At 39.6% G+C, this 144,179-nt stretch overlaps 1 protein-coding gene across 4 annotated transcripts; it reads right to left on the minus strand.

Annotated features, from left to right (window-relative positions):
- Positions 1-15,356: 15,356 nt before the first annotated feature.
- LOC136008388 (cadherin-6) lies at positions 15,357-119,565 on the minus strand. 4 transcript variants are annotated; one of them, XM_065667556.1, is made up of 13 exons: positions 119,392-119,565; positions 86,515-86,584; positions 66,532-66,887; positions 45,313-45,607; positions 43,777-43,896; positions 41,577-41,744; positions 39,867-40,054; positions 38,132-38,385; positions 32,117-32,253; positions 27,491-27,612; positions 26,588-26,705; positions 26,249-26,500; positions 15,357-22,632 (listed from the first exon to the last, which is right to left on the minus strand). In XM_065667556.1, exons 3-13 carry the CDS (start codon positions 66,760-66,762, stop codon positions 22,142-22,144), a joined length of 2,376 nt encoding a protein of 791 aa, XP_065523628.1. In that variant the 5' UTR covers positions 66,763-66,887; positions 86,515-86,584; positions 119,392-119,565; the 3' UTR covers positions 15,357-22,141. The 4 variants fall into 4 exon arrangements, with proteins under 4 accessions (XP_065523628.1, XP_065523627.1, XP_065523630.1 ...); XM_065667555.1 differs by lacking the exon at positions 86,515-86,584; XM_065667557.1 differs by lacking the exons at positions 15,357-22,632; positions 26,249-26,500; positions 26,588-26,705; ... (1 more) ...; positions 32,117-32,253; positions 86,515-86,584 and adding an exon at positions 35,788-35,840 and having other exon boundaries at positions 38,109-38,385.
- Positions 119,566-144,179: the final 24,614 nt, after the last annotated feature.

Genomic DNA, 144,179 nt, shown 5'->3' on the forward strand with positions numbered 1-144,179 from the left:
TCCATTCCAACACTTCAGTCATAGGAGCCATCTCACCATATTTCTGTGATGCCTATTATATCATACCCCCATAGACATGCACACATCTCTAATTCCTCTTGTTTATTCCCCATGCTACAGCGTTTGTATAGAGGCATCTGAGCCAAGCTCCAAATGAAGCTGGCTCGTTGGCTGGAGTGGCTGGAATATCTCTACATTGCTCTGAGCATTTATTATAGGTGTTGGCAACTGACTGTGTGTGTTGGGATGGAATGATGCCCCCCTCCCCCAACACATCTAGTTTAAAGCTTCCTTGACAGTGTGGCAAGCCTCCTATCAAAACTGCTCTTCCCCTGCCTTGTCAGACCAGCTCCACCAGCCCCCAGTAGACCTGGCCTACTAACTTGTGTCCCATGTTCAAGACACCTAAACCCCTGACTATGACATCACCCTTTTAACTATTTATTAACCTGGCCAATCCTCCTAGCCTTTTTAGGGTCCTCCCCTGTATCCTGGAGAATTGACAAAGACAATCTGAGCTCCAGAGCCCCTAACCACCTCTCCCAGGGCTCTGTAGTCCTTCTTTAAGTTCTCCAGGCTACTGCTGTCTATATCACTAGCACCCACATGGATCACTAGAAGTGGGTAACAGTCAGCGGGACTTACCAGAGCAGGCAGCCTCTCTGCAACATCCCTGGTCCGTGCCCCTGGTACACAACACACCTCCCTTGAGACTGGGTCAGGCCAACAGATGGGTGCCTCTGTGCCTTTCAAAGTCCCCTACTACTATGACCTGCCGCTTTTTCCTGGCAGCACCAGTAGAGGTCTTTACCAGGGCACCAGCCGGCTGTCCATGGTGCGAGTGCGTTTCCTCCGTAGCCCCCTGCAGGATAGCAAAGCGGCTCTGGGTGGGGACAACAGATTTAGGAGGAAGACCCTTGCTTTTAACTGTTCTCTTCCTCCTTTTGTTGTTTGGTTTTTTTTTTTTTTTTTCTTATTTCCCAGCTTCCTGGGTTAGCGGCCTCCTTCTTTGCTCCATGAGCTATGATGGATGCTTGAGGCCCCTGGACAGTTTGGGGCTGGAGCAAGCAGCCCCGCTTCCTCGCAGCTACCCTGACATTTTGCAGCCTATTGACAGCGTCCCGCAGCTCAGGCACCTGCTGCGGGAGGGCCTCCAACAGGGCCCACCGGGTGCAGCCCTGCCCATTGTGCACCCTCCCCTCACCAGACCAGTGCAGGCACTCTCTACACCCCGAGCTCTGCACTGCAGCCTCCCCTCTCATCGGCTCTGTCTGGGTGCCTACGCTGCCACCGCCGGGGCAGCCAGAGCAGAGCTCCCAGGCCGGGCCCTGGCCATAGGACGGGCGCTCACCATCCCGCTCGCCCGCCCGCACAAACTTCCCCGACCCGTCCTGGTCACCGCCCTCCCTGGGGCAGGTTTTACCCAGCCAGGGCTGGTGCCGCTGCTCCTGGCTCTCCCCCTGTGAGTCCCTGCTCCCGCCGCGGAGCTGCCGGCTCCTGGGCGGGTCCTGTCGAGGGCTTGAGGCTCCCTCGGTGGCCGTCGCCGCTCTGAGCTGGGGCTCCTGGACGCGGAGCTTCCCCCGCTCAGCTGTTGAAGGCGTCCTCTCTCCAGCTACTCACCTCAGCAATTCAGTGTCCTCAAACCTTGTGATTCCACAGCCTGCGAAAGCTAAGCAAATCCGTCAGGACTGGCACAGGAGGCTCCACACCTGAGATGGTTTGCAGCACATCAACAAATAGCCTCATTTGGTTTTTAGACCCTAGACTTGAAGTGGCCCTGATCTTGCAACGTTTATGCCTAAGATTAATTCAAATATGTGACTATCTGCTGAGTTGAGCGCTTCGCTAGAATTGAGAACTTGTGTTGGTCTGACTTGCATGTTATCAGTAGCAACGGCTTTGCAAGCTCTGCTTGTAGGTACAGCCCTCCCCTATCTACAGCAGGAGTTTAATGGTGATCACAGTCCAGAGACCTGCAGGCTGCCCAGCTGGCCCAGAGTTTAGTTAATAAATACATGAGCCAAAAATCCTGTACCGTGCTTTCACTTAGCGGTATTGGTTCTGCTGGGTGGAAAGCAGAGAAGGGAGTTGGGGGGGATAAAATTGTCTTGCTACTTTTAATGGTAAGTTAAGCAGCACTCTTTCTGATTTCACAGGAAAGGGATCTGCTGAGTAAGAAAGTGCTAATTTCACATTGTTGTTTTTTGCAGTAGAACTATACTGTAAGTACCAAGCCCGAGGCGAACGAGAGCATAATAAAATTAATGAAAAATAGTTTATGATGATAAATTATTCAAGTGGATAAAATTTCTTTGGATTCAGAAGACACTGAAAATAAGGATCAGATCCTTTTCTGGTGTAAAAAGATTCAGCTTCATCACTTTTAGGGAAACACTGGGTAATTGTGTCATTCAGTTGAGAATCTGACTGATCGGTAGCAATAAACAATCCTTTAAAATTTGGTGGCACATATTTCATGTACTTTGGGTGACAGCCATAAGGTGAATGTTTTGAATTCTGACATGACAGAGCCTTTCTTTGAAATCCGTGGTGTGATTTTAAAGGAGATGAGATAAAAGCTCTGCCTTTCCAAAGGAACCTTTTCTCTGATGTTAAAGGAAACAATGTAAAAATATGCCCACTAAATAAATCATCAGGGACTTTAAGAACAGGTCGTATCCTGTCTTTAAACTTGTAATACAACTCAAAATGGTCACCTTAACTCAATTGCTTTTGTTCAGCAATTTTTCTATACAAAGAAGCATGTGTAGAGAAGGCAAGTCTGGAGGAGATTCCCCATCAGAAGAGATTCTAGTGAACAGAGATACGAAGCTCCTCTCTTGACTCCTGGCATGGCACTTTCAGATGTTTAATCCTCATTAATACCTGTCATGTTCCCAAGGAGGAGATAGTGGAGAAAAGACTGAGGGCTGGTGTTTTGCTGAAGGTGAATAACAGCAACCTGTGAATGTATCCGGCTCAGCAGAATAGCCTCTTTTTTTTCAAGTACCTTAGCCAACATAGTAGAGGAAGCATACTGATTTGGCTTCTGCTGCTCCAGGATGAGCACACAAGCACACAGGGCGGTGGATCAAAGCACAGGGTAGCACAACAGGCTTTTAAGGACCATGCCTGAAGTTGCAATCTGCAGCAGGTTGTATACATAGAAAAAAAAAATGCCCCAAAGTTGGGAACTCTAGGCAAGTTCATCTACTGTACTAGACTCTAAGGCTGAAACTCTTCCTACTGAATAGCAGACACTGAAGTCATAGCTATGGCCTTCATGCCCCTGCTGTGATAAGTAGAGAGAGAAAGGGACTAGCTCACAGTTTAGGCACAATGAATCACCCACTCTTGTCTGAGCACCAAAGGGTGACACCTCTTTTGTCTTTAACTAGTCCAATGCCCATAGTTAGATTAGTTGAGTTGAAGAGTAAATATCTGTGGCATGTAGCTGTAATAAGACTCTAGGGCTCAAATTGAGCCAGCATGGCACATCCTCCTTAACACTTTATGTAGGCATTGCTGTGAGGAAGATGCTTCTTTATCCCCAGACGACTCCTTCAAACATCCCCTTATATGCAGATGTGAAGAGGAGTGACAGTTTCTCCAAAGTGAGAGTATTTTCAAATGTCAAGAAGCATTATTTTTTTAATGTGTTAAACCACATAGAATCCCCAGATAATATGCCTCATAAATGAAATGAGACTAATTAGTAGGAAGGTAATGAGAGAGCATTTACAGGGTTACATCCCAAGGTCCGGTAACTGTTAGGAAAACATGGGAGAGGGGTTTTGCAGTTTTCACTGCAATCTGCTTTGTTCCTTTAGTACTGGCATTCATAGATGTTAATTAATCCCGGCAAGGGCAACTTTACAATGGCAAAATGAGAATAAAAATGTCAAGGGATTATGAACTTAATCTTTCCTTTCTCTCCCCTTTACCTCCTGTCAATGTCCCCAGAGTGGCAAGAGCTCCTTACTGCTACACCAACCTGCCTGTATCCATAGCGGTGCTGTGGCTCCATCCAGCTTTCCCTACATTGCAGCCCCACACTGGAAAACTTTAGTTTCAGGTGTTTTTCTCAGGAAAAGTTTAAGGGCTACTGGGACACCACAGAAGTCCTTTTGGCATAAGTCATCAAGGTTATGTAGGTGCCCAACTCCTTTTTAATTGACAGTCAGTTGTCCATCTGCAAATGCAGAAAATAGCACTTCCTGAACTTACAGTGTTGGAAGCGTAAGTCTAATGGGTTTTTGAGCACTTGCAATACAAAGGTATGGAGAATTGTGTGTGGACTTAAAACGGACTATTGAATTAGAATGCTGTCTATGATAGCAGAAGCTATTATACTGACTGAACGGTAAAGGATCCAAATGGCAAATTTATGTTCTGAGTTACTTAAGCTTGAATAGAAGTAAAAGGTCTCATCCTAAACTCATCTGAGTTGATAGGATCCTTTCCCTTGACTTACTAAGTGTCTATATTGAGCTGAAAGTTGAACCTTGAAATGAAATGTTGGCATGCAGGCAACTGAGATTTTAAAAGCATGAATTTACAGTTTGTCAAAATATCAAGGAGATACTGCTGATGAAACAGCATCTGCTGTATACTAAATCCTAATGCACTTAGTGAAACACAGATGTCTCCTGAAAGGACAAACCTATTGAAAACCAGTCCCATGTTGAACAAGGGTCATCCATTTGCACAGCTTTTAACAGTCAACACTTACACCTGAATCACTACAGGCTGTCTCGGAACATGGCAGAGTTCAAAATGCTTGAGGTAAGTGCAACTGAAGGAACATACGGTCAAATCAGTACTCACTGTAAAAGAAGCATCTGCTGTGTCTATGTACTGATTGAAGGAGCTGGGTGGAAAGGGAACAAGATGATGAGATGAGGAGATGCGGTGACTCGAGTATAACTAATGAGAAGTCAAATAAGATAAAAAAATAAAGAAAAACACTGATGTCAGCTGTCACAAAAGGAAAAAAAAATACAAACAAGCAGTGTAATGAGTAAACAGGTATGTTACGTGTGATTCTGCCAATCTGATGCTCATCAGACCATTGTGAAGAAAAATCAGATAGGGTGCGAAGGAAGGCTTTCTACATTGTTTCCTCTCAAAACTTAAATTTTACAGATCTGCACTCTTCATCATTTTATTCTTGGTCCGGTATTCTTAAATATGTACATTAGTTGCATTTCAACTACCTTTAATTTTTTCACTAGCCTAATTACTCTCAGATTTTTGCTCATGTTTAGCCTAAACTTTTCCTTCCTTTGCTTATGGCCATTACTTCTTTTTCTGTTTTCTTCTGAGACTTGGTATAATTTCCTTCCTTCATTTACATTGTTACCTTGAAGATATTTACAGGCTATGTTCTTTTTCCTCCTGAGGTTTGTTTCTCCTGTGTTGCTCTTTTCAATCCCTTTCTTTTTTCTTCTTTCCCTAATTTGTATGCTCCCCATCTGTTTTTATCATTAGTACAGCTAAGCATTGTGACTAATTTTTCATGTGATCTTTTTCTCATATGTTAAAATCTAATAGTTAAGTAGCAGAACTGACCTTAAAATGCTGAAGGACAATTACACAAAAAAACACTGCATAATAGTCTCTCTTTTATCACACTCTTTTGTGCTTTTAATGTCCATCAACAGCAAACTACTTCTATCGCTAAGCTAGCTGCTGCAGTTATGCACAAAGCCCAAAAAATAAATCTATAGCCTTTTTTTTTTTCATGTAGGACTTTATATCCCCATTTCTTTAATTTCTTATTGGTGCATATCTTGTTTGCAAGCTGCCCAGACTTGCATAGGTTCTGCATAACTTGTAGTACCTATCTGAGTCTGGTGCATGCATTTGAGCATGCAGGCAGACTGTGCTCCACAATTAAAACACAGGAATGGCATTCAGTGTGCATGTCCTGCTTTCAATGCTTTTCCACTTAAGAAAGACCAGGCCAGGTTTACAGCTATATTTAAGCACATTGACCTGTATGTAGATGTCTGACAGGGTTTTCAGAAGTGGCTAGGCAGGCCGAGTTCCTAATCCTAATTTTCCTGATTTTACTGGTTTACACCTGAATTTCTTCAGATATCTGCTGCCTGTTCTTGATAAGTTTGCTGGGTGGGAACTGCTATTTCTCTGTGTACAGTGCTGAGAAAAGCAGAGGCCTGTCCTTACCAGTTAGTAAGCAGTACCAATCTGAAAATGCCTCACAGCAGCAAAACAAAAACAGAAATATGCCAAGTGTCTATGCAGTAGGAATTAATACAATGTAGAAGGAGCCAAGCAAAAAGAAAGCGTGCAATCAGTTCATCTGATGATGAGAATGAAGAACTGATGATCAAAACACTCTCACTAAGCAGCTCTAGATGAGGCATTGCTTTTCTGTTCTTCGCGTATAAAGTGATCAATAATGTCCCCCAATAAAAAAACAGATTAGATGTAAAAAAAAAAAAAAAAAAAGTGCAAGAATATACTTTTTTTTTTGCAATCTTTGGCCAAATGCTTGTTTATAAATAATATAGGGATAGATGCAATCTGAGAAGACTGCTTGCATTGGCAATACAGTGCCAGGGAATGGGAATCTCAAGTCTGTCAGAAAAAGAAATGTGTATAGTAACCCACAAGCTTGAGAAGATACAGCTCCTTTGCCCTGAACCACCTCTTGTCACTGACTGCTGTCAACTGGAGGGTTTGGTTTCAATGTTTTGAGAAACCTTAGGCAATCTCACACAATGCAAGTGAGAAAATGACATCCCTCTGATGATGCAGCCAGTTTTCCTGATCAGCATGATTGTATGAGAGCGCTGTACTTAGTTATATCGATTTGTCTCTGAGAGCTCTTCCTGCCACATAAATCTCATAGAAAATCTTTAAAGATCTTGCCCCAGAAGGCCACTACGTTTTCTTTCTCAGAAAAAGAAGCAGAGCCAGGAATTCATTTCTCAAAGTTTTAACTAGAGTGGTCCATTTATGAGGCAGATCTGAATGCAGATCTATTTTACATTTTGAAACATTTAAAATCACTGCTGCACTTTGTGATTAACCTTCACATCTAAGCAGTGCTACAAAGAGTTGTATCTATCTCTTCTCCCTTTCTCTCTTAGTTTGAGAGGCTTGAATAAAGAAAATCACCTTTCTGTTAGATGGAGGAATTTGAAGAAGCATTGTGCTTATTGTAGCTCAAGCTTTAAGTACAATAGACACCACATTATAAAGATTTTATTTGTGCCACTCTAGCTAAAAAGACTGTTAGGGCTTCCCTGATGAAATTTTGCTTTTTTGAATAACTAAAATGATTTTTTTAATAGATAAATATTTTAAAATAAGAATCAGGTCTTTCAACTAATTTCTTCCAGCATATATATAAGTAAATGCAAGAAAACATAAGAAGTTTGACCTTTCTTTTTCCCTTGACAAAGATTAAAAAAATAAAATAAAATGAAAAAGTTTATTGGGTCTGAATTACCAGCAACACAGAAAGAGTCTGTTTGTGTAAATACATACACGTGTGAGTTTTAGGCTGTTCAGGTTCAGAATAGCTTGCATGATGGGGCTATAAATGTTCCGATAATGCTAAATGTTTGTTAATATTATTTTTTTCCTCTTTAAAAACCTGGTAAATGATTCCTTGTCTTGCTCTGTCACTGAGTTTGTCTGTCCATGCACTGTAATAGGAGACGGGGGACTTTATTTCCTTCTCCTCTTTTTTTCTTCTAAGCAAACTAGTTCCAAGACCTTTTACAACCAATATATGCCAAAGCAGAATGTCATTTATTTATTCAAACTGCACAGTCCAGTGCAACTTAAATATAATTGCCACACAGCAGAATGAAGCTGACATCATAAAACCAGGAGATGGCAAGCAACCTCCTACAGGTGTAGCACCTCTGACAAGAAAGGAGGATATTGCACTAATCCAGAAGGTAATAAGAAATTAAACAGGCCACCATTTTGTCATGTATTGCAGAGAGATACACTAGGACATTTATATGGAGACGGTTTCAAAGAAGTGAGCACTGTACCTGTCCCATCAATGGAGCAAGTTTGTGAACATGGCGTTAGTTGTGCTAATGAACCCTGGCTTACTGTATATTCACATGTTTGTGAGTTCTTTCCTAAGCTTGTCTAAGTATTCTTATTCTGACTATGGTAAATTAGTGGAATTTGGTACAGAAATGGAGGAGAAATCTGACTCAGTTAAGCAGCAGGGTTTTTGAAGACTGGAATGGACAGTGCCTGACAGAATATGTAGTAATTTTGTCAGGAGGATCAATTCTCATACCTGCAGCATATCAGCTTGTCTACATAAGTGTGGAACTTTTTTTTCAAACAACAGTTCATTCTGATTAGAGTGTGAATCCTTCTCCGAAACCTGAAGAATATAAGGCACCCATCTTTCCCAGATTTTTGCATATATTTCATTTTATGTACCAGGACAAGGGCCTTTAGTTTCAGTGAACTGACTGACTGAATAATCATAAAATACAAAGAAATTCAAAGTCAATTTCTGAGCCTCCATCAGATTCTAGAAACCAACTCCATGTTTTTTTAAGCAGTCTTTGAATTTTTGAGCTCTCCTTCCTCAGCTTTTGCGTGCCTGCGGTATTAATGGTTCATGTTTATGGCAGAAATGTAAATATGTCCACTAACCCTATACGACAGTCCAAGTTATATTTCCATCAGGAATGATGTTTCTCCAGCTGACTTTCAGCGCTCTTTTACATTTCCTGTAGTGCTCTTTTGTCCTTAGGTGAGACAAACACAGACAGACTTGTCTCCCTTTTCCATGGTTGCTAGCGAGAGGATGGAGAGGTAGGAAGAAAGCACTAGCTGGCTACTGTTTTCATAGGAAAAAAGGGTTTCCTAAAGCTATTTTCCGGGCCTTTCTTTCAGCACTGGAGGAGAGATATTTGTATCCTTCCTGTACCTAGCACCACTCACACCAAATAAAAAAAAATGTGCCTTATTTGCTAAAGAGCCTAGAAAGACTTCTGGTGGCCTCTAACTCACTGCAGTCCCAAAGAGATTGGGCAGTGTGGGAAGACAGTCTGAGTGGAAAGTACCAACTAGGGGAGCAGCGCTGCTAGATTTAGTACTCGCCAACAAGGAGGGTTTGGTCGAAGTGGTGACGGTCAATGGCAGCCTTGGCTGCAGTGACCATGAGATGGTGGAGTTTAGGATCCTGTGTGGGAGGAATAGAATACCTAGCAAAGCCACAGTTCTGGATTTCCGAAGGGCCAACTTTGGCCTCTTCAGTCAACTGCTAAGGGAAGTCTCATGGGAAAGTGTACTAGGCGGTAAAGGGGCTCAAGATAGTTGGTTAGCATTCAAGGACCGCTTCTTCCAAGCTCAGGATCGGAGCGTCCCAATGAGTAGGAAGTCAAGTAAGGGATCTAGGAGACCGGCGTGGTTAAACAAGGAGCTGCTGGGCAAACTCAAGTGGAAAAGGAGAATCTATGGATTATGGAAGGAGGGGCTGGCCGCTTGGGAGGAATATAGGACAGTTGTTAGAGGATGTAGGGAGGCAATTAGGACAGCTAAGGCCTCCTTGGAACTCAATCTTGCTAGTCGGGTTAAAGACAATAGAAAGGGCTTCTTCAAATACATAGCAAATAAAACTAAAACAAGAGGCAATATAGGCCCACTGCTGAACGAAGTGGGTACCCTGGAGACAGAGGATATAAAGAAGGCAGAGGTGCTGAATGCCTTCTTTGCCTCTGTCTTTACTCCTGCAGACTCTCCCCGAGGGCCCCGGATTTCTATAGCCCCAGAAGGAGTCAGGACAAAGGAGGAGTTTGCTTTGGTAGATGAGGATTGGTTTAGGGATCAGCTATGCAAACTGGACATCTGTAAATCGATGGGTCCGGATGGAATGCACCCACGGGTGCTGAGGGAGCTGGCGGAGGTCATTGCTAGGCCACTTTCCATCATCTTTGGTAAGTCGTGGGAAATGGGCGAGGTGCCTGAGGATTGGCGGATGGCAAAGGTCACACCAGTCTATAAGAAGGGCAAGAAGGAGGACCTGGGTAATTATAGACCGGTCAGCCTTACCTCCATCCCTGGAAAGATGATGGAACAACTTATTCTTGACTCCATCACTAGGCATATCAAGGATGAGGGGGTCATTAAGAACAGCCAACATGGTTTTATGAGGGGGAAGTCATGTATGACCAACCTTATAGCCTTCTATGAGGAAGTGACTAGGTGGAGGGATGATGGTAGAGCGGTAGATGTAGTTTTTCTTGATTTCAGTAAGGCATTTGATACTGTCTCCCACAGCATCCTCATAGATAAGCTAAGGAAGTGTGGGCTTGACGATCAAGTAGTGAGGTGGATCGAGAACTGGTTGAAAGGAAGAAGGCAGAGAGTTGTGGTCAATGGCGCAGAATCTAGCTGGAGGTCTGTGACTAGTGGAGTTCCTCAGGGGTCGGTGCTGGGACCGGTGCTGTTTAATATTTTCATCAATGACCTGGATGAGGGAACTGAGTGCACCCTCAGCAAGTTTGCTGATGACACAAAACTGGGAGGAGTGGCTGACACACCAGAGGACTGTGCTGCCATTCAGCGAGACCTGGACAGGCTGGAGAGCTGGGCGGGGAGAAACTTGATGAAATTTAACAAGGGCAAGTGTAGAGTCTTGCATCTGGGGAAGAACAACCCCATGTACCAGTACAGGTTGGGGGTTGACCTGCTGGAAAGTAGTGAAGGGGAAAGGGACCTGGGGGTCCTGGTGGATAGGAGGATGACCATGAGCCAGCAATGTGCTCTTGTGGCCAAGAAGGCAAATGGCATCTTAGGGTGCATTAGAAAGGGAGTGGTTAGTAGGTCAAGAGAGGTTCTCCTCCCCCTCTACTCAGCCTTGGTGAGGCCGCATCTGGAATATTGCGTCCAGTTCTGGGCCCCTCTGTTCAAGAAGGACAGGGAATTGCTTGAAGGAGTCCAGCGCAGAGCCACAAAGATGATTAAGGGAGTGGAACATCTCCCTTATGAGGAGAGGCTGAGGGAGCTGGGTCTCTTTAGCTTGCAAAAGAGGAGACTGAGGGGTGACCTCATCAATGTTTACAAATATGTGAAGGGTAGGTGTCAGGATGATGGAGCTAGGCTTTTTTCAGTGATATCCAGTGATAGGACAAGGGGCAATGGGTGTAAACTGGAACATAGGAAGTTCCACGTTAACATCAGGAAGAACTTCTTTACTGTAAGAGTGACAGAGCACTGGAACAGGTTGCCCAGGGGGGTTGTGGAGTCTCCTACACTGGAGATATTCAAGGCCCGCCTGGACAAGTTCCTGTGTGATGTACTGTAGGCTACCCTGCTCTTGCAGGGGGGTTGGACTAGATGATCTTTTGAGGTCCCTTCCAACCCTTGGGATTCTGTGATTCTGTGAAAGTAATCCAGTTATCTTCTGGACTTTGCATTTTCTCACTTCATCACAATACCAGCTCCAGTGATGACAGGAATAACTCGTGTGCTGACAGAACTGCACATATAAAAAAGGTCTTTTGGACTTTACCAATGATTGAAAGGTACCTAGTGAGTGCCCAGAACTATGTGTGTCAGTGAAATGTGAATAATCCATTCACACTTGTAGGGGTAAACCAGATTGTGGGCCAAGTACTTGTCAGAGTTTCAAAAGACAAGGTGGAGTAAAATGGTAAGACTGAGTTATCATTAGCATAACAGCTTTATACATATATAGTTAGTGTATAGTGTAAATGTTTATGAATGTAGTTAGGCCAGAGGATAAAAGAAAGGAAGTGCAAGAGCAAGAGCTGAATGAAATAGAAATTTGCAGCTCAGCTGTGGTCTGTTTGGTCTAGAGGCTGGGTGTGCAGAAGAGGTGGCCAGAGCTGGCACAAAGCAAGCACTTACTGCAGCAGGGACATGACCTTCCTGTGGAAAGGAAACTAGAGAGAACAGGGAGACAGCTGACAGGATTTGATGATGTCTCAGCTGACATACAGTGAGGATTGTTGTTGTTTTTGGGGTTTTTTGTTTTACAAGGTAATTGTTAGCAGGCAATAAAATGGAATGCTGAAGATTTGGCACAATGTTTTATACATTATGATCCTCCTGCTAGAGATCTTTGTTCACATGTGATTCTTTTATTTCATAGTCCTCAGGAGCATCATCTTTAACCTGAGTCCCTTTGTCCTCTGCTGTACTTCATGCTGGTCATGAAACAGTTAACCTGTACTGTCTTTCAGGAGTCCCATTTCACTCCTGCCAGAATCAATGATGAAATTCTGACTGCAAAAGTGAGCGAGCCCATGGGCCAGATGGATATTTGGTATCAAAACTGGAAAGACTCTTTCTGCAATAAAAAGCTATATGAAGCATTTGCTCTAAAGACAAATACCAATCTCTTGTCTCCAGGGTATTTGCAATCAATATTATATTACAGGTTGATTAAATACCAAGATATTAGGACGGTGAATCTCAAAATGTAGTTTTGGCTTTTCTTTGTTTCTCAAAAACAGTTGTAAAAAATGTTTAGAGAAGTGTTGACAATACCAGAAAACAACAAAAGCAAAATAGCAACATGGTTACTGTTTCTGAACTTGCAAACTTGACAAGGGGGAAACACTCACCACTGGGTCAGTTCCTGGCAGATGCTGTAGGTGGGCAAAATATCATAACCTTGTGCGCTAAATATTTTGGCCATTTATTTTGCATTCTGTGCAAGTAGGCAGTAGAACATGTGGAATAATTTCTACACATAGCTTCTTAGACTAGAATCCATTATGTTAATAAAAGGTGGGTGCCTCTCAAAAAGTCAGTGACATCCACAGGAAGAGAAAGGTTGAAATCTATTGTCTTCATGTTGAAATATGGGATGTGCGTGGAAATCAAAATTCTAGATTTGATGCATTTGACACTGTCACAAAAAATGGGTAAGCAAGAGAATGAAGGCCATGTGAAGAGGCATAGCTAACCCAGCTATAATTCGGAGCAGTAACACGTGGCTTGGCCCTCTTGTTCCTTTTTATCCCATTAGGCTTTCTGTCTTTGGCAACAGGTATTAGGTTCATGTCCATCTGAACACGAGCAATAAAATCTGGAACTACTGTGATAAGGAGGAGGCAGAGAGAACCTGGCTCCATACTCTAACTCTAGATAAGTTAGGCCATCAAAATGCCCAACAGTGGGGGAGTAAGAAATGTAATGAAATGTAAACAAAATGAGTAACAAGGTGAGGAGTGCTCCCTCTGTGAGTTGTCAGTACAGGCTTACAGAAAAGCTGGGTTGGAGACTGAATCAGTTGGACCCCTACTTTCTCTTGCCCCTCCACCGGTTTCTTCACTCTTTCACTTCCTAGAGCTCTTTTATTTAGTCCTCTTTTCAGTGAATTGTTACCAAAGTTTAAGTTTGTTCTTTGGGGGCATTTTTTGTTTTATTTTGTTTTATTAAAGGAGGTTTGAGAGTTTGTTTGTTCTAATAAGCAGGAGCTGTAATTGGGAAATGGGTTAAGCTTGCTTCCAATTAAGATAATTGACATGAAATACCCAATTGCATCCTGAGAGAGAGAGGGAGAGAGAAAAATAAGTTCCCCAGCTGAGCTGTAGAAGAGAGCAGCTTTGTCTAACAATGTAGGTAGAAGCAGATGTTTAGAAAAACATGTAAAAGCAATCAGGAGGGGATTTATTCATTTGTTTATTAATTAAGATGCATGCATGAGCAGACAGGCAGCAAAGTTCTGAGTTAAGAAAGTTCCAGCAGGGGTTATAAGGAAAGCTGTATAAAGGGGACCCTGGTTGGTTATATATATGTGTATATGTATATGCACACACACACATATACATATTAAGAATGAACCACCCCAAAGTTTTTTTTTTTAAGATTTAAGTCAGCACATCCCCTTGATCCTTGTAAGTTTTTTCTCTTTTGTTTAAATAGAGTAAGATACATTATAAGGTCCTATCAGGCCATGAGTATCTATCTCCACATCTAGTAAAAATGCACATGGCTTTGTGCACTCCATGGTTTGCCAAGTTTAAAAGTGCATGATGAGTACTAGAGTGATTCTGAATAGCAATGGAGCACTCCTGACAATGCTCATGTTTGCTTTTAAATTTGTGGGGAATAAGGAAATCAGCCTTTCTGGTTGGAGGGACAGAGAAGCTTGGGGATCTGATGTGGGGACAAATAGCCACTGTGAACCTGTTAGAGGCCTCAGTTCTGAGAATAGAAAATGTAGAGGGTGTTTAATTGTTAGATAGCTGTCTGTGCTAAAAATGGGGAAATATGTACTAGTGCTGATAAGAAAAAGGAAAGGCTTCAAAGGCTTTAGCTGAGAATATGTACTTTTTAAATTTTAAAATGTTTGTACCTTATCCAAGGAATTTGGACTTCGTGTACAACATCAAAGGTAACACTATCAGAGATTACAACTGGAAGGGCCAACACAGAATTCATTTGTCTGCTCATGTAAGTGATCATTCCTGCAATTTTTCTGCAAGTATTAAAGCATCACTTAAATGTATTGTTCTTTTCTTCAGTTTCCTTGTACAAGCTGTCCTTGAAATTCAACAAGGACTGGTTAAGTGTTTTTAAAGAAAGAGACTATAGACTTGAGTGGCTAACTTGACTTTGGTAGCATCAAGGAGAAATGAATATGGGGGTGGATTGTGTTTTGTGTGTTGTTTGTTGGGGGAGAGTTATATAGATAAATCTGGTAAATTAATGTCTGAGAATCAAACATGTTTTCTGGATGAAATGTCAGCCTTTAGTTGACTTTTCTTTGTGATTGAGGTGCTTTTTGTTAGTCAATCAAATAAGAAATACGTCAGATTCTTCTTTCATGTAAATAAGAGTGGTAGGGTCCTTCTGTTGTGCTTCTGGCACTCAGGGCTTCAATAGACATGGAGGGTTGCAAAGCCTGGACCACGTCTCAGCGGGTGGATAACCAGGATTCCTGCTGCTGCACCTGTCTTCATTTAGAAGATGAAAAGCCTAAGCTGATGTTTTGTGAAATTTTGTAGGGCTGCTCTAATGCAAAAAGTAACAGATCCAAGAGATGGGGTAACTGCAGGCTCTCTATGCTTGCAATTTTAAAGGTGTGTGTGGGAAGTACGTGCATCCTCCATGTATAGTGCAGTGTTTAGTTTATGTGATTTGGTGTTCAGATAATGAGATTTTTTTGGGGGGAGGCAGCACTTATCACAGAATAGTGATCCTACTGCTCTTACAGCATGTTGCAAGCCAGGCACTTACAAATGGCATTTGAAAGACTGAATTTACCCCTGTGTCTTAAAGTGATCATGGAATCTTTTCAAAGGCTTATTTCTGTGACAGTGTTGTAAACATAAAACATGGAATTAGGAAAAAAAAAAAAAAACAAGTTAGAAAAAAACAATTTATTCAGTAGTATCATATAAATAACTTGTTACAAAAATCAATTTGCAAAAAGGCAAATTCATTCTGTCTGTGAGAAATTTTTGTTCAAATTGGTTTCTCATTAAATCCTGAAATTTCATTTTTCCTTGTCCCCCAACCCCCCAAAAGAAGCCAGTACAGTGAACAGGAAACATAAGGGAGAGAGTGCACGCTTGCCGTCTGACCATAACGAATTGCCCATCCACGCTGCAGGAGAGATAATTGTTCCGGCATGGATCCCTTTGCAGCACAGGGAAGCTTCAAGGTGTAAATCTCTTGCGCGACAAAAATCTTATAGCATGCAAATGTCCCTCTAGGCTGAGCAGTGACCAGATCTATCTGATGCTGAGGCTCCCTTGGCACAACCAGGATTGGCATCACCATGCCTGGAGCATGCCAGTAAGTAAATCTTCTCAGGTGGAGGCATCAGTTTCAATTTATGCTTGGAAGTATTTTAATTAAAAAAAATCAATACCGAAAAGCATTTATTTTAAGGGTTTAAAAATCACAAATAGCAATAGCAGTTTGCCAGATTGATTTCGCTCAGCAACACAGTTAAGATGCACATAGCATTTATTATAAGGCCTTTAAGTTTAATTTTTCAAAGCAATGAATGTAATCACAGAATTAAAACAGTACAGTGATTCTGAAGAAATTTTTATGTGTCAAAATTCACAACAATTTTGTGTTTGCAGTGTTGTTTGTTTGTTGTGTTCACCTGAATACTTAATAATTCTATACATTTGTTTCTTTAATAAACACTAAGGTAATAGATCATAGAAAACTAAAAGATTATAGAAAGTGTCTCCAGATATATTTACATAAATAGTGCAGTCTCATAGGAAAGGTCAAAAGCTCATGGGAGTGGAAAGGATTTCTCTATATGCTGGACGTATACTTCAATTTGTCAAGTTGACTTCATGGAAGGAGAAATTTGAAGTTAGCAGCTCCTAATTTTTTTGTTCTTTTTTTTTTTTTTTTCCCTAAAAACAAACAAACAAAAAAAAACATGCAGGGAAAAAAAAAAAAAAAGAAAAAAAGAGCAGGTTCTGTAAATACTCCTTTGAAATCCAGTAACTCTATGCATAATATGACAGCTTTGCGGCTTTTAAGTGCCATGGACCTGCTTTGTGTGTGACTGACTACCTCCCTCCCATCACCTCATTCAATTAATTTTCTGTTGTTCCTGAAATTCCCAGTTCTCTGACTTGCACTCCCTGTAATCCCAGACATGGCTTTTAGATACCTACTGCTGAATTTTATGAACTGTTCAGGAAAGTGTTTAGTGTATGACAAATGCAGGTCTGGGATCAAAAGTGTAGTATTGTGTGTGAAATGATAGACAGCATCAAGATTGTTTCAGTTGTGCCTAAATAAAACTACTGAGGGGAGACGTAAAGCTACATCAAAATATTGTGTGGCTGCTGTGGGTTTTTTTCCTCCTTCTGGACCAATGCATGAGGCCATAGACATTAAATATGCCTTTGTTCCTGTTTAAGTACAGAAAAAATCTCTAAGAAAACAAGTATTTCTGAAGACTGAACCGAAAATGTTGTAGGTTTGACATTTATTGAAGGAGGCTGCTGTTTCACAGGTCTGGGGGGTTTGGAAAAAAGCCCTGCATTTCACAACTTGCAGCATAGTTCATATTTATTGGAAGTAGTGTAATGGTTGTTAATTTGTCACCTCTCATTTGATAAGGGACCTCAGACTGCACTGCTAATTGAAACACAAATGGGTAGGAGCTGGCAACATCCAGCTGCGACAGTGGTCTTCTGAAACACTTCGGTACTACTTATATCCAAAGGAAACATGGAGAGATTTAAAACAGATGGTGGCAGGAAGAGCTAACACAGTGGTGTCTGCAAAGTTACCTGCTCACTATCTGCAATTCACCCTGCAGAAGGCCCTCAAGATAGATCAGCTGCAGAAATCTAACATTTTTTAATAATAATCAAGACAAAGGAACTTTCACAGAGATCTGCGTGTAAATGGCCTAGATTTAATTTTCTTGGTCTGAAAAAAGATGTCTTTCTTCCTATCCATGCAAGTCTCCCTCTGGCTGCTGTAGGAAATCTGGACGTGTTAGGAATGACTGTGAACCATTGACCCTGCTCAAAAGGGATGTCTGGTTTTGAAACATGGCCAGCTTCCAATGTTCATCATTTCCCTTCTTTTTGTCATACTGTACATGTGAAGACAAACATTTCCAAAGCCATTTCTCCCTGCTCTACTTCTTTATGACCGTTCTGCTTTTTATGGTACTACAGATATTCAGTTAGTTGGATTTTGTGGGACTTTTCTGCTTGTTTTCTGACAGAGAAATGGAAGTAGTGTGCCTTATAATGTAGCCTGGTACTTCCAAAAGTGCATTATTTGAAAGTTGCCTCTCCCATTCCTGTTTAACAGCTAGAAACACCTGTCCGTAAAGTGAAATAAGACCTGACAACTGAAAAAAAAGAAAAAGTAAAAAAGTCAGAAAAATGTATCTGTTTCTTAGGACAAATTTAGAAAATATGTCTTGGTACAGGTGGAATGTTGTTCTTCTACTCAGAATATTTCCCAGCATTTTTTTTTTTACCAGCAATAACTTCAAAACCACAAACAACTTGTTTTTCTCATCTTCATCTATGTCAGGTTTGAGAACACATCCCAGTCCTGTGATACTATTGGTAGAACCATGTGGGAACCCCAAATTCCCTTGTCCAGAGCTCGCTGGAAGTTTCTGTTTTCAGCTCTTTTTCAAGCACTTGTCTACATAGAGAGATTTCCTAGCACATTGGAGGCATGTGCTGCTGTGTCTCTCCATACTAGTGCTGCTATGGGATAAAATCAGTTTCACCCTGAAATATTGTTCTGGAGAAAAATCATTTTTATAGAATAAAGTGGCTGTTTTGGGAGCTGAGATGAAATAGCTATATTAGAAACCTTTTTCAATTTCAAGCGTAGAGAGGTTATTGTTCTGCCATAGCAGAAAAGTCTCCCATGTAAACATGCACCTGTTTTGTGTTAACTCCACTGAATTCCTTGGTACCTGTTCATAGGTCCCCTGTTAGATCAGATGTTTTTCCAAACTGAAAGCCAACTGCATTGCTTATCTCTACCTGGCTTAGCGAAGCTTCTTAATAATATCTCTTCTTAAATAGGTGCGGTTGTAAGAAAATCAGGCTTAAAACAGCCTTGAAAAACACTTCATAGCCCATAGTCTAACACTTGTTTATCTATAAATTACAATTCTAACACTGTATTAAAGCATTGTTAAATACTCATTTCTATCACCTAGCACTCTGGCATGCTACAAAGTGCAAAGAAATACTACTGCAAAGCTTTGTATTCACTGCAATATGGCACTTTCAATACTTAATATGCAGTACTGATTTTATAAATTGCACTTTGTGGTACTGCTAATCAAGAAGAAAAGACAGAACTGAACTCTTCTTGCTGTGTGAGAGATGCTAAATCTGTCTAATTTGCAGGAAAAAGTAGACTTTAAAACCTAGGTGTATAAATAATAATTCGGATGCAAGTTTGCTTTGAATTTTCTTAGAAGAAAATTTGCTATTCAGGCACCATATTGGTGGTGACATAACAATTTTCTATGTAATATATTTACAAAACAGGAGTGATTACTGGTACTTACTGTGCCACGCAATGGACAAAAGAAAAGCAGTTTTCAATCAAAAATAAGAAGGAAAAAACCCAAATGAAACTTGCGCTTGGACGGCTACTAACAATCACTAAATCAGACAAAACCACTGTACGAACATAGGAAACTAGTTACAAGGAGGTGAGTGATCCTCCTGTTGTCTTTTTCCCACCCCAAAGAATGCCTAATGAAAGTTGACCTGCAGGGTGCCCCAGCCCTTTCAGGGCGTAAGGTCTGCCTTCAATCAGATGATGGTGACAAGTCAAGCACCTTTCTTCCCTGTGGGCTGGGGGTGGCTTGCAGGTCCAAATGTGTGTGCAGTTTCACAGCCACCTCTGTCATTCCCTTTGTGAATAAATCTGTTTCCCCAGGGCCTGAGGAGAGGAAGAGGCACTAGCTCATTTTGGGTGTCCAGCTGGACTCTGAGCTCGAGGCAATGCCAGGCAGTGAAGGGTGAGACAAAGGTGTGTTAGGGAGCCACTGGGAAGAGCTCCCTAGGGGTACACTGTCTCCACTGAGTGAATGAAGAAAGCAGCCCAAAGTGAGGGACATATGGCAGGTGGTGCTGAGCATCTGTTCCTCCTCCACTTATCTGAAATCCAGATGGTCCCTCCTGTATGTGCCAGAGCCAGGTTTTGGACAGGTTGCCTCCTGGAAGTTCTCATTTCAAGGAAGACATGAAGGGCTAGACTTTCAAAGGCTTTTATCATCTTAAATTACTGAAAGGCCCACAGAAGGACATAATAAAGACCTCGTACCACTGCCATTGTGACAGGTGCGGCAGGCTCAGCCTTCTAAGCAATAGAGTTGGGCACTTTGTTCTGCTGAACTGAAGCACTGTATGAGGCCTACATCAGGGAGAGCAGGGGCTGCTCAGGATCCTTTGAAACACTGGACTCCTCCACACTGAACATCCACCTACCTGTCATGCTGGTCATCAGCAAGTCATCATTAGCTGCTTTGCCCTAAACCTACAAATGTGCAGTGCTTTCCACTGCAGAACTGTTCTTCCCAGTCCCATCAGGGCACTGCCACATGGCTGGCTCATCCTCTTCACTGGGACTGTTTCACAAAACCTGAAATTATGTTGTCATGTTTGTAGAAGTCTAATACTTGTGAATTTTACTGCTCTTTCTATTTAAATCTCTAGGAGTAATGAATTCCAGGGATTAATTTTTAATCCCCTTTAATTTTCTCTTTATTAACTTTTCCCCTTCTCTATATTTAGAGTAAATTGGAGCTGTTGTTTAGTTTTTAAACTGATTCACTTAAGATTCAGGAGAGGACGAAAATAGATCCCTGCCTGTGATACTGGTATTAAATACTGTTTCGAAATTAAATAAATGAGATTAGTTATGTATGAGGTATATTAAAAAAAAAAAAAAAATCTTCCTTCTTTCCTTGTCATGGGCTGTGTCCCTGCTTTGGGACTCAGGGTGGCTTTTAGCTCCTGGAATTGGATGTCCCATGGCAGTTTCCTCCAAATAACCTCTTCTAGATGGCTGGATTTGAAAAGCAGCACCTGCATACATTTGGCAAACCAGCAGAGACACTGAATGGTGCACAAGCTATAAAAAAGCCTGGTTTGGCCTGAGACTACAGCATCTTCCCTCACCCCATCCCTGGACAAAAATGCCTTAGCTTGGCAAAGTGGATAAATGGACGTACATAGAGACTTGTGATTAAAATTTTATCTTTTGGTGAAGTCTTTAAGAACCCTGGCTAAATAGGTTATTAAAAAAAAAAAAAAAAAAAGCGCTATAGTTATAGACCCTACTTTTCAGGCTGTTGGAATGACAACTGATTCTCACTTACTTGTGCATACAGGGCTTGACTCTGGAAATGAAACAACCACCCAAAAGCATGAGACATTACTTCCTCTGGCAGAATACCAGCATTTTCCATCTCTAAAACTTTTTGCAAATGACTTGTATAATTCTTGCAACATCCTGATGAGGTAGGCATTATTTCCCCTCTTTACAGATAGCAAAACTAGGCAAAGAGTCAGCCAGGGATCCACCCTGGGCATCCAGGCAGGGGAAGGTCAAGACAAAATAAGCACTCTTTCCTCCTTTGCAGCTGCTCTTTTTGTCCCAGTGGGTGGTAATCCCCTTGAGGCTACCACTTCTCTCCTCCACATAAGACCAGGCTGAATACGAAACGGCTAACACCTCCGCAGTGCAGTGGCTATCACTGAACTGATGTGCATGTGAAGACTGACTAAAGAAGTACAAAGGAAAACAAAGTTATGATCTGCTCCTTCCTCCAAGTCATGATCTAATCTGGAGTTGAATTAGATGATTCTCCCCATATCACAAGGCAGGTCTGGGTTAGAACTGGGAAATAATCTAGGAATTAGATACTGGGGCTACTGATCACACACACATGCACGCACACACATCTCTTCAGCAATGCTAGGTCAGAAGAATATATACATAGCGGTCAATGAACTATATCTAAGTGTGTGATAGTATGATTCTGGGGGCAATGATGAGTCCTAGAAAAACACTTAGGTTTAAATGACCATTAGACCTTTCTACCCTTCTAATGAGAAAAATGCATGTTTGATGTTTTTTTGTCTCAGCTTACTCTACTTGTATAAAAACCCTTCATTCCACCACCACTACTTTTGGCTATAATACATAGGGTAAACTAGGGTACCTCATTACATTGGGATGTGCAATACACAATCAACAGAGCAGTTGTCTGAGCTGAATAGTCTGAATACAAGTAAAAAAGAGCAAGTGAGCTTAAACAGTAGTATATTCCAATTTACAATATAAGCAGAACGAGTAAAAACATTGCTCCCATCAGATCCTTTTTTTTCCCCTCCAATACTGCCGTGCCTCTAAGATTGGCTTGGTAAACTGGATGCAGTGAAAAATAAGAATTCTGCCTCTTGGAAGCTCGTAAAATGATACTAGAAAAAGTTTTCTGATGGCTGATCCACACAGACTGCAATCATTAGACAATTTGAGTGGGTAGAACAGCGAACCCTTTCACACGGCTCTGGAGAAATAGAAAAAAATAGCCACCTCACATTTCTCAATGCTGTTTCTGAAAATGAGGAATGGAAACAAAAAAGAAAAGAAAAAAGGCAACACATTAAGAGTCTTTGTCACTGTCCATTGCGCCATACATATCTGCCAGCTTTTTAAACCGAGGTCCCCAGTCACTGAGGTAATCATAGTCCTGATCTCCATCCGTAGTCACCGACTCCAAGGAGCTGAGGGACTCAGCCACAGAACCATTACCTTCATACGCGTAGGTTGCTAATGAGTCATACGGGGGTGCCGTTGGATCTATATCATTTTCCTTTAACCTTTGGTTAATGAAATCTCTGACATCCGTGTTATCTCGCACTGTGGCAGTCCGCTGTGGCATAAAAAGTGTTTCCGGCACAATGTCTCTGCGGAATTTATTATCATCTATGGCTTCAGGATTTCTCAGCGTGCCGATATCAAATGCCTGGGTATCTTCCTCTCCACCACCTTCATCATTATAACTGACAATGTTGTCTCTGATGTCTTCTTTCGAAATAATCAAAGGCTCTTTTTTCCGCTGCCTTCTCAGTGCTGCAAAAAGCACCACTGTAACTGGAAACAAAAGTAACAGGAAGAGAAAGGTTAATCCCTAAATCCATTAAAATCCAGAAGAAATGCTGTGCCTCTGGTTGAATATGAAGTTTTAAAAGATGTTTTGCAAAACTGCAAATGTGCACGTCAGGTTTTCAGGCTGTGTGTGCTCTGGGAGTACCTTGGGAGATGAAATGGCATAGATGTGCCCTAGAAGAAAGGAGATGTCAAGCTTGTAAGACGCCAAGTGGAGTGTGTTTTTGTCAGTAGGCCCATTTTTACCCAGAGTCATACAGTAGTTCTGTTGCCTTGAGAACAGAACGAGTTTCATGAGAGCTGGGAAGGAAGAAACACTTTCTTCAAAATAAGTAGCATCAGATGTTATTTACCTTGAGCCCCTGGGAGAAGATGCAACTTGTGCTATGGACAAAGCTAGTACCTACTGGGTTATGGTAAAAGGTTAGCAAAGCTGCATTTCAAGATAAGTAAATCTATCCTCCTCTAGAAAACGATTTGAATACAGAGTGGATTTTCAGACATCACAAGGTCTAAGTTTTATTAACTTCACTGGCATGCTTTTACAATGTACATCACCTTAAAAAGTATAATGGCTTAAATCTTAGACTGATGAGATACGATAGTGGTATATTTTAATCTGCCAAAAGCATGAGATTTCTCAAACAGATATTTTATGTCTTTTATACTAAAGTGTATGTGCGTATACCTGTATTTTTAATTTATTTGAAGGGCAGGAACACTCTCCAAGGCCAAGATCCAAATTTAAATATTTTTACTCAATAATAACCCTGGTACTGATGGAGAAGTAGACACAGAGGGAAGAAGGGGATATGTTCAACACTTCATGTCCTTCAGAAGCTAATTTCAGATTTCTTAGCTGGATTCTACTTTAGGATGCTGAAAGGCTGAATATCTACAAATGAGCAGCAGAAAGGAGCATGGATGTATTGCTACAGTCACTGTTGCTTTGGTAGTCTGAGGTCCACAGTGCCCAGTATTTCAGCTCTGCTGTGTAAACTCCAAGAAAAGGCACATCTTGCAGTCTTTATAGTTCTTTCATAGCAAAGCAAAGCAAATCAGAAAATACCTAAGCTCACTGATATGAGATTATAAGGTGGATCAAAATTATCTTTCATATAATGTGTTTCTAAAATGATGTGTGAGATAAAGCACAGTAACCATTACAGACTTTTTCTTTTTTTTTTTTTTGGCAGTACCTTCCTCATTTATAATCTTTCTAAGGGCAATGCCAAGGACTAAGGTCATCCCTCAAACAAAATTTTAGCCCATTGAAACCTGTCTTTCTTAGCTTCCTTCAACAGACAAAAAGTCTGTTTATTTTATTTTAATGATGGGTTCCCCTGCAGGATTGCTTAGAGCAAGATGCTATCTGCAGGTGTGCTCAAGCATGTTGTGGAAGAGTCTTATGCTCTTGCTCTCAGTTGACTGACTACAGAGGGATTCCAAGAAGACAGGATAAAGAAGAAAAGTGCTCTAATTCCTGTTACCGTAGGAATAGTGTGAGTAAGGGAAAACATTAGCTAATGAGTTGAAAGGAAATAAGTAAGGTGGTGAAACTGAAGGAATTAGGAGAAGTGTTTCAGATAGTGAAAACTTCAGGCTCTCATCCTAATGATGAGGATTTACTTACAGTGTTACGCAAGGGTCCTAATCTGAGTGATGCTTCTTTGTGCTGCTTTGTAAAAATGCAGTAAGAGAGAATTCCTGAAGAGCATAAAGCTGTGACACTACATGGGAGGACTGGAGAAAGGTCTATGTGAGAAAATGGAGAGAGCTGGAGAAAATTTTGAGAACTTGAGAAACACAGTCTCAACTTTGTATGGGCACCCAGGATAGTGACCAGTAGAACTATCTGAAAATAATATCATAGGAATGATAGCTTTTATGTGGAAGGGTTGCTGAAGTATCATCAACAAGAAGGTGTTACTCAGAATATGCAAGGATGAGACTTTGATTATGCCACTCCTCTGATACTTGGATTTTTTTTTTTTCTATTTTGTGCTGAACTTGCTGGCAAAAAAACCCAAAACATTAGAAGTTCTATGTTAAAGCACATAACCTTTATTTGCAAGTCAGTGTTTAACTGTATCTGAGGTCTCCTGATAAGCAGCTAGACGTACTTAAACTGCAACTAAACCTAGCAATTCACAAGCATTTTTTGTTGCTGCTAACCTTTAAGCTGTGGTTTGGATCTGCCCAGAGTATTGTTTTAGACTCAGCAGTGGTTGCACATTTAAACCCTGCAACTAGTCTGAAAATAGAAAATTATATAGTTGAGTTAATTGGAAATCTGCTTATAGTGCATGGTGGGGTGAACAATAATAGACATAAAGTGCTGCTTAGCACACAGAATCACTTATTTTCAATTGACATAAACCAGGAAATCATTTAATGTCAGATTGATATTAATGAGCACAGTTGTACTAATGAGTGCAAGACTACCTGCAGCATTAGATTTCTTTTTCTGGTGAGGAACTTGATACAAAGTGATATCAGCTCTTGGAGGAAATTATATGATGTTTTGAAAAATTAATGGTGAATTAAGGGTAAGATTGTTATTGTGGGAATCTTTTACAAAAAATGGGATAGTGCTTATTTGGGCAAACCATGACTATATTGCCAAAGTCTGAGAATCACAACATAGTCTTTAACTCATCACTGGAGAGGGAAATTTTGCTAATAGTAAAGATCAGGATGATTCTGCAATTGTAATGGAACATGTCCAAGGAAAATATGAGTGTAGTGGAAAGAAGCAGAATCACTGAGGAAATGTTTTCTCCCCTGCTTGGCCCTACTGCCGTAAAACTGGCATGACTCCCTTCTTTTTTGACCAGATATTAAAGGTGACTAACATCATCTCCCTGAGAGCTGCCTGTGTTGTATCATGCAGTTCTCCCCAGATGAACAGACTTTGGCTAATGGCCAAGAGACTGATTGTTTCTGCTGTGCAAAATGGGTGAAACATGAAAGGAATGTGAGAGATTTTGCAATCCGTCTTTCTTTTTATTAAAAAAAAAAAAAAATGTTGACCACCTGTAAGTGCTGTATCCAGAGATCTGTATATCCTCCACATTCAGGATCCAACTTGTTCATATTTGCAGGTGTCCGAAAAGGAGGACTCTACAGCTTTTGAGGGAGTGCTTTAGTAGCCACTCCATTTCAGCATCCTTTTATCAGCAGAAGCACTGAGACTTGTTTCTCCTCAGTTTACATGTGGGAAGTTAATTTTTTTAAATGGAGTTACCTGTCCTCCTTCTGTGGTCAGCAAGAAATAGGCACCTGCACTGGTTTAGTCTGGTCCACCTCAGATAGCAATAAGGGGATGGGATAAGTGTCTCTCTGTAAGAGCCTGTCTCTTTCCATTGACCAGTGCGGAGCTCAGTTGCCTTCTCTTGTTTTGACATTGCAAACGTCTAGATATCTTAGATGTGTTCTGCACACCATATGTATAAGCGGTCCTCAGAGGAGGAAGTACAATAATAAAAAAGCAGGATAAAACAAGGATGTCTTTGCTTTGTTCTTGCCCTAGCCTTGTTATAATCACTTGTAGCAATGCAAAATAACCGTGAAAAGAAGAAAATGCTTCTGAGCTACTTACCAAGTAATATAATGATACAGAGAAGAATAGCAATAAGAGCCCCAGTGCTTAGACCGGTGGGGTGAATCAAGGCTTCAGCATTACAGGACAACATCTTTCCTCGGTGGTCACAAGCACATACTCGAATAGTCACTGTTTCAGTGCTGCTTTGGATAGGGTAGTCATTGTCTGATATTACCACTGGCAAGAAGTAGGTACTCATTTCATGCCGGTTATATCTGTTTTTTCGGGTGAAAATCCCTGCTGTGTTGTCTGGAAACACAAAGCATGCATTAAGTCTTCATCTGAAGACTGAAAGCAAGGATGAGTTAATAAAGAAAAATCTTCAAAGAAATTCACCTCTGTTGTCCTGCAGTGTAAAGTTTGAGGTGGTGGCTGCCTCAGGAGCTAAGGAGAATGAAAACTGATGTCCACTGTAAGAGTCATCTCTATCAACAGCACTTAATGTTTGTATCAGCTGAAACAATGAGAACAAAATTATCTTCAAAAACAATAAATGTTATTTATGTACTTTATGATTGTAAAGCAATCTTATTATATATTTTTATTTTTTCTTCTGCTTTAAGGCAGCTGATGCTGCTATGGCAAGCTTAATAAAAATGATCCATGTGATGCTGATGCTATTTAGGATCACCATGCTATTGTAGCCCATACCACCAGCCTGTAACATCATGAATTTGAAAGCTGGTAGGAAAATCATATTGAATTTAAGAGCATATTCGAGCTGATGCCCCTCCAGGTGCGTAGCAAACCTTTGCATGTGACAAGAAACAGAGATAAAAGGTGAGACAGTCCAAGCTGACTACCCAAGTCTTATGTCACGGGAATTGTTTGTCTGAATCTTCCAAATTATCTGCTACTTTGAACCATTTAACAATAGGACTGGTAGTGTGAAAATTATATGTCAGGAAATAGTAATATCACAGACAGGACCTGTAACAAATACGAACCTGAAACTTGAAGGAGGCAGTGGAGGTGCCTTAATAAAGCAGAGAATTACAGAATAAAAATGAATCAGGGATAACAAGGTGTAGTACAGAAAACAGCAGTCTAAAACATATTGTCACATTACCTGCAAGAATACTAAGTGTAATCAGATACTGTGCAGCCACTCTTTAGTTTAATTTTGCAAAACCAACAATGTGATGCAATGCAAAGTATACCTCTTGATGAGGTGATGAAAGAGTAGTAGCAAAACTCAATTAATTCGGCACATTTTCTTACTACAAGTGAACATCATACCTGTTCTGCTTTCGCATTTTCACAGACAAAAGTCTCATAAAACATGGCAAACTCTGGAGCGTTGTCATTTACATCCAAAACCTTAATGAACACTGGGACACGGCTGCTTTGTTTTGGGTTGTCTGAAATGATAAAATCAGAAAGATGAAAGATTTTATTTAGCCCAGCTACTGACTCAGTGCAGGAGAAGAAAAGGACAGACTTATGGGCTCAGTGCCTTAAATTCTCTTAGTCACAACACTCCACTCATATTCTGTTGATTTCTTGGGAATGCATTATGGGGTGAATTCCACAAAATATGCTGTGTTATCATTACTCTGATTCCGTGTAAACTATACATTTAAGATTGGGTGGGAGTCCTGGATTTGCACATTCTTTTGAACGCTCCAAGTGATTATGAATATATGTGTGAAATCTACATACACATAAATATAATTCTGGAATTAAATTAAATTTATTTATTAACCAATGCAGTTTTGTGGCAACAAAGTTTCTAGAACATATTCATAGAATCATAGAAACAACTATGTTGGAAAAGACCTTTATGATCATCAAGTCCAACTATTACCCCAGGACTGCCAAGCCCACCACTAAACCATGTCTGTATGGGCCTTCTTAGCACATTTCCTGAACACTTCCAGGAACGGTGATTCCACCACTTCCCTGGGCATCCTGTTCCAATGCCCGACTACCTTTTTGGTGAAGACATCTTTTCTAATATCCAATCTAAACCTCCCCTGGCATAGCTTGAGGCTGTTACCTCTTGTCCTATCACTTGTTACTTGGGAAAAGAGACCAGACAACCCCCTGCTCCATCCTCCTATCAGGTACTTGTAGAGAGCTATAAGGTCCCCCTGAGCCTTCTCTTCTCCAGACTAAACAACCCTAGTTCCCTCAACCATTCCTCATCAGGCTTGTGCTCCAGATGCTTCACCAGCTTTGTTGCCCTTCTTTGGTCCTGTTCCAGCTCAATGTCTCTCTTGTAGTGAGGGGCCCAGAACTGAATACAGTATTGAAGGTCTGGCCTCACCACTGCTTCACCAGTCTCTTCCTTAACAGGAAGAATGAAAAATTGTGAAGATTGAATTGAGTGACTTATTTTTTTCCCTCTCCACCTCATATATAATATTCTGTCCCCTACAAATCTTGGGAAACAGTTCCTTAAGCTATCATAATTATGTTTATATATATATATATGTATGCCATATATATATTATATATATCATTATGTTATATAAATAGCAACTGTGGCTGTGATCACAAATATTTTCTAATCTGTTGTGAATTGATTTAGCTGATATTCTAAAGTTAAGACTAAAAGATATCATTGAAGAACAGAAGCACTATAATCTGCAGATCCCCACATGTAAACATGTTTTTTTTTCCCTATAGAGACGGTATAGTGCCAAAAGTTTGAATTTGACAAGGATATTCTTGAGCATAAAATACTAAAGAAATTATTGCCATCTTTCTAAATAAAAATGAAAAAGTTTGGAAATGCACCAGATTGTATAGACCATTCCTTATCCTGTTGGACCATTCTTTTCCTTGTTGGGGTGACAGTCCTGTAGATTTCATGAAGAAACAAGGAAGAAAGGCAACAGGTAGCAATCTTGCCTAGGAGCTGGCTAGAATGGTGAAATAGTCAATATTCTGAGGCAAAAAGGCACAACTGACTCCTAAAAGGTACAAGATCTGCCCCCAAACCATTTTGTCAATACCAGTTAAAGAGAAATCAAAAGACTTTGTCAGGACTCAATCTCTCTCTTTTGTGCTCTACATGACATAAAAATTGTCTAGGCCAGGTCACGCAGACACATGCACCCCTGTGCCTGGGAATATGTGGGTGTGGGAATGTGAGAGAGTGAAATCTATAAGGGAATAGTGTGATCAAGATTAGTTTCATTTAAAGTAAATACATCCCCCCTTCATTTCATGAGGGCTCACACTGAGTTTTGCTATGTTAATTTCCTACCGATATTAATATAGTTTATTAATGCATTTTAACCAATGATTCAAACGGGGAAAAAAAAGTGCAATAAAATACAGCTGATCTAAGACTCTGTATGCTTCTATAAGCATTCATTATAGTAGCTTGTTGAGTTAGGCTTTAATAAAAGCCCTATTACTGTGTTTATCATACTTTTATACATCTGAAAAAGCCTTCTCCAAAATTGGCACTGTATATTTGTATTACAGAGCTCAGTCATTTTGACAAAATATTGTGCTTTAAAGCTCCACAGTCCCATTGAAGTTAATATGATTCCATTAGGCATAAACCACTTTCTAATACGAACCATTGGGCTAAATTCATTCAGTGTATTAAATAACAGTTTATGTATAAGATAGATTGGGCTGAATGCTATGCTAAAATGCATCAATACAAATGTTGAATTTTTATAATAGGCAGAAATCAAAGGTACTCATTTGAAGTTGCAGGACTATTGGCAAGACTATTTTATAAGGGCATACCTTTCTAACAAATACATTCAAATATATTGGCAAACGTATTTCTTCTCCACTCAAGAATTACAATTGTTTTCTTTTCTGCTTTTTGAACCATGAACTACATCTTTTCATTGTACTTCTACATGCTTAAGATTCTCACAATTTAAAATGATACTGTAGTAAATAGAAATGTCATAAAACCCCTCTATGCTCTATGGGCATGGGCCTTTCTTCTGATTTAATGGAAGTGTAAGTTGAAATATATATATACACATCTTTAAGCCTCTTTTTTGTCATCTTTCGCAAATTAATTGATGTAATTTAATTTTTTTCATTATCCTTTGATTACCACTGGGCTCCATCTCCAAAAAAAAGCTCTACAGACTCAACAAAGTGCTTACATCTATTCATCTCTGTAGTGATATGCTTTCTGTTGAGCCAGCAAGCAAACTGCTAAAGCTCTTTTTCTGAATATAGCCTCAAAGTCCTGCCAATGTTTGATTTAACCTTAACTGTTAAGAAAGACTATTTAAAAATACTCCAGGGATTCTCTCTGGTAAATCAGCTGTAATTCTGCAGCTGTGAATGAGTAGCTTTGTGTACTGAATTTTATTGCCAGTTTGCCTTCTGACTATGGCAGATGTACTGACCCAGTGTTTCACCAGCTATATGTCTGCAGCATTCACAGCATAATTCTCTGGGCTGCTGAGCACGCTACAGCTCATACTGTGGAAAAGAACATAAAAGAAAAATGGAGCTATCTACACTTACTGACAATTCTAGACAATTAAAGGCCAACCGACTTCTGTACTTTTTTTCCTTTTTTTCTACTGTAAAATGAAGCCACAAACAGTTGTCACTGAAACATGTTTCTCTTTATGGCTTTATCTTTTCTCCATATCAAAGGGAGCACCCATGCATCTGAATACACATACTGCCTGTAACTTGACTGGATATTTCTTTTAGATAACTTCAATAAAATATACCTGGAGTTTGATGTGATGGTATGTCACTGAGAGCAATCAGAGATTAGCTGGAATTTAGTGGAATGGGACTTCAGATGCCCATGCTAGAAATTACTGGTTTTGCCTAGGAACTTTAAGCAGTAGTACTTTCCAGTCCAGTCTCTTGAGACTAAAATTAGTGAAGTAGCCTGGATCAGACCAAGGCTTGTTTAAACAGTAGCTGTATTTCAACCAAGAAAAATCGCCTTTGGAAGGCATCTACCCCAGTTATGCCAAATTTGGTCCAGACTCAGTGAAGCACGCCCTGGGGAGTAGCTTCTCGTGGCCTGGAAAGATCCAGACTGAAGAGTAATTAAAACAGAATCCTCTGTCAGTTACAAGAGGTTTGGTTGTGATGGTCCAGTAGAAGGTCTGTTCTTAGGGCTGAAGTCAAGTAACTAACTGAGTGTTTCATATTGATGCTAAGCTGATTTTCAGGTAGTATACAATTTTGTATATTTTATATTATTTCAGCTTTGCTGGGGTCAATGTAACTGTGCTTCCTAAATATTCTTGCTGTTCTTTCCTTTTTAGGTGTTTTTCCTCTTCCTCTGCTACCCAGGAGCTATCTGTAGTGTACAACTCTTGACCTATCATCACTTCTTCAGACTTAATGAAAACACAAACGCCTGACTAACAGTCAGCCAGAAGTCAGTGTTTGGTGTGCTGAAACCACATGCCTAGCATTAAAATGTGCAAATTTTCAAAAGAGGGACAAAAATATTAAGAAACATCATTCCTGTAGAGTCTAGCCCACTATGCTTTCACAGAACCCCATGTGCTTGCCTCAGTAGTATTGTTTCACATCAGCTTTCAGTTTTAAGAAGATTTACACAATAAGGAAAGCTGGAGTCAAGTAGGTATTCTTTAGGTGCACTTCCAATGCCAGTTTCAATACTCAACAATCATGTTCAAAATTAAAAATGCCTATTACTGATTAGAAAACACAATTGTTGCCTTTCCTCCCTACTCAGCTCAGTTACTCCTTCATGAACTGTTTCCATAGTAAACACAAAATTGCAGACCACTTCTTGCAGAGTTTCCGCTTCTTCATTAGCATTGAGTGGACTATACATAAAACCTGACATCTGTCCAGCTGTGCTTTTCCACATGGTCAGCTAGAAGGCTAAATTCATTACATCAGAGACAGCAGAGGTATTTAGGTTTGACTTACTGATCTCTGCTGCTATTACTGTAATGTTGTGCCATAGCAGTGTTTCCCGGTCAAGGGGTTTTGAAGTAAATATCGAACCGTTTCCTGAATTGACGTTGAATACTCTGTCCATATCAGTGTGTCGATCTACAGAATACCTGCAAATACAGAGAAAGTGGTTAGGAGAATGCTTTCCTTTTAATTTCTATGTTCTTAAACCATTTTCTAAGACTAGACATCAAACAGCTAGTAAATGGGTTTGCCTTTTGTTTTCAGTGCAGGATGCAGAGTCTTTATATATTCACACAAATAGCTGGTCCCAGGGTACTGTATAATGACACATTGGAGGTTTGATTTAGAAGGTGGAGCACTGTCACCGAATAAATGAATTACTGCAGAATTTACATACCTCCGAGAGTCATCAAAGCTTTGTTTCTAGTGAGAAATGTGAAGTCTGTGTCCTGAAAGATATGAAGTCTATTTTAAGGCTGAGTTGGCTTTCCTTTTATAAACCCCTGTTTTTATGGTTTGATATCTCAACTGTTCCAAATAATTTCTGATATAAAATTTGACAGCTGGGGTGCATTTCTGCCTTTCACTTCCCAGTGTTTAAAAAGACTGCCCCTCCCCCCCCCCCCCCCCCCCAAACAACTCATCATGGAATAGCTATTCATTATTCTATGGTACATATCACATAAAGGTATGCTGTAGTTCATTAAAACTAACATGCTCAGCCCTGGTTGATGGTATCTAGATGTGAAAGTGAATGCTAACAAGCTCTGGAGGAGCTCAGCATCTATAAACAGATTAAAATTTTCAAGCTGATCTTTCACTTTTTTCTGCTGAACTGACTCCGACTTTGAAAGCACAGCTCTCCAGTTCACAGGAGAGGGTGCTGCCACCTTGATCCAAATACTGTGATTTAGTTTAATCTATTGTGAAAAGTCTTGCATAAATTATGGAAGTCCTGACAGAAATATGTCTCTGATGTTGCTAGAACAAGAACGCAATTGCATTATTTTGCTCTTGTTTCAAGCCCACATGTGTGCTGTTGTACAATACAGGAGAGAGTCGTACAAGGCCCAGTGCGCTCCCTTGGTCTCCTTGCAAGACAGGTTGATGGAGACAAGGCAACTGCTGCCGCTTGTGTCCAGACAGGGATAAAGACACGGCTGAACCGGTATGCAGTCAGATGAGAACTGGGCCAGGAGAATGACTGTCAGAGTTTACTGCCACTGTAGAATTGAGGGGAATGTAGGTACTGAAGAAAAATTTCTATTCCCTGCTGCATCCTAGGAGCAGCTGTGTGACATGTTGCTCACTCTGCACAGATTTCCCAGTGCCTGTGCAGTGTTTCGGAAAGATGTGGCATGAAAGAAAGAGGGAATAGAAGAGTCTAGTTGAAATGTGATTCTGACAAAGGTTTAAAATGAACTAACTTGCTAATTATCCTGTAATTGCATTTTTTTTCTTCTTTGAAATCAAAAAGAATGGGATATATCCACAGCAAAGTAGATTTGCCTTATTCTAACATAAGAATATTAGTGTAGCCTACCTTTCTAAGCAAATAGCAAATATTAATTATTTGCACTAAATTGTTTTTCTTTTTCCACATTAAATACCTATGGAAACAACCAATGAGAGTCAAAAGTACTCTCATGAAAAGCTAACATTTTTTTTCAGTAGGACTTGCATGGACACACCTTGTTATTTTTTCAGGTGTTGATTTTGATTTAGTTTTCATTTGTTGCTGTCACTTGACTAACAGTACTGCAATTTCAGCTGCACAAAGTCAGCTGTGCTGTCACTAACGTAGATCCTTTATGCAGCATTGTAATGTTACCATCAGCTTGAAAAGATTATGTGAGGAGGTACGTAACAGGCAGTGCTGATGGACAGGACAGCTCCAGCAAGCTGTGTTGTTTTGTCCAAATCTAAATAGTGCATCTGATTCTGTTGACTTAGCTGAAATGTTTGATGGAAATAAGTTTATACAAACCAGTCTGACTCTCTTATATTTTGACTAAGTAAGTATTTGATATGGTAAACATTTCATTTTAACTTTCATCCATTCAGGCTTTTATCGGATATTATGTTGGTATTTTGTGAATTCAATTATTTTTCAGATATTCTGTATCTCATTTCCATGTCTTTCAGCTGAAATACTTTGGTATTTCCATTTTGCAGTAAATCTAGATTTTGTGCTCCTATTTGAAATTAAATATCAGAATTTTCCATAGTTTAGCTGTTCCAGCCAACTGCAATAGTATTTTTCAGGCTCTTATTCAGCAAGACATTTAAGTAAGCAACTAGCTTTAGGCATGAGTTGTCCATTCGTTTATTGCCTTTTTTTTTTCCCCTTCATTTATTTTTTTTCTTACGCTTCATGTTATGAATGGACTTAAAATGTCTTGTTGCCTTAGCACATTTTAATGACTGGCCATATTGCAATCAGTATCTTTGTAATACCACCCAAATTCAATCTGTGATACAGTATCTGAAAGAAAAAAAAAACCCAAACAAAAAGCCCAAAATTATTCTGGACTTTTCAGTTTCTGGCAACTAAGGTTGCCAGAGCTGTAACATTGAGAACTTCTTTGAGATACTAAAAATTATAAAATCTAAGTCCTTGTAAAACTATGTATATTCAGTCATTTGTACAGTGGAAAGTTAAACTCACAAAAAAAAAAACCCCACCAAACCAAACCAACCAAACAAACAAACAAAAAAACCCCAAACAAACAAGGAGCCAGAGAACAGCTTCTTAATGAAATGCTAATTTTATTTCTTCATATTCAAAAGAAAATACATGCAAGGTCAATGCAGTTAAAGTATATTCTAATTATACCATTAACCCTGGACCAGAAGGATGATTTTAATAAGCTAGACTGTCACTTCTGTTTCTCAGTTTGTATAATCCAGTCTCTTTTGATCAGGGACTGTTAATTATGTTGAATTAGTGGTGATTCTGACTTACGGATCATAACCCAGTAAGAATTAAGCAGGCAACATCAAACCCATTTTTACATTTTTTTAACGAAATTACTGGTGAATATTTGTCACATTTCAGGACTTCATTCCTTTCAGGCCTTGAGGAATTGACAAGGTAAGAAGTTAAAAGGTATGTAGATTCCAGTTTCTCCTTGTACATAACAGGAAGAAGGGGAGGGTGAAACAGAGAATCTAACACATGCAAATATGTTGTCAGTAAAATACACAAACAAAATTAAGCCTTACATTTGTTTGCAGATCATTTTCATCTGGGATACTTTAGTAAATTAAATCACAGCAGGGAGACAGTTCCAGTGACTGATGAACTTCATTATGACTCTGAGGAGTTACCATAGCAAAAAAGCTCAGCTAGAAATTTACAAAGATCTGATGTACAATACAGCAGTGCCAGTTGCGGTGTGGGTTTTTTTTTCATTATGCGGCGGTTCATAATATTTTGGTTTAGAGCAAACACAAACAGAATGAAAAACTTCTTTTTATAACACAGCTGGACAGTGGAGTGTTACTCAGGAGCGTATTAATGCATGATACTGCCAAACATCTATTGGTGTATTTTTGTATTTTCTTAATGTCACACTACAAAGTAAAGCTTATTTATAAGGGCTGAACTGGTGAAATGTAACTCTACCAATACACAGGTCATGAATGATTACACAGCCTTACAACCAGGGCAGGTATCCGCTTCATATTTTGCTGTAGCTTCATTGTCTTCTGATGTTCAGCAGCTTGCTGTCTGAAGTAACCACAAGTCAGGAAGATTTGTGGGTCAGGAAGGGATGTGTGTGTGAATTTTTCATAATGCATTTTCATAATGATATTGTGAAGGATTCCTTTAATGGAAGATCAAAGGGGCTTTCATCTAACAGAGTTAGGACTCAGTTTGTTTAAAAAGAGAAAACTTCACTCAAGTAGAGGAGAATATAGGAGGTTTTCATTGTAATATCAGGTGTCTAAAGATTCTATTTTTAACCGTCAAGAAAAATTGACAAGCAAGTGACAAGTCATATATATACAGTCTAATTGCATCTTCCCTGAAGCTCAAAGTGAAAAACAGATTTAGCATCTCTATTGCATGATGGAAAAAAAAAATAAAAAATAAAAAATCACCCTGTCAAAAAGATTCAGAGTCAACCCATGTCCCTAAATTCTAGGAGATACCCAGGATATTAGCACCACAAAATTACATTTGTTGCAAGCTAACATCTCTTAGGCTACTGCTTTCTGCTGATTTCCTTCCCCTTTCACTGATTTTTATGTTTCTTCTTGCTGTGTTTATTTCAATTACTCTAATCCCATCCTCATTTTTTTTCTCCTTTCACCTTGCTCTTGCATGTTATTAGAGTATAAAGGAGACAAGTTTTCCACGGCACTGCATCAATTTTGACACCTCTGCTAGATCTTGGTCAATAATTATCTGATACTTTAATATACAAAGTATCTATACTGTATTAAAGAACTGCCCTTTGAAAGACAGGGAAGTTTCAGCACACACATTCAATTAATACAAAAGAGCCAGTAGGCGGTACTCAACAATGAATAGCATAATCCCTATCCACTCTAAATCACCTATAATTAGGATCTGCTGCTGGTGCAGAATGCAAATGGTTGTAGTTAATGCCACAGGGAAGCAGGGAAGCACTCCCTTCACTCTCCAGTGCCACTGGATATAAAAAGGCAGATTCATGTGAAGACTGAAATGGGCCTGGGTGTCACCCCAACCGATTCTTCATCTTCATGCTAACGCACCTATGAAGACATGCTATAGAAGGTGTTCATTCTGTTCCTGGGCTTCACCAAAGTCAACAAACAATATGTTACTATTCCAGTTACTATGCTCTGCTAGTCCAGAACCCCATATAATTGTTGCATGTTGTGATATAAATGAAAGCAAACCTTCATTAAAATTAGAAGCCTTAGTCTTGAACAAGAGTTAACATGCAGGGCATTGCATGCAAACTGAAGACAGCGAGGGTTTTTGCCAGAAACGTTTTAGATTATAATTTCTTCATCTAGGAAATTAAGATGATGGTATTTACCCCTCTTACAAGATGAGCTGAGAGCTTAAAACTTATTCATGCCTCATAAAATTTGTAAGATATTTTGATGAAATATAGTTCTTTACAGAAGTGAAAAGTATTGATGGATTGGATTTTTATTAAAACTGCATTGTTCTATTTTGTTTTTAAGACTACTACTGCATTTCCAAGGTGCCCAACACAGAGAAAATTGAATGCTGAAAATTGACCTGGGTTTAATATTGGTGCATTTTTTCATTTCCTCCTCTTACTGCCTTCTTAGTAGCAATGAACTTTAATTAAAGCACACAACTATTTAAAAGTTCCTTTATACTCTATCCCATATGACTTAAGTACTCCAGTATGTTTTGAAATGTACTGAAACAATGTACCTGTTAATATACAAAAAATGCAGGCTTAGGTTTAGCTACTCCAACCTTAACTGGTTCATGGCAAGTGTAATTTGTGAAGTCCAAGACACTGATTCTTATCTCATTAACCTTACACTGATACAAGTTAAGATGGAGTCTGAGTGCACATGGGCTGCTTTTAAACCATTTCCACTTGCAGTTTAGATAAAGTAAACTTGACCTCTGTTAAATAGGTCTAGATGCATGGGAGAAAAAAGGGCTGCTGAATCACCCCCTGTTATATAGCCAAAAGGATGCACCACACTGCACTAGAAAATATTAAAGGTGGAAGGAGAACACTTACATCTTCTTAGTGCTTTTCTTGCAGTAAAGTCTTCCATAGCAGAAGTAGACATAAACAATACGTTACTGGAGTGGATAGGATGTAATTCAAGATGCAAGGGCCATGCAAACACTGTTACACATACCTAGATATGCTCAAATGTGAGAGGTCATTTACCATATACAATACTCCATATTTAAGCATACCTGAAAAATTGTGTGTGTACAAGTGATTTTTTGTATATTGACATGAAAAAAGCAAAATTAAAGCTGTAAAAAAAAAAAATTACTCACAAGCTGAAATAGTCTATGCTTACTTGACAGGGTTCTTGGCAGCATCTGGATCCTGAGCAGTCACTGTTCCTATTACAGTGTTGATTGGAACGTCTTCCTTCACTTCCATTATGTATGCCGGTCTGCTGAACACAGGTGGTTCATCTACATCCTCCACCTGAATTCTGACTGTAGCTGAGTCCTTGAATGGCCCCAGATAGAGGAATCGAGGATCCACATGAATATTGGTAGCTTCCACTTTCAGTACATACAGGTTTTTACTTTCAAAATCCAATGCCTGGGAAGAGGAGGGGAAAAAAAAGAAAAGAAAGAAAAAGATTTGGGAAGTCTGTGGGCATTGCTGTGGCTTGCAGCCAGATGACCCAAATGAATAAGCAGATGTCATAGGGAAGCCTTGGCTAGATAGCATAAACCTGAACTGGAATTACAATGCCAGCAGAAAGGAGAAAAACAGGGCTCCATGATATGTTATAAAAAGAAACCAACACATTTTTTCAGGGAATCCTATGCCTGGCACTCCTAAACACCAATTAAGCTCTCATTCTCAAATGGCCTTAACTTTTCATGCCTTAGATTCTGTCATTTTTGGCATTTTGACGTTTTCTGGTATATTCCTTGCCTCTAAGCACCACACACTAAAGGGGGGGAAGATTTTCTAGGAGCTGCTTGTTTAAATATTGGCATTCCATCACTGAAACAAAGCACTGTGACATCTGTGTGACATCTAGTGTCTGGACATCCAGAACCACCCATCAAGCCAAACATGATTTTGTGATAGGCTATGACTGTATCACTCTCTATTAAAAGTATGAAGCAGCAGCACTTAGCAAGTCTCTGTTAAATGTGGGGATAGAGTAGTTGTCCTGTTTTTCCATTAGGATGTGGAAGATTCACAGCTTCTGTCAACAATGGACAGAAATGCAAATGGAGTTAGACTGATATAATAATCAGCCCCTGGAAGGCATCTCCTAAAAAACAAGTAATGACAGGTGTCGTACTGATATCAACAAGCAACTGCATGTTCAGAAAATCTATACAATGTCTATCTAGTGATGACTGAACTTGAACTGATGGAAGATGATATCTGTAACCTTATCAAGCTTTCCTGGTAGCCCATTGTAAACAATATTTCTCAAACCTTTTCTGACAGCCAATGTGCAACCTCGTAGATGATGTCCAGTATAATCTGGTAAGGTGCGAGATGCTTTCTAAAACAAAAGCATGCTGATGGATTTGTTAATTACATTTTTACAAAATGTGAGTCAAAATAAATTAGTCTATGTACTTTATTACATTATAACTATACAATTCAAGACCTTCTGATAATGCAAAATAGGCAATGTAGTACTGATTATTTCTGTGGTCTTAACACAGCACCTTCTAGTAAGTGAGCAAATCCTGCAAACATCACAGAGAAAAAAATCACGGTTGGATAGTCTTGCCTCCTTGAGTTATTCTGTGGATACATTCTGACTGTAGAATTTTTTCTCAGCCCCATCCCACTCCCTAGATTATTTACTTGCTCAGGTCATGCAAAGTATGTGCATTGGTCTAGTAAAGGAGGATATAGAAGGAAGAGGAAGGACATAATTTGCTTTTATAAGAGAAAATTTACATAGGTAATGTAGAGATTCCTAATTGATAAAATTCAAGTTAATAAACAACACATGTTACACTAAAAATGGAAAACAAATATGTGCTAGATAAAGTTTTGACTGGTATTTCAGAGGCTAGGATTAAGTGTGCTAAAATGTGTACCTTTTTGACACTTATAATTCCTTCCTGTGTGTCCTTATCTGTGGTAATTCCAAACATGTCATATCCATCCCCCTCAGTGATGCTGTATTCAATCTCTGCATTTTCATCCACGTCAGCGTCATTAGCTTTTATCCTGCCAACTGGTGAGTTAGGTGGTGTAGACTCAGGAACTCTGAATTGGTATGTACCTACAGCAGAGGGAGAAGAAAGTTTTGTCAGTCAGTCTCGTGGTACTTTGGACACCATCTCTCAGCCCACTCTCCATCCTGGGCATGCACAGATGAGTTCATGAGTTCACTGTCATTTCCAGGCCTTCCTGGGGCAACAAGCCTTCATCTTCTGTCTTACTTTCATGCAGATAAAAATAACTTTTTTTTTCTATCTATTTTTTACTATGAAAGGTAGGCCTTTTGTTTTCTTAAAAACATGTATCTTTATCAACATATGTTCCATTCTAGACATTATCAGGGTCTCTGTAAGCCATATCAAAACTGTATCCAAAATATGTCTTGAGGCCAAAAGACAAATATTAAGAACTGCCAGAAGCTAATGCAACTTCGTAACACCAAAACCAAATCCAGTGCAAACGTCTATTAATAATGTGCTACATTGAATTCTCCTCTGAAAAACTTCTACTTGGGGAATGTTGGCATTATGAAGCTGTATCTTTGGCTTTTATATTGGAGACATTTATGTCCAGAGATGTATAATTAACTCACTGGGGGCAGAGTGCTATATTTTCTCTAAAGTTGCTCTAATTTAAATGGAAACACTTTGCCCACAGCTAAGAGCAGACTTCGAACTTAAATGACAAGTTGCTTCCAATAACTTTCCCAGTGACTTAACCGCCAAAGCTTGCTGATTTGTCTGATAGTATCTGCAATTATTTTCTCTAACAGCTGCTCTTGACTTTGACACACACTGACACTGTGATATACACACATCACATACAGAGCAGTGGTTAGACAAAGCAAAAAAGAAGAGAGAAATAAAGGAGAGAGGAAACAGAGAAAGAAGAAAGAAGGAAAGAGAGGGAAAGATAAAGCTGATGAAAGCTGTATCACTTTGAATCACTTATGACCGTGAATGGTCATTAGTAGAAATTATTTTCCAAGAGATCTTGCTCAACTGATTCCTTTAAATGCCACACAGATACATACCAAATTATCTGAGATAGGGGACAGAAAATAGGTAGAAATATCTGGTACATTTATGTATGTGCCTTTTTTTCTGTATGCAAAGAATATAGGAAAACCCATTGAGGCAAGTGCTTCCTGGATGAAAATATTAATTTTAATAGAATTGATCTTGGGATCATTTTGCATACTTAAATAAATATGTTTCAAAGCTTAAATATGTTAGATTAAAACAGATATCTTCAAAGTCTAATAAACATACTGAACAAGAAATATAGATTATATGAGTCAAAGCTAATTAATAGGTAGGAAAAATAAGAGTTGTTTCTGCACATGAATTCACCTCTCAGTCTACTGCAACTGGAGTAAAAAGATGATATTTTTTTCCCACTTATTGCAATTAGCCTTAGCATGATGCTATTGCTTGCTTGTGTGTTCTCTTTTTCTCTCTTAATGGAAGTTTTATACTCGGTAAGATCAGAAAAGCAGAAACATCATCTGAGATGAAAAAAATCAAACCAAACCAATTTTTGTCCATTTTAATGTAAACACATAGAATGCAAATGCTCCATACTCTGGGGGAAGCGAGGTGGATTGTCGTTCACATCAGTCAGTGTAATGTTCACAGTGGTGGTTCCTGATAATCCACCCATCTGGCCTCCCATATCCTTAGCCTGGATGACCACTTGGTATTGCTCCCTGTTTTCACGGTCCATGTTTAGCAAAGCAGTTTTAATAATACCTGAAAACATAAAAATAAAAGAGGGGAAGTTCACAAATAAGGTCCTGACTTTGATGGAAATTCTTATTAAAAAATACCCACAGTCTAAAGAACAAAACAATTTCTGTGTAATAAGTAAAATCTGCCCTGTACAAATATTTACTGCTATGAGACGGCTCATTAAATTACAGACTTTTCATATCATATTTCAGGCTGCTGCCTACGTGACAGATACAATATTAGTGGCATCCCCAGAAACATGTTCTACTTATTTGTGAGCAGTGTTATTGTACATAACTATTTATTCCCTTTCAGTTCCATGCTAAAAGTCTCTCACTGAACTGGATGAAGGCTCTTTGTTCATTACAGTGTGCTCCATCTTTACTCTCCATTTTGTCAATATTTTTATTTTGACAGAAGTGGTAAGTTAAAAAAACCCAACAACTTCAGCAAGACATCATTAAAGAAGCAGTACAACAACATTAAATGGGAGAAGAGGAACTAATTAAGAAAATTATGAGCATCCAAGCATGCCTGAGTATGTATATTTCTATTTATACATTGACTGAAATTACTTTGCCAGTCACTTTCTTCTTCAAAGATACAAACACCAATTATGAGGCCAACCTTTACTGACATTCTTACTGAATATTTACCATGAAGAAAAATGTTTGCATTCCTACTGGGTCTCTTAAAGCTAAAAACTGACTCCTTTGTAGGCAAAAGGGATGAAATTCCGCTACTGAAATTCATGGCAGAATTCACAGCAGATTTGAGAGACTTATTTCACTCTAGCAGTTTTGCAATTGATTTCCATGGCAGCAAGATCAGGCCTGTGGTTTACCTTGCTTCCTCTCTGTGTCCCATACAACTTTCTTGCTAGAAGATTATTATGGGTGAACTCCCAGCTACATTATCCCTATTATAACTCTAGATGGAAGAACACATAGCATACTGTCCAAGTCAGAATGAGTGCATCAGTGCAAAAGTCCTTGCCTGTATTATCTAATACCATATGCTTGAAGGGAAGTTTGCTTTGATCTTGCCTCACCCTCTTTTCAGAATTATGTACATTTTTTTCACCTCAGGTTTTTCTTTGGGGCATCTAATCTCTCCCTCCTTTTCCCTGTCTGAGTCTCTAAGATTTATTTCAGAAACAATGTTAAATTAATGACCCAGATTAATTATCTGGGACAAACCATTCCTTTCTTGTAAGGGTGCTAAGGAGAAATGATTTCTCTAGCTTCCAGCAACCTGTCACAGTGGATTTTCTTATTTAAGGAGTTTCTTGAGATCTTTTGTTTCTTGTTGGAGAATTTTGTTATAAATCTTGGGAATTTCTATGTAGTCAAATAGTCAATGGTGCAGCAGTCAGACAGAATTCATGTTTTACATGCACAGGTTCCAAAGCTGCCTGTTAATCAGCCCATAAAAAATTCCAGTCACTATGTATAATTTAAACATCTTCCAAAAACAGAACTCAAGTTTGGGATTCTATTTGTGATCTTCTAGTGTAGCACAACAGCCAATTTTACTTCTTCTATCATTATTCTTAATTAAGATTTCTTTCATAAAATTAGCATTAAAGTGATGTGCTGCAGATGCACAGAAATTGTAATTACTTTAAATAAGTTTTGAAGAAGCAGAAGTATTAAAAAAACAACCTGAACAAACCCTCAGTCTTAATTTAACCATTATGAAGATCTATGACTATTAAGCACTTTTTTCCACACCCACCTGTTTCTCGTTTTTGTCTAAAAGCCAACCTATTTAGTTTAATTTAAGCATCCATGGTAGTCTCTGTACCTACTGCTCGTTAAAAATTATAGCAAGCGGGTTCACATCCAGTACTAATTGTATTTATCAGACTTTACTGGTAAAATTAAAATAAAGTAGGTGTCACGTTTACAGATGTATTGCTTTATTAAGTTTGTCAGATTTTGCACAAAGATGTAATCTCTCTGAAGTTTTTGTCCAATATGTTCTAGCTTGACTTAGCATGTCATTTTGAATTACAGACATTGTCACAGAATGACAGATAAGGTCCCCTGACCTGTCTCGGATTCGACAGAGAAATATGGTTGTCCCTGGAGAATGCTGTAGACAACTTTAGCACTGTTTCCATATGTAGGATCATCAGCATCAGTTGCAGTGACTTGCACAACAAAGGTACCTGCAATGGTAAATAAATAAATAAAAAAGAAAAAACCAAAAAGACACAACAAAAATAAACTTACTTTTTTTTTCAAGAGAGTTTGTGATATAGAAATACACCTAGTTCAGGTCCAGGTCAAATTTGTGGCAAAAAGTTAGAGATATTTTTATTTTGTAGAAATTTCTCTGTTCATAAAAACGATAGATTCAAAATCAAGATGATAGTTGGCTTATTCTCAGTTCATTAAAATACACAGTTATTGCTTGGCTATGTAGTTCCTTCATCATATTTCTCATAAAGAAACCAGAAGTACACCTTTCCCCAGGTATTGAAGGCATTCAGAATTTCAGTCTTGGTCAAGAATAGACTTTTGTAAACTTACTCATGCTTGTAAGGTATTTGACATAGAAATGTAAACCTTTTTTCATGTGTCTTGTAGAGAAAGAAATGGTGTTGAAACCTAGGCAAAGTGTTAACAAACATTAAAAAAAGAGCTTAGGTCTTGGCATTTAAAACAGATTCGTGAATAAAATATTCACACATTAAAATATGAATATTACGTTCTCTCTCCACTAGATGAGATTTTGTCCGTGTGACAAGTCCCATGAATGAGAGGAGAGAGTATGCCCCAAAGTCTTGATTTTCATATTGCCTGAGCTTTATTTTAATCTCATTGTTGATCATAATTAATTAACACTTCTCTCCCTGGATATTATTTCAGATTAGAAATGTGCTTCTTGCAGCTTAACCATTCGTCGCTCTCTGACAAAGAAGTCGAAATAACCTCCATAAGAATCAGAAACAAAGCCCATCAACTTCTCTGGAAAAGACCCAATATTAAAATTGAATTTCAAGAAAGCTATTTATTTTTTATTGATTCCTACAGCTTGATACATTTTAAATCAATAAAAAGATTTCAATGGACTTCAGTGGACTTGGGAGCTCTTTTATTTTGCATTAAAAGAGTAACAAAAGTCATAAGTTAGTGGCATATATTAGAATCAGTGGTGGGCTGACTCAGGTGACAGTTTTCACTCCTGAAGTGTGTACAACCACTTCTGCATCCACCATTTTTCATTTTTCTACCTTCCTGAAATAAAGAATAGTTGCTGAACTGATCCAGGGGTGATATGGACACAGGTGACTGTGGAATAGCATATTTTTACACTGCTACTAAATGATGTTAACAAAGCATACTAAAGTCACACAGAGCTTAGCTCAGATCACTTTCACTGTAGCTAAACTTGATTGCATGAACTTGCATTTTTTGTGGTACGTCAGAGTGGGTTTCACTCAGCCGACATTTCTGATTCCAGCAAACTTTTGTCACTACAGTAGATGCCTGTATTCAGTGCCTGCAAAATTTGGCCCTTTGTTAACTCCTCAGAAAGCACCCAGACCACACACTGAAATAAATTATTAGTTAGCACCTACCAACATCTGACATTTCGGGAATGCTGGCATTGTAAACATCCTTTGTAAACATTGGTTCATTGTCATTGATATCATGGATCTTAATGATGAACTCAGATTCTGGTTCCACTGGTCTTCCAGTCCTTCTGTTTATAGCCTGGGCACGGAGTATGTACACAGGCTTTTCCTCCCTGTCTAGTCTCTTTGTGGCCTGGATGTCACCGGTATTTTCATTGATAATGAAGAGGTCTCCTGCTCCATCTCCAGAAAGGATGTACTTAAGTGATCCATCTCCTTTATCCTGGTCTGAGTGCAGCTGGTGGTAAAATGGAAATAAAAAGAAAAAAAAAAAAAAAAGAAAGGAAAATAAATACTTGGGACACAATTTTAGATACTTTCACTGATACCATGATGCACATTTTACTATTACTAATACCCAGACAAAAGTCTGTACCCTGCTTTTGGGAAATGAGATGATACCACAGTAGTAGTGAATTGATAAAGTTGTGTCTTGATGCCAGAATTGAAATGGGCCACAGTAGTATAAGAAATTGACTGAAGAAAACCCATGAATTGAAGTGGCAGATCACTTTCCCAAGCTAAGCATACATCAATCAGATCTAAATGCTAGCAATGTAGGTGGAATCCTAGGAATATGTAGGACAAAGAGATCCTACAGTGAGAAACCAGTGGATTTGGAAATTGCAGTAAGCAAAGAATTAAAAAGTGGCCAGGTCAGCCACTTTTTGAGTTTAAATTCTGGGTGCTCAGCTCTTACACCGCATGGAGATTATGTAATAAGAGTTCATTCACAGCATAACAACATATTAAATACGTACACATATAACAGATAAACACATTCATTCACAGATGCAGCAAACCAAGAACAGAGGCAGGCAAGCATACTAGCTCACTACAGCACTGGCAGTTTCCTTATCCAAAGGGAGAAGGACCACCCTGAAACATGGTGGGGGCAGTGGAAAGAAGGCAATGACGGTAATTAGCATACAAAGCATGAGCTGCCCAAACTGTCATCTTTTTTCCCCAGGAAATTTCTATGTCTCTTGAAATGCTGCCTCGCACACACACAAGGTATGAATCATTAAATCATACTCTCCTGGCTGTTCCTTTGATAAAGGCTTATTTATCCCCTGGCCTTAAAACCAAAACTAATCAATTACAGTTTCTTTTGTTGTTACTTTATACAAAGTAAACATTTAAAAAATGAAACATTTAAATGGCTTCTAAAGTCAGGGCATAGGTAATGAAATTTATGGGGGGAAAAAAGAATCTATTAGGTAGCGGGTGCCTAGAAATTCTTGATTTCATAGAAAAGACATGTTAATGAGTGAGGAAAACTGGACTTTCTTATCCAGCTCTTTCCTTCTCTTTGCTTGCATACAAGTTAGAAAAAAAAAAACACCCAGTTGACTGCATGGCAAAGTACTTAACATTGTTGGATGGCATACTTTGCAAAAGCAAAAGATTTGTAGGCTGAAAGAATATAGAAAAATCTTCACACAGATTTTACCAGTGGCTGGCTATGCCCCTACCATGCTGGAAGGTCCAGCACGACCAATATGATCAATGTTTTGGGCTTCCTCCAACTTCCTGACAAGATCAGTGTTATGCTGGCAGTCTGCTGACACCCACTCAGTGGCACGGTGTGCTTATGTCTATGGTCTCTGAAGGAAGCATGCTCTGTGCAACAAGTCTGCCTTAAAGAGCAAAACTCTTTGTCACCACATATACCAAAAGTGTCCAATAATACAAAATATCAGAACTGTAGCATGGTTAATCATTAGCAGACATGCTGAGGCGCTCTTAATTTTCTCCCTCAGGGAGATAATGGCCATTCCATGTAATTTGCACAGAGCCCTTTCTCTTGATAATAAGAGTGCCATTAAGGAGCTTGTATGCAGCATTTTTCATAAGCTGATTTCAAAACCCGTCACAAAAGCAGTCAACACCATTTACTCTGTTTCTGGATAACGAACCATAGAAACTTGAAGTTTCCCAGAAGGCTAGTCTTGGAATTTGAAATAGAAATCATGCCTCCTGTGTCCAATTCAGTTGGCCAAACACTCTGCCATAGTGCTTAGAGGAATTATACGATTTACTAGATACAACCTCAAACTCTGACAAGTATCTATTAGATCTGCTTGTTAAGAAGTCAGAAGAGTAGACTACTGTGGGAAGTAATTTCAATAGGTTATTTAAGCATAATTTTCCTCAAAGGCAACCTGCAACAAAAAAAGTGTGAAAAGAATTTTGTCTTTGAAACTGTGTATTTTTTATGATTGTTTCATATCAAAAAGTCTACTTTTGTTTGCCTTGAAAGCCTCTAACTTTGTATGTATCATACTGGGACAAAAACAGCCCTCAGTAAAAGACTACCATTAATTCATATAAATTACGGTATAGTGTTGTTGTGAGACTTGTTGCAGGCTGAACTCCCAAACTCAAATTTTTATCATCATTTTAATTAAACCTGGTTTCAATGAACAAGGTAGCAAAAAAAGGTCACGGTAGAAGAGGTGTTGGAACCACTGGGAATTGTCTTCCATAATGTCCTTTACCTAGCCCAGGTCACCAAGAGAGGTAAAAATGGAAACTTGTGTGATCTTTTCAAGTCAATTTTTTTATGAAATTTCTACTCCCCCTCCACAATTAATCCACCTGTGTAAGATCGACTGTGACTTTAGACATGACAAAGTGTATCTCAGTGCAATGATTCATCAATAATGAGAATGAGGGGATCTTCATCAAATTTGTCTCTCTAGCCCTTTAGCAAAAGCACCAACATTTGAAAATAAATGTTCCCTATGACAAAACCCTTTCCAACTTCAATACCTTTAGTTTTACAGCTTTCCTAAGACATGAAAGAACAAAACAAGTTCTCAGTAGGCCAGGCTCTATATGGATTATTTACTGTGAAAGGAGGGTCATGTCCTACATACCAGTGTATATTACGTAGAGATAAGGCTGGCTGAGTGCCTGCTCTTCAAACCAACCAGGATCTTATAGGGTGTCACCATCTGAGGCCTTAAGAACCTGGTTTACAAAGGGTCTGAAAAGGTATGATTACAATCTCTTTGATTTCAGTAAACTAGGGTAGTTCTCTAACTGCGCATCATAGCGTTTCTGTGGGATAGACCTACATTACAACATCAACTACTTACTTAGTAACTATGCCAAAATATTTTGGATTTTATTCCCTTATTTTCGAGAAAAAAAATTGCTTTCCATATTAGAAAAAACAAGCAGATTTCTGGGAAAGTTTCTCATAGATGATATATCTGTAACATTCACATGTGAGGAAAATATCCCCCAAAATTATATATTATTTTAGATTGTTATCTGTCTTTGACTGCTTGCTAGAAGCATTTTATCCAGGCAAAGATAACAACCTGTTCTATATTTTCTTAAGTGTCAGTTTAACTTAGAAGGAATATTTTGTCTGTGTGACCTATAGGAAGGGGGAAATTTCTCTTGTAGCTCTGTTCAAAAAAAAAAAAAAAGAAAGGAATAAAATTAAATGAGAAACAAATGGTCCAAGTTGAGGCCCAAAGAAGGGCTTAGATGTGAAATGCACTTAAAAATATAATTGATGGTTTTGTATAAAAACTTAACACCATTTTTAGGTTATGAGGACGAAACGAGTGGCAATAACAACTCCCCAAATTCCTTTTAAGTTGTTTTGCACTACTCAGACCTCTTTGCAAAGAAAGTTTGCTGTGATGAGGTATGCATATAAATTATACTGCAGATGCTTTTAGCATGACCAATCCCTGCCAATGCAAGATTATAGCTTCACTCTGTGTGCTAACCTGTGTTGCAAAAGGCTGTCCATTATCCTCTGCATAAAGTTGGTCAGATAAATGGGCTGTGGCAGATAGTCATGGGATAGAATAAAACATCTGGGACATGGTGCTCATGTCATATGGGCTGTATCGTATTACTATTCCTCAAGACAAATTTACTTCATTCAAAGGTTTTTAGGACTTGATGCAAAGGTAAGGTGTTTTATTTCCTTATGAACTCAGTGTTACTCAATGTCATTCATTTTAACTGGTGGCTGAACTGAGCAATATCCTAAAGGTAAGCAAAACTGTGAAGAAGTAAGTCTATGCAATAAAAAGTAAATGCATCAGCAATTGTACTGTATTAATATTATAGTAAATTGATTCATTCAGAATCTAATCTGGACAATTCTGTGAAATCACCCATCAATCACAGGCTAAGGCTGAGGATGAAAGACAAATTAAAGATTTTACTATGCCCTAGGCATACTTTTACTCATTTTACTTTAATACCACTTTTAAGTGAACCATCTGATTTGCATTTAATGACTTACAATCAGATAAAAACTGTCCAGCCTCTGTCTTTCTTTTGCCCCTCCCAAACATCCTGGCCCAAAACATTCAAATATGTTTGCCTGGAACAAGTCTTCTTCATGCCTCCAGGAAAAGGCATTTAAAGTGCATTCGTGACTGAAACATCAGTTGCCTGTATCAGGCATTCTGCTTGTTGTCAGTACATAATTACTTTTAAAAGAGAGTTGGTTTTCAAGGGGGTTTCATGGTTTATGTTGGGCTTTTTGTTTTTTTGGTTGGTTTTGTTTTACAAATTAGCCACAATTTGGAGTAACCTCATTCTTCACAGTGTCTCTGGCAGAGCCCTACTGAAGTCCAAAGGGCAATGGCAATGGGATATCTTCAGCATGACAAAAAGCAAAAGAGAAGTGAAAGCAGTGCTCAAAGTATTTGCACCATAAGACTTTATTTTTTAAGTTTTTTTTTTTAATTATTTCCAAGGTGGATAGATTTATAGCATTTGTGTTCATCTCCAATAGATAGTACTGCTTCTTTTTAAAACAAAATTCCAGGAAAATTTTTTGCTCCATTTAGTGACTCTGTGCTGAAAAGAAAATGCCATTGGGTTTGCACATTAGGTAATAAGTGTTTATGTAAATTTTGCTGAAGTTTAAGCAAAAACTTCTTCCTAGTGCACAAAAAATAACCCCAAAACACTATATATGTGTTCCATATACCTACATATACACACACTAGATCATGTATCATCAGGGCAAATACCTACACAAATCATTTATTTCAAGCCATAAAAGATAAATTAAAAAAAAAAAAAAAAAAATTTGATAAGGTCCACAGGGATATCTAGCAACACCAAAAGTGACAGATTTCTTATGGACATGTGTACCATGTTCTTACGGCATCAATTATGCTAAACTCTATGCTTAAAGAAGAAAAAAGTGCAATAGGCTGTTATTTGAAGAAAATGTTGCTCTGTTGCTCTGGTGATAAAAAAGGATCTTGTTGCCCAGATTAGATGTGATGTTCTTGTACCAGCATTATTTTTCTGTTTTAAGAACTTCCTCCCACATAAATACACTCATCTTCATCCAGCATTTAAAGACAATAATTCATATGCTTTTATTTTTCTTTGCTGGGCTACCAGCCTATATGCAGTCTTTGCTTGCAAAATAGGAACTTCTGAGTCCTCAGCTGGAATCCTGTTTACAAGCCCACTCTCCTGTTTTCAAGTCAAGTGGATTCCAAAAAGAGCCAGTGAAGAAGAGGCCAGCTATGAAGGGCTGATGATGCTAGTCATTTTTCTGTAATTGCTGCATTTCAATTGGCCTTCCTTTTGTATCAGTGGACACAGGTCTTTGTTAATATATAATGATGTTAATATTCTCCAATCTCTATTAGAACTGAGTACAAACATTTGCCATTTTCACTGCCATATCAAACTAGCTTATTCCTGTCTAAACCACTCAGGTTTTTCTCCTTCTCCTGATATTTCTAATTTATGACCATTCATCACATACCAGATTTTTTTTTTAAATAACTCTTATCTCATGCATTTTTCTTCCTGTGTTTATTCCTTCAGTCATAAGATCACCCTTTTTTCCCAGTAGGATATTCTGGTTAGCTATAAAAGGTAAAATTCAGTACTGATGTCAAGAATGCAACACTGAATCTGTAAAAAAATTAAAGAAATAGAGCACTGAAGAATTACTGAGGTTATAGCAGATTGCTGCGTTTTGGGTATTGGTTTCTTTGGAGCTACTAGAAAATGTAATATGTCCTATTTTTATTGTTCTTTTTTGGTCTATAAAAGTTTGCATAGCAGAACCAGAAATAATTTAAATCCTGGTACTTCACGTGTAGAAGCTTATTAATATAATAATAATTACAGATTGTGATTTATAAAAAGTCCATACTGCAAGCTATTTTGTTTAAGAAAACCGTATCATCCCTGATTGTTTGGAATCAGGTAGATTAGAGGAAAAACTCAGTAAAAATTGAAATAACAATAAATAAAAAAAGCTTGTAAAGGATATAGGAATCTGATACATGGTCTATTAAAATGTAAATCAAAAGTTTTATTAAGATAGCTATCTCAATGTATAACAAGCAAAAGGTAAAACAGTAATACTCCACAAAGGCCACCTTTAACCTAAGCACTGTTTTTTAGCTCTAACCCTAAGGTTTTTAGACAAAAAAGCAAGTAGTGAGATTTAAGGAGAAAAACAATGCTAAAATTGCACCTACTGCAAATGGTGAAAAAACCCTAGATGTCAGATAGAACTGTTCAGTAACAGCAGTATCATCTGCAAAAGAGAATGTCTTGTTATCAATAACATGAGGAATTAAAAAAAAAAAAGTAAAATAATTAAAAAACAGTAGGGTGATGTTCTGTCTCTTTCTGGAGAGCATCAAAATGTCAGAAAACGTTCTCATTCATTCTCAAAGTAGCAGTGCCAATCTATTCCCTGTAAATAAATGACATGAATAGAAGCTAAGAACAGTTTTGTGCTGCTGACCAAGCTTCAGAAAATGAATGGACCAAAAAGCAATAAGCATATTTTAAGATTCAGAAGTAACCAGGTACTCAAAAGGTAAACTGAGAATAAACGGTAATGGTATCTGATCTAAAACCAAACTAACAGAGCATGTGAAATGCACAATAATCAGAATCTAGTGTGCTGGAGTGAGAAAAAAAAAACAAAAAAAAAAAAAGAGGAGTAAGAAATAGAGTATAAAGGGCAATGGAATAAGAATTTGCCTTTAGACAAGAGGCAAAATGCTCTCACTCTGGAGCCTGCAGGCTGACACCCTCCAGGCAGACTGGAAGGCTCCTTTTATTCTCTTTTTTGTGATGGCCATTATGTGAGGCAACATGGCTTGAGATAGACAGCAGAAACAGTCTGGTTGATGCTGTGATCCTTGGTTTATGGAATAGGCTGTCCAAACAGTAGTCAGGAACCTGTTGTTCTAGTTCAAATGTCTGAAGCTAAGAATAAACACCCATACTTCGGTGACCCACACCTTTATTGCACACCCTTCAAAATCACAAATGGGTTTTCTAACCTGAAGTGCAAACATGCAGCCACAGCTAATCAGCTCTGCAAAAAAATTCAATCGGAAAGTGTCAATCCTTTCAACATAGCCTAGGGCCTACCAACTCTTTCCCCTTGAGCTCCCCAGCTGCTGCTGCTCTTCCCTGTGATTAAACAGGGACAATGAACAGGTCCTGCAGGTCCTGCACTGCAGTACATCTGACTAGAAAGGTCCCTTATTCTATTGGCCCTTCTCTCTAGAAGCAGCTTGTTATCAGATCTTAATGAATATATAGCAAAGCTGCAGACTAGGTGAAGGTGCCTCCATGTTCTCCCAAGCTAAGTGCTGCTCAGCTCTTCTGTGCTAATGTAGTTTTATTTGTTCCTCTTCCTATTATCTCTAAGCACAATTACTGTAGGAATTTACAAAGTTTGCCTTTACAAAGACAAACAGGTCTTTAATTTAGAAGTCACAAGAGACCGTGCTGTCAAGTCTGATCTCTATACATACGGGCCCTTGAATTTCATATTCTTTCATCAAACTTCCTGTTTTTCTTTGAATTCCTGTATAACAGTAAGAAAGACAGTCTTCCTTTTAGACTCTAAGGAAATCAAAACAATTCTGCCTCCAAGTAATAACTTACCTCCCTCAAAAAAATAAAAAAATCCTTAGCTGTAAATGGAATTTTCCCAGTTTTACTTACAGCAGTTCCGTTTCATTATGTCTTTGTCCGAAAGATCAAAGAGCCCTATCCAGCTAAACAGTAGTGATTGTAACAAAAGAGCATTGCACAGACTTCTGCAATTACCCTCACAAAAGCCTGGACATCTGGTCATTCTCTTAGGAAAGGCCAAAACAGTTTAAAAAACCTGTTTTATGCTTTTTGGTCCATCTATTTTAGCACCTGGCACTTGTCATACTGACCATCACCAACACTTTTTGTCAGTTTTTAAACTGTGGTGGCAACAGTACCTGGTAACCATGAGGACTGCTTTTAGTTGAGGCATCAGCATTTACTCACTAAAAAGCGTAAAGGACATAGCCACCCCTAGACTTGTCACACCTGAGCTCAGGTACTGTGAAAACTTACATCAATAGCTGAGCAGAAAATTAGGAGAGATTAAAAATTACTGTTTTACCTAGTGTATACATTTCAGTGATCAAGAATGAAAGTTCAGGCCTTTGAATTCTTGAAAGCCATAAAAAGATGTATAAGTAATTTTGTTTTAGGAGACAGACTTTCTCTTCATTGCAGATTTACCATTGTAACTGAATAGGCAGTCTTTGGATTCAAGAGTCTTGAAGGCTAAATGGGTCTGAGGAGTCATCACTGATGATTTTCTTGGTCTGAAAAAAAGACTACTGAGGAGTGAAGTGTGTCTTCTTTGACAAAACCAGGGATATGCAAGGGAAAGATTGGCTTGTAGCCACAAATGCAGGACTGGCAGGTTTTAATATTGTCTCTATCACAGTCTTCCTGTCTGATCTTAGACAGATCACTATGTGATGCTTCTACATTCTCCCTGCAGTAAAATGTGAGTTGTTAACAACATCCAGTTCTGTATGAAATGATTATAACATGATTTGTGAGCCTTGGGCGTAATTTGTTCTGTTAGTTTGTGGAAAGACTGAGGATGGTTTAACTGGAGTAAAGATTAGCAATACTGTGGCATTGCCACAGCCTGCTGGATTTAGAGATGGAGAGGGAGACCGGGGGTGGGGGAAGAGCTACTCCTAAACCAGCTGCAATGCTAGAAAATCTAATTGCTCTCAGGTTTTTATTACTATCCACAAGCTGAAGGTTACTGTCACCACAGGTTAGCTAAGGGATAAGGTAGATGGGGGAGTTTCTTCCCTCTAGGGCTGACTGTATTAGCTCAAATAACATTCTAAGGTATCTTAAGACTTTCTGGTAAAATGAAAAGGAATGTATGTGCTTTCATTCTTAGCGAGTAATCTGTGGAGTTAAGGAAAATTAAGTGCTTAACTTATAATTATTTTCAATTGGAAAACGATGAATCCCTAAAGGGACACATGCTTCTCAGGGAACTCTCTACCCTAAAGCCCCATTTTTCAGTGAGAATTGTGTAACTAATTCAAGAGCACTAAGTTTCATTATAGCTTTCTTCCAAAGTCAGAGTGAAAAAGTTCCAGTATCTTGATACCCTTGTACATCTGTAAGACACGTATGTACACAGGAAAAGCTACCTACAGCATAGTTAACGTACCTCTACTTTTTAAGCTCACTAATTCATATATAAACTATGTCTCATTTTTCTTTTTTACAAGAAAAGATACTGATTGAGCCAAAAGGCCCACATGTATGTCTCATCTTTTATAAATTATACAGGGGGAAAAAAAAAAGTCATCATATGAGTTTTTTTGTGTACCCAGCAATTTTATGGCAGAATACATTTGTGGGTTTGATATAAATATTTTTTATTTATTTTTAAGATCTTCAGCTGACTATATTGGGACTTGTGTCTTCTACTGCATTACTCAGCCATAAAGGGAACTCACCCATCAGTAGATGACAGCAGGTATTCTACTGAGATTAGAAGAAAACATTTTTTTTTTCAGAAAAGAGTACATTCAACAAACATGCACTTCTATAATTAATAATTTATTTTAGTATATGTCCCTTAATCTCGAAATTGCATGATGCACACGGTTAGTGAAATCAGCCTCTATTATGTGCCCAGCTTTGATTACTTTTGATTTCTCAGGGAATTTACCCAGGGACAGTTGCTTACTTTTTCATCACCGACAAAGTGTTTTCTTTGGACTCATGAACTTTCAAAAATGCTTCAAAATTATATGGTAGGGAAATACAGCACCTAAAATAAGGTATATCCACAAATAAATTTTTAATTCTGTGAAAACCTCTATTTTCCTGTGGGGGTAGAGAAGAATATATCTTAAAGATGAACTAGGAAAACAAAACAAAACAAAACAAAACAACAACAACAAAAAAACCTCCTTGGCCTAATATCCAGAAATGTTTTTAGTGGGATATAGTTGAATAAAACATCAGGCTTCTTCAGCAAGTAACAGCTTCTGACTGCTCCCTGATGGATGTGCTTGAAAGCAAATGCTCATTCTTTGCTTACTGACAAAGGTGACCCTTTGATATTCTGAGCACTTGATGCTGACAATCAAATCCTGAAATCAGTATGAATTTTATATGCTACTTAAGAGTGTGTGTGGCAGGCAGGAAAGTAGGGGGATGGAGAAGGGAGGATACAGACAAACAAATGATCACCCATATACAGTTTTAACAGAATATGTTAGTTAAGAATATTTAACAGAATTCGTAAGACTTAACAAGAAGGAAATTAATCTATATCCACAGGTTTGGTTGAGTCTTTTAATTTATTTGGAAGCCTGGATCATATAGTTCTACAGTTCAGAAACTGGGGAAAGGAAAATATCTCCATGTTGTCATGTCCACAATTTTGTTTCTAAACAAAATTTGTGTTGTGTAAACATACAATTAAGAATTTGCATGAGGCAGCAGCTACAATCTAAAAAACTGCACATTTAAATCTCAACAGGACCCTCTTGAGGAAGGCTGCATACTTAAGAATATATTTATGGGAAACCTTAGCCAGGCTTCTGCCTTCTTTCAAATGAGTATTCCTCAAAGTGCCTGAGTCAGGATGCAAAGGGATAGCTCACATGACTTGAATGCTGAAACAGAAGGATGTAGGCCCTTTAGAAAGTCCAGTCCAGAAACACAAGGAGGTGGATTAGCAAAAGATCAGCTCAGGTAGACAGAATTTAGCTTTTAAAGAGCTGACAAATCAGCCAAGAGCTTGTGGATGAGGAGAGACCAACATAAGACATCAAAGTAGGCATCGGCTACAGACTGCCTGCTCAAAGAGATGAAGTACATGAAGCCTTCTTGAGACAGATGGAGAAAACCCTTAGATTGCAGGTCATAGTATTTGTGGGAGACTTCAATCATACTGATTTTTGCTGGAAGGGCAATATGTCTGTGTGCAAGCAACCCAGGTTTCTGCAGAATGTCATGACAGTTTCTTGACCCAGCTGATTGATGAGTTGACCAGAGGATGCATTATGCTGGACCCATTACTCATGAATAAAGAACTGCTCAGGGACATGAAAGTGCAATTTGCCCACAGGCCATAAAGTTCCTTAAGCCTAGCAGAAAATTCTGGTGAAGCATTATCCACAGCAGACAAAACCCAATTAATTAGGAACCTTTTAAGTAAACTGGAGGAAGTCAGTTCTGTAGGACAACACTGCATGCATCTAAGAATGGTGATGAATTGCTTTCCTTCTATAATGCCTAAAAAGTGATAGTCACTGGATAAGGTTCATAAATTCTGAAAATAAGGAAAGCCACACCTATTCTAAAGATGGGCAAGAAGAAGGATCTGGGAACTAGACATTCGCCAGCTATACCTCAGTTCCAGGGAAAGTTATAAAGCAAATCTACTTGGAAGCTCGATCCAGATACATGAAGGAAAAAAAACTAACATTGAACAACCAACATGCATTTAGTAGTGGAAATTCATGCTTAACTAATCTAATTGCCTGCTGACACTGGTGGAAAAGTAGAGAGCAGTGGATATTCTACTACTTTTGGAAGACCTTTAACATAGTCTCCCATAGTAACCTGACAGACAAATCAGTGAGATATCGATCGGAAAAATGTCCAGTAAGGTGGGTGGAAAAATGGCTGAATAGCTAAGGTCAGAGAATTGTGATCTGTGGTATGAAGGCTCACTGGTGGCTGATTACTAACGATGTTCCTCAGGGTTGATACTGGGGGTCAATGCTGCTTAGTGTCTTTATTAATGACTCAACTGATAGAATGCATCCTCAGAAGTTTGGCAAATCATAACAAATAGAGGTTGCTTGGGTGAAGTGGTCTCAATATTGAACAGGTAGAACTGCTATATGGAGAGACCTCAACAGCCTGGAGAAATGGACTAATGGAAACCTCATGAAGTTCAACATGTAGTCATGCATCTATATTGGAATAATCCTTTGCAACAGTACAGGCTGGATAGAAAATAGGTTTGCGGTGAAGTATCTGAGCATACCAGTAGACAAGAAATTGAACCTGAATCAGCAGTGCGTCCTTGCTAGGAAGAAGGCCAACTTTTTTATTTTAGCAAAAATGTAGCCTGTTGGTTGAGGGAATTGTTCATCCTCCATTCAGAGTTTGAGAGAATACAAGTGGAGTACTGCATCTAGTTTTGCCTCTTCTCTGTACCAGAAAGCCATTAACATACGGCAGTGAGTTTACGGAAGGGTCACTGAGAGGGCAAGGGGAGACTGGAACATGATGTAAAAGGAGAGGAGAAGGAAAGGATTTTGTTTGGAATTAAAAAGAAAAGGCTTCTTGTTCTTTACACTTACCTAATGGGAGGGTGTATAGAAAAGGCAGAGCTAGAGCACGTAATGACAGGATGAGAGGCAATAGACACAAGTTGCAATGAGGGAAATTTTGACTAAGTATTAGGAGGAAAAAAGAAAAGAAAGGACAGATGGTTAAGCACTGAGAAGTGACCAGAGAAGTCATGAAATCCACATCCTTGGACATACACAAAGCTTGATCAGACACTGCCCTGAGCAGCCTGCTCTAATTGGACCTACTTTAGGATGGGGTTGGACCAAGTAGTCTCTAGAAGTTTCTTACAGCCTTAATTATTCTGTGATTCTATCTGGCAGCAATGATATTCAGTCCTAGGTCTCAGGTAATTTAAGATCCAACATTGCCTGCCTAGATATGGGTTCATTTTGACTGGAGAGCCTGTAATTCTTTTGGTGAGAATACTTGTGTCTGTGCTCTCCCAACTATATCATACATTGTATTAATGAAAGAAAAGAATCCTCTCTGAAGCAGGCAAAATTGGTGGGATCCTATCAGTCTAAACCACCTAAACGGATTTTTTTTTGCTAAAATAATAGATATTTGCATGAGATGGGTTTATTAGGTGAGTGCAATATATCCTGCCAGGCTTTGTTACTCGGAAGTAGCACGAGGCTCAAGCTTATATCAGTTTAAGATTACCTTGAATATACATGCAAGAGTTTTCCTCTACAGGGCATTAACTCTTTGCCCACAACCCCCTTGGCAGTTGTTATTCCTTATGTGTACAGGACATTTTGTGAGGAATTTTAGCAACTGCAAGCAGCATTAATTCTGCTTTAAGCAGCTGGCCTGAAGAGTGTAAAACCACAGAAAGACCATGGAGTAGAAAGAAACTGCGAATGCTCTGAAACCTCAGTTTGCATGCCCTTTAAATCAGCGCCTGATCAACTTGGTTGCAAGAGCTGCTATGTAGGAGAAAGCATGTCACAGAGTCAGGGGTGCACTTGTGCTGTTTGGTTCTGTCTTTAAGAGAGAATTTAACCTTCCATTAATAATAACATGATGCTAAACACAGAAGTTATACAATAATGGCTTAACTTGATATTGCTTTCCAACATGAAGATATAATATGGGCAAAGCTGACAAACATGCTAAAGATGATCATTATATAAGTCTGCATGGGAAAGTAAAACCATCTTTTTTCCAATAGACATCTAATGGTGAAATACTGCTCAATGTTTCTCAAAGAGACAAAGTAAGAAACAGTGCCAGATAGACAACATTCCTATACTGAGAGGCCATTCCAGCTGAGCTGTTTTGGAACCCCACTCTGTAGGAACTGGCATATGCAAGAAGGGGATAGAATGTCTGCAGTGTTCATTGAATGATACGTCTCCAAAATAAGCAACTCTGAAAACAGTGGGAATGATAGCTCTAGCATAAACATTTGCTGATTTGTTTTTTTCCTTTCTCCGTTAATGTATGTTTTTAACTCCTAGCTCACTCAGTATTTTTATTTCTTAACAACTTTTGCTGTTTTGGGTTTGGTTATTTGTTTTGTTTTATTTATTTATTTATGTTTATTTGTTTGGGGTTTTTTTTTCTTTATTTTTTTTCTTTAATATGAAGTTAGAAGCGAGAAAAAGGATTAGTATTTTTCCTTTCTCCTTTCCTTCCAAAGGGTGATTCTTCCCTTTCCTTCATCTGCCACCTCAGACTTTCATGATAACTACAAGCTTCACTGAATCCTGAAGTACTTGAAAGTGCATGCTGAGGTTTGTTTCACCCCATTAATGGTGAAAGCAAGCCACAGTCTGCATTAGCGCATATAGATCAACAGTAGGCATTCACATCACAACACATTTTCAGTTTGTGTTTTGAAATGTTACACTCACTGGCTGGAGCTCTGAACCTGCTGCTGCCCCACTGTGAACCTATACTCACCAGTGAGGGAAACAGCAGCAAAAGAAAAAAGTCATAGACAATGGGAGTCCCATTTAATAAAGAGATTTCTCTAAGCTTTATGGTTTAATATTTTTGGTGAGCCCACTGTAAAGAATAAATGGAATAACAATGGTTCTTTGTTTTGAGCCTGACAGAGGGATTTATTTTTTTTTCTTTAGCTGTTGCTAGCCTGCAAGTTCTATATTCATGATGTTGCAGCTTTATAGTGAGGATTTCACTGATTTCTTTCACAGAAAGAAAATGGTTATCACAGCTCGAAAGACCAGTGATCTAAACATCCCAAAATAAAGCATGAACTTTACCTGCAGTATCTCCTTGGGAAGGAAGATTAATGTGTTCAGCTGTTTTTCTATAGCTAGAAGCAAGCAATTCAGGAAGACATGCAGATTGCTAACAAGAGGATTGCTAACAGGATGATCTGTGAGAACAGTAGCCCAGAATGCAAGCACAAGTATAAGAGGATCATTGGCATAAAAAAAAAAAAAAAATAGTTCTGGGCACAAAAATGAAAAATAAGAATTAACAGAAATATTGTCTTGAGGGTCCCAGGATTTGCTTGTTTCTCTAGGTGGAATGCGAAGACGGTGAGGAGGTTACGTACCATTACACTGTAAATGCCATAATGTGGTATGTTTGAAACAGACGGTTGTAAGGCTCCTATATTGTGTAATATATTTGGATACAAGGATGATGCCAAGTAGATTCACAATTACAATGATCGCAAACATTAACCGTGTTATATTTCCTGCCTTTTCATTTTCTGAATAACATTCTTGCCCGTCCTACCTATTTCTCATATCTCCTTTCTTAGCCCTCATATGACACTTTAAAATCTGCAGGCTGTTTCTGGACTGTCATCCTAGGCCTCTAACCTCCCAACTGTCCCTCATTTCAGTTATCTCTATTCCACAGAGACCAACTGACTGTACAGAGAACTTCTATCAGTGCCAGTAAATCTTTCAAAGAGGAATAGAAGACAAGTGTGTGTATGTGTGTGTGCAATTCAATATAGGAATGAAGGGCGCTTGGGAAAGTCAAGTGGTGGAACATAAAATATGACTGATAAATGAGGAATAAAGGAAGTGCAGATGCACCCCAGCATTTATTTTATCTTTTAAGAGAATGACAAGTGTTCAGCCTATTGAAGCGGGAGGCAGGTGACCTAATCATTTAAATAGGGAAGAGAAAGAAGGGGTAAGAGCTCTGATTTTTTAATTTTTATTTTTATTTTTTTTCAAAATCTCAGTTTAGAAATTTCTGACTTTTAGCTGTGCATAAGGTCATTTAACTTCTCTGTTCATCAGTTTCCTCATGTGTAAAAGGCTTCTCTTAATGCTTCTTTTACCACAGAGATAAACATATCATTGCAATTTACTAATACTGGTACACATAAAGGACCCTGCAACTTTCTTGTCAGGAACAAGGGCAGGAATGCCATAAAATGGCCAAAAAAGTTCTATGCCTTACTGAGATACAAAGTCATCTGCAGAGAGTGGTGCAGACAGCGGTTAGTTCTTCCTGAGGACCACAGCACCCTCACACAGATGGTGTGCTGGAGGGAGCCTAAATCTGGAAAACTGAAAAACTTTAGTTTTCCTCCTTCCGCATGGTAAAGGGTGGAAGTCCTCTGAGAGGCACAGCATAGAATCAGATTTTATGTGTCCTTCTTGAGGACTTGTGAAGGGCAGGAGTCCAGCCTAGTGCCTTGTGTATATTGTAGGCAGTGCTGCAACCCCCAGCCCCTCTTAGATTGACTGAAGCAACCTAGGGATGACTGATACTTTTAATGTTAGGCCTCAAAGATAACAAACACTGTGTTTGGAATAGGAAACTAAAAGCATTAGGTGTATACCGTGGTGCAGGTTACAAAGTAAAGAAAACAAATACTGAGCAAGCATTTGCCAATAGGACTACATAAAGGATGTCAAAAGTGCAAATGGGTATAATAATTTTATTTTGACTCTTCCCATCATAGCTTTTTGCAGGGAACAAAAGTTTTGATGAGGTTAGAATGCTATTATACTGAAGATCTGAGAGAAACTGAAAGTTTCTCTTGCTAGTAGTCATGCCATTCAATTAAGATATGATACCTCTTGTTTAAATACCCCCTTGTGCGTACTCACAGTCAGATATTTGTGTCTCAGTATGTGACTTAATCTCATTCCTTGCAATGAGTTGGAGAGATTCTACCTTTTGTTTGATTTGCTTCTGGAGAAATACATTGCATGGATCAGTTTTACTTGCCTTCAGAATAGTTATAGCCAGAAGTAAAATTTGGCAAAAGAAAGAAAACCGGTACTGAAACTATATTGTGATACCAGTTAGTTCAACCCCTCCTCCGCCAAAGCAAGATCAACAGTACCTTAAACTATTCCTGACAGAGAGGAATTTATCTTTCCCTGTGGTTCTTCAAGCACCAGACAAAAGAATTCTGATTTTGCCTACAGCAACGTAGTACTCTTTCTGTTTTGCCAAGCCACACAGCAGTAGGACTTTGACTTTATCTTCCTTGAAAAATGGAGTTGTCAGCAGAGAATGATTATTTATGATAGGTTATACAGGTAATAACATCAGATAGCTTCCAGGCTAGCATACTGCTTGAACTATATGAACATCAATAAGTCTGCAAAAATGAAAAGTATGTCTGGAGGTTTCCTTTTAGTGCCAGATAGACTGAGTGTGACAAAACTGTTCCATGGTTGTGCCTGTTGTTATCAGGAAAGCAAGTTGCTCCTTTCCACTGCAGTCTGTCAGAAGCTGTTTCTGGGTTAATAAGTAAGATTTAAGACTTGTTCAGATTTTCCTTTAGTCTAAAAGGAAGCAGTATCCTATCCCTTTGCATAACAATGATTTGTAGGTTTGTGCTCACTCACGAGACCACTCAATGACGGATGCCAATACATGGATTTTATGTAGCTAATGGGAGAGCATGCAATGACATAGTGCATACAAACAACAACTATACTTTCAATATAATCCTGGAGTAGGGCAGATTTTTTTTTTTTTACTCTTTTGCCCAGGAATATCTGAAGACTAGGGAACATAGCATCCATTTCTATGTACAGCTGCACTACTACTTCATCATTTACCTGGGATTTAGAGATGCATTCACTCCAGCCCTTTAAAATTGTACTAAGCAGCCCCAGGCATAACTAGAACCCTTTAAAAACCCAAATCAAATGTTGCAAATTTTGGCTAGGGTATTAGCGCTGGGCACTTCTCTACTTCGATGCTCATGTAATATTTTATTTTATTTTGGGACCGAGTCCCTACCAAGTGAAATAATTCTTAAACCAGAAGAAAAGATATCTTCAGGTTAAAATGTCACTGTGCCTATCAATCACACTTCAATGAATAGCTGTAGATCACAAGTTATTCAGCAGTGCAATGAATAATTCCAGTCTAGAACTTTTCTACAAGTTCCTTGTATTATTATGTCTGAAACTAACTAAGACAAGTTGTAAGTTTCTATCTTTCTAAAAGGTCTTATTTCATGAATATAGAGGGATGAAATTCAGAAATACAAGAACTGTATAATAAAATGATGAATCTGGTTTCAGAGCCAAAGCATACAATCACCTTGTACTGACAAGAGCCTCTTTCCGACAGCCGCGTATTCTTGTCCAGTGTGATACAGCAGCATACTTTACTGAGAGTAAAGTGTGTAGCATACAAAACTCAGGAGCACTTTTTAATAGCTATCAATACACATGTGTACCAAACACAGGGCTACTTTGTTTCACATGTGCCTAGACAATTATCTCCTAACAGATGAAAAGCATTGGATTTCATTGGTTATAGAGTATATGGGGCATGGAGCACAGTAGTACTCTGGTCCATGATTCAGGTGGTGCTTCAGTATTGTCTTCAGTACTGCCTTAAGAAATATTTTCAGAGAGATTACCCTTTTTATTATCTCAAACCTGAAAACATTTTCTTCCACTTTTCTTCCCCTTCTCTCTAAAATTATGATGATACAAAAATGTGGTTTTCAGTATAACAGTTGCAGGATTTTACAACTGAAATTTAGGCATTTTATAGAAATAATGCTATTAAAATCCTTCACAACAGACTTCTTACATCTCAAATTTTGATGTTTGAATTGAAGATGTTTGCAAATGAAAAGACAAAAGTAAAACCAGCCTGAGTAAAAGATTTTTCTTGTAGTATACATGGAATTTTCTTTTAAAATGTAATTATGATGTTAATTCCCACAAGCTTTATCTAGTAAGCACAAAAGAAAACCCAGAAGATCCGGGTCTGACTGCTTATACAGTAAGACATAAACACAATTCCCCTTTACAAACCTATATTGCTATTGTTTTAAAATATTTTCCTGTTCACATTTCCTTATAAGAAGACTATAACTGAATATTCTTACCATTTTCAGTTCATATTCAAGATTAACATTTAGTCCTCTGAGAAAAAATATGCTTCAGAAACATGTTCATTATCCTCATTTGCCCACACCAATCAAGTTTAATTGCTCAGTTAAATTGCCTGGTTACCTCAATTTGGAGACATTCAGCTGTTTCTATCATTTATACTCACACTAATACTCAACTTTCTCTAATAATAAATGGCTGCTCTTCCATGCCTTTTGGCTAATTGTTCAATTACAAGGGTGTGAGCAGTTCTGGCATTTGCAAGACATGTGAAAGGCCACTTGTGAACACCCTAGGAAAACAGAATCAATGACATTTAGACATTAAGTGTTGTTTCTATGCTTTATAATAGGAAGTGTATTGAAGCACAATAGGTAGAAGAACAACCTTTAAAAATAACATCCACATTATTTTTCCTATCAATGCCTCCAATTCAAATTTTCTTGGTTTTCTGTTTCAACTACACTGTTTTTAACTGTCTCTCAGTAAATTCATCCTGTGGGAATATTTGCTCCCCCATCACTCCCTCTGAAGGCAATAGCTTCCACTCTAGTTCTTCAGAGCTCTTCAGGGGCTGAGCAGGTTTAATGTCAAAATTCACAGTGAAATTGACAGGCTGTAGGACCTACCTCAGTACCACATGCTTTATCTTTGCAGAAAGAGATTACCATTACACTGAACACCCCCATCCCCCACCTCCTGTGAAAGAGGAGAGCATGTAGAGGACTGCTGTCTTCTAATTTGCTTTCTTCTCCCCCCAGTATTTCTTACCTGTTGGTTTTGGGGTTTTTTAAATTTCACTCATCTTCTGTTTTCATATGTGCTCTCTTTAGGTAACATTTTTCTCCCAACTCCTACCTTCTACTCCCATTCGATATCATTTTTCCTTCCTCTATCTTGATTCCTCTTTGTAAAGTTTCTTCTCTTTCCACCTCTGTTTTTCTGGTTCTTCCTTCTTACTCTTTCCTCCCCCCGCTACTTCCTTACCCACTTGTCTGTCTTCTCTGTTTCTCCTCCCTGAGGACTTTCTGCCTTTGGCTTTTTCCTGTAGACTGAGTTCAACTGTATCTTTAATAAATGCTGATTATTCTGGTCAGAGCTCTATGAGTATTACACCAGATGAATAACTTCTCACTTGAATTGTGCCTTGCAGCCATCTAGCAGGAAAAGAGTGTCACACCCAGCTTTGACTGACAGCTGATTGGCAGGCAAGAAAAGCAGCCACCATCTCTCATGGGATTGCTCAGAAGCTTGCAGAGGGAGATAAAATGTCAAAACCACTGTGATCTACAGCCTTTGCTAAAAGGCATGAGAGATCAAACTAGATCAGATGCAATCCCATTTTAGTTTGGAAAACTAAGCTTTATTGTTTCTGCTTTAAATGTCACCATCAATAGCATAATTTCTACATTCTGCAAGAGGGACTCCTATAGACCTTGGCACCTTGGGCAGTGTAGTTTCTCCATAGACTTACCACAGGTGCATTAGCTCTTCAATTCCCATAAAGGTTGTTACCTACATGGGGGTCTGCTGCTCAGGGAGGTGGATATTCTCATAGTTAAGCTGTGCCTTTTTTTTTTTTTTTTTATTATTATATTTACAGACCCTTTTCTAACTGTTAGCATGCTTTGAGCTTAGAAATCTTCAGCTGCCTTTTGCTTCTTAGTGTGTAAGCACAGTGAGCTTCAACCCTTTGTAATAGCATGGCTTGTGGTGTTAGGGTCATGTTAGAGAGTCCACAAAACCTCATCAGAAAATGGCTGCAAGGATTGTTGTGTGCTTAATAAAAATGGGAAAGGGTGGGAAATAAAAAGGGAGATGGCTGCCTTTTGCTGGGTAGAATCCTCACCAAAATATGTGTACTGTGAATCCTAAATATTTTGGACCAAAAAGTTTTCTGGTCTATATACTTTGACTTTAGCAAAATTAATGAGCATGAGGGAAGATGCTTGTTACAATTTAAAGCTAAAAATCTAGCCTAGACAACTCTGTAATTAAGCTGCATTATTTGCAGCCGAAAATAAAAAAGAAAATCTTTAATGTAATTGGGCATGATTTGCCATGGGATTTACTGGTTAAATGAGGAACTTCCTGTTGCTGATTACAATTTGAAGCTGAAGTGTAGTAACCAGTGTTTCTAAAAACAAAATACAGAATGCATATGGAAGAATCTTACCTTGCCAACATACTGGTAGTCTGTTCCTGTGTATTCCTCCAATAAAAAGAACTGATTCCACATCCAGCTTCTTTTGGAACGACGGATGTCTTGCCTGCTGTTTCCAGACAACACCAAAACTTTTCCCTTTTCTGGAAAGCCACTAGTCCTTTGGGATAACGGTGTTAAGAAAGTTTGGTGGGGCTGACCAGCCCAAAACAGCAGCCAGAAGCAATGGTAAGTTCTCATCATGGCAACACGAGAAGGTCTAAATAATGGGATTTTGTCTTGTCCTCAGATTAACCTAATTTACTGCACTGAATCCAATCTCATGCCGTCTTCCTTCTTTAAATAGTCTTTGCAGTCTCAAAGGATCTCTGAGAAGAAAAATAACAATTTTTTTTGACTATTTTCAAAAGTACTTAATATTCAGCACTACAGCAAATAAGTAAAAAGAAGTAGAATAGTAACAGCGATTGTTGAAAAGCTGAGCTGTTTCTGGTTCAAAATGTTGCAAGTATTCCTTTAAATAATCTGAGTGAATTTACACTGATTAGGAAGAAGGAGTCACAATGTTTGTGGTTTTGGTTTTTTGTTGGGTTGTTTTTTCTCTTTAACTCTATTTAATTCTATTCATCAACTAAGGCAAACCAGGCATTTATCTTTTTGCTGCCTGAACTTTGGGATATAACTGATTAGTTTCTGACTGGCGATCTCAATGAGGTTACCTCCTTACATGGAAGAAGGGCTAGCAAGACTGCTCACTGTCTTCCCAGGAGGCATTCTGTTGTTCTGTTATGGGCTGAAGAGCTGAAGTTAGATAACTCCAGGATTTTTCCCTCACATTCAAGGAGTTGTTCCTTTGAATTCATTTAAGAAGTGTCAGACAAACAGATAAGTGAATTAAATGTGCGTATTTGTTAATATCTCCCACATACTAGCCTGTTTGATACCGCATAGGAAGTGGACATTCTGGTTTTCTCAGTTACCTACTGAATTTTGTACTGAGTTTTAGATCTTTAAATGCATAATTATATATGTTAATACTTTCATTAATAACTTCTAACAAAAAAAAAAAAAAAATCTGCTAGTTCATCTTTACCTGAGGGCTCTTACTAGCTACTGCTTTCTACTATTATTAATACTAAGTATCTGTGCACCTACAAAATAATTATGAAAATTATCCCTATCTCTGAAGACTGCATGAATTTTTTTTCACACACACAAAAAAAAGGTACACATATAGTACCAGGGTACAGGGCAGACATTTCTGTTTTTAAAAAAATCTGAAAGCTTCTTTTCAGGAATAAGAAATTATATTGTCTGTCTCAGGTAACCAGTCCTGCAAAATGCCCAATGAATGAGCTTTGGGACATTTTATAATGCGAAGAAATCAGAATTACTTGACAGAAACATTCCACCACATATATTATTCACAAATACTTTGTTAAATTTTTACCCTGAACAGATCCATACTCTTAGAGAAGTATCATTTAATTAATTTTTATTTAATTTCACATAAATGCTCTTTGAAAAAGTTAATTTTTTCAATATTCTGATCAAAGCCCAATAAATCATTCACAAACTTCAATGCAGCAGCTCTCAATATTTGTAAATAAAGATTGTGGAATGACTGTCAAATTGAAAATAGATTTTTTTAATTTGTTTGATTTTGTGTTTTCATGCAACACTACTTGGATCATAATCTATACCAAAGGACGACTTTTTCCCGATGTGTGTTTGTTTTTTTTCAAATATGTAAATCAGGCAGAATTTAACCTCTGAGCTACACTGATGGAGTTAAAGCATTTGCAATGCCTCGGGTTAACCACTCTCCTAGTCGTCATTGTTCTTAGTAATTGTATAATACAAGCTCAAGTCTCTTACATTTCCTTTTAGTAAATAATTTTCTTAGCTTTTAGATGAATAGTAGGCAATGGAACAGGGCTGTTCAAACAATAATTTTACTGCTTCACAAGGTAAAATACTGTAAAATTGTAAGGAGTCAGTTTTTCAGCATTAAGAGGAAGAATGGAAAAGGTACAGTTAATTCTGAAGCGGTGTAGTTTCCTCCAGAGAACAGGGAAGGTTTCTAGTTAGCTCTCATTAATGCCAGTGAACATTCTGCAGGTAAAAACAACTGTGTCCTGTAGGTCATGGGAGCCGTGTCCACATAAGGCTTTGAGTGTTTTGAGGTAGACACACACACACAAGGTTTTACACACATACATGTAAACATGCACACACAGAGATATAACAGCAAGAACAGACCCCCTGACCACCACAAGAAGACCTCCTCAGAGGAGGAACAGAAAGAGCCAGCATAATTAAGCTTTACAATGTGTTCAACAATTGCCTTCAGTGCTGTTCATGGAGCACTGGTAAGTAAATGTGCAGGTTGCTAGAGGGGGACACAGGCAGATTTAGATACCAGGAAAGGGAGAGCTGAGGTGGCTTTAACTCTCTCTCCATTCATAGTCTCTCTTACCCTTCTCCTGTACCCTTCTGACCCATGTAGGGTCTTGTCCCTTATGGCTCTGCCAACATCCACCACTCTAACCCCAGCTGTGAGTGGAGCTGATCTGGTGGGCATCTTCCCTGACTTGATATAAAAGAGGAGATTACGTCTCATGACTTCTGTGTTCTTGGTAGGATGCTTTGTGGGGAGGTTGGGGCCTGCTCAGGTGAGTTAATTAGTGCCCCAGCAACAGCATCCCTGGCAAGCTGCCGTGTAGCAGCATGCCCGTCATGATCTGTGCTCACAGTGCAGATGTGAAAAGACAGATGAGATGGTAGCTCTGGCTGTGTGTGTATGGCTCGCCTTATTGGGGAGGCAGGGCCTGAGGTAGGGAGCACAGCATAAGAGCAAACCTATTATTTTGCTATTAGTGAAGTCTGCATGGATTGCTAAGGCATGAGGGAGTGAAAATTATCACTTGACGGGCTCCCCCAGTGCTCATCTCATTACCCCTACGGACAAACCCCACAGCGGGGCTCCATACCTCTGTTCCCGCATATAACATTTCCTGAGCAGTGCTGCCTGGAGCAGCATTACCTAGACAGGATTTGTGCCAGCCTTTCAAAGGATCAGTCCTTCAAATGCCAATTGCCAGGAAACAATTATTCCTACAGGGGAATTTTGTGCACTTGAAGTTGGCTATATTTCACAGCTCTGATGTCATGGGAGAGGTTTAATAGTGGCTCATGCTGAAATATAGCTTACAAGAATGATATCATAGCTGTGAAATACAGCCTTTTACTCTTTTCTGCAGAGATGTGTCCAAAATGCTGAAATAAGGGCATGATCCCATAATATCCTTCTTCTCTCAGTAGTCTTCATGAAGCAGCAGAGCAGCTAAGACCCAGCAACTTCCCTGTGAGTGGCAAGAGATGAAATACACCTTTGCAGACCTTGGATTAAGTGTGCAATTGGGCAAGTACCAACTGAAGTCCAGTGTGTCATTGCCCTATAGGTACTGATAACTGTTTTATGGGTCACAATGATAGATTCAGGTAAGTGAATAAAAAGGGCAGGGGCACTATACTCTGAGATAAGCTTTTAGTGAAGAGTGAGCTCCTGTGGCTCCCAAATGTCATTTTGTGGCCCAGGCCCAATGTCTCGTGCTGCAGGGAAGTTTCTGCAATGTAATAGTTTTTCTCGTGCAATCTCCTTTAGTTTGAAAATAAGTCATTCACCAGAGATATATTATTTTCTTTAAAGATAGATGTGCAAATATAACTAATGAGACCTTGGGATTTTCTTTGTTTTCTTCACAGTGCACAAAGACAGGCAATAAGACAAAAAGGGCTCTTTAAACATGGCATTTCTCAACCATCAGCTGGTTGGGGAGCTCGCTGTGTTAATCAGCTGTCAAGAGTGAAAAACAATTTTACTGTAGAACAGCCTTAGACAAGTGGCTTAGGTCTGTCAGCTCAAATATATAGCAAATCTGGGCTTTTTACAGAAGAAGAAGGAATCTGCATAACCAAGCTTAAAAAAAAAAATCCCAGTCTAACTTTAGGTATGATGATTGTTAACATAAAAGCAATGTCACTTGCAGTCACAGAACTGTCTTTGGTATGACAAGTCGCAGATTTAAAGTTTATGTTCATGCCTCTTTGAAGGATCAAAACCTTAGACAATTGCTTAATCACTATAAATATCAACTTGCCTCAAAATTATTTCCCTTAGGTAATTCATAGTCAAACTTTCTATTCACCCTCTCCCCTACCATCTTGTTAATGTAGGAAATGTCTTAATGCCACCAATGCGAGAATTCAGTGTGAAATTTGCACCCTTCCAGAGAAATATTTAAATTATTTGAACTATAAATCAAAGACAAAACACATCTGTTGAAGTCACTCGTATGAATCTGGGAGCTCTGCCCTGGAGATGCCTTTCTGGCAGAGAGAACCAGGTGTAGGTTCTTAACATCAGGAAGTGCAAAGAGGTTCCACCTCTGTTGCCACTCAGCACTGTGGGTTGTGCTGTTCTTCCCAGCTAGTGGTTAAATAAGCCAGACTAACAAAGAGCTCTACCATGACAGGCATCTGCAAGGAGATGGAAACATTTTTTCTTCATTACTTTCTGCTCTGCCTGGAGAAGAAAAAGCTTAGGGGAGACCTTGTAACAGTCTTCCTGCACTTAAAAGGGGCCTACAAGAAATCTGGAGAGGGACTTTTTACAAGGACATGCAGAGATAAGACAGTGGGTTGGCTTGAAAGTGAAATAGGGTAGATTTAGATCAGATGTTAAGAAAAAATTCTTTACTGTGAGGGTGGTGAGGCACCGGCACAGGTTGCCCAGAGAAGCTGTGGATGCTCCATTCCTGACAGTGTTCAAGGCCAGGCTGGACAGGGCTTTGAGCAACCTGGTCTACTGGAAGGTGCCCCTTCCAGTTGCTGGGGGTTTGGGACTGAATGATCTTTAAGGTTGCTTCAAACCCAAACCGTTCTGATTCTACGGTAATACTCCCCCTTCAATAGACTCTCAAAGGAATATGATTTATAAAGTGTCCTACACTCTGCACTTGAGGATAATTTCTTTATCAGAACCCATGCATCCAATTGTATTTCTGTATGTATTTATATATCTTGGGCAAAATGGGGTCCTGGTTATAAGATTTTAAACAGCCTATAAATATGCCAACAACCATCAGCGTATCTAAAGTTTCTGACATACAGAATCTTTATTCAAACAGAAGTGTCAGTAAAACAAATCTTTTATTCCCTAGTCATCTAGTTACAGTTTCATTGTGTGAGGGTTGGGTACAAAGCTTCACGTGTTAGTATTAAGGTCCATTAGTACACTGGTATGAATGTTAATTGTATTTTCAAGAATTGATAATGTACTGTTATTCTCACACAGAGACTGAATCAGGAGGTGAAAGTTAATGGATGATGTGGCATAGTAATTTAGGAAGCTGAGCATGGGAAATGTTTTAGGTTTTCAGGTGGTTTTGTTGGGTTTTTTTTTTTGGGGGGGTGTTGGATTTTTTTTTTATTTTTTCATATGATGCAATAAACTGTATTCACCCTCATGGCTATTGCTTAGGTTCTTGGGGAAAAATGCACAAAGGCAGGGAATAGACCCTCCTCTTTCCTTCCAGCAGGTTCGCTATGAATGTACCAGCATACGTGCCTTTACTGCCCCCAAATCAGGTCTGTTTTATGGCTGATGAAGGAAAGACACAGACTGGTCCCTGCCAACAGCTGTACTATATGAAATGTGTAGCACCACCTTTGGAAGAAAAGGAGGGTTCTGACCTGTAAGCTTTAATTCATATCTAGTTTTGTAGGAGATGGGAGGATGCACTAAGAATATTCTGATATCATATCTTCTAGATGCTGACCTAGCCAGGCAAACTGACCGTGTTTAAATCCCAAACCATTCTACAGAGCAGATTGCCAGCCACAACAACTGGACTGCAGTCTTCAGCTTCACAGTTACCCTGTGCAGGAGAATCAATTGGTAGTCTCCTGGTGAGACCATAGAGTCTCCATATTCACACAGTCCTGCAGGAAAGACCTTCCCCTTTCTCAAACATCAGGTGCTGGTGTTTAACTTATCAAGCCTGAGAGAGAGGAAGACATCAACACTTCATTGTCAAAGCCTGAGGAATGAAAGGTGGGGAAAGCATTAATGGGTAAGGAGGATAATGGTCAAATTATCCTCCTGCGGTTGCTGTATAATGTGTGACAGTCTGTGGTATGGAATGAGGCATGTCAGCTAACAACCTGGTGATCATTTGCTTGGATTTTACCTTGTTGCAAAGCCCTGCTAAAGAAAAAATGTCCAAGTCCCTAAGAAAACTTAATGACTCTAAGGAGTCAAGGACCCTAGACTGTCCTTGGAGCTGTCCTTGCAAATGTAAAGTATGTGGCTTTGCTACCCCACAGGCAAGACTGCAAGGAAATGATTAAAGCTGTTAGGAAAAAACTGCAGAAAAATGATTTTCTCATTGGGGAGGGAGAGGTAAGGTTAAAGTAGCAATAGTTGCACAAAGAAAAGAAAGTATTCCAAAAAGACAGAGGCTTCCAAATTTATCATATTCATTTATTTTCACTGTCATATTCATATATTTTAATATATCATATTGATGATTTTCATATATAGCAAAGAATTCCTTGCTAGATCTTCAGTAATAGCTAAGATTCATGTGCTCAGAAGCTATAACACTGCAGACTTGTCCATAATTGACTTGGACTTAAAAAGCAGTTGTTGAGTTTGAGCTTACTTTGCAATTCTGTCTTTCTTATGACCAGTCAGATCTGAAAGTCTCTATCTAATAATTTTCTCAAGTCTGAATTGGCTTTTACAGATCTGAAATAAAAATGATCTTTTTCCTTCATTGTCCATGAGGCATTCCTTTGTAAATATGTCATAAACTGAAGAAAAAAAGGTCATTTTTTTTCACTGTAAAGGTAGCTGATGGAATTTTAATCTTCCGATGTTCACTTTTTTGATATCTTTGTTATATAAACCCATATACTCTGGTGATCATTCCTGTGAATACACCTCTGAAATAACAAAACAGAACAGAGCCGAGAGATTTCAAACTGAAAGACTTGTGAGTTTAAACTAGAGGTACATTATGAAGACATCAAGTACACAATGTAATTGCAACCAGCAGTGGTTGATTATAGTGTCTTTCAAAGTCATTCTTTTTTATTCAGTTCCCTCAGCAGGCAAAAAAAGATCCAGAACTATAAAAATACCTAAATGCAGCAGAAATGTTAAGATAACTACTACCTCCATCCTGCACTGGGATCTATCAACATGGTGCTTTTGAACAATGCAACTGCTTTAACTCTAATGAACCTGGATGCACACAAACACCAGCCTTCACAAGAGCACACGCTAACAAAAGACAGAAAGTAGTCTTCTAAAGTGTATCTTCTTCTTTAGGTCATGAACGGTAGTGGCAAAAGATGACTGTTCAGTAGCTGGGGAGTGAACTGATGATGATGTTTGTTTGCTCTCAAATATTTTGATTTTTACAAGACTTTTTACAAGGGCATTAAGGTATAAGACAAGGAGTAATGGCTTGAAACTGCTAGAGAGTAGATTTAGATTATTAGGAAGAAACTCTTTACTGTGAGGGTGGGCATCCACCGGAACAGGTTGCCCAGGGAAGCTGTGGATACACCATCCCTGGAAGTGTTCAAGGACAGGCTGTACAGGGCTTTGAGCAACCTGGGCTAATGGATAGTGTCCCTGCCTGTGGCTGGGGGCGGGGTCGGAACTAGATGGTCTTTACAATCCGTTCCAACCCAAACCATTGTATGATTTTATTTTATTTACTTTTTTACCTGGCATTTGGAAGAGCCTTAGTATCATCTTGTTTCAAGTTGCCCACTCTAAAGCTCTTGATTTAACCACACTGGGAGCGTATCTCCTATCCACTGTGCATAAACCGTCTCAACACAAAAGATATAATAATGGCACAGAAAAGGAAATATTTTTTCCATTGTATGGTTGCATTAAGTGACTTTTCTGTGATTGTTCAAGAATATCTGTGCTGGGTCTGGCACCTGGATTTAGATTTCTTGAGGCATACAGCAGCATTTTAATCACAAGGTTATTCTTCTTATTTTCTGATGGTATGCCAGTCCAAGGCAAATTATCTGTGCTTTTAACCACCACGTGCACCTTTGCTGCACATACTGCCTGGTTGCTGGTGGGTGCTGCAGGGTGTGTGGAGACTGTAGTTGGAGGACCTGGAAAAGGACCTGAAGTTCCCTGGATGTGCAGGCAAGAGCAATAACTGCTGCAAGAGCAGCCACCTTATGCAGGTGCCACAGCCTAGTCACCTCTGCAAGCAGCTATATGGAGAAAGAAGGACTGACCCAGCTCTAACTGATCCAGTCCTCCTTGCCTGCTACCTCTGCATGGCATTAATAGGAAACAGGGTGGGTCTCACGAAAAGCTTCTAGCTTCTTCTTCCGGAAATGTGGGGACAGGCCTCCACAGTAGGAAGAGTTTTCACTGTTCCCTTGCAGTGTGAAGCATTCTGCTAATGATGTGTCCCCCCATCTAAAATGGGGGACAGGTGTGCGACTAGTAGGTAATACAGATTAAAACTGTAAATTACATTAAGTTGTTCCTTGATGGAAAGAAGACTAAAAGAGTTAAGCCATTAACTACATTTAATAGGAGAACAAATCTGTAGCACTCCTACTGCTATGCGTATCTGGTACATGGGTCTTTTATTCTTGATCAATACCTTAATGTTAAAGAGTGGCAAATGTGCATGGAATCATAGCCAAAGGGTTTTCTGCAATACCAAAACTATCCTTGAAGCCATGAAACCTTATTCCTTGTTGCAGTACTTGATGGAAGTCTGCAGTATTGTTATCATGTGAAAGTTACTGATGTTTTCAGACATACTGTCATGGTTTAAACCCAGCTGATAACTCCACCATGCAGCCACTCAGTCACACCCACTCTTTCCCTCCCACCCCAGGCAGGATGGGGAGGACAATCAAAAGCTATCATCAAACTTGTAGTTGCTTATATAAAGTTGAGGTTTTCCTAACCTTTTTTATTTATTTATTTTAGAATAGGGAACTAGGCAGGTTCTTCAAAGCAGAAGTGTCATCAAAAAGAAATTCAGTCTAACTTATGCATTGAAATTTGATGTCTGAAAAGGAGCCTGGTCTCCCTATGTAGTTAATAGAAAGTGAAAGGCTCTTGGGTGACTTGAAATGCCTAAGTTAAAGCATTTTGTCTCTCCACTGAAAAACTGCATGGTTTGAATACCTCTTCTATTTTTTCAGACTCTGTTACATGAAAGTCTCCTAAACAGGATCTTAGAAGCGATCAGTGACATTTTAGAGTTTTTATTGTAAAACAAAAATAGAGCTATTTTAAGCAAGACTCTGTTCTAAGAAATGTATGAGATTCTACCACCCAAAAATATCTAGTAAAAGAACTATCCCAAATATTTAGATACATTAAAAAAAAAAAAAAAAAAAAAAGAAAAAGAAAGTGAGCTGCTCCCTGAGAATTGTTTCTCTCAGTGTAGGTGGGATATCCTGTTCTGTTTTTTCCATGCACTCAGGCTTAGGTGCCTAACTCTATGCCATCAGAGGAAATTTAACCACAAGCTTCCATAAGTAGGACAGAACCACAGACAACAAACCCTTTCTGTGCTGATCAGCAATTATTCCAAGCCAAGGTGTCAGCAATACTCTCCAAACACAAAAGAAATATCTGGGCTTGCAGCTGCTTCAGTGGTATTGCAGTTCTCCCTCAAGTATCGCAGTGTGATAATGAAGGCAGAGGCTATACTGCCATGTGCATAAGCAGGAATAAAAGAAAGGAGGAGACAAGGTTTCTTTTTCAACAGGCAGTGGTGTATCTTCCTATAAAAGACTATTTTTGACAGTAGTAATCAGGCAGTTCAATAACAGATACAAGTAAAAGAAAAATCTTTGACAAGAATGTTTTAGGCAGTGTACATTGTTGTTAAACAGGGTATTAATTTCTAAAACCCTGATTTATTCCTTACAGAAGAAACCCACAGACTGAAATAACAGAACTGTTATAGCAAGTGGTACAACTGAAGGCAAACAGGGAAGCAGAGTTGACCTGATTCTAATTTAGGCATGTTAGAGGTTATGCACTTTTCATGTGTACAAAAGAGATTGTCCTTTTTTTTATTTTTATTTTTATTTTTATTTTTATTTTTATTTACAACTGTCTTTAACTTCAATAACCACAATCCTACCTGCTATTGCTACTCTCTGGCTGCTTGTTTGGTTGGTTGGGGTATTTTAGTGGCCCTACTCTCTTTTGCCTGCTTTTTGCAGTTCCACCCTACAGACACTCTCCTTGCCAACCCTGTTTCCATCATGCCCCATTTCATCTGTGGTAGAGCAAAGCCATTGTTTGTCTTAAGCAGTTTTCCATTTACCAGCTGCTGTTTGCTTCTTTCTCTCTGCTAGAGGCTCAGTGCTCACTATATTTTTCTTTACTTCTTGACAGAAACATATGCTAATTTCCTACTCTGAAGTTAGGCAAAAACAATCAGTAGGTGGGACATAAGGTACTGGACCTGGGGAGGATAGAAATAGCTAAACTTTGGATCTTTATTTGATTGCCAAGGGCTTTCCTATTGCTCATAGACTTTCATGGTCCTTTACCACTGTGAAATGGATGCAGAGTGCTACCAAATCAGAAATGCTGTAATGGTTGGCTCATTGTAGGCAACTGAACTCCATTTGTACAAAGGCATTCCAACAGGAGCAATCAACTGGAAAATAGAGAGACACCCATTAAGACTAATTTCATTACGAATGTGCTATTAAAAGAACCGTAGATTAGTGGGTCATGTCTCTTTTTTGATGAAAGAGTCTATTATTTCTTTGATCTTGATAGTAACTGGCTGTACTAAGTAGCTACAACTTCTTCAAAAGCTTCTTAATGTTACCCCTGTTAACTGCAAAGCTTAAGAAGCTGTAGCAAAAGACAGGAAGGCTAATACAGATCTGTTGGCCTCCTTTATGAGACATCTTAGCCTACTTGGCAAACCATTAAGGATCTAGGAGATCTTATCAAGCAGGGCTAGACTGGATGGCAGAAGGTCTGGAAGACAGATGGCAGGAGGACTCACCTTTGGCAAGTCCTCCTGGGCTATCCTCATGCTAGCATTAAAAAAAACTGTAGGAGTGAGAGGAACTGACCATTTCCAAGTGACATCAGTTACTAGGAGTGAATAGTGACTTAAAATGGGAATAAGGCTTGCCTGAGGCTCATTCAGGGTGAATAAATACCAAGCCGTGATGGCAGGGATGTTCTAGTAGTCTGACTAGTAGAACATTCTTGTCCAGGCAGGATAATATTCATTCATCCTACAACTTCAGGCCAGAAGCATCTACACTCTGCCTGTGACTGAGGCAATAAACTTTACCACTGCAGTGTGTATTTCCAGCCACAATGACTCATTACTTAACAGAGGTTTTGTGAACTGTGAGTGATGTTTCTGAAACTCTTGAAGTTTCTTGAATAGGAAACATGCATACTTGCTTTTCAAATCACTAATCTGAGAGGTGGCTTTTTTCTTTGACAAGGGCCTTTTAATATGTTTTTGCTAGTAATTTTATGTTTCTCAGAATATGAAAATGTATAAAAGAATAATGTTACTTGTGACTGAATAGCTTCTGAAGTATTTAATAATGCCACTTATGTCACTAGTTCTTTGAAAAAAAATTAATGAGTTTTTTAATTAGGAATATTGAGGAAATTTGAAATAAATTATTTTTTTCCCTCTCTTAGTTCACATGGCTCTGGATACATACACTGTGACCAATAAATACTATACAGGTGACTAATCACTTTGCTTGTATTAAAGCATGCTCTTCTGGGCATTGAAACCAATAAGAAAGTTCCTTTCAATGTTATGCAGTCACAACCCTGTAAACGTTTCTTCTTAAGAGTGAAAAAAAACCAGGGAAAGATTCCAACCTGACTTAAAACAATTGGTGTTCATAGTATTGTTAATTTTTTTGCTATTGTATGTGGAATATTTAGGGGATTAAACACAGTCTATATTTTTTGGAAGTGGGGTCTCTAATATAATTACTGAAATATTCCCCTTGTGTAATGCAGACAATGAATATGTTGCTTTATTTTTAAAATCTGTTTTTCATGGAAAGAAGGGGAAGTCATGCTACAAATCTTAGCTATACTGTTGATGCTAAATAACTATGTGACCATCATATGCAGCAAATTGAGGATTAAAAGCTTCCAGGACAGCCTTGCAATTATGTTTCAGACAACTGAAGGAGCTAATCCTAAAAATATAAAAAGTGTAACGCAAATGGTTGTTCTTGGTCGGGGATTCAGCTGAACATTGCTCTGTGCAAGCCACTGAAGATGGCAAAATTGGCCTTCTTCGTTCAGTACAGTTTTGGTTTTGATTCTGAATTAATTCCATTGAGTTGTCAGGATTGGTAGCCAAGATCAAAAATGCTGGATAAGTACACTGGGAGGAGCAGAATTAAAAGAAACTATTTCTGCATAATTTGTGCTTTTATGCCTCTAAACAGCTGTCTCTGTTTAAAAAAACAAAGAGATACTAATCTGGACAAGAAATTTCTTATTTCAGAAAATCCTTTTAATCTAAAAGGCAATCCCCTGAGCAGTTAATGCTCAAGAAATGTATTTCCAGTACAAAATGAAAGTTGACCAAGTGAGGTGTTAGTACAATCCCTGACACCACTGCTTATATGAGAGAGGGGTAAATCTGCTGTTCTTTCATTAGTGGAAAGACTGCTCCATATGTTTAAGTATTTTCTTGAGCTGAAACTGAACTTCTCTGATGCTCTTAACAAAAAGTGGTAAACAGAAACAACCAGCCTCAGTCTTGTTGAAACTGAGAATTTTAGGTTGTAACAGCCAGCATGTCACTCCTTTTATTTTTTTATGTTTCTTAGTTCTACTATTCCTTCTTTCAGTTGTCACTATTTTTACTGACAAAATTTCGGTTGGCCTGATTTTAATGGCTACAGCTGAAGACAGTGCAACTTAAATACCACATGAAGTGACCAAATGTTTACTGACTGTATCTAGAGAAATCCATGCTTTTTCAACAAAGTATGCATTTAATTAAATCTCAGACATTCCTAAAAAATAAACTTATTTTCACTCATAGTATGTTCAAACCCAGCATTTTAAATATTACATGCACTTCTAGTGCATTGTGAGTGTTGTCAGCTTAGGCTGCTTCCTTCTGGAGGAATAAAAACCTCCTTCCTGTCAAGGTCACTTAGCACTGATCCTGAAGTCCCCTTTTCTGCTTTCCAGTTTTCTTCTCACCTTTAATTCTGGGCAAACTAAAGTAAGCTGAAAATTGTCAGATTGCCTTGAAGGGTTTATTCACCTGTTTAAAGTACCTACATTGTCTCAATTACTTAATAATCTTTATTGTATTTATTGTCAGAGTAATTTTGTGAGACTTGCAAAGTTAGCATTCCTGAAGATAGAAACAGAGTGAATGTAAAGACCAGACCTTCAAAGGCATTTAGAAACCCAACTGTTACTGCAATCAGGTAAATGGTATTTAAGGCTCTTATTCCATGATATTTTAGCACTAATTCAAAACAAAAGAATAGTATGGACACTGAAAAATCTGAGGAATCAGTATAAACTAAACATGGATAAACTCATATTTACATGTGTATTTTTCTCATTACTCTGTAAATTTTCACGTATTCCAACTCAAGTCTTAACAACTTTGTTTTTAATGATGCTTTGTTTAATAAGCTTTAAGACATTTACAGTTTTATGGTATTTCTCTATGAATGAAGATAAATTTCAAAACAAAATCAAAATTACACCAGCAGCTTATTAGCTCCATCTATGCATTATCTGATGAATTGATTATCTTGTAATAAAATGTTGTTTCTTCAGTTACATAACCAATCCATAATTAATCTTTTTTAAACCAGAAATTAAATTCTCTCTCCTATTTAAAGCCCATGCAACTTAGCAACAATGCAGGTGCTAGGGATATATAGGTAACATGAGGGGAAGTCTGCTCTGGAGTTATCTGCCTCTGCTCCTTCCCTATAATCTCTAACCAATACACCTTTCATCTGATTTACTGCAGGTTATTTTACACTGCAGGTTGTAAGATAATATATTTTCCAGTATGGGCCCTTATAAAGCATTAGGGATTGTCCAAGATTCAGGCTGTCTATGAAAAAACATGGTATTTCATTAAATGGGCGATTTAAGATTTATGATTAAAGATTTTCATTCCTTTCTGTTTTTAAATGCCTGAAATTTGTCAGAAGTGTGATACATTGTCACTTAGTACCATATTACGAGTGTTGAGCTTGCATGTGCGTATATATAGATATAGATACACATAAAAAAATATATATTTATGCCTACACCTGTGTGCTGTACACTACTACCTGTACTAGCAATGGCTATAGTAACGCTACTGTTGCTGGTGGAAACTGAACTTTGATTACAGTGCTGAATGGCTGAAAAATGTCCTTGACATTAGTATCCAGAATAGGATAGAGGGTTACAATCATAAGCCACTGTTCCTTGAAATCAGCGTGTGACTCTATCAGATGTGAATGGAGCTGAGCGACTTCAGCTTGAAAGGAAACCTTGGGTGTTTGGAAGAATACCATATAACACTTTGAATGCAGTTCATTTGGCCTTAACCAGAAAAAGATCAGGTAAGCAGAGTTCTACTGACAAAAGCATTGATGTAACTGGTGTGTACAAGAGTGTGTATGCATGAGTAGTATTAGCTGTGAACACAGCTTTTGCAGCCTGCACCTTAGGAAATAAGATGTTACCACTGCTACTGAAAAATTGCAGATTTTGTTTTACCTTAACTCAGGTCACGTCAGTCTTTGTCTGGTTGCAAGATTATGCTTCTTATTTTGGCTGAATTGCCCAACAGGTGACTAATATCCAACTTCTTTTTTTTGTGTTGGCTTCAGTCTATGAAATTACATTTCAGGAAATTATACCATGTAAGTTGTTCCAACAACTCCTAAATGATCATTCTATAACTAACGTTGGGCACCAACGGAAGATACACTAGCAACAAACTGTGTGAAAAGCCCAAGCAGACCCAAGACTGAAGAGAAACTGACCTTCAGCAGCGTACGTCTTCCGGTGATGAACTGAGGGTGCTAATTATTTGCTTTTGCTACTCATAAGAAAGGTAGGCATGACATGACAAAAAGAGGTAGCTACCAGGAAGTTGGTGACTAACAAACTGGATTGTACTATTAATGGGAATTAGCAATGATTAGATAAGATGGACTATAAATGTTAGTGTCATTGTAACTGGACTTAGAATAACTCTTTGATCCATTTTGATTTTACTGTTGAAATGTTAATTAGACTAACAATAAACTCTGATTGTTGGGTCTGCAGAGAAGGTGTGTTTCCCTGTACCAATAACGAGATTTTGACTGTAACATTCTTTGACAGATGGGCAATTTTTATACATCAGAAGTGTGGAAAGGGGAAAATAATGAGAAGTAGCAGCAAGGAGAAAGAGGAATGGCAGCAGAGAGGCTCCTATCTTGGCAGTGCTTCAGAGCGGAGACACAGCTGGTTATCCAGCTGTGAGCCTGGGACACAGCCAGATGAGGAAGACTCAGGGCACACCCCCCAGATGTACATTTTCATTGAATTTATATTAAGCTCATGCCAATGTCACTTTGACGTATTAACTGGTATCACAAAGGGCAGTTTTTTCTCCAGCCTGGCAAGGAATATTTGTGGGTGTCCCTCTCCTGTACTGTCCCCTGGAGCGGCATTAGAGGTAGGGGACTGCGTGCGGTCACAAGGTCTGTAGCTGCCCTCTTCATCCCAGCATAACATTTGCTTTTGAAGCAGCCCCCTATTCTTGGCAGTTTTGCACCGTAAGGACAAGCCCCATGCCAAAACAGGCAGTACCAATTAATTAGTGAAGGCTGACTGAAATTCAGAGGTGCAGCCCGTAATTTGGAGGTGCAAGAGAAATATGGGTGAGGTGTGACTTTAATCAGCCTTGCTTTCTGCCGTGCTCTGGGGCCTTGAAAAAACTGAAGCAGTCCTGGGGAGCTCTGTAGTCACTACAGCAGCCTGTGCTTTGCTGATTAGTCTCTTCCTCTCCAGATCTCTGCATCTAGAAGCTGCAGTCCAAGATCACCCTTGACACGATCCCTGTGCTGATAATATACATGAGCAGAATGGCTGGAGTTCAGTTCCTGTGCAAATTATGAAGTCTAGGGAAATTTGTCTTTCCTGGCAGTATCTGGGGCTTTTAAGGCTCCTTTAACAGCTCCTTAGCAAACAGAGAATCTGGGAGAGTGATGGATTGCTCCCTATTCATATCCAATTACAATGTAAGGTGTGACACAGGAGTTGGTTTTCTCACTCATAAAAAAAGAAAAAAACAACCTGTGTCACTGCTCTTGAAGGCTAAGCAGGGAAAGAGTGCATTTCACTTCAGTGGAGTTGCATACCCATTGAACTGACACAGTGGGGAAAAGGGCTAAGTTGTGGTTCCTGTGTGGGTTCCCAGTTAAAAAGCACTTGAGCCGTGTGTTCTGAATAAGCATATGAAGGAAAATGAGATGTCATCAAGGAAAAATGGCAATGTCTGGCCTGCCTTGCCATTCCTTCTCAAATGGGGAGTAAAATATATCATCCCTGCCTAACCTCTGCATATTGAGTTAAGCCTAACATTTGGATTTATTAATAGTACAGCTTCACTCCTCCATTCCCCCAGGATAAGAATTCAATCTTTTTTCCCAGGAGCTGCATTTTTATGCATACTTATGGGCAGGCAAGGTTTGCAGAAGGTGACTCCCTATAGAAAATGTGTGGCTTCTTAATGTCACTTCTTTTCTGCATTTGCTGGAGGACCCTGTAGTAATCTGAGTGAATACTTGCTGTAGATTGATAACAAAATATGATGTCCTAGGAAGTATACACTAGATGAAACATGAGGGAAAAAGAATCCCCATTCCGTTTAAAATCAGCAAAATTGTTACAAAATGGAGAGATTTCTCATTATTTTATGAGGTTATTTATACCTTTTTTTTTATTACAGCTGTTTTGTGAGTGGGATGGGAAGGAGACAGATAATTGGTGCATGTGCTTTTTCTGATGTGGGGGGGTGGAAGTTCAGCTTGTAGCTGGGGGAGAAGAGATTAATTGTCAGTTGTTCTATTGTGCAAAACTTCAACAAATTTCTACAGTGTGGAATCTACACTTCTTAAATGTCTGTCTTTTTCTTTCCCTAGATATGTGTGAATATAATACTCATAGTTCTAGGTGTGGCAGGAAGGATGTTGTAATACAAAAATGCAGGAAGAAAATCAGAAGTAGAATGGGTCACCATTTTACTTCTGGACACTTCAGCGCCTGGGAGGGAGGGAAAAGGAGCATCAGAGAACTTTGGCTTGGCCAAATAGAATTTCCCCTTGGATTTAAAAGAGAGTGTATGTTGCCACTGCACCTTTTTTCAGCCACTGTGAGGGGATAGTATCCCATGAGCACTCTAAATATCTAGCCCTATTCCTCATACTTTTGGTTGGGTAACATCAACCTTGTGGCTTCTGCCTTTAGCGGCACTTGGTTTAGTCACTACTAGGGTTTTTCCTGAATTGTTTCTGATTGCACTTCAAAACTGTTGCATCCTATTTTATTTTCATCCTCATAGTAGAAAGGCAAAATCTATAAATTCTATTTTAGACAAGGAAAGAAGCTCTGCATAATTTTTTAACTGCTTTTCTTGTTGTTATTTATAGGTTTGATCTGCAACCACCCCATTCCTCAGCTCACCCCTGTACCAAATCACATCAAGTCTTAATGAGAAAATCTTTAGGGTGAGATCATAACAGATAAATAGCTGTTTACCCGCGAGTCCTTTCTATTGTTTCTCTTTGTGTGTGTGTGTTGTAGTATTTTCTGTGGTTTGATAGGATCAAAATAGACTGGCTTTTGTATTCCCATAGCTGGTCACAGGCTATATGAACATTTTTCAAATTCAACCTTCCACCCAGGACATGTATTAGCTCTCAGGGAGGCATAAAGGAAACATCCCAATCCAATGGCTGCTGCAGATGTGTTCAATAAAAGAAGAGTTGTAACTACACAAATTACCTTTGCTAAGCTGCAGGGTGCTGCAGAACTCCTGGAATGAGTTTTTCCCTGCCATACTTTTCATTCTCTCTGCTGGTTGTGAATGAATACAAATTAAGAAGAAATCCCTGAAAGAGGTTGTAGGCCTATACATATATCTTACAAGAGAATTCAGCTGCTCATGCAGCTAATTTTTTACACTGAAGAAAGTTTTAGGAAGAAAAGGATGTTACCCCTTTTAGAAGCCTGCATGAGTAGGGGAGAAATGTCAGATGTTCAGCATAGCTGACTGGTAATTTCTTTACAAGTCTTGCAATAATTGATATTTTAATTAAAGTTGCAACTCCTGGAGATGGGTGGTTGTCATAGAATCTCCATTTTCATTTAGGAAAGCATGGTTCTAGTCTGATGCTTGCCAAATAATATTGGGACACATAACCTGTGTCCTAGCCACCCCGTAGCTGAAATGCAATGAAAGCCAATCTGTACTTGCTGTGCCTTTTGATTGCTTGAGACAAAATACCTCTTGAGGGGGAAGGCAAACTGATACACGCTGGGGCAAGGCCCCAGAATTTCAAATGTGGCATGGTTAATTCTGGATACTTAAAATCAAGATCTGAAACATGCTGAGATTGAGAACAGCAGATGGAAGAGGTTGTGGCAGCCTGTCGGGGAGAGGCAAATTGAAAGGGTGTGTGTGAAATACCTGTTGGGACCAGGAGGAGCAGAATAGTCGTAGCAAATTCTACCTGTTAGCTGCACCCCCAGGAGGAGCAAAAGCATGCTGCCAGGGAATGAAAAGCTAAAAGAGAAAAATTGCTGTGTTCCCTTCTACTGACAAACACAGTTTCTTGCAGAGATTGATTTACTTCATCTTTTGGCTCCAAAATGCTATTAAACTGTATTCAAAGCTGACTGATAAAATGTGGGCTCTAGTTTCAGTGCATAGACAACCCAGACTCTCTCCAGATGTCTATACCTGGCTACACCTGTTCTTTAACCAGTGGCATCCTCATTTTTAAGAAGCCCTCTTGCTTATTCTTCTCTGGGAGAAGTGTTGGAAGGAACTGGTTGTAATTTGGTTTTTCAAGTGTAAAAGCAGGATTTTAACTGTTCTGCCATACCTACAGGTCTGTTTTGTTTCTCCTAGCAACTACCTTGTAGAGTTCCTCCTGCTGCAGAACCCTGGTAAATGAAAATGAGACCGGGAATTTACCTGCAGGAGAGATATATGTTGTCTTTTTTTTTTTTTTCCATTTGTATATTTGCCATGAACAATAATTTTCAAAATGCTGAAAAAGAAGAGCCAACATGAAAAGAATTCTAAACCCTTAGTGGAGTGTTGCTTTTAAAAAAAACATTTTGGCTTCAGGCCAACCATGCTGAGAACAAATGGAATAAAAATTCTCTTAAAATATTTAACATTACACAGTGGATTATACTGGATTACAAACAATCAAACATGTCTGTTTATTTTTAAAAAGACATGTCAAATACAGTTCCGTAGTTTTCATGTTTGTTTGTTACTACTCAATAATATTTCAGTGAAAGCATCTTAGTGGCCAGAAAATAATACTTTATTCCTTACTGGGTTTTGCCTTTTTCTTATATCGGCTTAAATTCAGAGCATTTCTTGCATGGACTTCAAGAAGAGCAGGGTGGAATCCATTTCCAATTAACAAATAGTACTTTCTTCTTCCTTCTCTATCTCATGAAGTAAGTTATGTTACACACACAAGGATGGACATGGAGTGACCTAGGATATTGCCCTGAATCACAGGTGTGAATATAACCAGTTTTACATATAATCTGCTCTAGCATTAGTTTACGGCTTAGGTAGTTTGACATCTTTTTACTCCCAAATGTGTCTAATAACAGTCTCCACTTACATAATTGGCAGAGTTTTGGGTACAAGCTTTATTAATTTGTCTTCTTTTAAAAGGATGAATACATCAGGAACTAAAAGAAAAAGAGAAAGAAATGGAGTAAGAGTGGTTATAATGTGCGATTTTTCATGGATTAGTGACATTTGAGGGATAAAGTGGATTGAGAACTGCAAAAGTTACAGAAGTAATATTTCTTCAAACGTTGCAGTAAAATAGTCAATAGGATCAATTCTCTTGTACTGTATCATGGACAGAGAAATTGGTCCCTGAAGCTCAGTATTTAGAGCCTTTGAACCTTTTCCCAGCTGCCAGCTGACCCTGGTGGTGCCAGAATTCCCCAGGCACTCATGCTTCTGCCATCAAAGCCCACCAGGTGCATGCACTTTTGCTATTGAGAAAGGCCAAAATCATGCAAATCTGATGCAGGCAGGCAATGTGGCAGCTAACAATTGGCACAATTCATACGCTAGACCCTCCTTTTCCTATTTCCCCTCAGGAGCCTCAGCTGGGACATCAAAATTCATACACCAAATTAGAACAGCATTCAAGCCCACCTCTAGCCACTGTGGTTCAGTGGGGCTCTCTGAGCTGGATCCTTTTCAATTTGTTGTGCCAAGTCCGTGTAACATATTCTAATATTCATAACACCCAGGCTATGCATCTGACTGCCCTAATCACCACATCTAAGCCACCTTTCCAGCCTTTCTTTGGCCCAGGAGCAAAGGGAAAGTTTTGGCTAAAGTCCTTTTCCTTTTCACTGTCCCTGCCTAAATGGATAGAGCATAAACTGCACCACAGCTCTACCTTACACAACCAAATGGACTCAGATGGGAGAGCAAGGTCTTGTCTGCATGTCCTCTCTCACCTGCAGCTGTGTTGACTTAAGAGACTTTATGTCACCAGACACTCATCCATACACCCTGCCAGAGTGGCGGTTAGCTATACTGTGCCTTAATGCAATTCATTTCAAATAAGCTCATTTTAGCTTGCAGATCTCTAGAAAACCTATACAGTCTTGACCCAAAGAAGGTGGGGAAGGATCCCAGGAGCAGTGTGAACAGCTCTGGGAAGGTGGCCTGCAGGCAGAGGAGTGGTGTCTCCTTCACAAGCACAATGCAGTCAGAAGAGGATGTAAGATTTCCACCACATCGTAAAATGGGGGCTGATGCAGCTTCTATGAAGAACAAATGAAGAGACTGAATTGTGTCTGAACCCCTGCACTTGCTTGCATGTCCTGATCTGGTCTGAAAGATGATGATTTAGCTATGAAGGCCTAATAACTAAATGGAAAGCTCAATTATAAAAGATTAAATGTTGCATTAGAGGTTAATAGAATGGTCTGCTAAACTAATCAGTTATTGTATTTCATCTCCCTGTTACCAAATTACTGGTTTGTCAGTTGTACACTTCTACCTTTCCCTACTCTCTATGTGTTGTTTTGGTTTGGTTTTGGTGTTTTTCTGTTGGTTGCTTGGGTGGGTGTTGGATTTTTTTTGGTTTTGGTTTTTGGTTGGTTTTTGTTTGTTTGTTTGTTTTTTTGCATTTGTTTGTTTTGTTTTTTTTTTTTTTTTTTTGTAATTCATTTGCTTTATATATCATCTGCCTTTTTGAAGAAGAGAAAGTATAACTAAAACTTAGTTACGTTGCTTTAACTAAGATATCTCCTATTCATTTATCCCTCAAACCACATCTCTTGATTCAGTCATATAGGAACGGGTGAAATGGGAATCAGACTTGGGGGATTTAATTGCAGTGCCAAAAGGCACAGAGAGCCCTGGGGATTCAGCACCCTCTTTTAGCCGCATGATGTTGACACCAGTGAAATTTGAGAATAATGTATCTGATTGATAGAACTTTCAGATCATCTCCATAAAAATCCCCACTGTTTCCAGTTTCACTGAATACTGTACACTTAGGCACTTCCGCCAGAGTTGAAAAGCACTTTATAGGCATTGAGTGGAGCCTTGCAACACATCTTTATGCTAAGTGCTATCTTTATTTAAAACATTGAAAGGGAAGGAGGAAGGGGAAGCCAAGAGGGATTAGTGCAAAGAGGGACTTACAAAAATATTTGCATGAGTTAACTTAATGGGAATTAGGTACCCAGCTGACTTCTGTGCATCCTGTGAAGGCATCTAACTCCCATGAATAAACTCCCTCAGGAACTTTTGGAATCTCCTGAAGTAACATTGAATCTTTTTAAATCTCATACAGAAGGGAATGTCAAGCCTGAGCCAGCTGCGATCAGGGCTGAATGTTTTTACCTCTCATTAAAGAGTAGAGAGGACTTGGTGTTATACAAAAGGTCAGCCTATACAATTATAAGGGGATGACAGTGAGTCTGAATAATCCAGGAGCCCGTCAAACTAGCCATCAAGTATGCTCTGACACGAGAGTTTCCTTGTGTTCTGGCTGTCCAGGATCGGTAATTATTTGGTACGAGCATGGCCATGGGTAGTCCACAAAAAGCTAACATCTTCATGGTGATTTACACATGCCACTCTGTAATGGAGCAAGAAATAACATCTAGCTCATCCTACACCGGCCATGGAGATAGTGCTTCTTGGTATAGTTTGTGGCAGGGTAGTGAAGGAGCTGAGGCAGTAAAGACTACAAGGAAGCCTCCCCCTGAAGTATTGAGCTATCTGGTGACTCTTTTGTGACAGTTCAGAAATGTTCAATATTTGCCATGGTAAGTTTCTTTCTACTTCTGATCCTCCTATCTCTATGATTACACACAGCCTCTACAAGCCTTCTGAATTAGACGATAGGTTTTAAAATGTCATTGTCTTTTCAAAAATCAAACATCTCCCTGCCCCCAAAATCTCAGCAAGACAACTGACAAATCCATGCTTAAAGGCAAAAGGTACAGAAACTCAAAAAGTACATGGACAACACAAAATAAGGTAGGAATTCAATTATATGAAGCATACTGCACTCGCTGAGCACAACTATCATTCTAGTTCAGTATAGATGAGACACTGTCAGAGCTTTTGAAACCTTTTCATGCATTTTACAGTGTGCTGCGAAACTAGCAGGCTTGGCCATAGTGCTTCTCTGATCATGAAGCAAAGAGGAAAACAATAGCAGAAATGATGGAGCATTGATGATACAGGGCTGCATGTAAAACTGTATGTGTTTGCTCAGGTGTGAATATATGTATCACCTCCCTTTGTTTACATGGATGCTTTTGTTTCCTGTGTTTATACAAGCTTGTTTTCAAGGCTGGCACATCTCATCTTTGAAGCTGTGAATCCCGCAAATTCTGTCCAAGCACACTGCCAGCAATCCACAGCTGTACACAGCGAGAGCAAGTGAATAAACCAAGTGTGACTGGAAGGAAAGCAATGCTGTTTTGCTCTTGTGTTAGCTTTCTCTTTAGTCCTGTGAAGGACCCAATCTAGCAAAGCACTTTTCTTTCAGACTGTATGCTTTTACTGAGGGCTGTAGCAGACCTAAAGATAAAGATGTACCTGAATGCTTTGCTGAATCGAGGCCTAAGAGGCAAAGCATAACAGACAAAATGTTGATTATTACCTAAGAAATGATGGACTGGCATCATGCTGATAGAAGTACTTTTTCAGTGCACATAAAACCAGCAGGGATTACAGGTGAGGAATGGATTTCTGCATCCTATTTCTCACTCATTGAAATAAATGGTTTTATGTTTCCAGCAAATTCATTTAACTTATTCCTTCCAAAAAAGCATTTTGTGTTTGAACTGGGTAGGAAAGAAAGTGCATGAGCTCTACTGATACTTCTGCAGGTTCAGGGCATCCTTAGCTTTTGGGTTTTTTTTTGCCAGTGACACATCTGTAAGAGTGGTGGAAGGCTCTGTGTGGGGAGAAGTTCTGTACTGAGACTTTCCCTTTGCCAAATGGTGAAGAACATTTTGTGTTACAACAGGTTGGCAAACCAGACTCTGCTTATCATCTATGCTGGAGATCACTGTACCCTGCCATTCCCAAAGTACAATAGCATTTCTGAAACTGGGAAAAGCAAACAATGATCCGGGAAAATAAATGTCTTCCTGGAGTTAACAATTTCCCTTGCAGGGACAGAGAAGGGAGAGGAGAATTTGAATTTGAATGTGCCCCCCTCCACACACACACATGCATATGCACCTCCTGCCAAAAGATGCATCTGGTTCTATAAAAATCCCAGATCCTTTTGCATGAATGCAATCTGAAGTCATAGGTTTGCATAAGAACCAAATCCTCAGCCAGAGGGCTGTGAAGTATCTGTCAGCTCATCAGCTGGATACATACAGAGCGAGCTATTTAGAGCTGATGTTGCTACTTGGAAGACAGGGACTTGGTTATCTTTTTACTTCTGTGCACCTGTGTCCTATCTTGCTTATTTTTAATGCTTCTACTTGCTTCTACCTTGCCTTGTTTGAGCTAAGGGCAACTTCAAAGTAAGGAGTTAACATCTGAATGCTCTAATCCTTGCATGCAGCAAACCTTTACCTAGTGATAGCAAGGCAGTACAGTGCTGAGGTGCTATCTTGTGAGCTATATGCTGGAGGGCCTTACATGGAAGGAGAGCCCAATGAGAGTCAGGAGAGAATTAGTGAGCAAAGCCAAGGGTAGTGCATCTGACCCATCAGACTAGCAATCTGCTGGGAGGTAGGTTGGGAAAGGTCTGCTTTTATGAAGGAAGCAACTGCAGCACAAGAAGAGCCATATGAAATAATACTAGATGAGATTCACCAGAACCTCCCTTTCTTGTCTCAGGTGATACATGCTCTGCTTTCATTTCTGGTTCAAGCAAACTACAGTTTTTGTACAAAAATTCAGGTAAAACAATGCAGGTTAAGCAAATACTTTCAGAAAATCATAGTGCACACTTGACCAAATCATTCTGCAAATAACCACCTTTGTAACAGAGTACAACTCTCTACCCTTTAAAACAATGAAAGGAAGAAAATAAACGACGCTTTTGGTCTCATTGTCTCTAGTTCATGTGCAAGTCTTTACCAACTATCAGTAAGTTACTCAGAAGAGATACTGCAATGCCTGCAATGCCAGTGCCATCAGAATCTTCCTAAATGCAGGTGCTGGCCAGCAAACTTGAAATTAAATCCCGCTGTGATGTTCTTTTTCCTATTCCACTGAAACAAATGGGGTTGTTGTTCATTGCTGACTCCTTCGCAAAATGTGGTCTGTGACGGTGATCTTGGAAACACGTCTGTGGGGTGAGTTCTCCTGTTCCTGCTCTGAAGTGCTCTAGCAGATTAAAAACAGTGGGATGGAGAAGGAGAGGTTGCTGAGCAGTTAATGGCACTAGAATGGAGAGATTGCATGTTGTGATGAGCATTGCCATAGTTTGTGACCTTGCCTGGTGCATGCGGTGCTGATTATACCAAAAGATCGAGCAGATGTGAAGGAAAATTGAGTTTCATCTCCTCCCAGCTATCACAGACCCTCTCTTTGGTATGTGGAGGATTATGATACTTTAGCAAAATAATGTATATATCTGTGTGTGGCTGCAATAATGATGGATTTTTTCCCCAACCAGAGTAACTGTGATTGATGCAGCTGGCTGCAACCTATAACAAAAACTAAGGTTAATTGAAGCCAAGGGCACAGCAGTCCTTAAGTAGCGTTATTCTGTGGTGCACTCATGTTCTGTCATTAATTTTCCTATTTGTTTGACTTTACAAAAATATATAGAAAAAAAATTTAAAAGAATAGAAGAAAGAGCTCAATTATACCTCTTACAAGGTAGTATTGAGGATGGGGAGGAGCTGAATCACCCAAGTGCTTGATGACATTATGCTTCTGTACAGCAGAACGCCTCCAGGTAACTGGAGAGCATACTGTGCAGTGGCATTTGCTACATCTGTGCTCTTCTGTCTCTTCTAGCTGGTACATTAAAATATTGAGCATCATAACACTTCCAGGCCACAGCTATTTTATTGCAACAAACTTCAACTCGAGTCAGAATTTGAACTCCTGAAGCACTGAAAAATATATGGAATATATTTTTTTGAACAAAAGCATGGACTAGAGCCGTTGTGCTGTGTAAGAATGAACACATGGCACATCTAGTCTGCACTTCTCTTCTCTGAAGGTGGTCAGCATTGAGAGGAATAGTCAAAGATTCCAGCAATAGACTGATATGGGAATAATCTGCTTTCCATGTGGAGATCCTAATCTGGTAGAGTTAGAGACAGCTTTGAACTCATAAAAGCTGATGTATTATGAACTCCAAAAGCAGTCGTGGGGACCCTGGGGCATTCTCATTCACAGTCTGCTGTTCATGACCACACAGATGTCCCATTCCCTTTTGGACATTAGTGAAGTTGAATTTGGCAGGATTATGTACTGCAGTGGTTCCTCTGGTACATATTTGTGTTACATAAAAAAACCCCACCACATTTCCTATCATCTGTACTGCAAAGCAGCCGTAAGAGTGGAAGGTGGCAGGAATTTCAACAATGATGTAAATGAGAACTGATTAAACACAGATATCTGACAAATGGTGTTTGTCTCTACTGATCCCACCATGTTGCATAAATATGCAAGACAAGTCAAGCCCATACAACATGTGAAATATTACATACTTGTCAGAACACTCCAAACAAAAGCCTAATAGCCTACTCCCTCCCCTTCCAACAAACAATGCAGTATAAGAACTTTTGCTTTATTATAAAAGTCAACAAGTCAAAAATTATTCACATTCTTGTATAAAACTGATTTGCAGAAGGTTTTGTTGGAATGAATGTTGACTGTCAGTACATGACTTTATTAGGATGTATATAAAAGAGCTTTCATTATAATGTAGTATTAGTGACACAAACTAAATTCAGATTAGAGGGAAAATGAGGTACTATGATCCACCTGAATTGATACCCTAACTTCTAATACCTTTGCAAGATTTTAAGGCAAACAATAGCATGCCAGGTGCAAAACATACCACCCAATTCATTCAATGAGGACAGCCAAATTACGATATTTGGCCATCAAAAAATAAATGCGTACATCAAGAAAACTGACAAGTGTCTCTGTACTGCCTACAAGTAACTCCGTATGTGTACTTTTTCACACTTGCACCATTATAACATATTGCAAGCGCGTGAGAGAGAAGAGGAAATGGGAGCGGGGGCAGGATTCCTGCATGTTACAGATACTGCTAACAGCTTCTTTTTTAGTCTTTCCCTAAACCCTTCTGGTTGCTGTATTTCATACATTAGAAAATTTCAAGATCCTTCCCTTGTTATCACTTTTTCTAACAGCTCTGTGTGCCCTGACGAAACTATTTTTTTGGACATATTAGTGCTCTTAAATATGTATTTTGATATGTCTCTTTTGGCTCAACTGCAGCACGAAACTGTAGCCATAGTGGAAAATAAGGACTTTAAACTTTTCCAGACTTTTGCAAACAGCTAGACTTCTGAAGAAGAGGAATTATTATTGCTTTTGAACTAAGCCTTTTTTGGGAAAGGTGAAGCCCTGCCACTATGTCCAGTGTTGCATAGAAGTCTATTGGGCGAGCAGTAAAGTGTCATTTTCAATCTAGCTAATAAGCAATGGAAAAGCCGGCAAGTAAAATTCAAGCTCCTGAAAATGATTTCTGAATATATTTCATATTCATAACTTTAGTTATTCATTAAAAGAAAACCAGAATGACTGACCAGATCAAAATCCTTTTCACTGGGCCCCACAATGTAATAAAGTCTGTGGTGAATTTTTTAGTGGAAATGTAGCAAGAAAGTAGGAAAAGCATAGGCTGAGGCAATGCATTCTTTGGCTGTTATTGTCATGCATTACAGACAGTAGAACGATGTTCATGTGTCTTGTGAGTCTATATATCATATGGGGATATATTGACAAGGACATAAGATTGGGGCAGTACATTGTAACAGTGAGCAAGATCTTGCTTTTGGCCGGTATCAGACAAAACTATCTTATCAGGCATTTTTCAGCTCATCAGTATGACGTTACATGATCCAGCAGAAACCATATGGTACAAACTCCTACACAGTTGCAAAGCACTGAGGCTTTAAAATGAATGCCACCAATCTTTTTGCCAATGCTTTGTACTTCTAGACAGGATTACAAAGTTAGCATTGCACAAAAACAGCACAGGGGAGCTTGACTCATTCCAAGCTGTGGCTTAAGAGCAGCCTGGGGAGCAGAGGTAAGGTTAAAGGTGGTTTTAAGCCATCTTTATGTACTACTAGTCCTCTGTCAGTTTCTGTCAGATCAAACCCTTGATCTCTTCTTTTGCTTTATTGCAATGTTTTGCCATTTTTAAACTGCTTCTGCATCTTATACTTCAGGTCTCAGGTGGGTTACAGGACGTAGTGAAGGGTGAAGTGTATCGTTGCACTCCTGCAAGCTAGATGTCTATTATGTGGAGGCTTGTGGTTACGGGAGAGTTAGACTCAGTGTCCCAAATGATTCCTTCTAGTGCTATGTTCCCAGGAAATTCAGAAAGAAATATTTAAAGTAGCCTGAAGGCTATTTTAAGTTGCACCAGCTGCTAAACACAACAGGGATTCAACAGGGTGGTAAAGGACATTTTAGACCAAGTCCTGACTTACACTTTCTGCAGTGAGTATAATACAGAAACTGCTAGGAAAGCTCTTCACAGTCTGCGAGTTCACCTGTTTGGGGATAAGCTTTTCAGGGCTGAGTGAGGGCAGATTTATACTAGAGGAGTGGTGCCAATCTGCACTAATGCTGGGTCTGACTGTGGAAAGAGAATAACAATAGCAGAATTATTTAAGGCCAAAGATTGATATTTGAGACCTAGCTGGCTGGATGCTCGGCTTTTGGGGATTTGATTTTTCATTCATTAAACCAGTAAGTCATTTTCAGTCCCCGTTTATGCAACTCAATTGCATGAGTGCTTTACCAAGCCATTAAAGGAACCACCTTATAGAAACAGATAGATAGGCAAAATTGTGTCCATATTACTGCACTATGACTCTGATCACAGGCATAATGTACTAAGGATGATATAAAGCTCCTTCAGGGCTCTCGCTGGGGCTAGTAAAAAGTAAAGAAAAGATAGGATGTTTAAGGGAAAACCTAAGCTCTGTGCTTTCACATGTGATTCAAAAGCTGGTGTTCTGAAATGATACTAGCTGGGTATAAATTGAAGCTGCAAGACTCTGTAGCATGTCCAGACAAAAGCATGCTGCCTTGTTATATGTATGAAAAGAAGGATACTGAAAAACTTGAGGAAAGATTTCATGCTATCAGACCTTGTGACTTCTTATGCTTTCTATCTTGGTGAATTTTTGTGCTTGCCAGAAAAAAAAAATAAATATTTATCCTCCAAGGCCTGCACGTGCTAATATGGATGGTGGTGAGGGGCCAAAACCACCCTCTCACTCCACATGGAGGGCAGAGGCTGAGCCGGTATGCAGACTGTAGTCTGATGATACAGGTATCTGCAGGGCTTTGACCAAAAGATCAGTCACAGCAGCTAAGTTGAAAGTCTTTGCCCCCACAGCTAACCACAGAGAAGTCTACATGGGCACAGTCCTCAGCCACTCTGGTTCAAAGTCTGCACTTAATTTATACATCCATAGAGACCGGTTTAAGGCCGGGCTTCTTTGCACCAAAATATGGTGCTCTAGGAATACTAACTGCTGGAAGGTAGCACAGCATGACGACATCCAGCTAGTGTCACAAACCTTTTATACCATTTCCACAGCACCATTCTGTCCAGGATCAAATGCCTCCCCTGTGAATGCTCAGTGGAAAGATACAGTATTATTAGCCCTCACACCATGCCCGTGGGTAGCCTTTGCTGAGTTTACTCTGTCTATGTGGCAGGACAACACAGCCCTCCTTCATGAAGGCTCTTCTGTCAAGGGACATGACCTGCTTACAACTGCTGTGCATCCAAAGTCCCACTGGGTCACCCCAAAGGTCTGCAGTGCCCGGGACCTCTTGGGGTCACTCCAGGCTGGAAATGAGCCACAACCCAAAGGGACGACTCAGGCCACCAAAGTCTGATTACCCTACTCTCTGGAGAAATTTATTCCACCTTCTTCATGGCTCAAGGCAAAAACCTTGCACAAGTAGACTCTGAAAATAGTGAAATAAAGGTTGTGCTTTTTTGTTTTGGTCTGGGTTTTTTTATAATCAAAAGCAGCGCCACAATGTCAGTTTCAATGACTCCTGTTTGTATTTGATGGCACGGCACAATTTCTAGTGGACTTGTGCAAGCTTACTGGGCAGGAGGTGCAGGGAAGCCTGACCCGGAGGCGGCCGCAGCCCCCGACCCCGCTCCGCTCTGCTCCCGATCCCGGCCCCGTTCCCGGCCCCGGCCGCCACGCGGGGGAGCTCCAGGCTTTGCAGAGCGCCGCCGGCCCAGGACTAAAGTTGTCCCCAGATTCGGTCCAGTGACACTTGAAAAAAAATGAAATCGGTGCTTTGATGGGATGTGTAGCTCGGAAAATAGCTTAAGGGAAGAAGGGAAAGGACTGGTAATCTTCGAAAAATAACAAACCCAAACCAAAGCATCTCCTTCACTGGTACTCATTGTAAACCACAAATGGCTAATCCTTTCACTGTTTCCTAGTAAAGTATTTAAATGCAACCAAAAAAAAAAAAAAAGGGGGGGGGGGGGGGGGGGAGGGAAGTTTAGCATTTTAAACAGCTCAGCTGGAAGCACAGACATTACCATGAAGTGAAATAGTTATAGGAGCTTAATACAGTTTAAGATCATTATTTTCTCTGCCATAAGACACCAAGGCCAAATAACTATTTCCAATTAAGTAGCCTAAAACAAAACAGCAAGCAGCAAGAAATAGTGATAGATATGACTGGACTGTGGAGTGAAAAAAGATTGACCATGAATGTGAGGAAAATAATTTTCGGATAGTAAAAATTAAAACTACTATAGAATGAAAAGGCAACAATTGGATAAGAAAATGAGAAAGGAAAATCATATTCAGAATTGAAATTAGCAAATACTGTTCTTTTCAAATCTTATCCATTAAATGCAAAGCCTTTTGTTTGTCTAGATATACATCATATTCCATTACAAAACTCTGCTACACAATGCATAGTGGAATGCATCCCTCCCCACTCATCTGCCAAATTCCAACCTTCAGTCAGTTTTCTGTGAGATTTCTATACAGAACAAAGTTAAACATATGCAGTGAGAGAAACATATTCAGTTTTGTCTTTGAAAGACCCCAAAAATGTCTAATCAGGATGTCACCAGGCTGTGACTATATGTGTTTTATTGCTTTGGATTTTTTAAACTTATTTTTATCATGCTTAACATTTTTGGCATCTAAACAGATGACACTGGAGTTGGCAGTTGTATCTCATTGTCTGAATGGGGGAGAGAGTTAAAATTTCCCTGAAAAGGATGAGGTAATGTTTACAGATTCATAACCAGGCTGTTGCTTGTGCTGTTGTTTGTTCTTCAAGGTTGGGTTAACAGTCTAACTGCCATGGTGACTCTCTGGAAACATAGGAATGCAGAACAGCACTTTAGCAACTCAGTAAGACAGAAGAAACCTTGTGTTACGGGCTACTTCATAGGGAGTTGAAAACTTTCGGAAGAAATCCTGCAATCCCAGAGGCTGCATTTATTTTCACATTGATGATTTATGATGACAATTTTCTCACACTTGGTAATGACACCTCAGGTAAACTGTCTCGCTCACAATACAGAGCTTGGCCACAATGGGGAGAAAAAGTGCACTGCAGTGTCACAGGTAGAACCTGACAAAAATCTTAAGACCCTCTGATACTTTTGGGTGCTAAAAAAGCACACTCAGAGTGGCTTTCCAAATGACAAATGTTTTCCTGTGAGCCCAGGATGAATATATACATCAGCAGTTATTTTTCAACTGTCATTTCTTACACTTCAGCCGACTGAGTTATGTGCTCTGGGACAGTATCTTGAAGAGACCTAAAAAAGTGCGGGTATAAGCTACATTGTAATGATCTTCCTTAAGATCATTGCATGTAATTATTAGATCTTCCTTAAACATCTGAATAATAAACAAGTGGCCACACACAAAAGTGCTTAAGTCTATCCGTGTCTCTAAAAACTTATCTGTGCATACGTATTTTCATGATTGGGCTCATCTGCTCTGACCTGTGACCACAAGAGCACACTTTTCATTTTAGATTAAATTAATTTTATATATATATAAATATATATATAAATATATATATATATTGGTACTTGTAACTGTCCTTTATCCAACATCCTGATAGCTTTGTCTTGCTATTACAAAAAGAAGCACTCACTTTAATTGCAATTTAGTGTGAAAAATTTAACCAGCTCCAGCAATGAAAGAGATTTGCATTGACCTCACGCTCATATTTAACAGCACTGGGGAGTTCTCTCTCACAGGCTCCTATTCTGGTTCAAAACTGGGATAAAGCATTGCACAGCGCTTGCTGCCTGCCATCCTATTTCCTATGGAGTCACGCTCTTTCTCTGCGGCACTTGTAAGGCATGCCTACAGGGCTGTGCAGCCCAGTGCAATGCAGAGAGAGAGAGAGCCCCTAGCCCTCCCAGGCATTGGCAGCAGTCCTGCGGTTCCAGCACAATACTGCATCTTGCCTCATCCATCCTGACGACGGGCAGAGTTAACCAGCCTGGACGCAGCACAGAACTGGTGCAGCTCAGCTGTTGTTGTGTGATCTCTGCCTGGCACTGGATTCAACTCTTGCGTGGGTATCAGTGGGGTCTGGGACCTGCAGCACAGCACTGAACCCTTTCATAAAGATGTTCTTAGCACTTTGGTATCAAAATCAACTGCACCACTATCAAACACTGCCTGGGAGAGACATCTGCTATTTAAATGCGTTATAGCGGATGAAAGAAACTGAAACATAAAACCCAAACACTTCCATTTTTCCTAATATAATCAGTAGTTTTAAGCAGTTTATCTGCTTATTAATAGGAAGGTTTTAAAACATTTTGCTGGAGCTGACATTCTTTAATTATAACATTCACACTGCTGAATATGCAGTCACACCAGCAGAAGCTCCATTGTGAGAGAAGACACAGATTCAATCTGCTTCTTTCTCTGATTTTTTCTGACTTGGTTGTATTTTTCCATTCATCATTATTTTTTTGTTTGCTTCTCATATTTCTTCTTAAATGTCTGTTTTTCTTCCTTTTACTCTGTCATTCCACTTGAAACACCAGGATTAGCATGCAGATGTTTTTTTTTTTTTTTAATCAAAGATTTATATATTTTTTTATCATTCCCATTTTCCACAATCCTTTGGGTAGCTGGGGATATTTTGTTTGGTTTTGACTCTGTCTCGCTGTTTTTTTTGTCCCCTGTTAAATCTGTTTTCCTAGTCTGAGTAACCTTCTGTTACTGTTAACCTTCTGTTTGCTATTTTTCTTAAAACAACATTTTAGAAAATTAACTATTTCTTCTAGTTAAATAGACCATGGTCTATACTAGCTATGCCAATAATCTAATGTTTTGCATATTTTTAGCACTTTGCTAGCCATGAAAGCTTAGGTCAAAGAGGTATTGTTTTAGGAAGGTTTTGTCAAAAAAAAAAAAAAAAAAACCAACCCAAAAAACGGAAGAGGTAAGTTTTTATCATGTCTGTTATCTATTGTAAAATTGTGCTGTAATACCTTTAAAAATTGCTTTTAGATTTCAGCTAAGTTACAGGATTTACTGAACACAGAGTAGGTGGATGACAAAAGTAATCACAATCCTTGTCAATAAGAAAGGATCAACTTTCATTTATTTATTTATTTATTTATTTATTAAAGAATAATGACCTCCTTAAATGAGCACCAGTTGTGATTTTTGCTATCATGTCATCTTCAGGCTAACTTTCACAGGAGTTGAATTACGCTTAATTGTTACAATGCTGAGAGAAGAAAAAGATGTTCAGCAGCTTAGCCCAAGGAAACTGACATCAAATGCCACTTCAGTAACAACAAGCAGAAAGAATCCAACCCAGCTGGTTACCATCCATGAAACTGGCAACATCCACCTTCATTAAATCTATATTATAAACTCTGAAATGGTTCAGAAATGCCTTCTCTCTCTCATTAGGACAGGTATTCAATGGATTTTACAGGGCTGGTATTTCCATATAAGTTTTTAACATCAAGAAACTAAAGTTGGAAGGGGGAGGATGTTCTTCCATAACCCTGAACACTGCCCGTAACTGTTGCCATCATTACCCTTCAGTGGCTTTTTTTAAGAACTTCCACGCCTGAAGGACCTGCGGAGAGGGAAGCTCACCTATATGCCATCTGTTACAGGGAAAAGCAGAACTGCCTTCAGTGATGTGTGCTGGGCAAGCTAAGAAATACCATGAACTTCAGTTGTTAGGGATCTTAGCCAAGTCAGAAGAACGGCCTGCTCATTTCCAAAGTTCATTTAATGCCTAAAACTCGGTTGGTTAATACTTCTCTTTCAGCCAGAATGAGGCGATTGTCCCCTGGTGGGCAATGGCTATTGCATGACCATGTCCTGCACCCCCAAGGAGCAGCTCCCAGGCAGCTCCTGGGGAGAGGTCAGTTCGGCAGAGAGAAAACACAACTCACACAATTTAGTTGCCTTTTAAAAAGAATCTGCCACCACTTCTTTCTTGCAGCATACTTAATTCCTGAAAAGGATCATTGGCTGAAATTAAAAAACAAGACATCATTGATATGTCAATTATCCCTTGAAAGTTTTTCTACAAATAAGTAAATGCAAAAATCCATGAATGATGTTTTTCCCTTTTCTTTGTTGCTAAACACTTCACGAAAATGGGATTTTTTTTTTTTTTAAAAACGAGATATCTATTTTAAAACAAACGACCTTTTCTTCCACAAGATAAAGGAGATTAAGTATTACCTGTAGCTATAATCAGGTTAATATTACAAACCTGTTTTTTCCCTGATATCCTATTTCTTTTTGCTAAAGTAATTATTTTTTTTGTGACATCACATACTTTAAGGAGAAAGCACAAGATGATTCTGCTCCAGCAGTACAAGCAGTAAAGAGAGGATTTTTCCCTCTTGTTCTTCAGTATGCTGCTGAAAATACTCTGGTGGTTAGTCAGCTTTCTTTAAACTTGTGGCAGTTAAAAAGCATTTTCCCAACCCTTCTTCTGTGTCCTATCATGAATAGACAAAGGCAGAATTTCCGGTAGCCCTGCAGCCTCTTTGCACTGATGCAGATGAAGCAGAGGCAGCACAGGCGAGGTATAAACCTCTCCTGAAAGAGAAGTAGGTGTCTGTGTGGAAGTCTAGATGTGTGCTATGAGGTGCATGAGGTTACAGCAGGATTAACCTAAAACTGCCTCCTTGTATCTTGTTATCTAGTGATTTCTTATCCCAGCACAGCAGTTTATTACAGTAAGGACACAATTTAGCATCTCTTTGAACATGCCATTATTACTGAACATATAGTAATTAGTTCCTGCTTGTGAAGCAGGTGGACCTAAAGGAACATGTAAGTGTTAATTGTTACATTCATTATCATTCACCTTTACTTAATACTTTTCCATTTTATTTAACCACCTGTGACCAAGGCATCTTCTTATCTTTGGCCAGACTGTACATGGGTGAGCCAGTGAGACTACAGGAACAGAGACATGAAGTCCTGAAATCTGTTTTGTACCAGAAATTTGAGGGTCAATTTTGCTGGTATAGGTACTAACTTATTGGTTAGTAAGTCGATAATAAATTATTGCAATTAAATTAACTGTATTGCCAACCTCAAGGCTCCAAATAAATCCTAAATTGAACTGACTTAAAAATAACTTAAGATTGTTTTTGTTTTGTTTGGGGGGGGGGGGGAGGGAGGGGTTTACCTTGGTAGACTTCAGGTTTTCAAGGCTTTTTTAACATGCAAAAGCTAGCAATTCTACTTTTCTTAGTGATAATTAAAATCCCTGTATTATAACATCTTAACCTTAACAAGACAGAGCTTTAAGGAATATGAATGCTAAGAGTGAGGAAGAAATGACATGCAGTGTATTTTGACATTAAATAAACATCACAAAAAACTAAGCTATAAGGCTGTGATACATTGCTACTAGTCACATAAACTGAGAAGAATTTCATTAAAACCAACAGGTAGAAACTCAGCCTCCCAAACTCACAGAAGTCCATGGAAAATTTTGCCAAAATCTCCAGTGGAGAGGGAAGACCAATAATCCAATCTAAATAAGAGCAAATCTAGGTCCTGTAATTTGACCAGACAGCTTAAATGACAGAAAACAGGGTCATGTCCTCAGCTGTTATAAATTTCATTTGGATTTACTTTTCTCTTGGAAGAACATTGATTTGCCTGTCTGATGAACTGAAACATAAGGCTAAACTTTAGGTCTAACTTAGATTTAAGTGGAAGAAAATAGTGTCTGCATGGGACAAACAGCTACATGCATTTTAGATGCATATACATCCATTTGTGTAAGGGCAAAATCTGTTCTATTTATGAATGCATGCCATATGGCCTGGTTTTGCATGCTTGTGCTTCTGTTAAGGTGCATGTCTACAGCGCACGAGTACCCAGAGAATCTTCAAACCCCAGTGTCCAGGTCTGCAAACTCCTAGTCAAGTGACTCACCACTGCCCTCTTGAATAATTTTTCTATTCTAAATTTGCAAATTATCTACTCTGGGGTACAAAGACCTTAAAAGGAAGTGATAAAAAACACTTTGTAAGAATTTCAAACTCAGCTGAGTAAGGATTATTCATGAAAGGAAGGGCCCTGACAAACATCGAGTTACCCAGTTCCTTCTTAAAAACTTGCCTCTAATGGCTGGTTGCAAAACTGTGAGTGCCTTTTGTCCCCCATACCCTATTCCCCCTCCATCATAGGAGATATTGCAAGTTTTAAGATTAAAACTAAGGCCACAGAACAGAAAATGGATAAACAGCAGCAGAGTTTATTCAGCCCACCTCATCAAGCAGCCTAGATCTTATTTAGCAGTGCTGGCCTCCATGCCACTTCTGCTACTGGTTCAAAAGCCAGTGCCACTGAAGTTCTGGACAGATAACGCTATTAAGACAACCCTCTACTACTTCATTTTTCTGTATGGAAGTGAATGGAAATACCAGTTTTGCCTACACAGTCCTCTGAAGAGCCATTAGGTCTTTCACCTAATGGTGCTTTTGATGGCTGCCATCTGTTCTAGCTGTGGTTTGAGTAGAGGCATTGAAGATAGAGGACTTTCAAAAGCCTGTTTGCTTGGCAGTCCCCTGAGGAATACCAGCTATGTTGGAATCAGCATACTGAAAGATGTGTGATACCAACCAGCAAGACAGGTGCTCTCAATGTCAGAGCAATAGTTTATTGAAACAGAAACGCATGTGAGGGTGAGCTGGGAAGCGAAAATGAAAAATTTCTCTTGTGAGGACTTTTAAACACTCTTACTGAACTGTCTTGTCCAAGTAGAGTTAGTTAAGAGTTTTTGGAGAGTGTTCTGTTCTGTTGCCAGATATTCCTCCCCCAGAGTCATTAACCAATCCATTGTATTGTGGGGAAAAGATAAATGCTGAGTCTCTCTTCCTTCTTGAAATAAAGGGAATTAAAAAAAAAAAAAATCGTATTCTTAATAAATTCTCACAATTTTACATTTCTTTCCTTGGCAGTTCCATGTATCTTTCCAGTGCCAGTGGCCTGAATAGTAACGGTATAGCATGAACCAGGTTGTCACACACTACTCGTCTTGAGCAGCAGTCAGGTTAAAGTGCTCACTCCTCTGTCCAAAAGAACTGGGTTTGTTATTTTAACCTTTTACATTGGAGTTGGTTTGTTGTTTTTTTGGTTTTTGTTTTTTTTTTTTTTTTTCTGATAGAGAAAAGAATCCCGCAGACAACCAAAATACACTTTCTGGTGTGAGAAGCAACCTCTTTTTCCCTCTTTGCATAAGGCTTTTAAAGAGATCATTTCTACAGAAACTAGGGCTCTGCTTCCTGTCTGATGCAGTGCCCCATGCTTCTGACTTTGCATGAAAAGGGTTAGAGCTGAGAAAGCAAAGCTGAATATTTATATTACAAGGTATGTGAGTCGTGCCTAGAGACAAGCAGCCAGAACTGCAGAAGGCTTTCAGTGTGTAGGTATACACCCCTTTCTGCACGGTGGATAACAACCAGAAGGCTGCCTCTGTCAAAAAGTACTCCCTCTCTTTGGCATCCTCTCAGTCAGGAACAAACAACGCATAGCCCAAATGCTCCAAAGCATCCTCTGTTTTGCAGTAGCAGAGACCTGTTCATCATCTGGTAAAGGCGATGACAGTTCCTTAAAGTTACTGGAATTACACATGGATGTACTCCAGTTAAGAACTTGGCCCACATTCTTTATTTTTTTCTTTTTCATTTTTTTTTTCCGCTTCTTAATGCATTAGCAGATGGCAAATATGCACTGAACACAGAGAAACTACTGGTTTTTGAGGGCAATGGTTGCTTGCAATGCTAATTTGGGACTTTCTGTTTATGCAAGTTAAACTGGAGGGACACATTTCAGAGCTGGGTTGAAGCAGCAGAAAGACTCAAGCAGAGCTGAGTACCAGTAACCGTTTAAAGCTGGGGTGTGGGGATGCAGGGCTAGGTGTCTGCTTGTTCTGAAGAGATTCAGAAAATAAGGCAGGAGCAGATGTTGAGAGATCACAACTTCATGCATGTGCTTCATTCAGTCATATCAAGATGAGGCCAGCTGCACAATGTGGATCTCAGTTCAGGCTCCAAACACCTTCACCTTGTGAAGGTATTTGGCTTCACAGTTTGGACTCAGGCCAGCTGACACTACTGCAAGCTGGTATCCACATGTTCTCCTGGAAATGACCTCCATGAGAAAATTTTAGTGCATTGGTGTGTTGTGGAACTCAACTAGTAATAAGCATCCAAAAGCAGAGGTTTAGAGATGTGTACAAACCAGGTGTTGACAGATGTTTTTCATCTAGCAGTTCTTTTGACACATACCCCATGTATCTGCAAACTTTGGAGTGCTATTGGAGACTCATGTGGAACAAAGCCAATGTTTCCCACAAAACATAACCTTGCTGCACAAAGCAATCCAGGATCACCATAAAATACCTACTAACCAAGGCTGAACAGGTTATATATAACAAGGCACTAGTTAGTGCCTAGTTCAGACTATGCAGCCACAGAAAAGGAATAAAATGAAAAACAAAGCAAAGCAGAGGACATTTTCTTGGCAAGAGTCCTACCCACAAATACAGTGGAAAGATGTGTGACACTGTGTGCAGAATTCACCCTGAAGACCACTGAAGGCACATATTATGGTCCCCACTGACCTCCAGCAGATTCCAGTGGCTGGTTTAGACCTCACTTTATTTCTTCTACTCTCTTTAAAGAAGTGTGATATTCTTATGTTAGGCCTGATACCATGCGGTGTTGTTCCTCCACATAAAATATTCTGGTGCATTATGATCATTATGATCAGATTATTTTTTTTTTTTAAATTTCTGATTCATTTAAGAGACCCAAAAACCCATCATGAGTGAAAATCACGTTGGCCCCACCTGAAAAGTCTGTACACAGAAGACTAAAATTATTCCAGTGGTTACAGAATGAATCATAACATAGTAGGCATTCAGCTATTTTTTTTTAATAAGTGTGCTTTAATTGGGCAAAAGCGTAGCTTACATGTTTAACTTACACATCTATTACAGGGTAAAACTCACTTAACCGCTCTGTCCTAATATGATTTCCTGCAAAGTTAGCCGCATTTTGGTCAAGTAATCCCACAGACAAGACTGATTTCTCTGAGCGTATTTGCCAGCTGGGACTCTATTAGGTTAGAGCACCACTTCACACAATTAGGACCCGTAGGCACTGATGTTATACAAATAAATAATAATATGTTGCTATAGAATAGTTTTTATAAATAATTCATCGAACAGGTTAAGTATGAACTATTTGCTCACACTGTTGTTTGCTGTGTCACTGGCCACAGAAGCACCATGATATCGCTCCTCCTCTCTGGCTACACGGCTAAAGAATTTTTAACAGGAGAATGAGGAGACAGTGGGGGGAGCTGGCTGTTTTCAGTTCCTGAGCATGTCCACTATTGATAATTTATTCATGCATTTTCTTCTGCTTGCTTGTTCCAGTTTTTCAGGTTGTGTTTATCATTGGAGGTCCCTGGAAGTCAATGGAATAATATTCATTTGTCCTCTTTGACTGAGAATGTGACTGGATAAAATTTCAGTCGAAACTCAAGAATGAAATAGAAACCTTGAGTGTTGTTAATCCAGAATTTAAGGGCCTTATTCCTCGCAGGTACTGCTCAGCCCCTGAATCAGCACAATCTTTTGAACATTTGCTTAAATCCTACTGACAATAATGGCCCACAAGCATACGCCAAACACAAGTGCCACAAGAAAATATTCTGACTGCAATTCTCAGAGTTCTTCTAACAGCAGATTCTTAAAATATGAATGCAGCCCTAAAACTAAAATTCACTTTATCACACCCAGAAAAGCCAGGAAAATGAGAAATTTTCCTCTGAATGTGTTAATGCTCTTTTTTGCTTTGAAGAACCAGCAGTTTTCAGATTATGGCTCTAGTATTTTAAAACTTAAAGCCCTCGAGTCCAAGACAAAAACTAAGCTATGGATTAAAAGAAAAGCCATGGAGACATTGAGAGTTCAAATAAAGCAATGAAGATGCTTAAATATCAGCATTTCTTTTGAGCCTTTTAGTGTCTTAGAGACTAGAGAAGCTCAAGAAGACAAAAATAATGTCTCCCTTGCCATGAGCCAGTGGAGCTCATAGCCCCCGGCCAACAATCTATTCCCTCAGCTCTACAGGCTATGACCACCACATCCAACCCCTGGTGAAATGAGTTAAATCCACTGAAGGGCATCAGAAATGGAAATACAGAGGGGAAAAGAAAAAAAGAAAATATGCATACAATTTTCTGAAACAGCTGAACTTGCAGAAGACAAAGTCAAGGGGAAGCATCAGGTCAATTTGAAAATAGATAACAGAGCACGCTATTGTTATTACATTCTATTTCAATAATAATAATAATGATGATAATAATAATAATAGCTTTGCCAAAAGTGGAATAAATTCCAACCTGTTCCACTAAGCTTCAAGGGTTTTGGTCTGATTTCGTACTCAGGAGAGTGAGCTAAATTTGGCCAGCAGGCTTACTGGTATCTGCTCCCCCCCCTCTTCCCACTGGTAGCATGCTCTTTCCTGGGCTGCCCCTGTTATTGCAAAAAGCAACAGTTCTTGCTCCCTTGCTTCACAGAATATAGAAGCAGAACTACCCCCTGCCACCTCTCCTAGGAGAGGCTGCCTAGCAGTAACCTAATAAGCAGGGCTGGGAGGCTTTTAGGAAAACATTGCTGAGATAGAGATGGGACTAATCACACAAAGTAAATGTCAGAAAGGAAAATTCCATTCTGGGAAGGTACACCAGTCAAACCTTGATGATGTACGCCTGGATTTCATTCTCTAAAGTAATGTTAGCTAGACAACATTCAGCTCCTGGTCATGCAGATCTCAGCCTGGCTCTGCCACGTGCTGATCACTCTCCATCCCGAAGGACTTTGGGGACAGAGAAAAGCAACTGAGCCCAGCAAGAGGCAAAAGCCATCATTTTGCAGGATCAAGGCTATCACATAACGCAAGAGGCCAGTTTTCCCTCTGACACGTGTGAGGGGATGGGTTACTAAAGGATCAGTACAACAAACTGGTGCCTTCAGTGTTCACATAAGCAGTATTTTGGAGGCAGCAATACTAATAACAGTAAATAATGAAAATATAAACCTGAGTATGGTTTCTCTTAGATGCAAATTAAGATTTAAATATAAAAATTATAGGCTTCTGCTAATCCTTCTTAGGAAGTCATAAATTGTTAATCAGACCTTAGGCGGTGTTGTTTAATACCAACTTTAATAAAATAGCTGCCTGAAGCAGAAAGACAGTTGGGATCCTGACTCTAAAACTTTGGTAGCCTTATCCACATTTTTGTAGCCTGAGGCTTTTACACTACTATTGATACCAGCTCCTTTGAAATATGCTCATTTTTTAGGCTGCTAAATTATTAAATACCTTATTAGTAGAAAGATTAGATGGAAGAAAAGTCATCTCTGTATGATGGAAAATGGATTGGAAGAGGAAGGGAAAGTTGAGGGAATATTTACATACAAGATACAGCTCTGTTGTTGATATGCAGAGGTAATCTATAATCCATAATTTATTTAAGAAATGAACCCATCAAATTACATCACAATGCATGACAAATTGCTACTGTTTAGCTATCCTACAATAAATTACATGGAAACATTCCTGTCAAGAGAAAAAAAAAAACTTGTTTGAGGCTAAAAAAGCAATGTCACTACAAGGTTATTTTCCCTGTTGTTCTACGGGATTTGTCTATCACACAAAATGTCTTACATTTTCATCATATGCTTTGATGGGGGTATCAAAATTTCCCTTGTATGGGATAACCACAAAGTCTGCAAAATTATAAATGCTTTGAAAAATTGCAAGAAAAGTGGAAAGGAAGAAAAAGAAGAAAATGTTTCTTCCCTATTATTCCTTAATAATATTTGTCAGTCAGGTAAGCAGATCTTTAGACTAAAAGAATAAGAAGTCATTTCCTCAAGTGCAATACATTTTCACTGTCTGTCCAGAGCAGCTTGTTAGCATGCTAATTGTTTAGTTTAAAATGCAACACAAAGCACAGTTACTACTTTGAAGTGCTTATGATGTCATGGATATTAGCGTATTTTTCTTAATTACACAACAGGACAATCTTTCCCACTTCAACCTACAATTTCTGTTGCTCTGATTGGTTTCTCTAACTAGCCAGAATAATCATTTTGCCACACAGAAGCAGATAAGGGGAAAAAAAAAGGTAAACAATTTTAAAACCCGTTTTAATTTAATAATAAATTGGGAGCCGTACTTTGTGTTAAATTAGCTCTACAAGCCTCATATCAATTCAAGGCAAGGTTCCTTATTCGTTACTGCTTAATTAATCAGTCCTGTTTCCATCTAACTGAAAAGTTTTCTCTCTCTCCACTATCATCTCTAATATCTCATTTCAAGCAGCACATCAAGTTAATCTTGCTTACTTTAGCAACTTATTTCTAATGGCTCAGCTCAGTTATTTACAATAACTCATCATATCCCAGCTTGCAGCTGAATCCTGCTTGGTCTCATCGCTCTGCCGGGCAGAGTCAATGGTAAATCAGCAAGTGCAGAGTGAGCACATCCAGCCCAGTGACACTTCATGTGAAGAGAAAAACCAGATTCCAACAACAGACTGATGTCTGCTCAACTTCTGGCTTGCTGGCATCTTTTGTCTTCCCAGAGGCAACATGGTGCTTAGGGAGATGGTGGTGGACTTGGCAGTCTTAGTTAACAATTGAACTTTATGCTCTTAAACATCTTTTCCAACCTAAATGACTGTCATTCTAGCATGCACAGAGCTGAGCAAAGGATCATTGTCTTATAGGACAACAGATGAGCATGAAACAGTCCAACAGAAGAAGAGAACTGTGTAAGCGAATGAGAACATAGAAAGTTGGGTGGTGCCTGAAAACTTGTCCTCATTATCCTTTCTGCAGCACATCCCATAAATAAACTTGGGATAACCACGAGTCCTGCATTACGATCAGTAGTGTATATGAAAAAATATCAAACCTTCCACCATGTCACCTTTGAAGGAAGTGAAGAAAGGACCTTGAGGCACCAGGTAGCTGAGTATCTCCTCCTTGTACTTACCCCACCATTCCCACAGCTGCAAACCACTGCTGCTGCCATAATCCAGTACCTTCTATCACCACAGTAGCCAAACACATTTAATCTGGGATTTAACGAAAGACTTCTGGTCTCTGGTGTTTCAGATTGCATCAACCTGGCCCCAGTCACTGATGCTGTGGTAGCTGGTAGCCATCTAGCCTATGTGCTTGCCACTGCCAAGTTCAGCCTCCAGAAAGAAGTAGGTTTTCTGGCTGCCTCCCGGGTCTGGAATGTCTGCCCACATCAGGATGCCTGTCGCTAATCCCCCTGCACCCTGCCAGCTGCAGCATTGCTCCAGCAGCTCTGTCCTCTGGTGACCCACAGCCTTTGAGATGTAACAGATACAAGCTCAGGTCAGGGCTCGAAACTGAATCTGCACCTGAGGTGCCTGCATCATATGAAGGCTGGTTTTAATATCAGCTTGACCAAACATAAAATACTGGTTTTTTCCTGAGTAACCTGAGTATTTGCTTTTGCTCATCAGGATTCGAGGTATTATTGCAACAGGAAACAAGGATGTGCCGTGTATTTTAGCCTCCTAGATTTGCAGCAACCAGCTTCTGACTTCACATTTACCAGCCTGGTTGAAATTACAACCTGTTGCTAAGGAAAACTCTGTCATACGTTAAAGTAACTGTGATATCAAGTAGCTTTGAGATATCTGACAAAGAATTACAGTAGATTGATGAAAAGCTGCTTCAGAAACCCTGCAAAAGACACTCTAACATGTTACATTATGATAATACATTTCATTTAATAACAATATAAAATCTGTGCTGAGAAAAGAGGGAGCTGCTTTTTTGTGCTGCTTTGTGGTTTTGTGGCTTTGTTGGGTTTTAGTTTGTTGGTTTTTGGGGTGTTTGGTTTGGGCTTTTTTTTTTTTTTTTTTTTTTTTTCCAAGAGGAAGAGAAATCCTTTCTACAAATCAGAGTGCACACTTGTGTTTCTGGTGGGAAGCACTGCTCTGAAAAGCACCGAATTTCAAAGCTGCTTGAGATTAGATTGTCTGCAGAATTGTGCTGATGGTTGTAAATATTAATAAATAAGATACGCTAGGCCAGCTTTTTTTCTCAGATGTTTATGCACTGCTCCCTTTTAAGTACCTATGAGCTGAAGATACAGGCACCAGAAGGAAGAATCTGAGATAAGAATTGGCTTTTGAGATGTAATGCATGGCGACACTTGCACAAAAGAAAGATCCTCCTGCTACGTTCCAGCAGACCCAGCCAGCCAGCAAGTGACAATCTTGGTCCAGTCCTCTACATCCCTGCTGCAACTGCCCCCAGCTGCTGACGAGAGCAGAAGGACAGCAGAGAATCCTTCTCAACACCGTACAAATAAGCCAGTGTTATGTTGCTTAAGGGGCTTCAGTGGGAAATGATGATCATTCCTTACATAGTTTTTTTTTTCCATCCCCACAATTCCTTACACAGATTTGTTTAGTTGTGGGGTTTATTTTGTTTTGTTCTTTTCCCATCCACACTTTTCCTAGTCTACTGTTTAGTAGACTATACACATTTTTGGAGGACACAGTTTGGTCATAATGGAAATAATTGCTAAGTTATAAACACTTCCTTACAAGTTCCTGACATCTTGATATAGGAAGGCACTTAAGTATTCAAACAGTCTTGTGGACTTGAGTGCAGTTTATAGGTATGTTTAAATGCAAACTGCTCTGGGACCAGGTATGATAAAGCAGAGAGAGAGAAGAACTGCTTTGTTTATAGCAGAAACAACTCAGTAATTATCAGCAGTGAGAAGTGAAAAAACTTAGCAGGGCATTCATATTATTTAGACTTAAATGGAGTTTAGATGAAATACAGAGTTTTATAAAACTGGTTGGCACAGCATGAATTGCTTAAAGGGATATGGCTGGTGGACTTTAAAGTTGCTTCTGCATCTTTTTCCCTTTCAGCAGTGACAGCTAAATTGAGCACCAATTTCACAAAAAGAATTTGCTCCCTGAAAGGGATTCTAACTCTATATATTCCTGCTCTGTGATCTGCCAGAGCACTCTTCGCACTGTGAAAATGAGGAAATAGGCTCTCTTGAATTCTTGTAGTGGTCGATCAGTTTGTGAGGCCAGCTCCATAAGGAGAAGGGCATAATAAGTGGCACTCACCTCAGAACCTGGTACTGTTTGGATCTAACCCTGCCATATGATTTATAAATTTTGTTTGTCTTTTTTGTGACTATTTTTCTACCTCTCCTCTATTTATTTATACCCATGACAAGGGTATTGGTGTACATCACGTCCTTATTCAAGTAACTTCCCTTTGACCCACATTCATATCTATGCACTAGGAGTACTACCCCTTAGAAGTTTACAAAGCAGGGGTGTTTGAAATGAATTCATACAGCCATGGACATGAACAATGAGAGTGTGGTTTGACCTCTGCTGCCCCAAAGCACAGGCAGCAGCATGCAGAAAAGGCAGCCTTTAATGAGACTGTTTTTATCCCCTTTTCTCCCACAGGCATAAGTAGGTGGGAATGGGTAACGCAGGAAATGGTGAAGAAACAACTGTGGACAGTGCAACTGGGCCAATGCAGAGAGGAAGGTCATTGCCACCTTGCTTGGGGACAGCTCAGATTACTTTCTCCTGGGAATAAGATATTCAGTCTTGTCCCAGATGGCTCTCAGCTACCCAGCCTCCTACTTCCCCTCCACACAGAACAAGGCTGAACAAACAAGAAAAAAAAATCCAGAAAATCCTTTGGGGAGAGAGTGCCAAAGAAGCTGCAAGGAGTCCTTGAGAAAAATAATTGGCTTTTTTTTGGATGAAAAAAAAAGAGGCCCAAGTCTGATTTTTTTTTCCTCCTTCCATTCCTTGATCAACTCCAACAACTCAAGTGAGCAGCAGAGAGGCAGGAGGGTTGACTGCAAGCTGTACTTGCTGTAAGATACTGGTTTAGCATCCCTGCTGTGCTATGGCCTCCTCCTGTGACCTTGGGCAAGTCACTCACCTCGGTTGTGATTCGCTTCCCTCTGCTGTAAAACAAGGCCAATTACACAGGATAGTCTCGCAGGGGGGTCATGTGGTGAAGATGTAATTTTTAGACATACCTGAACAGTTTTTAGTGAAGGCCTCATGTTAATCAACTATGCCGTGTCCCTTACTTGAATCAAGACTCCTAAACATCCATAGAGCATTCCACAATGATAGTGTTATTTTTTTGTAGCAGGATACTATAAGCTATTTCGTTTGCTTTTTGTCTAGGAAGATCCTATTGTCAAAACATGATTGCCAGGTTAATGACCCCCTAAAGTTACAAACCACCAGGCATTCAAAGAGAATCAATTCAGCAAGGAAACAGATTTCACCTCAATGTTTATGGCAAAACTAAAAACAACAGTGCTTTTAATTATTTTTGTTAATTGATTGGAACTGGGGGGCATGAGAGGGAGGACACAGAGATGGCTTTTTAAGTGAGAGGGCTTTCTCTCAGGTGAGAGTGTCAGTACAGAGGTTGGCTTTTATGCTGCATGCTTTCAGCACCTCAGTTGGGACCCCCAAGCACGACTGGCTCTCCTACTATCCCACCACCAGACAGCCAGGACAGGTCTGAATACCCATGACCTTCAAGAATGCAAAATGGAGTCATCAAAAACAAGTACTTTCTTTGAGTTTGATCTTACCCTTCACACCAAAGCACAGCTACATGCTAATGATAGTGTTGATTAAGCAGTCTTTGTGCTTATAAAAGCTATTAATTGACAACTGAAATGCAGCAGTTTGGGAATAGGCAGCTTTGCCTTATACCCAGGCAAGCACGCACCTGCAGTACCTGGGGAAACTCAACTAGTGTTTAATTTCTGTGCTAATTTTCAATTCCTGCTGACCCTTCCCCTAGGTCCTCCCGCTCTGGCTCTGAGTTTAGATGCAGAAGTGGGAATGCTGGAAAGATACACTAGTTATTATCTCACAGGCAGCTGTAAACATTACCGCAAGATAATGGAATTAGTTCAGCTGAGAGGAATTATGGTATCCAGATAGTACCGGGCCAATCTCATTCATAAAGTGCTCTCTTCTGTGCATTGCGGTGTGTCTCTAGGGAAGAGCTGAGGGGTTACAATGGGTATTTATGCTGCAGATCAAATCTAATAGTCACATTCTGGCTAGAACTAAGCACTTTCTGACTATATATAAGTACATATGTATATCCTGACAAGACAGGCTAATTAATCCATAAAATATTTGCCCGCAACGCCAGAATAAAGCCATTATAGAACAGGTTACTTAAAACATAGCAAGGTTGGCACTGTTCCTGAATGCAACCAGATGGAAATGTACACGCTTTTTTGTCTGTGTACTTGGCAAAGAGGAGAGTATGGAGATGGTGTCTTGTGGCTGGGTGTGAGGAAAGATAATGCAGTATCAGTGTAATCTTGGATGTTTCAGCACAGTGCTATCAAGTGCTCTGGCACTGTCACAGTTAAACACTTTTCCACTTAAAGCTTCTTTTTGGAGGTCCAACATTAGAGCTCATGAAGGACACCATGCCAGATGTGCCTTTTCCATCCTGGCAGGGCTCCCAGGCTTCCCTCACCAGAAAGATGCAGTTTCCCTTCCCCATCTGCATTGTTCCTCCCTGCTCCTAAGGGGGTTGCAGCTGCAGGAAAAACTCTCTTTGCTGGCTTGTTTTGAAAAAGGAAAATACTTGAGGAGTGGGCAGCTCCATGAGACTGGATGTACCAACCAGCAACATTAATTCACACCGCTCAAACCAATCCTAAACTACGGTTACCTTAGTTTCTTCTGGGAATGCTTGTGTTAACAAACAAAAGCATAATACAAATATTCACAGTATTTGGTCCTTCCAGTGCCAAGTGCACAACTGAGAAAATAAAGTGGAAGAAAATGTTGGCCACCAACAACACTTGGAGTAGGTACAGGAGGTGGTCATGGGGGCAAGGACAGGTAACACTGCCTGAAATAGGGAGGGGAAGCCACTAAAGGGCGATTAGGATGAGGACACACAGCAGTGCCCTGGGAAAGCTTAGGAACCTGAGGCTGGATGGACTCCCAACAGATATCGGCCAGTCACTGGGGAAGGATGAGAAAGGAGCTTTTAGGCTGATATTTATGGCAAGAAAAACTCAAATGGATGTGAAGTAATCAAACTCAAACTTTAAAAATGCTTTTATCCGGCACTTTCTCCACCTAGCTCCATTGCAGAATCACTCACAATACAAACCAGAAAAGATTACTTTTTCTGATGATGTTTTGTATTAATTATGCATTCTTTGAAGGTGTTTTTAAAACTCAGACAGGGACTAATAATCTGCCCTGTACCTTTTTCTAAAGACAGATAATATCTGCGTTTGATCGCACCGAACATTCCATCAACATCTTTGCTGTCCCCATCCCAAAAAGAAGGCGACATGTCATAACACTTTTCTCCTCACCAAACATAGTTTCTCCAGACCTCTTGAAAGGGCTGCCATGACTAAGCATGCAGCATGAGCAAACCAGCTGCTACTGGCTTTTTATCTCAACCAGAACACATTTAAACTTGAGAACTGTGTTTATACTGCAAGTTGAATCATGCATAGAGTCAGCAGAAGAGATTGGGTTTGGCAGCACACAGGGGCTGTTAGCTTCATGTGCAGGATGGGGGACTCACTTTAAAGGTTTATATTGAAAAGGTCCTGAATTTGGACCCACATGGCAGTCAGGATAATCACAACTAAGTTTATCAGACCTGATTCTGAGAGTTATGAAGCCAAGTAATAATTCAGATAAAAAGAAAAGAAAAAAGAAGCAAACCCTGAAGGATGCAAAGCCTTTTAAGAAATCAGAACAGTTACTATGGCTAACTGGTCTTTGAGGGGTTAATGAAGAAGCCTCCATACCACTTAGCTTCCAAGGAACAGTCCCTCCATGGCATTTGCAGCACGCTTATGATAAACAAAAGATACTGAAAAACAATTCTACTTTATTCTGGTAGAATTGTAGCAGAGCCACTAGAGGAATTGCAACCATTATGCAAGATGAGGCACCATCACAGTGGGGCCTGCTGTTTCCAATGGTTTCTACCCACTTGTTTTTATAGATTTCAGCTACCTTTTAGTTTAGTAATTAGCCACCATTTCCAAGGAGATCCATAAGCAATTTCCTGCCCATCTTGAGCCCTAATGCTACAAGATTGCACTGGAAAGGGAGCATAGTTTGAAAGGAGTCAACAAAAGGCAGACGACACACTAAAAAGTTCAGTTAAGCAGGAAACAGAGCCCACCATTTCATTCAACAACAGACAAATATTGATGCCCCCTAGATCTGCTTGACCATTACACAGTGCACAGGCATCTGCTGGAAAAACCAATAGCAATTCCTTCCAAACCATGAAATACTGCAGGAGTTTATTAATGAGCAGCAGATCAGTGTGCTGAAATCTTCAGTCAAAGCAAAAATGATGTAGAAGACCTGAGGGAATAGTGGAGGGGAGGGAGGATCCTGCCCCAAGGAACCCAGTGTACCTTTGAGTAGAGGGCTGCTTGCAGAGAGAAGGTGCTCTGGCAGGGTATCAGCTGCTAAGAGCACAGGCACATTCATAACTTCTATCAAGTTTGCATTAGTTTAAAGATCTTCAGCAGAATGGAAGGGGGAAAAAAAAAACCCACAACATTTTTTAACGTGTGTGTTTTGCTTTCAAGGAAGTCTCTCAGCTAAATATTATTGAAACAGCAGATGGCAAAATGCAAACTTTATGAAAGGGAAGGCTGCCTTGAGCGGCAGGTTCCTGTTTGCATGAGAAAGCCGTGCAAGAGAGGGAGGGAAGGAAGGTGCTGAAGTTAAGGTGCATATTTCTAGTTGAGCAACTTGGTTAGAAAATGATGACCATGTCTGTAAATGTAAGTTTTGGAGTACTGGCATGGAGATGTGCAAGAGCTGCGAACTGGTGTGAAAACTAAAATACCTAGAGGGACTAATAAGTCCCTATGGGGACCCCAGCTCCTTAGATGGCTCCAAAGGATAATTGCAGAGCACTACAACAGGACTGAATCAATGCCATTTTCCCTGGAAAAAAAAAAAAAAAAAAAAAAAAGAAAAGAAAAAAAAGGTATTGCTGTCTCTGATTACATTATTCTGAACAGCCTGGCTGCTTTCCCTCTCCCTCACCCATCTCAAAAGTCAACTGCAAGCCACTAGAAATATGTCCAGAAAGATTATGGTGCAGCTGAAAGCCAGAAGCATGTGAGATTATATATTTACTGGTGCTGTGTCAGATAACATCTGAGAGAAGAGGAAAAAGGGATTCAGCCCTGCAGTCTCTATTAGCATGTTTGGGCTGTTTAAAGGAGCTATCCAATTGTGTCATTGCTGCCAGGCCTTTAAAACTGTATATATCCATGATAAAGGAATCTACTTAATCTTGATCACAAGCCTCCAAGCTCTACCCGACTCTCCTGTGACATGCAAACTTATTGCCTTTAAACAGGAATTCGAAAAAAAGAAATTAATAGGAATGCACCATTACCCATAGCATTATATTGCTCAGGAACAGATGTTAAACAATTTTATGGAATGCTTTAAGTAATATGCAAGCACTTCTGCGCAGAGCTAACTGCGTAATAGAGATTTAAGACCAGCAAATACATGAGATAAGTCTTTATCTTGATTTGGAGAGTTATGTCTGTTTTGATTAAAACCATAGAGGTCTGTGTGTTCAAGCAGTTTTATTCCCTTGGAATTATATTATTTCCAGGGTGCTATTATCATAAGGTCTTAACCTTGCTCTTGAATGTAGTGTTCCCCTTGTGCATATGCTCATGTACATAGCTCATGAAGTACACATGTAGGATGTATGTACCATCCTCACAGATTCCTGAATAGACAAGAAGCAACTGTACTCTCTATTCCAGCTGTGCTAGAAGAACAGTAGATTTGAAGAAAGGACCAACCTTACACTCTGTAAGTAATTTTTGCTACACAATCTCTCATGCAGTGATGATAGAACTTTAAAATCCATCACCATGCACAAGTACAAGGGAAAAGGTGTCCTATCATCTCAATGTGTGCAAAAGTAGCAGCTGTGCCATCGTGCTTCGGAGTAATTTCAGTCATTAAACTTCTTGATCCTTGAATGTCACCAGGAGTTACTTAGGTGACCATTCACTTGCACTTACAAAGCACTGCATTTAACTCTCTGTAAAATATGGATTTTATTGCAGCAGTGACAAGACTTCTTTCCACAGCTACTGACCTCAACTGCTATTGTTTATCTCTCAAGTGAACCTTTTGCATAAGAATACATGTATATAGCATACACGCTGTGTATTGGTTTCCCTGTGTGTGCATGTAGGTGCTGTACACATGTGAATACATAAATCCTTCAATCTATCTGACATACAAAGCATGTTATCAGCTCCTTAGAAACATTCACAACATAACCAAATTCAGCACTTTCTTTCTGCAATTATCTAACTTCTTTCCTGTAAAATGCTTGTACGCCTACCCCCTATCTTTCACCACCTCCATCACTCTTCAAACTGTTCTTTTATCAAATCAAAGATTTCACATTTGTCAGCTCCTGTGACATCCCCAGATCTATCCCCTCTGCCCCCTTCTTTCCGCTGCGGGAGCGCCTAATTTCAACTGTGCTCTACATTCAGCTCTGCACCCTGCCTCGGATTTTGCTCATGATCCGGAGGGTTTTGCCTTTTATCCATTTCACAGCAAGTAGGCAGTATGAAGAAACCGAGACACATTTAATTGTTATTATTTTCTAGTTATCCATCAAGCTTCTCCTGTTGTTAGTATTAGCATTAGCATTAGTATTAGTATTAGTATTCCCTTCCAAACGCATACGACCCTCCTCCTGCTCCCATCACCTCCCCTTGACCGAAGCGTCTTGCCGCCGATAACAGTTCCCAGGAAAACGCCGCATCCCTCCGCCTGACTTTAAATGACAGCGAGCGCAGTCGCCGCACGATCCTGAGCCTCCGGGCACTGCGCGGAGCCCGGGGGGGGGAACACCCTGGAGCGGCAGTGGGGTGCAGAGCCCTCCACAAGACAGCTGCCAACTTTCCCATCCTCCCCCCGTTAATTAGCATTCCCAATGAACATGGCAAAAAGAATAAAAAAAAAAAAAAAATTAAAAAAAAAAAAAAGGGAGGGGGCAGGTATCCGACAGTTGAAAGTTGCTCCTGAAGAAGTGCAAAGCCGCATCTCCTTACCGGCAAGCAGGGACGGCGGGGCCGAGCCTCGCCCGGGTAGGCAGCGCGGCGGCGGTGGCTCCCCGGCCCCTTCTCCCCGACGCTCGCTCAGGCTCCCCGCCTCTCACTGGGGCTCCTGCTCGGCCAGCAGCACTTTTTAACTCCAGCATGCAGGCAGCCCGAGCCGAGGGGGCTCTCTATCTGATTGGTTTCCATTCAGTGCTCCTGATTAATAAAAAAAAAAAAAAAAAGGGGGGGGGGGGGAGGGAAAGGAGAGGAGCAAAAAAAAAAAAAAAAAAAAAAATCCAGACTCCTCCTTCTCTGCCTGCCTCCCTGGCAGGCGCGCACACACTCTAATGCACACACTCTCACGCACTCCCGGCGCCGGCGCTGCGGATGCCGGAGCGTGGAAGCTGCCGCACTGGGGACGGGGAGGCGCGGAGCGAGCGCGGGCGCGGAGCCGGCTACTCCTTGCTGGCAGGAATTTGCAAGTGAATGAGGTGGGAGGGCAGAGGGGGAGGGCTGTGCTAGGGAGCCCCTCTTCCCCCCGAGAGCCGCTCCGTGCTGGAGGTGGAGAGCAGCCAGATTCCTCCTAATCGTTGGGTATTGACAGTAAGAGCAGAATAAAATCGGGGGAGGGGGGGGATAAAGAAGAGGGAGAGGCATGCTTCTCTGTTGTAAACTGTGTGTTTGTGCTGTGCAGCTTCTCATCCTCGGAGCCAGTTTTAAGTCCCCTTGACACCAAAGATGCCCGGCTAGTCTTTTCCCACACTTCCCAGGAACTTCCTGGACTTGATGAATCAAGAATTTCAGTGAATTATTAATGGAGATGACACTTTGTGGAGGTGATCTCATGTGGCGGTTTCTATGTGAATGGGAAGTGGTGGAGGAGGATTTTCCAGGTGGCTGCTTTTGCCTGGGCCCTGTGCTCCCAGAGGGCTCCCCACTCACGAGTTTATGACTAATCTTAATGCAGAACAAACTGAAATCTCTGCTTTTGCTGTGGGACTCCCGGAGCCCCTCTACACGCATGCATGTTGTACAGCCTTCCCCCCATCTCAAAGTTTAACCTGAAATAAAGCTTTAGGTGTCTTAATCCAAATATTAAATTACAAGATGGAAATTGACAGTTTATTATTTACCTGACAACAGTCCACTCCAATTCAGCTGCACAGTGTCCCCTTAAGAATCACGGAAAATGTTTCAAGAAGCTTTTTGCCATTTTGCACCTCACATCTCCAGTCTTAGGTTTGACCTTTATGATGTATTTTTTTCCCCTGCTAGTCAATCTTATATCTTTTTTCTTTCTTTTTTTTTTTTCCCTCTCTTTTTCCTCCCTTCCTCCCACCCATCTCCCAGAATTTCTTCTTGCTGTATATCTTAAGGATGGGTCTGTGCTGGCTCTAAGCCACCTTTGTGTCCTCCTGTTTCAGGACCACTTCAAAGCTTTTAGTTTAATTTAAATACTCCCAGCACCAGCAGTTCAGGTAACAGTTTTGCTGCTTGTGCTGTAATTTCTGCAGTGCTGCAGTACCATCTCCACAGCATAGCTGTTATCCCTGAAACTGGTACTGGGGTCCTTTTTCCTGCAGTCACTGTGTTCAGGAGTTCTTCAGCACTACAGTGGACTTGTGAGGACTCAGTATGACACCTACAAAAGCCAAAGAGCTATGAAGAGGCTGGATTCTGATTTCCAAATGTTTGTGAACTCTGCTTAAGCAGAAAAGCCACTGCCATTTTAATCTTTCCACACAGCTGGATTTTTGCAGCCTGCAGATTGTTCTGGTTGCTCTTCTTTGATCTCTAGATCCCTCTTTTTTTCTTTTTTTTTTTTTTCCTTTCTTTTTTTTCCTCCTATTTTTTTTTTTTTTTTTTTTCCCTGACAATGACAGGTCAGGAGCTCAGTGAATATTTGCAGAGTATTCCCATGGGAGCCTTCTGGACACAGTCTATCTCTCCTTTATGACAGACCACATTTGCAGGCTTTCTTTCTTCCTGCCATATTGCATTGTCAACGTCTGACTCACTGCCCACTCTGACCCTGAGGTCTCCTTGGGCATTATTCATTCCTGGATGTGTCACATTCTGCTTAGCTTTAATAAAGCTGCTTTTTTATTATCATTATTATTATTTCCTCCAACAGGACAGGGTTACTTTTTGTCCAAGATGGGTTTTCAGTATTTTTGTCAAAAAGAAAGAGCTTGTACAGGAACTGTTGTGTTCTCCAGCGCCTGTGTGTGAGATTTTTATCTTCCCATTGATTTTATGAATTTGTGGTTGACAATTATAAATCCATAGCTGTGTGAAGAAAACTTTTTTGTTCATTTTTGAGGAATATTGTCAAGATGGTGCTCTTCCTCCTCAACCCTCTTGTGTTGACAACTATAATGATATTAGACTTCACAGACTAGATTGGGTCATTAGCCCATGAAGTGTTCTATACCTGACACATGAGCTGAGAGAAAGGCTCAGCTAGGATTATGAAAATTAATCAAGATCAGCGTTAATTGAAATCAACTTCCCTGTCATGAAGTAAAGAATTTAAGAAGATTCAAAGGAGGACCCAGTGTTTATGAGTCTAGATAAGACTGGAAAGGAGAAAAAACTTTTTTTTTCAGCCCTTGAAACAGTCTAATATTTGGAAATCAGGATGAGCAGTCCATGTAAAACATACTGTCTCATACCTGTCTTGTCTGTGGCTCTTCTCTGAGGCAAGTACTCCTGTCCATGGACAGACATGGAACTGAATTAACCAGAATGAATATCCGAAATGGCAACTTCCTCTGCCATCTCTGTGGAATGCCCAAACCCTGCAGACTGTGACAGAAATGTCCACGAATCTCACCCACCCGTGCAAAAACAAAATACAGCATCAGCTAGGAGTATGTGACAGATTTTCTCGGAGCTATTTAGGAGAAATCCCTTTTCCAAACAATGGAAGATACCTATGTGGGATTTAAAGACTAAGAACAAAAAATCCTGAAGCTGGTGAAAAGCCACCTATGGTTCACTGCAATCTGCAGCATCTGCGAAACAATCTGAAGGTCTCACTTTGTAGCTCCTCACATGAATAAGGCACTTCAGAGTTTTTTCAGGCCTGTTTATTTTACAGAAAAGTGGAGGGACTTATTTTGAATTTATAAAGGGGAAACCACAGTCTAAGAAAATTTATTTTCACTCTTTCCTGCATTTTTTTTTTGTTTTCTTGTTTGTTTTTTTTTTTTGTTTGTTTAGTTGTTTGTTTGTTTTGGGGGGAGAGATATGGCTACAGAGGAAACATTCCAAAAACGAGTATGACTAGAGTCTTGATTATTGAAGCAAAAGGGAAAAATATTGCATTGAACCTGGTATGGAATCAGATTATGCCAAAATCTGAGGTAGAATAAATTACTAACTTGGTGTCACGCCATTAAGGATGCTATATATGGTCGCTATCCAGACCTTTAAAAATCCGCAGTTTAATACTTACGACCTTCAGTGATAATGAATTCCACAGGTAACCACATACAGCACAAATGTTTCTTTGTTTACTTAATAGCTTTTTAATTTCATTGTCAATTTTATATTAAGTATTAAGAAAACAATGAGCTCCTAGATAGTTTTAAACATATTTTTCATTTAATCATGCTAATAGAATTATTTTTTTTTTTTTAATTTGCTTTACCTTGCTTGAATGCCATGTCTCCTAAGTCTCTAAACCCAGTCCTATAGATCTGTATGCAGTAATTAAGGATTAGCCAGGCAATTGTAATGGGCTGAGATAGCATGTCGAAATTTAACATTCCTCAAGTGAGACAGGCTTCTCATAGGACTGGAACTGACCCTACGTGTTTTCCTAGTCCTAATCTGTTGTAAATATGAAATAAATAAGTTAGCTCCAACCACTCTCCCTTTTTTTCTTCTGTTTTTTTTTCTGCTCAACCCCTGGAGGAGTGATGGTTTCCAGATGGATCCCAGTGATTGCATGCAACCCTACATTGCATATTTGCTCTTCTCTGAATAGTTTTGTTCTTTATTGGTGTCCTTCCTCCAATGAGGCCCCCAAAACTGGAGAAAGACGTTATTCCAGCAAATCCAAGTGCTGTATTCTAATTTGTGTTTGCTAGATTTTTAGTCCCTTCTAAAAGCAATGAAGAAAAGCAGGAGATGGCTTGATTGCTAGCTTCATAAGCCACATGAGGAATTACTCAATTTTTGCCTATTGCATAGATATTTTAAGGTGAAAGAGATTCCCGTTGCAAAGTACAAAAGAACAAAGAAGCAAAATTTGCATCAGAGCTTGCTGATTTCATGGAAACATTATGAAACCTGCCTGGTTTTTCTTAGCTTGCTGTCTGAACCTCTCAGCTGTTTCCCAAGCAGGGAACCTGGAACTGCAAATTCTTGCAGTTTTATGACATCTTGATGTCTGTCTTTCCCCATTTCAGTGGTAAAAGTCAGCAAATGAAGGTAATTAGAAAGAAGTAATAATTTTTTTCATTTATCTTTGACATAGTTGTATTTATTCATTAATAATGTGGATCATTTAAAAAAAAATAAACTTCTGCCTTCTTCTTGTGGCTGAAGATGAGAATTTATTTTAAAAAGTGTTCCAGAAATTCAATTTTCCAGTCAACTACTATGCTAGCTACTCCTCTTCTGCTCTGTGTCCATCTCAACTGTTGTAAATAACACCATTTTTCTTCAAGAATTAGCTATTACTTCTGAACTGAATAATCCTGACGACCATGGCCCTCTCCCAGTTTTTCTTCTGGTTTCTCATCCATGTCTTTTTTGCCTAGGGATAGCAAAAATAATCTCATTTTGAGCAAAACTTGTACTGAAATAGATATTTTCAAAACTGTCATACACCTCTGAATTTCTTACCTCTCCTAATTCCAGTGGTATTAAAATATCACAAGAACAGCTGTTGTTCTCTTGTTTGTGGAGTCAGTAATTACAGAATTGTGTTGTGAAAGTAGCAAGCTAAAGGGTAGCAGGTAAGTTTCACAGACATGTAGCCAAGGTACGTTCAGCTGAACCGAACTGTTGCATTTCAGGGTTTACCCCTCACTCATTGCAAACTACAAGGAAACTGCTGTTAAGAATGGCAGTAAGAGAGTACCTTCACCTCTGCATTAACAATATGTCTGATTGATCATTCCTCACAGAAGCATAAAAATGTCAGCATAACAAATAAGATGGGTAAATAGCAGCTGATGCCTCGGGAGTTTCATTGCCTCAACAGGTACATGAAGTTATAATTGCTCTAATAAGCACTCCCACAAGCAGTTAGCTTGCTATAGAAGAAGCCTGAAAGGACAAAAAACATTCTTCCATTCAAAACACCATAGAGATCAAATACATCACAACCAATATGGTCTTTAAAACCAAAAGCTTGCATCGTTAGGATAAGTGAGGAGCCAACACACATCTGCATGCATGAGATAGCAGCAAATGGAAAATCAGATTCTATCACTCTAGCTGAATAATCATTACACAATAAAATCAGTTCATGACCAAATTTCACTGTAAGCCATTTAGCTGCAGCCAGAATCTCGATAGCTTCACTGTAACTGATAAGAAAACTTGTCACTGATCCTCTAATGCTGCTGTTGTTAAGAGTTTTTAGTCATAGGTAGTAGTCAAGAATCTGTAGATGTTACTTTTTCCACATGTGATATTATTGCTCTAAAATTAGAAGGCAATACCATTTTGCCAGCTCTCAAATTTTTGGATGCTCTGGGAATATTTTACAAAATGCCTAAGTACATAACTATTTTTCAATAAATATTTTATTTTCTGAAAAACCTCCCTTTGATTTATTGTGGAACCCACAGAACTCTTCTACAGGGTTACATCTGCTGTCAAAATGCCTCATTTTGGTCATGAAACCTATTATTTATTTGTGTGAAGCTGACACTCTTACCGGTCCCTGTCTGTTTGTTTCCATCAATTCTCCCTTCTTTTAGGGCTCAAACTTTTTTGTGTAAGTTACCATGGTTTAACTAGTTACTCCTCACTGCCTGAGTGACAGAAACTGTGTATACTTCAAAATGGTACAGAACACCACGTAATTTGACTTTGTCAATCCCTTTTCACTGTGGACTGGGCTAAAAAGAATTGTCTTCCGTTTGTTCCTGGATAAGAGTGCCTATATGAACAGTTACTATGCTGGAACCAACATAGGCTACTCACTGTGCAGTAATAACCTGCTTGTGAGCCTGGAGAATTGACTGTCTTTTCTGCCTCTGCTTGCACAGCACCTAGTACAATAAGCAAAAAAGCACTAGACAAATTCATGCAAATAATTAATACATCAAAATCACAGTATAATTTTCAGTAGTACACGCACACACACACATCCACTCACAGACTTTCTGGCCCAGAGGGTTTGTCACCTAAATAGAGCTGAAAGGTAAATGCTGAAAAGGAAAATGAAGAGATGAAGTGAGTTAAGCTTCACGCAGCAGATCGGTTTAGATCTGGAGATAAAATCTAGACCCGATTCCTACGCCACTGCAGCTCACACAAGTGTCTTATCCTCTCACTCACAGTGCCTGCCACATCTTGTTCCTATCAAAAGTTTCAATCCAGGCATATATTTCTCATTTCTTAGATAAGTATTGTTGAGATCCACATGTCACTCCCTCCACCTAGCTGATCAGTCAGTTCCTCCTTCTCAGGATTATGACTTAGTCCAAATCTTCATCTTTCCTGATAGCACTACTGTTGCATATACCTGTCTCTGTTAGATTAGGTAATCTACACAAGGAATTCTTGTGTAGATTCTTCTTTTTTGCGTAGTTTTCTAAAAAGTGTTCTCTGCTTTCCCCCATCTCCTCCAGTTTTTTATTTATATAGTCCTGAGTATATTCGTTTCATGTCTGCAAGAATCTATGTGGTCACACCAGGGTTGAAGTCTGCAACACACGCCTAACACTAAGGTTACAAATGCACATAGATTTTTCTTAACAAAGCACTTCAAGTCATCTTTATTCCCTCTACCTGTGGGCTGGTCACTCCTGCCTTTGCCCCAACTCACCTACCTCCAGAGTTTTGGCACTGAAACCACCTGCAAGGTGTGCTGTAACCTGGTCACAGAAATTGATGTGTTTAAAACGGAACTGATGGACAAGGGTAAAGCAGTTCATGTCATCCACCTGGACTTGTGCAAAGCATTCGACACTGTCCCACACAACATCCTTCTCTCTAAATTGGAGAGATATCAATTTGAAGGATGGACCACTCGGTGGATAAAGAACTGGCTGGATGGCCGCACACAAAGAGTTGTGGTCAATGGCTCAATGTCCGGCTGGAGACCAGTAATGAGTGGTGTCCCTCAGGGGTCAGTGTTGGGACCGGTCTTGTTTAACATCTTCATCGCTGACATGGACAGTGGGATTGAGTGTGTCCTCAGCAAGTTTGCCGATGACACCAAGCTGTGTGGTCCGGTTGATATGCTGGAGGGAAGGGATGCCATCCAGAGGGACCTCGACACGCTTGTGAGGTGGGCTGATGCCAACCTCATGAAGTTCAACCATGACAAGTGCAAGGTTCTACACCTGGGTCGAAGCAATCCTAAGCACAGCTACAGATTGGGCAAAGAACAGATTCAGAGCGGCCCTGTGGAGAAGGACTTGGGGGTGTTGGTCGATGAGAAAATGAACATGAGCCGGCAGTGTGCGCTTGCAGCCCAGAAAGCCAACTGTATCCTGGGATGCATCAAAAGGAACATGACCAGCAGGAGATCCTGCCCCTCTACTCTGCTCTTGTGAGACCTCACCTGGAGTATTGTGTGCAGTTCTGGTGTCCTCAACATAAAAAGGACATGGAACTGTTGGAACAAGTCCAGAGGAGGGCCACGAGGATGATCAGGGGACTGGAGCACCTCCCGTATGAAGACAGGCTGAGGAAGTTGGGGCTGTTCAGCCTGAAGAAGAGAAGGCTGCTTGGAGACCTTATAGCAGCCTTCCAGTACCTGAAGGGGGGCTATAGGGATGCTGGGGAGGGCCTCTTCGTCAGGGACTGTAGTGACAGGACAAGGGGTAACGGGTTAAAACTTCGACAGGGGAAGTTTAGATTGGAGATAAGGAGGAAATTCTTTCCTGTTAGGGTGGTGAGGCACTGGAATGGGTTGCCCAGGGAGGTTGTGAGTGCTCCATCCCTGGCAGTGTTCAAGGCCAGGCTGGATGAAGCCTAGGGTGGGATGGTTTAGTGTGAGGTGTCCCTGCTGATGGCAGGGGGGTTGGAACTAGATGATCTTGAGGTCCTTTCCAACCCTAACTATTCTATAATTCTATGACTGTTGCCAAAGTTAGGTTTGTAATTTAGATTGTTTGAGTCACCTATTGTAGTGTAAATGTGAGGAAATAGTGAACTACTGCATCTGTGTGTGTGTGCAGAAGAGTGGTGGTTGGTGGTGGTTGGGGGAAACTTCTTAAATGACTATGTGATTGCAAAAAAAATGTAGTGTCACATTATACCTTAAAGATACATTCCGTTTTCAGGAGAAATTATATAGCAGCATAGTAATAAAAATGATGAAAAGTCCCCCAAGTCATTTGTGAAAGATATTTCTCTAACTATATACAGAATTTGCAAAGTGAGCTGGAGTTCTGTATTAGCATTTACTTGAGCTAATCGTCAAATCTGCTACTGCCTTTCTACTTGCCAACTGATATTGTCATCTCAGAGAAAACAAATACCCTTTACCCCCACAGCTTAGTGGGTTCTCTATATGCCACTTGCTTAATTTCAGCAATATAGCTTGATGTTCCAGATGCTTGGCTGAAGTTCTTGATTAAATTTATTAATTAATTCAATTAATTTATTAGATATAGGCTATTTTATTCTACCCCACAACACGTTTTATTTTTTCTTCCTTCTTTTTGGAATTCCTCTCATCTTCCTCCTCACAAAAGCTTTCATCTGAAGAGTAGAAATTACAGCTCCTTGTGCCTACCTTTAAAACATCAGGGTGGACTAGTCGTTAGAGACCTCTTTGTGATCCCAGTTTTGGAGTCCAGTTGTCAGAACATTTTAATAACTTTTTTGTCACTGCCTCTTGGGGATGTAAAAGCTGTGCTACTGTAGGAGAGTGACACTAGTTTAAGTATGCATCTTAAGAAGGTGGGTGTATTTTGAATTTAAATCGATATCTAAACTTCATATGAAGGTGTGATTTCCACTGAAAGGGTTGGAATGCCTCTGCAGTGTTTATAAATGCACGTTTGCTAGGAGGCTACAGCACTTTTTTAAATTTCCAGCTCATCTCTTTCCATGATGGTTGCTTTTAACCCCTTATCCTAATGCTTCAGCACTCCTTGCACAATTGCCCAGTCATCCTACATCCTCTATTCCCCATGCCCCGGCCCTTTCAGGGAACTTGTACAAAACAGGAACCAAAAAATTGTTTAACAATTTTTTATACCCTCCTGCACAAGGACTTGCACAACTACACCTATGGGTGACACTACTACAGTCCCTAAGGATGTGGCAGCTCAGTGCAGGTTGCCATGAAGTGCAAAGGAAATACTGAAACTCATAATGGAGCTGGGTACTCAGCCCAGTATTAATATAATTTGGGGTCTTTTTTCCTTAAATGAAGAGAAACATTCTCTCTGCTGTAAAGGATTTCCAGTCAGAAGGAGAAGCAGCAAACTTTTATTTTGCATTCTATAAGTATACCCCCCAACTAGAAAAGAGCATACTGCCAGGACCTTTTTTATTTACTTTCTCAATTAGCAGCAAACGGTGATAGTAATTCACAAGATAACTAATACCCTGGCCTCTGCATTTCACTGTCTCCTCTTCCTGTAACTATTTTAGGAACTGCAACCCTGTGGGATATACCTAGTTCCCATTAATAGGTACTGTACTGAAAAGGAGAGAGCTAAACATCCTCTACTTGATCCCCTTTCTAATCTCTTATTCAGTGGGCCTTCTAGTAGAATGGGAAACATTTTAGCAGGAATTAGAGCGATGCAAGTGGTGGGCTTTGTAAGAAAAAAACATCTTGTAGCTGACTATCAAACACTCATGATAAAATAAAACAGTTTTATCTAAGACAGTAGAAGACAGTAGCTCCTTTGGGACTCCTGTTGGAAATGTTAGTTTATTGACCTAGGTAATAGCATTGCGAATTAATTAGAAATAGACTGAACTTTGGGCACCTGAGTAGTCCCTCCAAGGCTGGAATGACACTCTTGTGTCTTCATTGAATCAGGGCTTGAGATGCTATGGGAGATCATCAACACTACAGTAAGCCACTTATGGAGTATGAAGAGTTAAAAAATCCTGTTCAAATGTTCTCTTTGAATGTGGTGAAGAAATATTTCCTGAACCCACAGGCCTTGTTTCACACTTGAAATACTGCATAACCCATTTGAATATTTTTTGTAGTGCTTAACATTAGCATCTCTCACACAGTTTACATTACTTTGACTTATGGAGGTCCCACTGTGGAGGACTGGGGAAAACTAAAGTTCTGTATTAGTAAGCCCGTGACAGAAAAAGAGGCAATTATCTCTAACTTTAAAAGCTCCAAAGTGTAATTCTTGCAATTAATTCCTACAAGGTTCAGAGAATCTAGGCTGGATTTGGTTTGTGGTAGATATTTACATTCTCTTTGGATCAGCTATATGTTTATATATAAGAGAAGTGACTTCAATAATGATCTTCTACTTAAACTTGCAAATCAAATAGACCCTATGGGACATCTGATGTAAATTAGTGAACTGTTCCTAAAGGTCCAGCAGAGTACCCAATGCTATGGATAAAAATAGGTTTTGCGGCATGCCTTTGACTCAAAAAACCCCAAGTTTATAAAGCTCTTTTTTCTGTTTTCTCCCGTAAGATTAGTTATGTGTTAGCTGAACACTGCAGTAGGGAAAATACCCAACAACTGTTGTGAGATATAAAAATAGCCTGATATAACACTCATCTGATAAGAACATAACCTGCAGGAGCTGTTGCAGTGGAGCCTTAGGAGAAAGCCATAATTTATAATTGGCCACTGTTCATCTGACAAAAAAGAGAGAAATTCAGAGTTCAAAACGGACTTCAAAATGTGAATCTGTCAGAGCCTGTGCATTGTATTTGCTTTGGATACTGCATTAATATCTCTAGCAAACCTTATGCTATTTTGAGTGATGGAGGTCCTACTGTGTGGGACTGGGAAAAAGAAAAAAAAGTTCTGTATTAGTAAGCATGTGACTGGAAAAAAGGCAATTATCTCTTTCTTTAAGAGCTACAAAGTACAGTGGCGGTAGCTTCTGACAAGAGTAAACTAGATGTGCACAGCTTAAAGGCAAACTGAGGACATGCAGATGAAAAGTTCAGCCCTCTCTTCCTTCTCCCCTCCTTTCTTCACCCACCCCTGTGATCTTTTTGCTACAGTTTGTGAGAAAATCTAGGGCACTTGTTTCTTTTATTTCTTCCAGATAGTTATTTTATCTTCATTTTTGGTACCGTGGTAATGATATCCAGTGGCTGCTTAGATGAATCACTGATAGATATTCCTTAGGGATATTCCAGAAAAATGCATCCTAGCTAGGACTTATTTCCTAAATCACAGCATGAATTTGAAACCTATATAGTCTGCCAGCAGTAGTCAGCTCCTGTCACTGGTCATGCTTCCATTATTTTCTCCCTGGAATTCTTCTTCAACCCTTCTATTTTCTCCACCCCACCAGCATTTAAAGGCTGCAATGAATCTCTTATATACATATGAAGGTGAGAACACACGGACAATCCTTTCTTACCTTTGTATTTTATCTTCCAAAAATTACTTTTTTGCACTCACTGGCTTGGTTTAGGATTTACAAGAGGCTTCCATTTTTTTTCTTGGATACTTCACAAGACAGAAACTGGCTAGGCATTTCTCTTCTTTGAAATCTTCAAGAAGTAGAGACATAGTCAACAGAAAAAGAAAGGGTAGGGAATATTATAATGAAAAGACAAGTGATCTTTATTCAGGGATCTCAAATCTTGAAATGAAAAGTGATGTGTTTGAAGGCTCCACATCAGTTAACAAGGTGAATACTGCTGCTGTATTCAGTGGTTGCTTCTGAAAGTGCAAAGTAATCTCCCCAAAGTGCAGGTTGTGTCATGAAATTACCTAAGAGCTATGGAGGGGGTTTGTCCTATTATTTCTGAACCCTCCATGTGTATTTGCACCATGCTGGTAGCAGCCAGGACTGGTTTGAAACTAGGAACTTATTGTCGCAGAAGCTGCTCCAGGCATGTCACAGCATCACACTGAAAAATCTCCCAGCAGCACTTACCTTGTATGGGCAGGTTCCTCTCCCAGCTCAGCTTTTGGAGTGGCAGAGCACATCAGAGCTCCCTCTTCAGACCTTTCCAGTTGGCCTTCGCTGCTGGTGTCAGCCTCTTTTAGAAAGCAATCCATCTTTGCTTTCCCTCTGTTATGTGATGGGCAAATTTCTAAAGAAAAACACCTTCAGAGCTGGATGAAAATCATTTCCTAAACCTGCATGACAATGTATCTGTTACTGCAAGCAGTACCAAGAGCTCCCATGGCCAAGTTTGAAGTGATGTTGAGTGAGTGCTGCTGGCTTCCTCATATGCACCCATCCTGCCACCTTGGCTACTGCTGGCACACAGCTTTGGTGAGCGAGGTGTGAGGCACAGGGAGGGATTGAGGCTGCCTTCACCCCGTCCTGTAATTCTGCACTCATGAGAAATGGATCTGGGCAGCTGGATAGCTGCACAACAAGCATCTGGCCTGCTTCAAGAACAGGCTCACAGCTGCATATATTTTTGTTGTTGAACTAGAGAACAGATTCATAGTAAGGGAGGATGCTGTGTGTTGGTACAATGGCTGCATACTGGCTATAGGGCAATAGACAGCTGCCGATGCAGCCAACTGATAAAAAAAAAAAAAACCAAACATTCACCTGTCAAAACTGGCAGAGTGAATTAATACCCAAACAACTGTCTACATCCAAGAGCTGTGATGAACTCTGAAGCCAAATGCCCTGTATTGCCAAAACACAGCCTTACTATTTGTGGGATTCTTGGTAAAAGCCATATAGCTTCATACGGCTGAAGTGGCTGAGGGTGCAATTACATGTTATATTTGGGGAGAATGCTCGGGAAGCACTGAAGACTTCGTTGCAGTTCCTGTCCCAACTCTCTCAGCTGTGCTGACACAGCTCGGTGAAAGCTGAACCAGCAAGCTAGGTCACTGAAGCTAGTTTGCTGTTACTTTTCAAAGTTACCATTAATCCAAAGCATTTGAGTGATCTGGCTTACAGAGCACTCAGATAAACAGTTGCCATGGCACACCAGGGAGGGTAAGACTGCAGGGTGAGGTGAGAGGCAGAGTGCATAACTACACTGAGCCAACTGCTCTGTTTTGAGCTCTCTGGCAATCCCTCCATGTCAGAATTGAAGAATATGGTGTGTATTTTGCAGCATTGCCCCCAGAGGTATGAGTATCTTAGGAACAGTGTACTATTAAACTGGCACTTCTAACCAAGCAGTCTTCATCTTAAAATAGACAGACCAAGCAAGAAAATGCTTGTTTACAGTAAAACAAAAGCTTTAGATTGAGCAAATTGGTCTTGTGGTGTTTAATTTGTGATTCAGGCTCATCTATGACTGTCCCTGTTTCTCTTCAACTAAGAGCATGTAAGTGCACGTAAACATTTGGATTAGTCAGACTTGGGTGTCAAACTTCTCTTGCTTTTCAGTGTCATTTGGGGGCTAAACTGTTATTTCTTCTTTTAAAAGCAACCTCAGGATTTAAGGTGTGTTTTCTTGGTTTTTTTTTTTGCTGGTTGGTTGGTTGGTTGGTTTTTTGTTGGTTTTTTTTCTGTGCCTAGTTTTTGTATTATAGGGCTAAAGTAAATATCATACAATTCTCCCACAAGTATTGCAATAATAATTCCATATAGTATTGGCACTTCAGCAGCAAAAAATGCCACACAATTTTTAGCAGATCTTAGTTAACTAGGATACTTGCAGGGTGCCAAGATCAAAATCTTGTGCTATTTTCTCTGGGGGAAAGCCCCAGTGAGGTTACATTATATTACCCTCTGCTGGGAATTTTCTTTCTCATGTCTCCTGCTTGTAAGTTGGGTTTTCAGTGTCCCACAGAATTAATGCCAGACTAGAAAGCAGTGATTTTTATTTATCTTAATCAACTCTATATCAGTTTTGTTCATCATCCTTTCAACAAAAAATTGTTTATCCCATTTTTGTTATTAGATCTCAAATTAATATCTTCCAGGGGAGGCACAAAAATTAATTGGTATAATAAATGTGCTTATATTTGCTGATGCATTTTAGCATACTACAATTCAGATACAATGCATATGAATAGTATTTAATAAAAGTTTACCTAATGGGACATATACTAAAATGATTTTTTCTTCTTTTTTTTTTTTTTTTTGTTTGGATGCAACTATAGTGATGTGATTTCTCTTGTCATATTTTCCTCTGTCTTTCTAGGCCTTTATACCGCAGATGAGCAGAAGGCAGAGGAGATAAGGTCACTCTTCCTGTATCACTGTCATCAGCAGTAACTGATGTAGTTGCCACAGAAATAATAGTATTTTTGTTTCTTCTCTCCTCTGAGACCATAGAGAAACTCTTCTGAATTTTAACAAAAAGCTCAAAGTGTCTGCCTGGTACGTACAGAAAAGCCTCTGTCATCTTGTTTCTTCCTCCTAAATATTGAAAGTAGCTGCCGGAATCATAAGCCCAGCATGGTGGCAGTTACCTCACACAGTGATTATGTTTATTTTGTTTGCATGGAGCTTTGAAGTCAGATCTTCATTGTCTTTTAATCAGGAGAAACTTACTGACTTTCTAGACTTCACCTTCAAACACTGAGTTATCCAAGATGTGGGATCAAAGACATGGTGTGGAGCAGGCAAAAGCTAAGAAACACAAAGGCGATGTTTCCTAATGGGATGTTTGGATGACTAGAAAGTTGAGCAGTAGACACCCTTTTTCTTTCCTTCTCCATGCTTTGCTCCTTCCTACTCTGTAGGAGGCTGATACATTGCTAGCCATCCGTGCCCATGGTGTGTTGTCTGTGGTTAGAAGGTGTTCTGGGGCTGCAAGGCACTCTTGCATTATTTGCTTTCTAATCACAGAAAAATGACTACTTTGTAGTGGAGAACAAAGTCTTTTTCTTTTTGTCTTTCTATACTACCATACCACAATGTTTTCGGAAATATGTGTTTTCTCTGGAACAACTCGTTGATGAGGAGCAAATCTGTATCACTGCTTTGTATCCGTTATTTCCTACTGCTACTGTGTAGATGACCTCGAATCTGAAAAAAAAAAAACCAAACAAGAAACAACCAAACCCAGATTCGCTTTTTAAATATAGTAACCATACTTTCTTTATTTACAGTTTTCATTGCAGTTTGAAAGACCAGCGCTTGCTTCAGTTATTGTCAATCCCATTTTTGCAGATCAGGGCAGGATCTGAGGGGGTCTTATCAACGTATATATTATAAATACTTGAAGGGAGACTACAGAGAAGATGTAGCCAGGCTCTTCTCAATGTTGTCCAGCGACAGGACCAGAGGCAGTGGGTACGAACTAAAACACACGAGGTTCCCTCTGAATATCAGGAAACACTTTTTCGCTGTGAAGATGACCAAGCACTGACACAAGTTGCCCACGGAGGTTATGGAGTGTCCATCCTTGGAGATATTCAAAAGACATCCGGACATGGACATGGTGCTGGGCAACTGGATGTAGGTAGCCCTGCCTGAGCTGAGGTTGCTGGACCAGACGACCTCCAGAGACCCCTTCCAACCTCAACCATTTTGTGATCCTGTGACTCCTTGAACTGGTTATTCTCCTGGAAGGTCTAGATACCTACTGTTTAAACAGACATGAACCATTTATAGTTATGCAAATTGGACTCTTTCAAAACATTACTCCTGAAAATCTGTCACATAGAGAAATGTTTCTGTCATTTGCCAGAACAAGTCTGAGTCTTCACTTCTGCCCTGACAGTGCATGAAGATAAAGGGCATTTCAGTCCTGCAATAGTGTTTAATGAGCATCAAGACTTTTCCGGTTCCCTTGGCTATTACCAGTTCCAGTTCAGTCCATTATTAGTAGTTTGTTCAGTTATAGGAACAACGGGTAAAGTTGCACATAGAACCAGCAAACCTTATTGTTGAGAAGATGCAATTCCACGTACTTCTCCAGGGCAGTGGAATGGACATAAGGTTACCCAGGTCCCTTTCCCACTCTTGGTCCTGCAGGAAGGGTTGCTTCATAGCAGAAATGGGAACTAACAATGACACTGTGGAAGGAGTAGCATCTGGCCAAAGAGTGCAATGCAAAGTACTTCAGCGGTTACCATTATCTTTCTGCTGTCACCTGTCCATGGGAAATGGAAAAACACTTCCCCTGTCTCAAACTCTTAGGAATCAGGCTGTAGGATTATACGGCAGAGTGAGCTGAACAGCACATTTTTATTTTTTTTTTAATACAGCTCTATCATTTCCAACCATAAATTTAAGTGGAAAGTTTAAGGATAGGAGATTGCTGAAAATTTGCTGGTTTGAAAGTTATTGGTTTTACTTACTATTGAAAGTAAAAGGAATTGTGAGCTAAACAGGGATCTCAACTGTGAAAAGAAAATTGGTCTATCTATTTGCATAGGTAATATCATCATAATATCTGAGCATTTTACAGGTATTATGAATTTTCTCAGTTCACCATAGCTTCATCTGAAAAAGTTCGTGTTCTGTTCTGAAGTGGGAGCAGTATCAAGCTCACTAAAGGTGTGAACAGTTCTGCCACTGAACTACGTATGAATTTGGCTATCTGTAGGAGTTGGCTGTTGCCCCTAACATTGTGAGAGTATTAGACACATACAACCAAAGACAAGTAGGCGTGATGGAATGAAAAGAGTATGAACGTAATCTACCAACATTTATAATATTTTTCATTCCTCTTCTCAGCAGAGTCACTGCAACTGTGCCTTAGAGACTTTTTGCCCCATAGGATCATCATCCAGACTACAAAAGGTGGGATGTGGAGTGTTTGCTTTATGTTAGGTCATGGTCCTGTATGGAGAGATTTAAGGGCCAGAGGAAAGCCTTAGTAGGAGAAGCAGAAGGTTGCTTCTTTCCTGTGATGAACTGAGGCTATTCAGAGAGAGGAGACTCTGGATAATGGGGCAGGTTCAAGGGACTGGCACACTCCTGAGAAGAAGCAGGAGCAAATGCAGTGCCAAGGCTCGGAGGTGGCAAAAAAAAAAAGGCATTTCCTAGGAACCAGAGGGCATGGTATATCATTTTCTGCACCTCTGAATGGATGGACTGAAATCAAACCTGGAGACATGGAGCTCTCTAAGGACACAAGTCAGTGTGATGGAGATTTGAATCTAGCCCCCTTTATTTCTCTTCTGCCTCACCAATTATTCTGGTAACTGCACTTGACAGGTTCAGATTTATGCAGGGTTTCCTGTATTTTAAAAAGTTGTTTGTCTTAGTTCGTACTTTAATCAAAATTCAGCTTTAAGCTTACAGGGCATTTTGATCTTTTGGGAGTTCACCTCAAGCTAAAATGTAGGTAGAGCACAATCAAACTCTCTTTTCACACTGCAGGTATTTAAAACAAACTTTCCCATAAACTAGTATGGATAAAAACAAGAAAAAAGAAAACACTTGAAAGAAATTGCATAGGTGTGATGTAAGTACATACACACTCCCATAATGAGAACAACTAATTCCAGATTAATTGTTTTGAGTAAACTGTGCTTATTCTGTACATGTCTGTCAGTTTGTAGCGATTCAAAAACTTCTGGGCTCTCAGACAGGAGCCAATTTCCTTTCAGTTTGTGTGCTTTTTCCCTACATGATGTGTTCAAGTACTTTGAAACAAGCAAGTTCCGGGCACCAAAATATTATGCATCAGAAATTAGAAAAGGTAAAAAGTGTTTTTATAGTGCATGTGTTCTCACTGTTCCCTTGGTTTCAAATGCAGAGATAACAAGCAGTTGAAAGGGAAAGGAAAAAGGCACTGGTAGTGGAGGTGGAAGGATGCAATGGTAGCCTGGCAGTGCCACTGGAGGTTAGAAGACATCACTGGTGTTTCTGCAATGTGCAGATTTTGAGTGCTTTCAGGTATTGCCAGTGTTGCCAGCTGAGCTAAAATCGGTATCCAGAACCCAGAGCAGGTGGCAAGCATACTTCACTGAAGCTTATCCAGTTGTGTTTTCCTAGCTCACCATATGCAGGCTGGCCCATATGGGTGAACATGTGCTGCAATCACACATCTCGGTATCACCAAGCTCTGCAACGAAGACTGGAATTAGAGAGAATGGATGAGAGAAAGAGGAGATGAAAGCATGTGGATTTGTATTCAGACTTTACTCAGTACTTCAAATTCACTGGTACTGTTGCATTGACTACATCTGATACATAATCATCAAAAGACTAGTTTGGATGGGAATCAATTCAGTGTAGATGGATAACCTACACTGACCTTCATGTTAATGTGTCAAGTTTAATATGTCTGGTATTCGCATTAGTTGGGTGAAAACTAGATTGAGTAGCTCCATATTGCGCTGAAGCCATGTCTGAAGCTGCAATGTCAAGCCATATCTGAAGCTCCCCTAATGCCAAGGGGATGGACTTCTACAGAATAGGTCCTTGTTAGGCAATGAGAGCTGTAGGGGTTCAATGTTAGCCATAATGTTTGGTATCTACAAAACCCCAAAGCTTTAAAAACAACTTCTGAGATTTTTTTTATTATTTTTTTTTTAAGAGTATTTAAAAAAACTATGTTTTGAACTAGTTGCAAAGGCATCATAATGCTATCTGGGATCCAGGAATCCTAATTGCTGTTTCTGAGCAGGTAAAGTCTCTTGAAAAAGACATATAGACATTTCCATGTTCTGTAAGGAAGGTGGTCCAAGAACACTGGAAGCAAGCCTTCTTTCTTGGGAATAGGTGATTTGAGGTTGCAGAACTGTATCTTATGGTTAGGTCACAGCCTTTCAGTGATTCTTTCAGTAGCAGGATCTCCTTATCCTGTCATCTCTTTTCATCAGGCTAACAGAATTTAAGACTTTTCCAGCCTCTGTCCTTTTGTCAAGCTTCTCTAAATTTGGCTGAGTTCAAAAGTCATGCTGAGGACAAGGTCTTAGAGACACGAATGTTCACAGAAACCACAAAACGACTTTGGAAAACAGATTTGAAAACAATATCACACTACAATACAGAAATGGCTACAGAAAAGGCTGCCTTGATTTGTGGAGCGTAGTGACGGAGCTGACTGAACATGTGATCTGTCTGAGATACAGTTTAACTGAAGTAGGATTTTATAACATTTTCTGGAGATAGAGCTCATTTATCTGTGATTGGTATGATAACTGAGGCATTTGTTTTAAATTTCCAGAAACTGTAACTCCTATGTATATAAATTCACCTGGCAGTCAGAATAGCTGTCGGAAATCCCACCAAAGGCTTGTTGTTTTTAATCCAATATCCAGGCAAGAACCCAAACTGTTTAACAGTTTGGACATTGAGCTTTGTTAGCTCAAGAACTGAATCCATGCTGGGTCCAAATAAGCAGTCTGTTGCTGCTGTTGTTTTATATGACCAGCTTTAATTCTACGTTGCACTCTCCAAGCTCCACAGCTGCTCAGTTTTGTGGTACCAGCGCTGACTCAACAACAGTGGGGATGAAGCAGTCCTCCCTTCATAACAAGGCAAGTAAACATGCAGGCAGAAGGAATGGGTGTAAAGCAGCTTAATCCACTTTCATCAACAGGGGCCACCAAACTGTACTCTATTAAGAAATGGTGGGACTTTCTCAGCCAAATCTAGGGAATCTAAAAAAAGGCTCCCAAAGGCTCTTGGGAGTGATGAGAAATTGTACTTGTATCAGTGAATGGCCTGGGGTGGTCCGTCCAGTGCTGACATGGAATGAATCTGACCTGATTTATGTGAACAATTTGAGACATAACTTCTTCCAACTGAAAACTAAGGCTCTGGCAAGAATGATTATGTCATAATTTATCAATGAAATGGGCTTCCAACGTGCAGAGTCAGCAGGATATTTTCCTTAGCCTGGGTAACAGATATTGTTACCTTTTGCTCATTCAGGGGTGAGATGCTGCTGTTTTGGCCTCACTAAGCTTATCAGAGAGCCTATGGGTTATTTAGTTAGAGTTTAAATAAAACTCAACCGGGAATCCACTGCTGCTTTGAGACTTTCCATTTTTCTCACAGTTAGGTCTATTTCTGTGTAACGCAGTCAGGATCCCAGGTGTTGTTTCCAGGCTTTTTTATCTGAAAACCCACAAAGGAATTAACCAAAGCTGATCATAGGATTTTGGTTTAGTCTATGTACTGTGAGTTTATCTATCTTCCTTATGTTCTCTTTAACTTCTAGTTAAGGCAAAATAAAATGTAGTCTAGTAATTTTCTACCATGTTTTCTAAGCTATTATCACATTTGTTTCAGGATTTTTAGTTTGTACTGTTTTGGCATGATCTTGGTATAAATTTAAATGTTTTAAGTGCAGATGCCAAATTTTATTAGCCTTTATGAAGGCTTTTTTTCTGTTACTGGAGAGTATGTTATAATTCTGCCATATAATCGTTTGCCATATCTTAGAACACTGCAGTTGTCAGGGATGCAAAACTATCTAGTTCAATAGTCTTCCATTCATCAGTGCTGAAAGTCACAGAGGCCATGACCATAAGAAAGACCTTAGCTTCTCTACCTGCCTGGGAAACACACCCCCCAAATACAAGATGCTCAAATTGGTGTTCCTGATCTTGAAATCATCTCCATTGCTGCACCATTTGCAGTTTCAGCTAACTAGTGATACGTTAGAAGACAATATCCCTTGAGAAGCTTAAATAAGTTCCCAAAGAGAAAAGGTTTTCTTTCTGATAGTAGTGTGTGTAAGTGTTGCACCTGCCTGGTTGCTTACCAGGACTGGCTTTATTTGGCTCATATAGCCCAATAAATGTTCGAACTATTAATTTCTCCCTGACCAAGCAAAAAATTGTTATCCCAAAGATACCCATTGGTACTACAGCTCCAAATGTGCAGCATGATTTGGAGCGTTTGTTTTTACTTCAATCCAGCATAAGAGCTAAAATGAGAATAATGTATAGTCATAAGGACTTTTCTATGCAAGGCTTCTATATACTGGTGGGAAGGACTGGTTTTCTTCATATTTTGTACAGCTTGGTGGGATTGTGCCAGTAAGCACCATACAAAGCCTAACCACTGGCAGCCTTTAGGGATGTGCTCAACAGATGAACAGAAGACAATGGATGAAAGGAAGACAAGCCCAATTATTATAGATGGCATTCAGCTAAACACTGTGGAGTTTTGCAAGAGTAGTTTTTTTCTTGCATTCAGGATGCAAAATGCACAGCCAGAAGAAACACTTTTATGAGCCATTTCTTCTGACCTCATTAATCATGGAGGCCATAATACTTTCCTAATTGGCTTAATTATTGCCTGAGCTTGAAAAAAAAAATCCAAACAAACAAAAAACTCCAACAAAGCCCAAAAACCAAACAAACCTCCAAAAGACACCTGAAGACATCCCATCCTTACTGAAACGTTTCCCGTGATTGACATTCTACCCTGTAATATTTCTAACACTCTAGTGGTTAATTAGTCTCACTGTTAAAAATGTCTGCCTTATAGATGGAATTTTGTCTATTTCCAACTTGCATACATTAGTTTTCTTATGCTTTTGTTTGCTAAATTAAAATAATGAAGGGACACTTATAGGTAGTACTGCCCTGTCTTTGATCAACTCACACTTCCATCTCCTTGTCATTAAGCTAAGAAATGTCACCATAAGGCATGTGTTTCAATGCATTTAATCTTCCAACCAACTCTTCTCAGAACCTTTGTCAATTTATTATCATCTTCCCTGTAGCATGGACATCTGAACAGGACAGTGTTCTGGCTGTAAGTTTCACACCACGCAAAATACCTATATCTTGTACTTTAATCTCAGTTGGGATTCTCTTGCTTACCCAACAACAGCATGAAGAACTGAAATCTTTTAACAGAGGTTTATGTCAGAGTTGGATCCTGGAGACAGTTAACCTCTATCACACAGCTTGCACAGAGTAGCTAGACATTCTGTGATGCATCTCATGATTTGTATTTTGCTGTGGCTAGTGCCATGAATAGTGTGTGTTGCGTTTCAACGTTATTGGAAGAATCCTTTACAGGAATACATCTTGCTTTTCTAGCTTACCACATTTTCCAGCTCTCCTGAGCAATTCTTGTACAGTTGTACACTTCAGTACATAGTTACTCTAGGCCAACCATCTTGCGGAAGCTTACAGGTGTTTCTTCTGCTCCCTCCACAGTGCCGTTAATCTCATGGTCTGCTTCAAGAGCTGCAAGATCAAGATGTCTTCCCTTTTCTACTCTTCAAGAATACCAACAATAATAACGTTATGCTTTCCTTATTTGTTTTAGAACCTTGTCTTACAAGGTCTTAATTTCTTTGAAATTTTCCCCTGTTTTGCCTTTGTCTTACCAGCTTTAACCTGAGACATTAATTCTCTGACTCAGTAATTTACTTTTTAAGTCCAAGTTTGTGTGTTTGGGAATAAGATATTTAAGTGTAGAAAGATGGCTCTTATTCATTTCAGCTTTGTCATATTTAATCGTTTAAGCTTTTTCCTATCAAATGCCAGTCCGCTCATTCACTTTCTAAGTTACTCAATATCCAAGACAAGGTAGCGCTTCTTTTAAAGCAGTGGGATTCTCTACTATGACATCTACTGTGCCTAGGGGCATTATTGTCCCTTTTCTTTGAAAAGACCATAGAAGTCCTTTCTCCTGTTGTGGTTGGCCTGAGGGCTACACAGCATGTGGACCGGAGTCCTTCTGCATCTAGAGACCTCTGCAGCATCATCTGGGTAAAGACTGTTAACATCCTGATGAAGAAGAAAGATTACATACATTAGGCTGAGAGAAGTTAAGACAATTTCAATGTAGCAGTAACTTGTCTTTCTTTCTATACTTTCCATTATGAGCTTTACAAACTTCCTCTGAACTATCATGGTGCATTTGGGGAATATGAAACTGATCTGGAAACCTCTATGCCTTTTTTTTTTTTTTTTTTTTTTTTTGAGAGAGAGAGAGAGAGATTGATTTCTAGTATTTTCTCTTCCAGCTGAGCCTAACAGCAGCTCTTGTCTTCGTATTTTGGCATCTTTACTTCTACTCCCAGCAGGAAATGGAAAATGCATTAGAAAATAAAATTGAACAATAACAAGGACAAAAGGGGAGGGGGGGGGGGAATGATAAAATAAAAAGAGTCACAGAGGGTTCATATGTTGTGTTGTGTGTCTTCCTCCTGAGGTGGGTCTTGATCCTGCCAACTGTCCCCCTGGAAGAAAGTTTATGCCTGTGGGTGCTCCTGCTGAGTTCAAAGTTACTCACATGAATAATTGATTTCAGGGTCTGGGACATAGTTTGCAATTCCTTTTTCAAGATAAGTTCATTATCCTCAGATCTCATTGTGCTCCAAACGTTGCTGGGTTAGGGACAAGTAGGTCAAATGGATACCTGATTTTTTTGTCGCAGGAAGAGCAAGCAACTGGCAATCTGTAAAATAATAATAATGAAAATAAAAAAAATTACTCTTACTCTTTTGTTGGGTTAGGTTTTTATCTGAGTGGAGAGTTTTGAACAGCTTGTTCAGCAAGAGTTCAAGTCCCAGGGGAAGGAGGAGAGTTCAGAAAAGCTTTACATTTTACAAATGTTTAAGTGGTATTATTCATGGCATAATACACTACCCTGGTATGTGCTTCAGAGCTCAGCCACTGCATCTTCCGCCATATAATTTTCTAGAAGTCATAGATCTCCAAATTTATGTTCAAGATAATCAGTGTAACATAGAGATATTAAGTTATAATTGAAATAGTTTCTAGCTACTTTAGCACAAAGGGTCTTATTTGGATTTATTTCTAGCAGTTAGTGTACCACATTGATATAAAAAAACTCACTGAAAGGGGAGATGGGAAAAAAAATCAGAGTTCTAGAGGACGAGAGAAGGAAGGAAAGAACAAAGAGGACTTTTCTCCGAGCAAATGCAAATGGAAATGGCCCTAAAGATTCTGGGAGCACAGGATTTCTCCTGACAATGAACATTTTCATGCAGCAAAATCCATTTTTAGGACTCGTTAGCAAATGCTGTGATCTTGCTTACTTTTTACAGCAGTGTCTAGTTATTTCAAATTGATTAGGAAACCTCTGATGTGAGAGAGTGAATCATGAACTATTCCAGGTATTTCTGTAATTGGTTATCATGCTTAATTACAAATGTTTCAGTACAACTAGTTTGTTCTGAACTTGATTTTTCCCGCATTTCAGTTGCTGCTTAGTGTATGCGTTAGTTTGAAAAAAAGAAAAAAATTAAGCTTCTGGCTTTTGTTCTAAAAGAGTTGAAGATTTACAGAATGACGGAATAATTTAAGATATACTATCAATAATCATTTAAAACCAAAAGAACTAGACTACCTGTCTATTGATCACCTATCCATCTCAAGGACATCTGTCACTGTCAGTTTTACCAGTCTTTTTTGGGTCTAGTTACAGTTCCTTCCACACAGCAACTGCTATTTGCAACTTACTGGTTAAGGTTTTTGAAAACAGAAGTCCCGAGTCTTGTCTCAGTTACATTGACATGACATTTTTTCAACTCTGCTCTGCATGCTAAACTGCATAATCCAGAAACTGGAAGATGCAGTAGCTTACAGTGCTTGTGGGAACTTCATAAAGAAAAATGGCTATCAGAATTATGGTATGTCAGAAAAAAAAAAC

This window comes from Lathamus discolor, chromosome 2, assembly GCF_037157495.1.
Source record: "Lathamus discolor isolate bLatDis1 chromosome 2, bLatDis1.hap1, whole genome shotgun sequence".
Lineage (NCBI taxonomy): Eukaryota > Metazoa > Chordata > Aves > Psittaciformes > Psittacidae > Lathamus > Lathamus discolor.

Coding starts and splice junctions, on each gene's coding strand:
- LOC136008388 (XM_065667555.1), bottom strand. CDS start 66,762: ATGATGAGAACTTACCATTGCTTCTGGCTGCTGTTTTGGGCTGGTCAG. Junction 41,745..43,776: donor CTCTGTCGAATCCGAGACAG/GTCAGGGGACCT, acceptor TTATGTTTTCAG/GTATTATTAAAACTGCTTTG. Junction 26,501..26,587: donor TACACTGCAGGACAACAGAG/GTGAATTTCTTT, acceptor TTGTGTTTCCAG/ACAACACAGCAGGGATTTTC.